We start from the raw sequence: 144,179 nt of genomic DNA, 5'->3' as shown, positions 1-144,179 counted from the left end.
ACTGACCTAGACACATCCTACGCGTAGGATGTCTATATGCTCATAATTTAACAAATTTGGTCCAGAGACTCCCCTTAAGTCCAGCAACACAATGGTATGCTCAGAATTTCATTTGGACCTAAAAATGGCCTTGAGACATGCTACGCATAGGATGTCTTTTTGCTCAGAATGACTTGAAATTTTCACCCTAGCTTCTCCCTGATGTGTTGATCACAGTGGTGTGCTCATAGGTTGATTTGGAGTCCTAAATCAAGCTGGAGACATCCTACACGTAGGATGTCTAACTGCTCATATTTTGTCTAAACTTGATCCCAAGATTCTCCTGGTGCTCAGCAACCCAATGGTATGCTTAGAATTGATTTTGGATGCCAATAGGTCAAGATTTTGGCTGCAAGAGCTTCTAGTGCACTCCAAGAGTAGGATGTCTGACAATTCTTGTCTTTGCTTGGAAAATAGGTCAAACAAGGTCCAAATTCACTTTTGAAAAAAGTTCTGGAATCCTTGAGACACTTAGAACCTCCCTATATGGCCACAATAGAATTTTGACCACTTTATGACCCTGGAGACATCCTACGTGTAGGATGTCTTTTTGCTCTGTTTCAGCTCAAACTTGCACTGTAGCTTCCCCTTGATGTGCTAAACTCACAGCTATTTTTACTTTTTGATTCTGACACCTATAGGTTGGTCAAATGATCAAGAATCTGTTCCAAAAGCCTGATGTCTGTTCTGATGAATTCCTAAGTCAAATCAACTCCAAATTGGACCAAATTTGCCTAGGAGGCTTGCCTAAGGCTATATGACAGCATGGTATGGTCACAGGAGAATTTTGGTCTCAGAGTCATGCAGTAGACATCCTACGCGTAGGATGTCTTCTTGCTCAGAATGAACCCAAATTTGAACCACGGACTCTCCTTAAGGTGCTGATCACTGTGGTATGCTCAGAATTTTGTTTAGAGTCCAAAATCACACAGAAGACATCCTACGCGTAGGATGTTTTTTTTTGCATGTTTGACCCCAGACTTGTCCCACAGCTTCCCCTTGATGTCAGCAACCCAATGCTATGCTTAGATTTTAATTTGGATGTCAAAAGACCCCAAAACTAGCTGTTCTTGCCTTTTTCAGTTAGAAATACTAAATTCTGCTTAAAACCCAATTTTCTCACCCAAATGAGGTGAAACCCCTTTCAATCACTCAATATATCATTCAAGACATGTTCATGCAGCCATATCATGGTTTTGGTCTCAAAATAATGCTTTGACACAAATTGGGTAGGATGTCTGGCAATTTCAGTCTATCTGGCCTTATCCTGTCAAGATATGGTCAAATTTCCACTTTCCAGGTGAAAATAGGGTAAAACCAACCTTCTGAACACACTGGTCAACTCAAAATTTCAAAATTTCCACCAGATCACCCTGTAGACATCCTACGCGTAGGACGTCTACTGCTGATTTTTTGAGACTGAAGTGTCCCTGATGCTTCCTTATGCTCTCAACAAGTGCAAGTATGCTTCACAATTGCAAAAACATGCAAAAATCACTCAATTATGCCTTTTCTGAAATTTTACGTTTTCAGACTCCGCCTTTTGGCTTTTGCAAAGTCAACAAAAATAGGAAAAACACCCAAGTCAATATGTTACTAGGGTAAAACCTACCCTCTGAACCCACTGGTGCAATCAGAATTTTCAAATTTGGTCAGAACCCCCTTGAGACATCCTACGCGTAGGATGTCTATGTTTACAGAATTGCAGGTTTTCTTCACAGAACCCTTGCAAATGCTCTTTTATATGCACAGCATGAGTCAGTCATACAAAAATATCCACAAAAGCTTGTTTAATGCATTTTTACCCTCAAAAGCACACTTTTTCGTGATTTCAAATACAAACAAGCACTTTAGCAAATAATTCAGTGCTGAATAGCTCTAGATCAGAATTGGATCACTTACCTAAAGCTACTCCTACAAATCATATGGGGTTTTGCATCTATGAGTAGAAAAACGCTTCACTGCCACACACGGACTAGTAAACGCTTTTAACACCTCACAAATCACTCGACCACCAACAACTACTCTAATCCACAAATCCTAACTAAATCTATCTAGTCGCAGACCCTCGGCAAGACACACGCTTCCTGGCTATCCACTTGATCGCGGAATATCCTCTTCCGGATCCACTTAAGAAAAACGCTTTCTTTAGCCAAAACTAAATCAAGCAACCATCACACGAGTGTTAGTAGGAAACCTACTTAGGTCCTTGTGTCCCCGGCAACGGCACCAATGTTGGACGGAAGCGACTCACACATCCATGAAGTGCATGCAAACACTACCTAGATCAACATAATGTCAATCGAGGACACAGATGACACGATAGGCACACGGAGGAAATCTCTCTAGCTTGTCAAGCTGAGACCATCCTACACATACAACACTCTGAAAGGCCAACTAAACCACAATCAAGAACCTCACTACTCTCAACTACACCACCTAACCACATACACACACACGGAAGGTAACTCACCTAATCATGCCAGATTCATACGAAACTTAAGGAACACCATCCCCTCACTAGGATACACCTGTCCCTAAGCTTCTACACTCTAAACCCATCTGCAGAAAATGCGTAGGATGACAGAGCCCAATTTTGAAAGTGCTCAAAACTGAAATTTATGAGTACCTATGCGTAGCTTATGTCGCCACGATTCTATAGACTACTAGCACGCAGAAAACAGACATCGTTTGATACACTTACGGCCACAAATAGCTCGTAGATGCGTCGACGTGTGCGCTTCGTCTCGCGTGGAATGCTTGGCGTTGTCGTATAGCTCTCCTCGAGCCTACAACAATGGTGCAGTTGGATCTCCAATGTGTTGAGCGAGCCGGCGTAGCGAGAGGATGAAGCTCACGCTCACTCTCTTTCTCTCTCACACACAGTAGACGGCAGCGCTAAAGTTTTGATTATGATACAAGTCTTTTTACAAAATGACCTAGGTACCTTATATACTAAGGCTACCTTAGGTTTAACCAAAAATGGGGTTGAAAGGGTCAAATGGCTTTGTATTTACAATCTGGAAGTGCCATTGCACCCCGGCTTCTGAAACTAGAATAATTACTCATTACAAATGACGTTTATAGCCATAATCCGCAGCATTTCATAACTCGTAAAAGATAAGACTTTGGTACAAAACTTGAGTTATGTTGTGTTGTTGAGTTATGATGTCTTATCTCTCTCTGTCTCTCTCTCTCTATCTCTCTCTATCTCTCTCTCAAAATTTGAAGGGCATAATGGGAAGTTATGAAAAAATATTGAGGGTTTGGTGCTGCGATTTGCAGAGGCGGTCGAGGGCAACTGTCGGCCAAGGCGCGTGGAGCCTGGAGAGGAGAGAGAGCGAGACAACGGGAGAAATGCAAGCACGAGCATGGAGATCGAAGGATTTTTTTTTTGTGTTGTTGATTGCAAACTGGCGGTATTGTGGCCCACCGGTTGTATAAAAGGGCAGGCTCTCTCTCTCCGTCTCTCTCTCTTATCCATCACCAGGCGAGGTGTGGTGCAGGAGATAATGGGTAAGCATAGAGGCAAGCGAGGGCGAAGGGGGATGGATCAACTCTTCTTCTTCTTATTCTTCTTCTCTCCCGCTTCCGAGCAAGCAAAATTCATGCCAGCACATGCAAAACAGGACGAGGGCGATGGCAATTATTAAATGCATGTTCAGGTTAGCAGGGCGCTTCTGTCGAATGTCTGCAACAACTACGAACTATGGAGATGGGGAGAAAGACGTAGGGTGCACGCCCGCTTAGGGGGTTGCTGACATGGCATGGGACTTTCCATTGAGTTCTTGATTCCATAAGGAATCTTCCATTCGAAATAGGTTAAAGCTCAAAATAGGTTTTCCACTTTAAACAATTACAAAATATTGGTTGGAAGATGTATCATAACTTTCAGGCTTCAAGGGATGGCATTAAGGAGTCTAGGTTAACTTGATTGATGCTTTAATTGTTAAGTAAGAGCTGAGTTATCCCTTGTAATTTTTTGTGTTAAAAATGCACATTTGTAAGGCCTCCGTTATGAGGAGAAGCTATCGTGTGTGAAGAAAAATCACTCGTTAGAATATTCCTTTTCGTCGAAATATTATGGTCGTCAACGACTGGAAAGTGGTTGAAAAGTGGTCGGTCATTTGGTTGGTTGGTTGGTGGCCGGTGGCCGATTTCAAAGGCAGACTTGTCTTCTCAAGGACGGCCATACATGCCGGATTGGAGGGTCCGATTTGGACTTGTCTACACAAGGGCGGCTACACACGGCTGACTCTCATGAGAGAGGGCAACCCTTTTGGCTTATAAAAAGAGGCCATTTCTACACACATTTCATAGTGTGAATTTGATGCAACAAGGTGGGTGTGAGGTGGTGAGAGTGAAGCAAGAAGGGAGCTCTATTAAGGGGATAATTTATTTGTAACCTACTTTTTGTTTGAAGTACTAAAACCATTAAGTGGCTACTTTCCCGTGGATGTAGTCCACACTGGGTGAGCCACGTAATATCATGCTCTCTCTCTCTCTCTCTCTCTCTCTCTCTCTCTCTCTCTCTCTCTCTCTCTCTCTCTACTCTATAATCTCTCGTGTGTGAAAATTTCTCTCTCTCCATTAAGTAAGCTACTCAAATATCTACTTAGCTACGTCGTATTTGCTAACATTAATCTGTCAAGTTTCTACCTTGTCTAAACCCAACCTCTAACATTTGTTGCTGCTTTTTGTTGAATGTCAATTGTTTGCCAACACTTTCTCTAATTCTATTTTTGAAAGTAGTATTAGCTTTTTTTTTTGTAGAATTGATTGTGTCCATTGTGACGACATAGCAAACCATACCAAGAAGAAGACATGTCTCAAGTGGATAGAAAGGAAGCAAGGCAAGTAGCCCGTGTCTACAGTATCATATGTAGCTCCCTCCTCCCCTACTCCACCTCCACCCCAACCTCCTCCCTCTAGTAATGTCGTCCAACCCTTACCTTCCCTAAGTGCCCTACCTCCAATACTATTTGAAGGTAAGCAGGAGGGCATCGAAGACACCAAGAAGAAGGCTTTGATCCAAGATTTTGGCCAAGCTCAAAGTCAGAAGTTTGAGGTTTTCTTTGACAATAGTAGCTTTGAGGGTGTCATGTCCCCAAAGTTGGCTAACCATCTTCAAAGTTGCCTCGAACCTTGTTACCTAGCCATTGATGGTTTTACATTCAGGCATCATACCCAAGTTACCCACAAAGGCTATTGATTTCTCTTTCTAGATCCAAAAGACTAGGTTTCAAAGAAATTTCATAATATCTCCTTTACTGGGATGCAACATGCACTTCTGTTTGGTGGAAAATCCTTGAAGAACCTATCTAAAACAAACAGCTAACTCATGGGCCTTGTTGAGAGGCATAATTGGGCTCAAGGGAGAATGAAGGAAGCCCTAAACTGGGCAGAATCCTTGTTGGTCGACCAAAAGGAGGCCAAGTCTACCATCTAGATTGGGGTGGAGGGGCTCAAGATATGTCCGTAAGAGGGGCAACCAGTTGGCACCTAATTAGATGCATCCATGGAGGGGACATGGCACCATTTTGGGTAGCTAAGGGAGTCGACCAGCCAACAGGGCTAGTTGGCCAAGCAATAAGGCGATCCAGCCTGCTACTACAGCAAGGCTGTATTGGGTGTAGGAGGTTGCATATTTTGTAGCCACATCAATGGCATGGAAGGGGCCCAAAGGGACCCCCCAATATAAGGGGATAAGGTTGGAAGGCCAACCAACCAGTAAACTAGCTGGTCGGACCTATTTTAACTAAATGGCCCGACCAGTTAGAGTGCATTGGTCGGCCAGTCTACACTCTCCCTCCTTGGCCTATAGAAGACTTCCTCCTCGGCCTCATTTGAGTGAGAAGGATCCAAGCCAAAAGTCCCAAATCTAGCAAGCTATTTGTAGTAGCAGTTCCAGCAGGGAATCCAATGTGGTGACCTTGGCAAAGCAGCCCCCAAAGCGATGCAACCAGAGCACAAGGATGATTCCTTTGGCCTATCAATAGGAGGGTAAGGAAGCTTGCATGATTGCAGACAGTCAACCACGGAGTTGTACTGGATTCCTAGGAAGGAAGATTCTACTTAATCTCAACAAGGAGCACGCGGGCTCGAGACACCATCTTTTGAAGGGCTTTGCCCCATGGTTTGTCGTCCTATTTTGGACTTTACATATTTTGTTGGTTCTCTACATCTCTGTTATACATATTTTGTTGGTTCTCTACATCTTTGTTATGTTTTCCAAAGTGAATGATATGGGTATATTCACAATCAAGTAATTGAAGTGGTTGATTTCTCTTTTCATTGTTGTAAGACTGTCTACAAGCTACTCTATTTTATTATGCTATGCACCTTCATTGTCACGTCAAAGTGAGATGAGGTTTTTTAATAGATAGATCTAAACAATGGCTATCATCACGTTTGCATCTTTGATGCAAACATCCCTAAAGCCACCTTCCACACCAAAAGAGGCCATTATGAATTTGTAGTTATGCCGTTTGGTCTCAAGATCCATGATGCCCTAGAGAGATTGGAGCGACTATTTTATTGGCCTAAAATGCAAAGAGATGTTTACACACCTGAAAAAATGTCTCATTTGTAAGAAGGTAAAAGTTCCTCAGAAGAAGCAAGTAGTGATGTGCTAAAGCCTTACTGCCATGACATGCACACATACACATGAAGTGGGAGCTCTATCTTCCACTAGTACAAGCAATCCTCAATGACATTGTCACATCCACCATGCATTATGGTCATATGTGTCATGATTGACTTAGCTTAAGGCTCTATAAGATAGTATTTGTACCCTAGAAGATAGTATTAGTACCCTAGAATAGGTGACATCGTGGTAAGCCTTTGCCCTTATGAGCCCTATCCGGGATGGTTCAACAATGAGATACCCTAGGTCAGTCACTAGGAAGCATTAGAGTCAAGCAACTAAGTCCAAATCGCACTGAAATACTTAGATTAGGTCAAGCCTAGGTTAGGGTTTGATAGTCAAGGCATTATTCATGTGCCAAAACCAGTTAGACAAAGGCATTGTTCATGTGCTAGGCCAAAGCATAGGCAAAGGGGCACTATTCAAGTGTTCCAATCAAGTGAAGTCAATGGATCATAGTCAAGTCAAAGTCAGAGGCTAAGTTCTAGCCAAAGTCACAAGGGAAAGAAATCAATAGACATGGGCAAAGTCCACAAGGCAGATGTGCAAGACAAGGTACAAGGGATTACCTTAGCAATGAGGGCAGCAAGGTACATCAAGTACAACAATGAAATTATAGCAATAGATAATGATATCCAGCAGTCCAAAATGGGTGACAGATGCACAACAACATAGGCAGCAACCAACATTAACAAGTTGTGAGTTTTAGCTTAGCAAAAAACAGAATAGTCCCCAAAATTTGGCGAGCTAGTAGGGTATATAGCCAACCAGGAGTAGCAACTAAGGCAGCATTCAATGCATGCCAATCCATAAATTGGAGGGTGTCTTTATCTTACATTGCGAAATATATTGATTCTTCCCCTAGTGTGGTTGTATGTGCCATGATAGCCTCTTGTGCTTTGCTCAATTCTGCTTTAAATTGGTCAATCTCTTTTTGACATCTTTCCTCCCACTGCATAAACCCGATGGAGAATTCTCTTCTCTACTAGCTTTACCTCCATCTCAAGGTCTTTAACCTTTTGTTCCACCGCTTTATATGCCTCATCTGTTCCCTATAGTGTGGCTATTGTAGGGTTGTACTCATGTTCAGACTTTCATTTGAGTGCCGCAATTGCTGTTACAAATTGTGGAGCTATTGGTGACGATCATAGATCTCATTTTGTCCACTATATCATGTGCACACTTGGCATATTCATCTATGTCCTCTAGACTTTCTAGTCTTCTTGAATTTCTTGATTCATGTTGATCCATTGATATTTCATGAGCCTCGGTTGTGATTGGCTCATCTGGCTGGTTTGCTTGTGTGCTTGGAGTCTGTGTTGGGATGGCTAGGTCATCCACTTGCTTGTTGGAAATTTCTCTGGGCGGTTCGGATTCTGTTTCTATATTGCTAGGAATGGAAATTTTCTCCTTTGGTTGCGATTTCCCTCTTGGAGGAGTGAAGTGTAGAACCCCTTCATCATTGTTGCATTGTTCTCTTGGTGAGTCCTCTCTAGGCGGTGTATTCTCTTTTTCTTGTGCCTTGGCCTTCTCTCATTGACGTTTTTCTTATTGATAGAGATGCTATAAGCCCCCATAGGATCGTCCTTCATGTCGTACATGGGGTGTTTGGTTGGAACTTTGATCCTCCTAGGAGATGGTTTCCATTTCTCCTTAAAATCCCCTTTAAGTCCTCTCTCAAGCTCAAGAGCTGTCATCTCTCTTTCCACTCTTGCTGTTTTTTGGGTTGGTTCCCCTGATGCTATTGCACGTCTTGGCCGCTTTCCCTTTTTCTCTCTGCTTCCTTTCAAGAGGAGTGTCCTCCTCCCCCATTTCTTCTTCTTCTTTGTTGCTTTATGCAGCCTTTGCTACAATAGCGGTTTCTTGGTTGGGGACATTGACTAATCTTGTCCTCAGTCATGTTGCCACTGGTGGAGCTCTTGACTACACTTCTTCTTCATCATCGGTTTTACGAAGTAGCCATAAATTCTGCTCCGGGGTAGGTGGTAGATGCTCTTTCTGGCCAATAGCAAGGTAAGCAATCCATGTTAGCACTTCTAGAGCTCCCAAGAAAGTGATGCTCTCTGACTTTTTCACATGAGTGAGGGTTGTGTAAATATGTTGGGCATGGTTCACTTCTGTCTTTCCCTCTTTCTTTGAGGCCTGTGTGAAATTGGAAGTGATGGCATGATTTGGAACCGTGTACCTGGGAGTTCTTTTAGCAGTGAAATGAAAGTGTTGATGATAGAGACTAAGTGCTTGCTCTATTTCGTTTTGCTTTAGATTGGAGAAAGAGGTTGACCTACTGGTGAAGATGTCAGCCGCGGGTAGTTGTTGGTCCCTCATGGGTTTTCCACCTTTTTGCAGCTTTAGGGATTTTGCAGCTGATCTTCTGTGATGTTTACCTCGATCGAAGAGTCGTTCAAGTCTAAAATGGTTGCCCTTACTTCTTTTGTGATGTTGTGTAAGAGCTCATAAGTCTTTCTTGTAGTCCACTCCACAGTGCTCTAGCTCTATGTAGTTTTTAAGGGCATTTTTCTCCCAATGTGGCATGACTACCTCTTCTTTGACAAGGTCTTGAGCTTCCTTTGGAAACATCTGAACTTCTACTTTGGATCCATGTGCGCTTTTGAATGATCCATGGTAAAGAGTAACATGTAGACTTTCTAGCTATTCTTTTGCAAGCCATGTGACATTTGCTTCTATCAGGGAGTCTTCCTCAAACAATATGGTGGAAGCTCGGCCAATTTTCCCTTCATAATCTTCTCCTTTGGAACTTATGAAGTAGATGAGAGTGAAACTTGTAGAGCAATATCCAATTTATTGGTCATACCAATTCTAGCAAGACCCAACCAAGTAGAAAAGCTAATAAGGCAAAAAAGATCTCCAAAAAGCACAATCTTGGCAAACTTTATCTTAGGCACGCTTAAGATACAGGTGGGTGTAAGTGCATGCAAATTGGTGTCAAATTGAATGCATAAGAATTGTATGAGTTGTTGGTGATATGAAAAAAGTTTGATAGCTTTTGGACTCTTGTGGTGAGAGTTGTGAACAAATTTGTGTCCGTTTTACCGCTTTCTAAGATTTTGGTGATTGATAGAGTTATGTTATATCAAACTTGATGAAACTTGTCAAGGTGCTTTATTTGATCTTTGTAAACATTTATGTGTCCCCAATTAGCAAGTAAGGTCCCCCGTTTATCACTTCTATCTTAGGCACACCTAAGATAAAAAGGATTGATTTGGGTCCAATTTGTGCTCCTGGTACCTTGGTTCACAGTGGAGTGTTGATTGGGTTGTATTTGACAGGCTAAAATTCATTCTTGGTCACTTGTGTCTCTTTGGTGTGGTAAAATGCGTTTGAAAGGAGTTATGCATGAAATAAATGTACCAATATAATGTAGGATTTGTGATGGGTAAGGGAACCATACCAATGTGAAAATGTGTGCAAAAAAAAGCTTCCATTATAGCATATCATCTTTGGCGTGCTTAAGATAAAATTTACAATTTATTGTAACTAGCCCTAATCTTGTCCCATCTAGATTCTACTAGGTTAATTATGAAGATTGAAGCCCTTGGTTGTGTTTCTTTCACTTGGTGTTGTTCTTGATGAGGTTGATATTCCTCTTGTGAGTAGAGCTTGATTTGGAGTCATTAACCATTGGTTGTGCCCAATGAAGGTTGGTGAAGATCCAATGTGATGTATAGAGTGCCCCCTTTGAGTTTGAGGTTAAATGGATCAATATTTTGCACTGTGGTGCAAAATATCATTTTGCGATAAGGATATGGTCATTTTTCCCTATACTGATGATTGGGCCCGCAATGCACCCCTAATTCTCCACAGTTTCCATCATAGGTCCCAACACATATGTGAAATCTGGTCCAGATCTCGTCCCTTCATCTTCGGTGCACCAAAGATACCAAGTCAACTTTTTTTGACATATTTTGCATCTTTGAGCTTAGAAATGTGTTGCCCTACTAGTGATGAGCCCACGGTTCATTTTTGGTGCAATTTGGATGTCTGGTGTGGCGGGTGTTAGTGTTTTGGATCCCAAAAGTTCCAAGACTTTCTTGTGTTGCCATGCCCTCTACAGGTCTTGTGGTAGGCAATGTGATAATCAAAATGCTTCTAGGCACAGTTAGGAACTTACCCCTCATGGATGGAGTGAGTAAGAGCTGACAGACAATGCATAGGAGAGCGTGGAAGGTCACTAAAATCCACAACTAGGAGCTCTCTCTCTAAAGGCTAGAATGCAAATGAGAGGGAAAATGACCCAAGGGACTATACATACCTAGGCTTTTATGACCCCCTTGTCCTATACCTACCCGATGAGCTCATTAGGCCTCACAGTGTACTCCTAGATCAAATTTTTTTGAAAACTGACATCCATGGACCTTTTTTCGCAAATTTTTCTAGATGATTAGTGATTCGCAGTGGCCGTTGAGCTTTGAGATTTTGCATTTGAAGTCAAAAATTTGATTGTGACGTTCTTGCTTATTATTATTTATTTATTTGGATTTTATTAGCTTTTATTAGCAAAAAATAAATCAAAATTAACCAAATTTCTCAATAAATTCCATTATATACTCAAAAATACTAAAACGCTTCTAATGTTATTATTTGGCCATTTTTTTGTGGATTGCTTCATTGTCATCATGATTTTGGCCGAAATACATACTATACAAGTAAAATTTGTACTATTTTATGGCTTTTGGTAAATAGGTACAATGCATACACACCTATGGGTTATCCTATTGCATTCCCCATTCATCTCGTTATTAGGGCATCACTTAATTTGTTCTAGAAAGAACATATGTTAACACACAATTACTTCAGAACATTGCCCTTCTCTCTTTGAGATTCATATGCTTCTGTCCATATTTAAATTGTCTCCCCCCCCCCCCTCCTTGCTTCAGTCCTCCGGGACAATTGAGTACCCTGGTTGTGCCGTGTGTAGGTTATAAATTTGTGTCTATGGCTTGGCCCTATAATGCTATTGATGTCAATGCAATTAAAAACACTATGTTGTGCAAGAGGTGGATCTTGATCATTGCACTCAAGGGCTTCCAATGGCAAGGTATGTTGTGATTGAACTCTCTTGAAGAGTAAGTCTTGTAGTAATTGAGCTTGTTCTTTCATGGTGTGATATTTACTGTCCGCTGCATGATAATTGAAAATAGTGGTTTCAATCGTGGTGGGTGGTTTGACTTTAGGTATCCACTTATAATTGATTGAGGCTGGCTTCGGTTGTTGCGATGGGGTCTTTGGTACCCAAAGTTTAACTTGTCCACTTTGGGCATTTGGTCTTCTGCTCTTAGCTGTATATTTCTTCTTTATTTTCCATATCCATTTCATCATGAGTAGCGGTGGTTTCTGTTGAGAAGGTGGATGTGATGGCTCTACCTTAGGGTTGTTGGTGGTGTATAGAAACCTTTTGGGCACCCATATTTGCGCGGTCGGCTGATGAGCTGACTTTTGGGTATCCAAACTTTCCTAGTTCCCTACATAAGTTTAGAAGAAGTCCTTAGTGGAGTAGTAGTTATGATTGTGGCTGATGACTCCTGCTTCTTTGATTGGAAATCACTAACAGCTTCTTTCCATTCCTCCTTGATGTATGCAATTGGTATTTTTAGTTGTCCTCCTTTAAGTGTAAGCTCCAAAATTTTGGCATCCCAATCTTGGATATCTTTATAGGTTCTCATCCAAGGAACACCTAATATTAGGTCCTCATTCATATGTTCATCCGCTATACATATGAATTATGTGGGCAAGAGAATCCATGAACCATAATATTCAAGTTGATTTTACCTAGAGTTGGAGTGACTCTCTTGTTGTTGCAGCCCTTGACAGTGGCTTGACAATACTCAAGTGGTTGCGTAGTTGCTTTGCGATAAGCAGAATAGCTGACCACATTGACTTATGCTCCTATATCTGCTAAAGCTTTGACTTTGTAATCCTCATTTAGATTCACATTGATTCACATATCAAGACCATCCATCCAATCATCATTGGTATCGACTTCATCCTTTGCTAAGTGTTGAATTTGAAGAGTGCTGAGTGATACAACTTGGGGTACAGGTTATCTTGTAGCTTTCCTTTTTAAAACCGGAATGTGCGCCTCCTTTTGAGACTCCTCAATAACCTATTGTCGTTTAAGCTTCCTTTCCTTGGATGCATGCATTCTCTATACAAGTTCATTAGTCAAGGGAAGGTTGTAATTGTGGAGTAGACATCCACTAACACAATTTTTTATGATTTCTCCATCTAAAGTGGCTAACTTGATGGCCCACTTGGTGAAACATCTTTAATGACAAAGGGATCATGTACTCCTTTTTTCTTGAAGTTGGGTATATATTGTTTCAAAGAGTGTACTATGACTAAATCCCCTGATTTAAAAACTTTAGTCAACAAATGTGAGTCAAATAATTTTTTTTTGTTTTTGTTTTTGTGCGTATATGTAGGTGATGGCCGCTCAACATTGTTCATCTAGGCGTTCTAAGTCCTCAAGTCATTATTTGACTACTCGTGCCCTTTCCATTCCAACTCAGTTACAACTCTGAGAGTGGATAGTAAGAATTCCATTGGAATATTTCATACAGACCATACACCAAATTAAAAGGAGTTGTGTTCAAAGATGTTTTGAAGAAAGCTCAATAAGCCCACAAGGTAGAACGAAGATGCATGCCCAGCCCATTCTTCCTGAACTAACAATTTTGGTTAGTACAAAGCTCATGATTTTGCTTGTATGTTTTGCTTGACCATTTTCTTGAGGATGATAGGGTGTAGATTTGTTATGGATTACCATGAGCTCATCCATTAGATATTTTATCACCTCATTGGAGGAAATGCTATCCGTGATCATTCACAAGATCAATAGGAAGTTCGTATCTAGTAAATATGTATTTTTACAGGAATACAACAGTGGTTCTAGCATCGTGGGTCGTGTCTCAGCCCATTTGATTATTTGTGGCTACAATAATATATTGTGCTTGAGTTTTGTAATTTGGTGTTTGTATTGGACCCACAAAGTCTATACCCCATTTAACAAATACCCATGCTCCCATCGTAGGTCGCAGTGGCATATTATCCATTCTCATTGGCATTTTCGCTCATTGACATGCATCGCATCGTCGAGCAAATTTTTTGCATTAGGAAACAGACTTGACCACCAAATGATTGCCATCAATATAGCTTTGGATGTGGTTTCATGAGAGAAGTGACCCCCTGCTAGACCTGCGTGTGCTTGTTCCAAAATAGGAAGATACTCCTCTTCATTGGCGCACAGTCTGAGATGTTGTTCTTTTCCTCATCGATAGAGATGGTTATCGATCATTGTATAGTTGGCTATCTTAGCTTCTATTGCTCTTGTTTGTGTTTTCCTCGTGTCTTTTGGGAATATTTTGTTAGTCAGATACTCTACCAGGTATCTACTCCACTGGCGGCATGGGATATTGTTAAGTATGGAGCCTGATTTACCCTTGTAATTTTTTGTGGTAAAAGCGCACATTTGTAAGGCCCCCACTATGAGGAGAAGCCATTGTGCGTGAAGGAAAATCACTCACCGGAAACCAAAATTTTCACGGACAAGGATCAAGGGCAACTTTAAAGGCCTCGGGGGCGGAGGCCCCCGAGACTTTTTTTTTTCGCCGGAATATTATGGCCGGACGGCGGCCGAAAAGTGGTCGGAAAACAACCGATCGGATGGCCGGTGGTCGGAAGTCAATGGTCGGTGGCCGGTGGTCGGAAGTCAATGGCCGGTGGCCGGTGGCCGAATTCAATGGCCGGTGGCCGAATTCAAAAGCGGACTTGTCTTCTCAAAGGCGGCCACACATGGCCGGATTGGAGGGTCCGATTTGGACTTATTCGCACAAGGGCGGCTACACATGGCTGTCTCTCATAAGAGAGGGCAGCCCTTTTGGCCTATCAAAGGAGGCCATTTCTACACACATTTTATAGTGTGAAGTTGATGCAACAAGGTGAGTGTGAGGTGGTGAGAGTGAAGCAAGGCGGGAGCTCCATTAAGGGTATAATCCCTTTGTAAATTACTTCTTGTTTTGAAGTACTAAAGCCATTGAGTGGCTGCTTTCCCGTGGACGTAGCCCACATTGGGTGAACCACGTATATCGTGTGTACTCTCTCTCTCTCTCTCTCTCTCTCTACTTTATAATCTCGTGTATGTAAATCTGTCTCTCTCCATTAAGTAATCTACTCAATTATCTATTTAGCTACGTCTTATTTCCTAACAACTGGTATCGGAGCAAGGTTTGCTCGTAGCTAAATTATCTCAAGGAAAGGATTCCTTGAATTGAGTGGGAGTTATGGCGGAGGAAGGGAAGCTCAAGATTGAGAAGTTCAACGGCAAAAACTACCAACATTGGAAGATGCAGATTGAAGACTATCTCTACCAGAAGGACCTCTATTTTCCACTAGGCGGTCTTGCAAAGAAGCCCGCAACGATGGCAGATGAAGCATGGATTGTCCTTGATCGAAAGGCACTAGGAACAATCCGATTAAGCTTGGCATCAACGGTGGCCTTCAATGTTTCGGAGATGAAGACCACGGAGGACTTGATGAAGTCACTTGATGACTTCTACGAGAAACCATCGGCAGAACACCTAAATGACTTTAACACAAACATAAGTCAACTTCGATCAGTGAAAATCAATTTCGATGACGAAGTACGAGCTCTCCTTATACTATCATCTCTACCGGATAGTTGGGACAGCCTTGTGATGGCTGTAAGTAATTCTATCTCTGGCACAAATACTCTTAAGTTTGATGATGTTGTGGGTGTTCTCCTAAGCGAGGAAATGCGAAGGAGAAGCACAGGAGAATCATCAAGTGCTGCACTATCAGTGGAAACAAGAGGAAGGCCTAAGGAGAGGTTCAAAAACCAAAAGGGTCGTGATCGCTCAAGGCGGAGCAAGTCACGCACAAAGTCAGTTCTTGAATGTTGGAACTGCGGCAAGAAAGGCCACGTCAAGAAGGATTGCTGGTCCAAGAAGAAGAAGGAGATAGAGTCTCAAGACAACAAGCCAACATCGGAGGCCAATGTGGCAGGTAAAGTAGAGCAAGATGCTCTAATTCTCTCATTAGACAATGTGTCTAATTCCTGGATAGTAGATTCCGGGGCTTCATTCCATGCGACACCACACAAGCAACATTTCCAAGACTACACTAAAGGTAATTTTGGGTATGTATACTTGGGAGATAATGAAGCTTGTGAGATTGTCGGCAAAGGTACAGTTTCTGTCAAAACTACTAACGGAAATGAATGGAAGCTTAAAGATGTCAGGCATGTTCCTTCTCTTTGCAAAAATTTAATCTCTACAGGACAATTGGACGATGAAGGTCACAAAATTGCATTCGGAAACAAACGGTGGAAGATCTCAAAGGGATCTTTGGTGGTTGCCAAGGGTGAAAAAGTCGGTACACTTTACTTGTGTGCTGTTAGCACGCAACCTTCAGCTTGTGCAACAACTATAGAAGTTGACAGTGCGGTGTGGCACTACCGACTTGGGCATATGAGTGCCAAAGGAATGCAAATCCTTCAAACAAAGAAGCTTCTACCAGGTTTGAAAGAAGTGGACTTAGAGTTCTGTGAAGATTGTGTTTATGGTAAACAAAAGAGGGTAAAATTTCAAAAATCAGGAAATGAAAGAAAAAATAAAAAACTTGAGTTGGTTCATTCTGATGTTTGGGGTCCTGCAAGTACACCATCACTTGGTGGCTCATTGTACTATGTAACATTCATAGACGATGCGACTAGAAAAACATGGGTTTATGTCATGAAGAATAAATCCGATGTATTTTCCATATTTCAAAGGTGGAAAGCCTTTGTGGAGAATAAAACAGGTACCAAGGTTAAATGCCTCAGATCCGACAATGGAGGCGAATATTGCAGCCAAGCTTTTGAAAGCTTTTGTGCTAGCAATGGCATTCGGAGGCAAAGGACAACCCCAAGGACACCTCAACAAAATGGGATTTCGGAAAGGATGAACAGGACAATCATGGAACGAGCACGAAGCATGCGGCTACATGCAGGCCTACCGCTTGAGCTTTGGGCAGAAGCTGTAAGTACGTCTGTGTACTTAATCAATCGGTCACCCTCAACGGCATTGGATGGGGGAGTTCCAGAAGAGGCATGGACAGGTAAACCGGTGAATTATGCATTTCTCAAAGTGTTTGGGTGTGAGGCTTTCATGCACATAGATAGAAGCCTAAGATCAAAGTTAGATGCAAAGTCCAAAAAGTGTTTCTTCATTGGATATGGAGAAGGAGACTTTGGGTATCGCCTATGGAATCCTGAAGATGGTAAAATCTTAAGGAGTAGGGATGTAATTTTTAACGAACAAAATATGTACAAAGATTACTTGGAAAGAAAACAAACAAAAGAAACAGGTGATGAGTACATGGAGCTTGAGGACGGTGAAGACTCAAGGACTGCAAACGGTGACAATGTGCAACAACGTCAACCAAATGAGGAGCCTCAACCTATTCCCCGAAGATCTACAAGAGCAAGTAGACCTCCAGAAAGGTTTGTTCCTTCCTTCAACCATCTCTTGATCTCAGATTCTGGAGAGCCGGAATCATATGAAGAAGCTATGCAACATGAATCCAAAGAAGAATGGACGAAGAGCATGCAAGTGGAGATGGACTCACTATATCACAACCAAACATGGGAGTTGGTTGAGTTGCCTAAAGGTAAGCGGGCACTTCAAAACAAATGGGTGTACAAGATAAAGGAAGAAGAAGGTGGGAAGAAAAGGTACAAGTCTAGGCTTGTGGTAAAAGGTTTTTCTCAAAAGAAAGGTATTGACTTCAATGAAATATTTTCTCATGTTGTAAAAATGAACTCAATTAGGCTTGTCTTAAGCCTTGTGGCTGCTCATGATCTAAATCTCGAGCAAATGGATGTAAATACGGCATTCCCTCACGGTGACTTAGAGGAGGAAATCTACATGCTTCAACCAAAGGGGTATGAAGTAAAAGGTAAGGAGAAAATGGTTTGCAGATTAAAGAAGAGCTCGTATGGTTTAAAGCAAGCATCAAGACAATGGTACTTGAAGTTTGATCGATGGATGTTGGATCATGGATTCACAAGATGCAACTCGGATCACTGCGTCTACACGAAGAATTTGGGAGATGGGAAATTCATCATCCTAATGTTGTATGTTGATGACATGTTGATTGCAAGTGCTAACATGCAGGACATCAAAGACCTAAAAGAGGAGCTGTCCAAATCTTTTTCAATGAAAGATTTAGGTGCTGCAAAGAGGATACTTGGTATGAAAATATCAAGGGACAGGACGAAGAAAACAATAAAGCTATCTCAAGAAGATTACATCAAGAAGGTACTAGAAAGGTTTGCAATGCAAAATGCAAAACCAATTTCTACACCTTTGGCTGGTCATTTTAAACTAACAAAGGATATGTGTCCAAAGACACAAGAGGAGATAGCCTATATGTCTAAAGTTCCATATGCTGCAGCGGTAGGTTCTCTAATGTATGCTATGGTCTGGACAAGGCCAGACATTGCACATGCAGTGGGAGTTGTGAGTAGGTTCATGGACAACCCAGGTAAAGAGCACTGGCAAGCTGTGAAGTGGATACTTAGGTATCTAAAAGGGACAACAACAAATGCTTTGTATTTTGGAGGAACTGATATTTTTCTAGAAGGGTATGCTGATGCAGATATGGCAGGTGACAAAGATACTCGAAGGAGCACTACTGGCTATGTGTTCACGGTTGGAGGCACAGCAGTAAGCTGGGCTTCAAAGCTGCAGAAAGTGGTTTCACTTTCTACCACGGAAGCAGAGTATGTAGCAATGACGGAGGCAAGCAAAGAAATTATGTGGCTTCACAGATTCTTAGAAGAGCTTGGATTCAAACAAGACAATTGTGTCTTGTACAGTGATAGCCAAAGCGCTATCCATCTTGCAAAGAACTCAGCCTTTCATTCAAGGACAAAGCACATTGAGGTGAGATATCACTTCATACGCACTCTTTTGGAAGAGGGACAACTAAAGCTAGGAAAGGTGCATACAAGTGAAAATCCTGCAGACATGTTTACAAAGGTGGTCAACAAGGAGAAGTTGAGCTTTTGTTCATCTTCAATCGGCATTCAAGGATAAGAAGCCAGAATGGAAAGCAGTCACAGGTTTGGTTTGGAGATCAGTCTCCAAGTGGGAGATTGTTAAGTATGGAGCCTGATTTACCCTTGTAATTTTTTGTGGTAAAAGCGCACATTTGTAAGGCCCCCACTATGAGGAGAAGCCATTGTGCGTGAAGGAAAATCACTCACCGGAAACCAAAATTTTCACGGACAAGGATCAGGGGCAACTTTAAAGGCCTCGGGGACGGAGGCCCCCGAGACTTTTTTTTTTCGCCGGAATATTATGGCCGGACGGCGGCCGGAAAGTGGTCGGAAAACAACCGATCGGATGGCCGGTGGTCGGAAGTCAATGGTCGGTGGCCGGTGGTCGGAAGTCAATGGCCGGTGGCCGGTGGCCGAATTCAATGGCCGGTGGCCGAATTCAAAAGCGGACTTGTCTTCTCAAAGGCGGCCACACATGGGCGGATTGGAGGGTCCGATTTGGACTTATTCGCACAAGGGCGGCTACACATGGCTGTCTCTCATAAGAGAGGGCAGCCCTTTTGGCCTATAAAAGGAGGCCATTTCTACACACATTTTATAGTGTGAAGTTGATGCAACAAGGTGAGTGTGAGGTGGTGAGAGTGAAGCAAGGCGGGAGCTCCATTAAGGGTATAATCCCTTTGTAAATTACTTCTTGTTTTGAAGTACTAAAGCCATTGAGTGGCTGCTTTCCCGTGGACGTAGCCCACATTGGGTGAACCACGTATATCGTGTGTACTCTCTCTCTCTCTCTCTCTCTCTCTCTCTCTCTCTCTACTCTATAATCTCGTGTATGTAAATCTGTCTCTCTCCATTAAGTAATCTACTCAATTATCTATTTAGCTACGTCTTATTTCCTAACAGATATGGCGGCTTTTTCTTTACATTGAGAGATTCACGTAATGATGAGCGTCTCTCTTCATTGTAGGCCAGTAAACACCCAACCAGGTTAGTCTTTATAAGGTTCAATCTTGTGTAAAATGTAGACCTGCAATTGTGGTATGAGCTTGACTCAAATAGGATTTTTCTTCCTCAGGATTAATGCACATATTCCATCCTTGTTTTTGCGATACAATCTTCCAGCCAACAATTGATATAGGGAAGATTTCTCAATCAATCATAATGTAATAGGAATTGGTGTTTGAGAATCCACTTGTGCTATAGTCATTAAGGACACAAAATCTTTTGACCATCTTGGAATCATTTCCACAAAGAACATATATGTATTGGGTAATCCATCTTCTACCCCTTTAGGTGCTTCCCCAGTGGTGAGTCTTGGCAGATGATCTACCCTTTGGTGAGTAATGCCTTTTTTAACCACAATTGTAAAGTCAAATTCAAGTAGGATGAGAAACCATCTTACTACTCTACTTGTATTGCTTGGTTTATTTACCAAATAGAGTAAGGCTTGATGGTCTACAAAAAAAATTGTAAGCTAACAAGTAGTGTCGGAATTTCTTGACTGAATACACCATACCAAGACCTTCCCTTTCTGTGGTTGTATTGTTGTTTTATGCCAGGTTTAATTGTTGACTAGCATAGGAGATAGTAAAATCCATGGTTCCCTAGCCAATGGCATAACTTGAAGCATCAACATGTACATGGAACACTTTGTTCTAGTTTGAAGCTTTTAGTTCTGGTGCTGAGCTCAAGGCTTGATTGAGCTTTTGGAAGGATTCCTTGGGGATGTCACCTAAGAAAAATATAAACTATCACGTGAGTTCAACATAAGGGTATTTGAAGTTCTTGAAACTTACATAAATATGTTTACAGAAGGATCCTTTCTTTCAAATTTAAAAAAAAACTTACAAATTTTGAAACAAAAGGGTACATTATATTCTTAAAAAATTCACAGATAAGGGGTTTTACAAACATATCTTGAACGCACCTCATATGGTAGTTTTAGACATAGTGACCCCTCCAAGAAGGATTCTTCACATTCATCAATCCATTCAAAGTGAGTGATGAGGCTATATATGGGCTTACAGATTATTGCATACATGTACATAAATCTACGATAGTAGCCACAATGTCCCATAAATGCTTGCACCTCTTTGACTAATGTTGCCCTAGCCATTTCAACAATCACTGCCACCTTGTCCATGTGTGTGGCTATACCATTTTTTGCCACAATATGTCCAAGAATTTTGCCTTGTCTAACCATAAAAATGTATTTTTCAGGATTTAAGCAAATCCTATGTTATAGACGACATTTCTCAAAGACGCATCGTAAATGTTCGAAGTGACTTTCCCATTTTGTGGAGTGCACAGAAATATCTTCCACGTATACTTCCAAGAAATCTGCAAATATTATTTTAAGGCATGGCTCATTAGCCTTTGGAATGTTACCGATGCAATGATCAAAATAAAAGGCGTTACTCAATAAGCAAAAATTCCCCATTCTCTAGTGAAGCCCATTATATGCTGGTCCTTGGGATCTATAGTCAATCGGTTGTACCCAGAGAAGCCATCCAAAAATCTATAAGCTTCCTTGCTTGCTATTGTTCTAGCACATGATCTATGATGGGAAGAGGATAGTTATCATGTATAGGGGTGGAGTTTACCTTTTGTAGATTTACACACACTCTAAGTTTTACATTCTATTTAAGCACCACGATAATTGGCGATACCCAATCAGTGTGTTCTATTTTATAGATAAATTCAGCCTCCTTGAGTTTCTCTATCTCTTCCTTGATTTTTTTGCTTGGCTTAGCATCATCTCTCATAGGGATAAGGTGCTAGCATATAGAAAGATCCACGCCTTTGAGATCTTTGTATGACCATGCAAAAACATCCCTATATTCTTTTAACATTCTTATGAAAATCTCTTTTTCTTCTTGCGATAGATCAATAACTATGTATGCAAGTTTTAGATCTTCTTTAGGCTCTACAAGGTCAATTATCTTGGCATTCTCTGACCCTTCATAGGATTTCCTTGGTTATGTTGATTGTCATAAGGGTTTCTCTACAATGATCTTGCGATCTGGCAAAGTGTATTTTTTATAATAAGTTGGAACACTGATTTTCCCCGGTTTGTCACTATCCAATTCCATTTTTGTGATCCACACTTGTTTCAAAGTCTGTTTTAGTTCTTTGTATTTTGCTTTACGCTCCATTTTTTTCATCAAAGGTTCTTTTCCTTTCGTCTTATCAGGCTCGATCGACTTTGGTTTTGTTTGGTTTGTCTCTTTGAATGCTCTACGTTTGGATACCTTCCAATTATCTTGTCTTTTATGCAGTCTTTTGCCTTCACTTTCATTAAGAACCGAGTTTTGGTGTCCAATGTCCGTTTTGTAGTTTTCTTTCTTCAATTATTTTCTCATCTCCTTTGGAATCTTTGTTGGCATCTTCGGTGTTGGTTTGAACTCTATAAATATTTCTTCCCCTCCTTTGGGTAGAGGTTTGGCTCTTACTGCTCTTTTCCAGAGTCCAATTCCTCTGTTATAATTGGTTCTTGTTTCCACTCATCCATATCATCATAATAGTGATCAAAGAAGACCTATTTTTCCTCGATCATCTCAATAAATACCATTTTAAATTGGACTATATCATAGCCCTCTTCATCACAAAAGTGTGTAGGTGTAGATTCATTAACACATACATCCATTGTGGACATGATCTGAGTCAATTCAAAGGGTTCAAACAAATGTTCACGGAATGGTTCTATCATAAAAACTAATATCGAATTCTCCCAAATTATTTTCTCATGTTAAACTGATCATTTAATATGGGGAACTACCGGGGGAGTAAAAGCTAGAATATTGGTAAGGCTGCTAGACCAGTCTCTGTAGGGATCCAAAAGAGGGAAAATAGGGATCCAAAGGGGGACAGTCTGCAAAAGAGCAATGTGATTCAATGGGGCTTAAGAAGACCTAAGGTTCAGCTCCATTAAGACTTAAGACCATATTAGGTAAAGTGGGAAAATCCCAATTCCCAGGTTGGACAACTTTCAATATATCATGTATAAAATATAGAGATTTTGTCAAAAATTTGAGTTTTCTTAAGGTCTCATTCCACTTTATGCACATACAATACACAATGAAAACAACTAAAATATCATGGTTTCAATCAATTGGATTATTAGGAGAGGAGTATATTGCATCCATTATCGTTGTCTATGTTCTACTGTCCTACCTACAACTTATCTCAACATGGAGAGCTTGGTTTCTAGGTCCACAACTTGTCCAAGTTAATGTAAAAGTGACTCAAGGTTCACAACTTGTGAAAGCAAGGATCCATTGAGGAATACAATCCACTTGGCTATTTTTCCTTAATTTATTGCATGTGACATTTAAGCAAGGTCCACTTCTAATCTATAACTTCTTAATTTGAGGCATGGGGCATACATAAAATATGTAGCATATGCTCTATTGCCTCATAGGAAGGTTGGTTTCAAGGTGCACTTATCCATGCTAGCCTATCTTGGAGAAATGATGGAGCTTGCTTCTCTCCTTGTTTCAATGGAGACTAGCTTGGACAAGTGGTGGACCTTTGCTTCTCTCTATGTTTCAATAGAGTTAGCTTGGACAAGTGGTGATCTTGGAACAAAACCCCCATGTAAAACATATCATGGGTATTCCAAGTGATTAGAAAGATTACCATTTAAGATATAACCTTATAGGTTGGACAACTAGATCTTGGCTTGGAGAAATGGTGGACCTTTGATTCTCTCCATGTTTCAATGGAGTCTATCTTGGAGAAATGGTGGAGCTTGCTTCTGTCCATGTTTCAATGGAGCCTAGCTTGAACAGTTGGTGGACCTTTGCTTCTCTCTATGTTTCAATAGAGTTAGCTTAGACACGTGGTGGATCTTCAAAATAAACCAACTACTATCAATGTTGCTTAGCTTGGACAAGTGGTGGAGTGTTTCTCTACTCCATGTTTCAATGGATCTTAGCTTGGACAAGTGTTGGACCTTAAAACAAAAACCCCATGTACAACATAGAATGGATTTTCTAGATTTCAATGGAGTCTAGATTTAACAAATGGTGGAGCTTGTCTTCATCCATGTTTCAATGAAACTAGCTTAGACAAGTGGTGGACCTTGTAACAAACCCTCCCATGTACAACATATCATTGGTTTTCTAAGTGATGGGAAGGAATACCATTCAAGATATAAACTTATAGCTTGGATAAGTAGTTGACTTTAAAACCAAGTTCATCATAATACAATGAAATACAGGTCAGCCAATTCCTAAATCTTGAGACCAAACCTCCCATGCTATTAGAGATAATATATTGGATAAGTGGTGGACCTTCTATTATTTTCCCATGCCTAGTTTAGACAACCGGTACACTTCGCAGCTATAAAGGTTGGACGAGTTGTGGAGCCTTGTTTCTATCCATGTTTTAATGGATCCTAGAAAGCTTCCATGTACAACATATATGAGGTTTTCCATGTTTTAATGGAACCTATCTTGGACAAATGGTGAATCTTTCTTCTCTCCATGTTGATTTTGGAACTACCTTAGACAAGTGGTGGAGATTTTCTTTTCTACTCTTCATAATACAATGAAGTATATATTGGTTACATGGTGAATCTTAAGGCCAAACCTCCCATTTTACTAGAGATGATAGGTTGGACAAGTGGATCAACCTTCTATCATTTCTCCATGACTATATTGGACAATTAGTAGACATAACATCTCTCTATGTTGTCTAGAGATGAGCTTGGACAAGTGATGGACCCTGCTTCTCTCTTCCCTTGGTTTACTAGTTTGAAGACTCGGTATATATACTTTCTTAGATCTAGCTTGAACAAGTGGTGGACCTTGCATCCACAATCTTAATTCAGTACAAAAAAGTATATGAAAAAATAACATAGGAATCTTGGTTTGAAGGTCAAGCAATTAGGTTCCAAATGCACATAATAATATATTTTCCACCCATATTAAAAGAAAGTTAAATATGTTATTACCAAATTGACAAAGGTAACGTCCAAGAATTATATCTTTCCATCTTGTCAGATCTAAATCTTCATCAAGGCGACATGCATGTATACATCAACTTTCAAGCCATTCAAGAATACATGCACTTAGATTCCATAGTTTTGTTTTCAAAGTCTTTTAGGTTCTAAAACTCTTTCACATAAAGTATGTAATGACAAAATTCTTGAAGCAAACATTTGTGCCCAAGAAAAAGATCCCTCTCACATATTTAAAGTCCATGAATTCTCTGATCCACACTTACAAGTTTTATTTTGACATCAAACATCAATTCTTTCATAGTTCCAAATAAATGCAACCTCGATATGAATTGACAAAAAATGAATTTCTTTTACTATATGACCCAACATAGGCCCCAATCAAATAAAAAATGAGTCCCCAAAAATTTGGGTGCACTCTAGCAATACATCAGAGTCCCCTTACAATAGGATGCACTCCAATAGTACATTGAAGTCCCCTTAGAGTAGGGTGCACTCCATTCAAGTGTTCATAAAATTGACACACCTTTTTTAAAAAAAAAAAAGACTATATCAAATTATACAAATGTTGAAAGATACACACTAGAATAAAAAAAGCATCTTATAGCCATATTTATTCAATGCTTTCGTGTTGACAAGTACACACCAAGGACATAATTTGTCTCAGAATCACTATACTGATTTACAATTGTGTTGTATGTATAGACTCTCTTATCTCTTGCATACAACCATCCTACCAACCATGGAATTATGGTTCTCTGCAAGAAGTTTTGAAGTTGCTCGGAAGTTTGCCTCCACATCTTTGGAAATATAAGATATGTCCCTGGCATGTTCCACATCACCCTATATGGAGTGTCATCAAAAATTAAGGTATTGTTTGCATCCAAATCCTCAAATATCTTCCAAATATCACTCAGATTTTTGTGATAAACCCTTGTAAATCCTAACATGATATTTGGATTTTGGCAATTTTTGTTACTCATAAACACCTTGAACTTGGTATACTGCTCAGGAAAACACTTTTGTGTGATGCGTTGCACCCTTGTTAAGTTATAGCAACTCCATATCCATAGCTCAAAGTATTCAGCACAAAAATCCAAAAAACTTTGTGCGTCTGGTCGCACCACATGATAAACTTCATCTTTGTCCTCCACAAGTCGCATGTGTTGAGCCCAAGATGGCATAGAATCTCCATGTTTCATTTCAACTGTCTTGAGAAGTAACCCCTCTAGATCCAAGATAAGTACTCTTTTGATGTCCTTGAAAGCAAGTGGTAGGTGATAAGGAGGTGATTCATTCCTTGGACAAGGTCTTGGAGGAGGTTGGATGGGTAATTCAATAGTTTTCTTCAATTTATGCCAGCATATAGCCAATCCATTTTTCTGTAATGGTTCTGAAATTAAAGAACAAGAACACTTAATGCAAACACAACAATAGACATGAGTTTTACATTGTCTACCCTAAGGTTTTATTAGATACCAAAATCCATCTATGATCTACTCATTAATAGAAAGAAAGTCAAATTAAAATCCTGACTCTTTTTTATGCTACACTCTCTCTTAGTCTCAATACCATGGAGTTCAACTAGACTTAAGTCAACTAATAACTACTACTTGTTGTTAAAGGTATGCTTGAAGTGTATAAGGCTTAACCAATGCTCTAGTGTAGAATGGGTATTTAGGTCTCAAGGTCTACCACTTATCCAAGCAAAGATCCATTTAGATATGGAAACCCAATTTTTCTTAATATAATGATATAGAGTGGACAAGTGGTGAATCCTGAGACCAAGCCACTCATGCTACTAGGGATAATAGGTTGGACAAGTGGTGGACCTTGAATGTAAACCCCCCATGTACAAAGTATCAGGGGTTTTGGGTATTTCAATGGACTCTAGCATCTTGGAAACATGGTGGAGCTTACTTCTCTCCATGTTTCAATGGAGTCTATCTTGGATAAATGGTGGAGCATCATTCTCTCCATGTTTCAATGGAGCCTACCTTGGACAAGTGGTGCACGTTTGTTTCTCTCTATGTTTGAACAGATTTAGCTTGGACAAGTGGTGGACCTTGGAACAAAATCCCCATGTAAAACATATCATGGACATTACAAGTGGTGAGAAAAAATACCATTCAATATATAACCTTATAGGTTGGAAAAGTGGTGGACCTTAACACCCAATTATTATTAATATAATGACATAGAGTGGACAAGTGGTGAATCTTGCGACCAAACCTACTAGGAAAAGTACGTTGGACAAGTGGTGGACCTTGAATGCAAACCCCCCATGTACAAAATATTACTCATGCTACTAGGAATAATTTGGTATTAAGGTCCATGTTTCAATGGAGCCTAGCTTGGAAAAGTGGTGGACCTTGTTTCTCTCTATGTTTCAATAGAATTTGCTTGGACAAGTGGTGAACCTTGGAACAAAACCCCCATGTAAAGCATGTCATGGGCATTACAAGTGGTGAGAAAAAATACCATTCAAGGTATAACCTTATAGGCTGGACAAGTGGTGGACCTTAGCACCCAATTCCTCTTATTATAATGACATATAGTGGAAAAGTGGTGAATTGTGAGACCAAACCTACTAGGGATAATAGGTTGGAGAAATGGTTGACCTTGAATGTAAATCACCCATGTACAAAATATCATGGGTTTTGCGTATTTCAATGGAGCCTAGCATCTTGGAGACATGGTGGAACTTACTTCTCTCCATGTTTTAATGGAGCCTATCTAGGAGAAATGGTGGAGGTTCCTTCTCTCCATGTTTCAATGGAGCCTAGCTTGGACAAGTCGTGGACCTTTGTTTCTCTCTATGTTTGAATATGGTTAGCTTGGACAAGTGGTGGATCTTGGAATGAAACTCCCATGTAAAACATATCATGGGCATTTCAAGTGGCGAGAAAGGATACCATTTAAGATATAACCTTATAGGTTGGACAAGTGGTGGACCTTAACACAATATAATGACATAGAGTGTACAAGTGGTGAATCTTGAAACCAAACCACTCATGCTACTAGGGATAATAGGTTAAACAAGTGGTGGGCCTTGAAATAAAACCCCCTAGAGTGTTTCAATGGAGCCTAGCTTGGAAACATGGTAAAGCTTGCTTCTCTCCATGTTTCAATGCAGCCTATCTTGGATAAATGGTGCAGCATCATTCTCTCCATGTTTCAATGGAGCTAGCTTGGACAAGTGGTGGACCTTTGTTTCTCTCTATGTTTGAATAGAGTTATCTTGGAAAAGTGGTGGACCTTGGAACAAAAAACCCATGTAAAACATATCATGGGCATTACAAGTGGTGAGAAAAAATACCATTCAATATATAACCTTATAGGTTGGACAAGTGGTGGACCTTAACACCCAATTATTCTTAATATAATGACATAGAGTGGATAAGTGGTGAAATTGGGACCAAACCTACTAGGGAAATAGGTTGGACAAGTGGTGGACCTTGAATGTAAACGCCCCATGTACAAAATATCACTCATGCTACTAGAAATAATTTGGTATTAAGGTCCATGTTTCAATGCAGCCTAGCTTGGAAAAGTGGTGGACCTTTGTTTCTCTCTATGTTTCAATAGATTTATCTTGGACAAGTGGTGTACCTTGGAACAAAACCCCCATGTAAATCATGTCATGGGCATTACAAGTGGTGAGAAAAAATACCATTCAAGCTATAACATTATAGGTTGGACAAGTGGTGGACCTTAACACCTAATTCCTCTTAATATAATGACATAGAGTGGACAAGTGGTGAATCATGAGACCAAACCTACTAGGGATAATAGGTTGGACAAGTGGTGAACCTTGAATGTAAACCCCCCATGTACAAAAAATTATGGGTATTGGGTATTTCAATGGAGCCTAGCAACTTGGAGGCATGGTGGAGCTTATTTCTCTCCATGTTTCAATGGAGCCTATCTAGGAGAAACAGTGGAGGTTCCTTCTCTCCATGTTTCAATGAGCCTAGCTTGGACAAGTGGTGGACCTTTCTTTCTCTATATGTTTTAATAGAGTTAGCTTGGACAAGTGGTGGACCTTGGAATGAAACCCCCATGTAAAACATATCATGGGCATTTCAAGTGGTGAGAAAGGATACTATTTAAAATATAACCTTATAGGCTGGACAAGTGGTGGACTTTAACACATATTTCTTCTTAATATAATGACATAGAGTGTACAAGTGGTGAATCTTGAGACCAAACCACTCTTGCTACTAGGGATAATAGGTTGGACAAGTGGTGGACCTTGAATGTAAACCCCTCATGTACAAAATTATGGGTTTAGGGTATTTCAATGGAGCCTAGCTTGGAGACATGGTGGAGATTGCTTCTCTCAATGTTTCAATGGAACCTATCTTGGAGAAATGGTGGATCATCCTTCTCTCCATGTTTCAATGGAGCCTATCTTGGACAAGTGGTGGACCTTTGCTTCTCTCTATGTTTTAATGGAGTTAGCTTGGACAAGTGGTGGGTCTTGGAACAAAACCCTTTGTAAAACATAGCATGGACATTACAAGTGATGAGGAAAAATATCATTCAAGATATAACCTTATAGGTTGGAAAAGTGGTGATGGACCTTGACAAGTGGTGAAGGATACCATTTAAGATATACCCTTATAGGTTGGACAAGTGGTGGACCTTAACACCCAGTTATTCTTAATATATGACATAGAGTGGATAAGTGGTGAATCTTAAGACCAAATCACTCATGCTACTAGGTATAATACGTTAGAGAAGTGGTAGACCTTGAATGTAAACACCCCATGTACAAAATATCATGGTTTTAGGGTGTTTCAATGGAGCCTAGAATCTCGGAGACATGGTAGATCTTGATTCTTTCCATGTTTGAATGGCACCTATCTTGGAAAAATGATGGAGGTTACTTCTCTCCATACTTCAACGGAGCCTAGCTTTGACAAGTGGTGAACCTTTGCTTCTCTCTATGTTTGAATAGAGTTAGCTTGGACAAGTGGTGGACCTTTGCTTCTCTCTATGTTTGAATAGAGTTAGCTTGGACAAGTGGTGGACCTTGGAATGAAACCCCCGTGTAAAACATATCATGGGCATTTCAAGTGGTGAGAAAGGATACCATTTAAGATATAACCTTATAGGTTGGACAAGTGGTGGACCTTAATACATAGTTCTTCTTAATATAATGACATAGAGTGTACAAGTGGTGTATCTTGAGACCAAACCACTCGTGCTACTAGGGATCCTAGCTTGGACAAGTGGTGGACCTTGGAAAAAAGTCCCCCTATACAACATAGATGAGTTTTTTCATGTTTTAATGGAAGAGAGATTCGACAAATGGTGGAGCTTGCTTATCTCCATGTGGATTTTAGAACTAGCTTGGACAAGTGGTGGAGCTTTGCTTTTTACTCTTCATAATACAATGATGTATAGGTTGGTTACATGGTGAATCTTAAGGCCAAACCTCCCATCTTACTAGAGATGATAGGTTGGACAAGTGGTCAACCTTCTATCATTTCTCCATGCCTATAATTAGACAATTAGTAGAACTAGCATCTTTCTATGTTGTCTAGAGCTGAGCTTGGACAAGTAGTGGACCTTGCTACTCTCTTCCCTTGGATTATTAGTTTGAAGACTCATTATATATACTTGCTTAGATCTATATAATTACTCATTAGTTAGGTTACAAGTGGGTATGTAATTTGTTAGCCTCAAAGGGACTTTGAATATTGAATAGTAAGAAAGTCAAGTGCTGGTTTGAAGATCTTTTGCTTATCTAAATTAGACTCTAACTCAATAATAAGTTTCATAAGTTCCACGAATTGTCCTATCTAAGCTCCAAAAGAGTCTTAATTGGTTTGTGCTAGATTCTAACTTCCTTGATGGGGTAGAATCCTAGAAAAATGAGGCACTATAAGTTTTACCTTAGCTCAAATGGATTTTTCACTTAAACTCGACTGCAATTTGGCTATCTAGTCTTTGTCTCGATGGAGTTTAACACTAGATACATAGTAGTGATAGTTAAGCTTCATGTCTCTTCACTTGATCGAGATATGAGACCATACTTTCAAGGTCACCACTTGTCTTACCTAAAGACCAATGTGAGACATGGGAGCAAGAAAGCCATCCGATATTGTTTTAAGGACTATTACATAGGCAATCAATAACTTAAGTAAAGCAAAAAGACTTGGATCTTTGACAGTTTTTTTCAAACTAAAAAAGCACAATCTCATGCTAACAAAACTATAAATCACAATTGAAAGGTTTGAACAAGAAAAAGATCAACAAACTTAATAAGAAGGATACTTTTCATTTCATTTGATGATTACAAACTAAAATAAAGTCTCTCAAGAAATTGATAAACAAAAAATGTAGGTGACTGCTTCATTATTTTGAGCAAAAATATCAAAATCTCTATTGATTGAGCTCCATCTAGTAGTATCCTTTGTAAGATCCTGCAAGAAGGAATAAAAAGAAAGATTTGTTAGATACCATGCACATGAGTGTTCAAGCATGTGTATCAAGAATATATGACATGTCACTAGTACCTTAGGGTTGCTTTCTATCCAGCCTTAGAAGATTGTTCTCAACTTTCACCTTATTTATATAAGCCTTTGCTGTGGTTGCCTTCAAAACTCCTTTTGTGTTACAACCCAATTGCCTAGCTAAAGTGGTCAATTGTGACGCCTTCATGCTTTCAATGGGTGTACGCTCCTTTGCCAAGATCTCTTGTATTTGGGCTCTTCTCATTTCATTGCGGTGGCTTGTGTCACTTGCATCTTCAATGATAGTTTCATCTCTGTCACCTTTTGCAGGTGGTATTCTTCTTGTAAAGAACACCTTAGCTGACCAAACATCATTTTTTTGCTTCCAATACTCCATGATTTGTTTGTATTCACTATCATTTGTCACTATAGGTTGTCCATAACGATTAGAAGCAATTAAATCACGCACATCCCTTCTCTCATCAAGCTGAATCAAGTATGGCAGTAGCTCCTCCAAGAGCATATTGTCAACCATCTTCTCAGCATCAAATTGTGGTGGAAAAATGCAATTGTTTGCTGGTGAAATACATCCCTTGTAAGGAGAGTCATCAATAAGCACTGTTCTTTGTGGATCACATTCAAACCCCATGGCAATTTTGGCTAGAGGCTTGAACATTGCCTCAACGTTTGGATTGTCGGGTCTAAACAATTTTTGAGTTTGAGCGGTGTAGCAAACATCTTGCGACCAAATTGCAAAGAAAGGCAATGTATCCTCAGCTAAGTTGTTTAGTGCTGCAAGGATTTGATACACATTATTCCTAGTAGCTGTCGACCAAATTGCAACATTAAACCTTTGTAAAATAGTCTTCAAGAATTGGATGCAACCTGGCCTGAGTATAATATATCTTTTTGAATCCATTTGCACTGAGTTGTGGTGTGAGGATGGTTGAGGGGAACGTTTCAACAATAGACCATTTAAATCCAATATAATTGTAAGCATGGATTTCTCAACATCTACGCTACATGACGTAGTACCAATTGGCAATAGCTCGTGAGTGGACTTTTCAGTCTCTTTTGATGTATGTTGCATTTTTGAAGCATCGATTTCTTGGTTCTCATTATTGGAAGCTTGCTCAAGTTGCACAACACTAGACTCTAGTATAGAAATATCATCCATCTTGGGCACTTTAGAAACCATAGAATCTATGGATTCTATAGTTGTTGACTGAACCATAGGAGCATTATCCATCCCAGTTTGTGAATCTAAGAAAACACACACACAAATGGTATCTCAAAACCACTAGAATTTTATTCACCATATTTATATGTAGAACTCCTAGTAAGAAATTTATTTAAGGTAAAGTCGTTGTTAGAATCCTTGCAACCATTTTCAGCATTCGTACACCAAACACCACTTGTCTAAAATACAATCTACTAACTCAACATTTTCCATCCTACACTTTATTAAAGATGAGTACTTAAAGTGAAAACTAAAAGCCACCCTTGTTGAGGAAACATGGATACAAGGTCCACCAAATGTCCAACCTAGACTACAAGAAAATAATTAGAGATTTGGCTTAGATTTGGATTCAAAGGCCACCACTTATTCAAGTAAGATAACTCCACTTGTTTAAGACAGTAATGTTTGAAGCCCCACCACTTGTCCAACCTAGACATTGATTAAATTTTGGTAAGATTTATCACAAATCTAGAGTAGAATCAAGATTCTATGGCCAAGGTAGTCAAATATGTTAGACAACACACAAAGCATAAGAGCACTCTAGATTCTCGTTGAGCATAAACTAAACAATAATCAAATGTTATTTACTTGAGATTTCATCCATGAAAAATGAAAATGATGCATGTACTTGAGATTTCCATCCATGTACAATACTTTACAATGTCAAGTAAAGTTATAGTCAGCAAACAACTCTTCTCCTGCTTCAACTTGACAAATAGTCTCAATGCATACATGGCCATATTCTTCTGACTTGATGTGTGAAGAGGTGCATTTATGCCAAGGTGGCAAATTTGGATCAAATGTATAGCGTACGTTGGGACAGACATTTGTACTGTGAGAACTATTTATATAGCCCGACACGTTTCCTTCTTCTACACAACCAATAATGTATGATTGATCTTCCTCTTCTTCTATGTTTGGATCCTCTAGAAGAGAATATTTATAAGCTCTTGGAAATATTTTGCATATCTTTTTCCAGTCTTGAAATCTATACTTATGCCCTCCATAGTTTAGAATAGTCAAACCACTTTCCAGGGTAGTATGCACAAATAGCCCATAACCAGCTCCTTCAATACATGAAAGTCGCACTTCAAAATCCACACCGTTAATATGGAAAATTACATCTTTGGGAATAGGAAAAGTTGGTGTCCCAAAAGGATCTTCATGCCAATCATAGTGTGAAATACATCTAGTTTTTATATCACTTAACTCCTTTGTGTCTGCAAAAAGAAGAAAATATTATGCATAAAATAATGACAATATCAAAGAAAGATATCATTATTTTATAGTCCAATAGGTCCATTGTATGGAAGACTTAGAGTGCCTCTTACATGGTGCCTCCAAGGTTTCCAAAAAATAAAATCATTGAAAAAAAAAGGCCACTGTGTCTCCAATCTATTGCCCATTTGAAGCATAGAGAGAACCAAGGTCCACCACTTGTCCAAGCTAGACATGGAGCATTGACACAAGATCCAACACTTATCCAAGAACCCTATAGTATATGTGGTAACATGGGATGCATTGATGCAACAAAAGTAGTCTAGCCTCCTCATCCATCTCTTTTTTCTTGTAGCCTAGAGGGATTAGTTTCAAGGTCTATCACTAGTCAAAAACTACACATAGAACATTGATACAAGGTTCCACCACATGTGAAACCTATCATCTCTAGTAGCATGGATGGTTTGATATCAAGGTTCATCGCGTGTCCTACCTATACTCTATTGTAGCATATAGATTCTGGTTTGGTGGTACTACACTTGTCCAAACTTGGCTTGTTGTTGATATCTGGAGGTAATCAAGGGTCCTCCACTTGTCCAAGTTAGGCATATAAAACAATTGCAAGGTCCACCATGTGTACAACATATGATTGATTATAGCATGCATGGTCTTATTTCATGGGCAACCATCTTCTCTCCAACATGTGTCCAACCTCGGCTCCATTGAAGCATGGAGAGAAGCAAGGTCCACCACTTATCAAAGCTATTATTTCCCAGTGCTTTCAAAACCCATAATACGTTGTACATGGGGGGGGGGGGGGATTCTTGTTTCAAGGTCCACCACTTGGCTAAGATTGGATCCATTGAAACATAAAGAGAAGCAAGCTCTACCATTTGTCCAAGCTAGGAGCCATTGAAACATGAAAACCCCATAATATGTTGTATACGGGGGGTGTTTTTCAAGGTCTACCACTTGTCTAAGCTATGGTCCATTGGAACATGGAGAGAAGCAAAGCTCCACCACTTTTCTAAGCTAGGATCCATTGAAACATGGAGAGAAGCAAGCTCCATTGTTTGTCTAAGCTAGGCTCCATTGGAACATGGAGAAAACAAGCTCCACCACTTGCCTATTATTGCATAGAGATTCTGGTTTGAAGGTCCACCACTTGTCCAACCTTGCCTTCATGTATGGAGATAATCAAGAGTGCAATGCTTCTCTAAGCTAGGGACATAAAAGAGTTTCAAGGTCCACTACATATACGATCTATGATGGGTTGTAGCATGGGAGGTTTCATTTTAAGGTTGACCACTTCTCCAGCTCCGCTTGTCCAACCTCAGATCCATTGAAGAATGGAGAATAAAGGTGTACCAACTCTCCAAAATAGGCAAGACAATCTCTATAAAACCCATGAATTGTTAATATATGCTATGCTGTGGAGTTTTGTTTGAAGTTCCACTCCTTATCCAAGCTACAATCCATTGAAGCATGGAACTAAGTAAGATATATCTCTAGTCCAAGATAGGATCCATTGAAACATAGAGAGAATCAAGGTCCACCACTTGTCCAAGCTATGCATGGGTAATTGATATAAGGACCACTACGTTTTCACCTATACTATGCTCTATCATGGATGGTTTCATATCCCACCAATTTTCCAACCTATTTAGTAGGTTGTATTATGGGGGTTTGTTTCAAGGTACTTCACTTGTCTAAGGTGGGTTCCATTGAACCATGGAGAGAAACTATGTCTACCACTTGTCCGAAATATGCTCCTTTAAAACATAAAAACAAGGTCCACCACTTGTCCAAGCTAAAGTTTCTCTCCATTGAAGCATGGAGAGAAACAAGGTCTACCACCTGTCCAAAATATGCTCCATTGAAACATAAAAGCAAGGTCCACCACTTGTCCAAGCTAATATAACAAATGGGTGTTGGTTACAAGGTGTACCACACTTGTCTAAACTAGTCTTCATGCAAGGTCTACCACATGTCCAAGCTATATGAGCTTGTTTTGAAGGTCTACCACACCTCTTGAAATTAGGATCCATGTAAGGTCCACCTTTTGTCAAGCTATGCATTTAATGAGTACTAAAACTAAGTAAATTGCAGTACTTAAATACCTTTCCAAGCTCATTAAGATTTTGGTCTCTAAGGCCGGCCACCACCACATGTCTAATCTATGCTCTAATTGATTACTTATGCTAGTTCTCAAAGTCCAAACATAAGCTCCCTTCTAGCAAGGTTAGTTTAAATTTAGGCTCCAGCACCTGTCTAAGCTAGGTTCAATTTATGAAGCATCACCATTTAACCATGCTACGATCTAATGTATCATATCAAGGGGGTATTGATAAAAGGTCCAAAACTTATTGAGTTCAAGCTCTTAAGTAATTAAGTCTTTGTGAGTATTAAATGTTATAGTTTTAGTCTACAGATCCACCATTCAAAAACTCAAGTAATTTACTATTTACATTCAAACCTTGAATGCTTGAGATAAAAAATACAAACTCAATCAATACTATATAAAGCAAAATCTAACATTAAGAGTATCAAATCAGTAACAAGAAACACTAACATGCACAAGAAACTCAAAACATACGTGTCTCCATTTCCAAAAAGTCCTCCATTGACAGAGGATGGTGTTGTTGTTGTTCTTCTTCTCTTTGTGGAGAGCACTCCTCTGTAACAGGCACAATGTCGCCTGATTGCGAAGTGGATTGTTGAAGTCCAGCCCATTTTTCTATATCTTCATGAGACTTAACAAAGTCTAGCAGCATGGTCTCCACGCTTTTTGCCTCCTCCACACTATCAATTAAGCAGATAACTTCTTTTTTCTGTTGTATTCCTTCTTGTGCAACCAAGGAGCCATCACCAAAAACATCAACAAGCTTGCGGTCTTCAAAACAATATGTACGAATGTAGTGCTTGACCAAAGCTCTTTTTTTGGCCTCCAAATATTGCAAATCTGACATATCGTTATCTGCTACTTGAAGAAGAGAACAATCAATTGGCATGGGATGTTCCTCTGATCTTCTTCTCAGGTCTTCAAATGCATTGCCTTGTCCCAAGAAGGCAATAACTGTTAGGAATTGAATTGCTCCTTTGCAAGGAGCTGATGGAAAGTGATGCAATGCACCACAACAATGGTAGCTCAGATTATCTCCCATGGCGTGAAAGGCACATTGCAATTTTGTGAAGTTAGTGAAATCCACAAATGCAAGAAAGACAAATCCAAGATCTGTTGACCCTCCAGCAATAGCCAAGATCCCATCCAAAGCATTGTTAAATGTCTCCTCACTCCACTTCAAATTGCCTCCAACGTTTTTTGTCATATCTAAAACACATAAGCCAATAGGCACTTTATTATTGAAGTGGCGCATCAAGTAGAGATTGCCTTCCATTTGTAGGCTCACCACATAGATTGACCATGGCAAATCTCTAGGCTCAGTTTTCTCCTTTTGAAGGTGAATTGCCCATTGCATGTATTTTATTGCTCCATCTGGAAAAGCCATTTTCTTTGTTCCACGCGTCAAACTAGATCTGATCCATTCCTCGCATAGCATTAAAATTGTTTTATAAACAACATCATTGATGTTATACATTTTGACCACCTCCTCCCAGTCTTTACATGGTGAAGACTCATTCAAATTGTTGAAGCCTTCAAGAAGTGCATCTTGAATCAATTTGTCTTGCTTCAACTGCTTGATTCGATCATACATGTCAGTTGCATCACCATCCTTTGCACTCTTTGACAGTAAAATCTTCTCATCTCTAATCTCTTCTTGAATAGTCTTTACCTCTGATTCCTCAAGGCCACAAAGGTATCTAAATACAGTTGTTGGGGGTTTCTTATTCTCCTCTTCTAGATTTTCAATGATTTCTATCCAGCAATCATAAACTAAATCAGAGTACGTGACCATGTGTGCCTGTTTAGCAATCCAACTTGCTGCTGCACTCATTCTTGCCAATCGAAGAAAAGCCTAAAAAAAAATAGAGAAATAATTAAACTATTGAGCAAGATTTGTTAATTAAACACTATCAAAAAGACAAAGAAAATAACTTACATCCCATCCGGCACGAGATGCATGTCCCTCTGCAATTCCACTTGCTGCCTTTGGTGGTCGTCCTGAGAAGATCCATTGACTCCGTAAATGTCTCAATATTTGGTTGTAAGGTTGCTTGACATACATACAATGCCTGAGCCTCCTCATTTGCAATGGCAGATATAGCAGTTGCAACAAATGGAGGAGCATTCACAACAATGCGAGCCTTTCTAAATTTATACACGCTAATCAGTCTTTCAAAGATCTCTTTGTTGTTTTGTTCATTGTGAAGCAAAACTTTTGCAGCATAGATTGAATGCTGCCCATCAAGAATCCAATAATGATAATCTTTAATTTTTTGCTCCTCTACCTCTTCTACTGCCAAAGGAGTCCCCTTCTTTGATTTTGCATTTCGAACAGGCATCAAATATGCACATGCTGCAGGCTTGGTCGTACTCCGTGAAAATCCAAATAACACACTTTCAGCGTGTTTTTTATCCATAATACGTGCATTATAGTGATCAGGAGCAAGCCAACAATTTTGAATAGGGATATCAAATTCCCTATATTGGAAAGGAAAATAATTTATGTACTTATTCATTCCACCTGTATCTTTTTCTTGTCCTTTCATGGCCTCAGCTTCTAAAACATCTGGATCCACAATTCTCATCTTTGACATTGAACCCTCTGTTGATGAGGATGCCAAAGATGCCTTGTCTACATCCAAAATGGAACTAGTTCGCTTAGCTTCTACTTTCTGCACTTTTGCTTGCTTCTTTGTGGATGGTGGTCGTGAAGCTTTCACCTTTTTTCGTTGTAGTGTGGCAATGATGGAGCTTTGAAGTTGATCTGCTGTGATATTTGGATTTGATTCTGCAAACTTCCATCCTCGAGAAAACATTGTCTCTTCTTTGTTTCTAGACATGCGCTCCAATGCATATGCTCCTGGAGATAGTTGAAATTCTAGATTCATTGGAACTAGAATGTCAATGCATTCCACCTCTGGATGACTATCAACTACAGAGACAGATGCTTCCACAACTTGTCCAACATCTTCAAACAAGCTGTCATTCTCCTTTTTGGCAATAAATAGATGCACCTTATGAAATTGTGCACCCTCTATACCATGTATGTCCAAATACCATTTCCTAAGATCATTGCAAGTATAGTCAACTGAGACAGCAACCCTTGCAACCTGTTTTTTTGGAGCCATCTTTCCTGAAACAAAAAAACCAAATGTTATTTTAACATATACTTTTTTGTAATGGATTAAGTTTGTGTGAATACAAGTTCCACCACTTGTTCAAGCTAGATCTAAGCAAGTATAATAGTGATCATTTAAGCTAGTAAACTAAGGGAAGGGAGAAGTAAGGTCCACCACTTGTCCAAGCTCAGCTCTAGACAACATGGAGAGATTCGAGGTCTACTAATTGTCTAATATAGGCTAACTATATTGAAACATAGAGAGAAGCAAAGGTCCACCACTTGTCCAATCTAGGGTCCATTGAAACATGGAGAGAAGGATGCTCCACCATTTGTCCAAAATAGGCTCCATTGAAACATGAAGAGAAGCAAGATGCACCATGTCTTTGAGATGCTAGGCTCCATTGAAATACCTTAAACCCATGATATTTTGTATATGTGGTTTAAATTCAAGGTCCACCACTTGTCCAACCTATTATCCCTAGTAGCATGAGTGGTTTGGTCTCAAGATTCACCACTTTTCCACTCTATGTCATTATATTAAGAAGATCTGGGTGTTAAGGTCCACCACTTGTCCAACCTATAAGGCAATATCTTAAATGGTATTATTTACCACCACTTGGAATGCACATGATGGGTTTTACATAGGGGTATGGTTCCAAGGTCCACCACTTGTCCAAGCTAACTCTATTGAAACATAGAGAGAATCAAAGGTCCACCACTTGTCCAAGCTAGGCTCCATTGAAACATGGAGAGAAGGATGCTCCACCATTTGTCCAAGCCAGGTTTGATTGAAACATGAAGAGAAGCAAGCTGCACCATGTCTCCAAAATGCTAGGCTCCATTGAAATATCTTGAACCCATGATATTTCGTACATGGGGGGTTTACATTCAAGGTCCACCACTTGTCCAACCTATTATCACTAGTAGCATGAGTGGTTTGATGTCAAGATTCACCACTTTTCCACTCTATGTCATTATATTAAGAAGATCTGGGTGTTAAGGTCCACCACTTGTCCAACCTATAAGGCTATATCTTAAAGGGTATTCTTTCTCACCACTTGGAATGACCATGATAGGTTTTAATGGGGGTTTGGTTCCAAGGTCCACCACTTGTCCAAGCTAACTCTATTGAAACATAGAGAGAAGCAAAGGTCCACCACTTGTCCAAGCTAGGGTCCATTGAAACATGGAGAGAAGGATGCTCCACCATTTGTCCAAGATAGGCTCCATTGAAACATGAAGAGAAGCAAGATGCACGATGTCTCCAAGATGCTAAGATCCATCGAAATACCTTAAACCCACGATATTTTGTACATGGGGGTTTACTTTCAAGGTCCACCACTTGTCCAACCTATTATCGCTAGTAGCATGGTTTTTGGTCTCAAGATTCACCAGTTTTCCACTCTATGTCATTATATGAAGAAGATCTGGGTGTTAAGGTCCACCACTTGTCCAACCTATAAGCTATATTCTTAAAGGATTTTTTTTTCACCACTTGGAATGTGCATGATATGTTTTACATGGGGTTTTGTTCCAAGGTCCACCACTTGTCCAAGCTAGATCTATTACATAATATTAACATACAATATTCAACTAGATTCCCTACCTATCATGTCCAGTAGCATGGATGCTCTAGCTTGAAGGTCCACCACTTGTCCACCTATAACTCTCTTATGTAAGGAGATTTCGCTATAAATTCAAAACCTTCCCGCCTAAATTTAAAATATCCCTCCAAATCTAAAATATCCCGCCTAAATTTTAAAAATACCGCCCAAATTTTAAAATTCAAACTTTTTTATAAAAATTTAAATTTTACTACTAAATTTAAAATATTCCACGCGAAATTGATTTTAATCAAGGTTTACCACAAAAAGATATCATTATAATACCACCTAAATTCAAATATGCAAACCTCAAATCATTATAATGTACATAAATTCAACAAATTCAAATTAACAAGCCTAAAACTGATATTAGTTGTGCATAGATATGAATTTATCACACCTAAATATAGTCACCATGTTAGAGAGATGGTTAGAGAATTTGAACAAGGTCCACCACTTGTCCAACCTAGATACCAGAGGATTGAGTGTACAAGGTATTGTTGGATTCCTTATAGTCCACTGGTCTCAAGGTCCACCACTTGTGGTAAGGGTCACCAAAAAATGTATATATTCATCCAAAGAAATACACGTATTTTTTGTCTACATGTCCTAGTTTAAACCATTTATGTCCATTAGGTGTATCACTAAACAACACACTACTATTTTTGAGAAACAGAATTTACAATCATATCTACAAATGGATTAGAGGAAAATCAGCTCAGCATACATCCGAACTCGCTACAAAATCGACATTAACAGATCACGCAAGTAAGTCTTCCATTCAATTTTACTAGTATTACAATGTGTTAGTTATTTGTGATATTTATGTATGTATATATACTATGTGTGCATATCGTAATTAAGTGTAATTGTGTATCTGCATTATGTATGAGTATTACAATGAAATAACACAAATATACATACATACACATAGATAACACAGACGCACACATACATGAGCATGTATTTTTCAAGAGAGAGATAGCAAGTACAGAGATAGATAGATAAAGAGAGAGAGAGAGATAATACCTGTTTTTTAGAGAGAGGAGAGAGAAAGATAAAAGATTCACTGTGTTTATGTATGTGGAAGAGAGGAAGACGATGTAATGGGAATATGTGCACGTATTTTCAAGAGAGAGACAACAAGATAACAGATTTCATTGGTGGTTATGTATGTGGAAGTGAGGAAGACGATGTGTGGGAATATGTGCATGTATTTTCAAGAGAGAGACAGCAAGATAAACAGATTTCACTGTGGTTATGTATTGGAAGAGAGGAAGACGATGTTGTGGGAATATGTGTATGTGTGCGGGGATACTTTTAAACTATGTATCTCTGTCTTTTGACGAGAGAGTGTGTGGCAAGAAGAGTTACAGAGAACCATCTTCTCTATATGGAGAAAGACAGAGAGTGAGAGAGAGAGAAATACCTGTTTTTTCTCTATTCGTGAGGTGTGCAATGTCTCCTGAGAAGACTGCCCGATCCTGCCCTTCTGGAAAGCGTTGTGTACGCTGCTGTTTCTTTATCTTGTGCGCGAACTTCAATCCTGTGCACTCCCCTGTGTGTTGTGTACGATGCCGAGCTTGCTCCTCTACGCGCGTATACTCCACCTGTGTGCGATCCGTGTGCGCTTTCTGTGTGTTGCTGCTCGCCTGCTTTCTCTGTGTGCGTTTCTCGTGCGCTCTCTGTGTGCCTAATCTTGATAGGGTTTATTAGAATGCCACGTATGCTACAAGTCCTGTTTTATCATAGGATTAAAAAAAACAAAAGCAATATAAAAAATTAACCAATTCACACGGCCCAAATTAAAGAAATCATGGTTGAAAATATGAAAACATGCGTAACTCTATACTAGGAATCACTTATAAAAAAAAATCTTTGGGCGCTGCCCCTCGACCCCGCCCGGGCGCTGCCCCGGACCCCGCCCAGAACAATATCCAAAATCAACCTCCCAAGCCCCGCCATCGAGAGCGCTATACTCCACATCCCCATCAAGAGCGCTACCCCCAAACCTCACGTGGAAGCGCTGCCTTGTCACCCCATTGTGGCATTGCCCTAAGACCCCGCATCTGGAGTGCTAAATGGGAACATTCTTCATTAGTGAATTTTGAACATAAATTATATCAGCATATACTTAAATATAATACAAATATTAACATATTAGCTATACTACTAATTTACTATAGCAGTTCTAGATTATGTCCCATACTATATTTTAAGGTGCCAAGGTTTGGCCTTATGGTCCTAGATTTAGCCAAGTGGTCAACACATATAGGACCAAGTGCACACTGTGCCACAAAACTTGGCCACCACTTCACTTGCCAAAGTTTAGGCCACATGGTCAATCCTAACTTTCCAATGTTTCTTATTATGTCACCTTTTGCCTTGTGGAAAACCTAGGCTTGTTTCACATTACTCAGGCACTTCAAGCACAATAAATTGTCATTACTCTTCGGCAACACCTTTTGTTCAAGTCTTTGAAAAAACATTGTTTAAGGCCACCCTAAACCATTTTCATTAGGGGTGTCTAAAACTAGCTTTTTGGCAATTCGAGAAGAAATGGTCAAAGTTTTATACTTAGTTTTTAACCACTTGACCAATTCAAATATTGGAAAGCAAGGTCTTGTAATACTTTTCTTTGGACATTCACACATTAAAACTAGGTCCCTCACTTGTCCCAAGCTATGCTCTAATACATAAAATGGGCTTTTGGTTTCAAGATGCACCACTTCCCAACCTTGATTCCATTAAAGAAGCTAGCTCTACTTAGACATTTAATAGCAAGGTCTTGCAGCAGTTCAGATTGAACATTTTCCATGGCAGTTAGGTCCACCACTTATCTAAGCTATGCTTTAATAGAGTAAGGGGGTTTTGGTTTCAAGATCCACCACTTGTCCAAACTTGATTTGGGAAGCAAGGTCCTATAATAGTTTGCTTTGGACATTCACCATTACAGCTAAGTCCACCACTTCTCCAAGCTATGTTCTAATACACTAAGGAGGTTTTGGTTTCAAGGAGAACCACTTGTACGACTCTGTTTTTGGAAGTAAGGTCTTTAAATAGTTCACCTTGGACCTTGGACATTGGATACTACAACTAAGCCCACCACTTGTCCAAGATATCCTCTATATATAGCCAAAGGGTTTGGGTTTCAAGATTCACCACTTTTCCAACCTTTCTTCCATTAAAGAAAGGAGGGGCTTTATAACTAGGTCCACCACTTGTCCAAGCTATGCTCTGATATAGAAAGGGGATTTTGGTTTCAAGGTCCACCACGTGTTCAACCTTGCAAGACTCAAGGGATACTTGGACATTGGAAAGCATAGTCCTATAGTAGTTGATAGGTGGCAGTGGGTATTACAACTAGGTCCAACCTATGCTCTCATATAGCAAAGAGGCTTTGCTTTCAAGGTCCACCACTTGTCCAACCTTGCTTCCATTAAAGAAATGAGGGGCTACGTAAACATTGGCAAGCAAGGTAGTAAGGTCCTAAGGTGTTTCACCTTGGATATTGGGCATTATAACTAGGTCCACCACTTGTCCAAGCTATGCTCTGATAAAGAAAGGGGATTTTCGTTTCAAGGTCCACCATGTGTTCAACCTTTCTAATATAGAAAGGGGATTTTCGTTTCAAGGTCCACCACGTGTTCAACCTTGAAAGACTCAAGGGATACTTGGACATTGGAAAGCATAGTCCTATAGTAGTTGATAGGTGGCAGTGGGTATTAAAACTAGGTCCAACCTATGCTCTTATATAGCAAAGAGGCTTTGGTTTCAAGGTCCACCACTTGTCCAACCTTACTTCCATTAAAGAAATGAGGGGCTACGTAAACATTGGCAAGCAAGGTAGCAAAGTCCTAAGGTATTTCACCTTGGATATTGGGCATTATAACTAGGTCCACCACTTGTCCAAGCTATGCTCTGATATAGAAAGGGGATTTTTGTTTCAAGGTCCACCACGTGTTCAACTTTGAAAGACTCAAGGGATACTTGGACATTGGAAAGCATAGTCCTATAGTAGTTGATAGGTGGCAGTGGGTATTACAACTAGGTCCACCACTTGTCCAACCTATGCTCTCATATAGCAAAGAGGCTTTGGTTTCAAGGTCCACCACTTGTCCAACCTTGCTTCCATTAATATAGCAAGGAGGATTTGGTCTCAAGGTTCACCACTTGTCCAACCTATGCAAACCTTTTTCATGTTGTAGCATGATTTTTTGTTTGAAGAGTATTTTTCTATAACTATGGATTTAACAATGTAATCTTTTTACTTACAGGATGGACTTCGAATCTGGGGAGAAAGTACATATGATACTTGACAATGAAATCGTTGGTATTGGTTGTGTGTGTAGAATAGATCCAGATTCCACTTGTGGTGGTACAAAGATAGGGCTGGGAAATGTCTCCATACTAGTGGAGGAATGCTTGAAGGATGTGGTCCTACCTTTTCCTACAATGGATACTTCATCTCTCCAAGGCTCATTATGGAGTGCTGTTCGATGGTCAAAGCTTCTTTTGCAATCTTTTGTATTAAATGGGAACTTAATTGATCCACACGAAAGCTACAATGGTGATGAAGAACAGGATCATTCTGATCCTCTAGTTACAGATGCAATACCTATGACAAGCCCAGAATTTGAAGCAATGATTCGAGAGTCTTGGAGAAATCAGAGGGTCCTTTTAAAAGATGACACAATGATGCAAACCATGAATGAAGGGACCATCTTATATGTATTTCCACATGATTATGTCAACTTTCAGGAACTTGGTCCTGATTGTGTGGGTGTGGGTATTGAAAGAGAAAATGCAAGCATTGATGATGTGGTTGAAGTGGGTAGCATCACTTTGCTAAAGTGGCCCATCAAGCAGACAACAATGTTGAATGGGAGCCCATTACAACGCTTTGTTCCTGTTGATGGCATGCATGCTACATATGAGGATGTATCCAACGATGGCAATGTTGGAAAAAAACTTGATGGGAGTAATGTTGTCCAGTTGTCAAGGAAGAGACGATACACTTTCATGAACAGGACTCAAAAATCAAAAGCAGCACCAGCTTCGACTTTTTACCTTTCAAACAAATCAATTCAAAGGGTATCATGCATTGATTGTTGTGCACAAAAATGCTGCCAATTTGCAGATCGTGATATGGTGACAAGGTTACGACAACAATTTTGGGGAGAGTCTCAAAAATTACGCACTAATTATGTTTGTGATGTTCTTTCTATATGTTATCAGAAAGATGAGAAGTCACGATACCAATTCAGGCTAAATGGCTCTATTGTTTGTTGTAGAGCATGGTATGAGCTACATGGAATACCAAAGACATCATTTTATCGATACAAGGAGAACTTTGAAAATGGTGTGCGCCAATATGTACATGGGAACACATGTACATTGAGAAGGGGACTTCAACATACTAGTTTAGCAAGAGCACTACTAAATGAGTTTGTGGAAAACAACTCTGAGAAGATGCCACATAGAAGTAGAACACTGCTAGATGGCTCAAGAGAGACTCAATTGGTGATTCCATCAACATACAAACAAGTGGATATTTTATGTGAAATCAACACGACACTTGACCAAATGGGCTATGAGAAGAAGCTATCCCAATCTTCTTTTGGTAGAATTTGGAACAAAGAGTACCCACATGTCACTTTAACAAAGACGAGTGAGTTCTCTAAGTGCAATATTTGTAGCTCAATCAAGGCAAGGTTAGAAGCTAAACCTTCTCTTGAAGAGAGAGCTCTTCTCTTGAGGGAGAGAGAAGTTCACATGGCACAACAAAAGAGTTGCAGAAGCCTATATTATGCATGGCGCACGTATTCAGAAACTCAACCACAAAAATATGTATGCATAATCCATGATAAGATGGATCAAAAGAAGACTTCCATTCCTAGATTACGCATTGTTCCCAAGGGTGTGGATTCAGGATATAATCTGCAGGTGGCATTGATTGACATGATCACTCATGGACATGGAGAAGGTCATTACGGACACTTTGTCTTGAATGGTTTGTGGCCAGCTGATCCAAATCTTACAATTGGCTCAATTGCTAATTGTTTACATAACCTCGAGAGGATAGATAAGCATCCTCTTGGTGATCTAGTAACAAATGGACTTCCAAGGAGCAATATTTCACTACTACATGCTTTGAACTCAAGGGATGCTTTGGACTACCATAACTTGAGTGATGGAAAAGAGCCCATTGTGCAGTCGTCAGAAATTGCAGAAGAGGAATTGGGGTCAACATTTTGCAGATTGCCAGAGAACTTGTTGCTACAATTGGATAATTGTGCAGGGGAAAACAAAAATCGATACTTATTTGCCTATTTGTCAATGCTTGTTGCAAGGGGTGTTTTCAAAACCATCCAGCTGGGATTTTTAATGGTTGGGCATACACATGAGGACATAGACGCCATGTTTAGTAGGTTTTCAGAGAAGTTGAGAGTTACACAAACCTATACTTTGCCACATTTGATGGATACATTACAAAACAGCTCATCTTCATCTCCAGCTCCATTTTTTCTCACAAAGATCCCCGATTTCAAGCAATATTGTGATGGCTATCTTTGTGATGGACAAGACATACTTGTTGGACATTCCAAACCGCTTCAGTTCAGGTTCTTTATGCAGGATGAGACACCAATGATGCAATATAAGGCACATGTAGGTGTATCAAGTTGGAGTGGAAGTATTCGCCTTTGGAAAACAGACACAGAAGGCAAGCCAATGTTACCACATGGAGATCCACCTCTAGTACAAATGGCGGAGTATGTCAAGGCCCACGAAGAAGTCATTTTGGGACTAAAGAACTATATAAAATTTTGAAAAAATTTAGGGAATGGTTCAAGTATTCCGCGATATTATAGACCCGTGATAGATTATTGGAGTAAGGTAATTGAAGAGATTGGAAAAGCAATCATATCAGAGGGAGTCTTGTATGAAATGTTTTGGCCAAAAACTCAAGAATATTCTCACCTACAAAGCACTACAATGAATTTGCAACAAGGAGCAGAAAGATTCCTAGGCCTTGAAGAGTTGAACGATCATTTTTGTGGGCCTCAACGAGATAGGCCAAGGGAAGAGTTTGACCCTATGTCTGATGTGCACCAAGGTGACTTTCTTATGCTTGTTCCGAGTGACACAGAAATCTATCCAGTGTGGCTTGCAATGGCTTTATCTGACATTGATAATGAGCCTACATCACCAAACTACAGAAAACTCTTGATTCAATATTGGGCACCTTGCGCGAGAAAAAGTGGGATGACAGATACTCAAGCTTACAGTAATTGTTGGAAGGGTTATTGGGCTGTCAACTATAAGGACCCACAAGTGTGGGAAACTATAGATGCAATTGTTTGGTCCTGGAGACCCAACAAAGAAGGACCATTTTCTAGAATAAAGATTCCAGAAAGACATGCTCTAAAAGCCAAAGAAGGCCTCACTCGTGCACATCAGCCACACTTGGATCAAAGTTCAGATATGGTATCAAATGTGGAGTAGAATTATGTGGAGCTTCTATTGTGACTATACTAGTCAATTTGTAAACAAAATCTTTTTTGTATCTTCCTTTGTTTTATGTAATTTATAGTTATTATTCAAATCCATGTGTTGTACATCCTCTTGACTTTTGGTGTTTATCAACACCACAATCCTATGAGATTTTCACTTTATTTACTAGCCACACACCTCAATTTTTCCCACTTTAAGTGGAAAATTCCCAAATTACATGAATTCGGTCGATTTGGAGATTCCCATAATGTGAGATTTTTACCAAAATACCTAATATGGTCTTACTTCCATAGGCTAAAGTTCCTAAATTTAATTGTATTGTGCAAAGGCCAAAGTAGGGGAAAAATTGGATGGTCATGGGAAGACTAAAAAGTCTTCCCACATCCCTAGGAAGGAGGGAGTGAGCCCTAATAATAGGTGATTAGAGAGAAATACACACACACTCTCTCCAAAGCTCTCCCCAAAAGGAAAAATGGACACATGGCAGACTCCTAGGCCACTTGTCCCCAATTTTCCTCAAATCCTATCGGATGGCCATAGAGGTGGACCAATGAGAATTAGGCTAGAGTACAATTATTCTAATCAATTTAAAAATTCTTGATAAAATAACCAGTAGAAATTAAGTTCTGTCATAATAATCAATATCTAATTCTCCTAAATGATTTTCTCATATTAAACTGATCATTTAATGTGGGGAAGTGCCAAGGGAGAAAAAGCTAGAATATTGGTTAAGCTAGCAGACCGGCCACAGTAGGGATCCAAAGGAGGGAAAATAGGGATCCAAAGGGGGGGCCATCTACAAAAGAGCCATGTGCAACAATGGGCTAAAAAGACCCTAAGGTTCAACCCATTAAGACTTCCAAAATGCTAAGGTTCCAAAATTCAAAGGTTGTGTCCAAAGGGTTAAAGCTTAGGGGGGATTGGATGCTTTGTGTGCTCTCCAAAGTCAACACACATCCCTACACATGAGGGGGCGAGCCCTAAAGGTAGGGGATGAGAGAGAAAGTCACACACACACACACACACACACAGGCTCCCTTTACACAAAGGGAATTAGGGACACATGTCAGCTCCCTAGCCCAGATGCCCACAAGGTGTGCCCAATTCCTACTGGATGGCCTTGGAGGTGGACCAATGAGAATTAAGCTAGATTAAATCTAGTTTAATTAATTTAAAAACATTTAATAAAAGAAACCAATGAGAATTAAGTCTCCTAGAAGACTATTGGGCAGTCTCACAAGGGGTCCAATGAGCATTCAGGAGCCAAATGGCTTGCCTGATTCCTATTGACCAGGAGGCAAAGGGGTCCAATGAGAGTTTAGTTTAATTATTAAATAACCTAAAGCTCTCACAAAAGGGGAAAGGGGGACACATGTCAGAAGGCTATCACTTATGCTGCTTAATAATCATTGGCTTGACTTGGGGAGGGCCAATGAGGGCTCAGCAAGAGCAAATAGCAAGAGGGCTCGCCCAAGAGAGAGAGGGGGCTGATTTTTGCAAGGAATTATCACACACACACACTCACACAATCTCATGTGTGAAGAAAGAGAAGACTATCTCTTCCCAAGCTTTAATGGAGAGCTCATCACCTACTCCAAGCTTGTGAGATAGAAGCCTACAACAACACACTCTTGGCTTCTGGATGCAAATCCAACCAAGAGCCAAGCTTCAATGCATGCTCATCTCCTCTACCAAGCTAATTACTAAGCTAAAGCTATGCTAATATGAGTGATTATGTGAGGAGATGTACATCTTTCTCGTAAGATACTCCTTCTTCCTCTCAATCTACTCTCATACCCTGCTAGCTCTCACCATCTTCGAAGGTGTGTGAGGTCTTGGGTCTGAGAATGGGGATAATTAAAGTTGTGTTTGTTAAGTGTTTTGTTTAGTGCATGAAGCCTTCATCTTCATTGCACTAGCTAGTCTTGAAGGAACACAAAGAATTGTATTGTACAATGTCTCTCTTGATGGGAGAAACCATAATACAAAGCCTTTTGGAGGGGGGACCGGCTCCATGCAAATCAGGTCCTCAACTATTGTCAATAGCTTAATTTCTCTCTCTTTTGAAAGTATCGTTGATGCTATCTAACTAGGTGTTATGATTTTTGTTGCTCTCTCCACCCAAGCACTCTTGTAATTCTCATTACGAATCTATTCTAATGAAATGCCCACTATGTTCATGCTAATTTCCGCTACACATAGTTTTTAGACCATTAAATGTTACAAGTTCCCTAGAAGACTATTGGACAGTCTACCAAGGGGTCCAATGAGCATTGAGCAGCCCAATGGCTTGCATAATTCCTATTGACTAGAAGACTAAGAGGTCCAATGAGAGTTTAATTGAATTATTTAATTACCTAAAGCTCTCACAAAAAGGGAAAGGGGGACACATGTCACAAGGCTATCAATTATCCTGCTAATTTGTGATGGGCTAAGCTTTATAGAAGCCAATGGGAGGCAAGCATGAGAAATTAGCAAGAGGGGTCAACCAAGAAGAGAGAGAGGGCTGCATTTTAGTCTAACGTATTGCTACACACATACACACACAATTCATTTGTGCAAGAAGAACTCCATCTCCTTTTCCAAGCATTGAGAAGGCCTACACCAACAATTCTTGGCTATGGAATACAAATCCAACCAAGAGCCAATCTTCAATGGCATGCTCATCTCCTCTACCATGCTAATTACTAAGCTAAGCTATGCTATTAGAGTGATTATGTGAGGAGAATACTTCTTTCTTGTACGATACATCTTCTTCCTCTCAATCTATCCTCAATTCCTGCTAGCTCTCACCATTTTTGAAGGTGGTCTTGGGACTGAGGATAGGGACACTAGGTGTGTTTTTCAAGCATAATTTGGTGCATGAAGCTTCCATCTTGATTGCACCAATTATTTTTGTCAAGGAACACAAAGATTGTATTGTACAAAAGTCTCCTTTGATGGGAGAAGCTATATTACATAGCCTTAATGGAGGGGGGACCACTGGCTCCATCTAAATCCGGTCCTCAATTGTTGTCAATTGTTCTATTTCTCTCTCTTTTCAAGTATTGTAAATGCCAAATTAGCTAGGTGTAAATTGCTATGTTGCTTTATCAAATTAAGTACTCTCTCTATGCTCATTAGGAACTTGTTCTTAATGAAATGTTGACTATGTTATCAATTTTTGCTACACACAAGTTACTAGTGCTTTAAATGTTACATTGGTATCATAGCTATTGGTTTCTCTTTTCTTGCTCAAGAAGAGAGGTCCTCAAGTTTGCTACAAATGGTTGGTGTTATTAATTGCAAAAGAGTAAGTAAACTAGGTATTTTTCAACCTTGAAGCATGCCTGCTTTATGAAGTTAATGGGGATACCGTCGAGAGCTATGGTCTTAATAATGTAGTCCTACGGGGCTTGCCTATGGCTTAACCATTATTGAGCTATTAGAAGCTTGACAAGAACCGGTGTTGTCTTGGCTCTGTTTAACCCTCTCTTCTATTTCTTGCAATTAAAAATATTCAAGCCACGGGTATAGATGCTTGAGTGCTTATCTTTGAAGGTAAAGAGGAGTAGCAACTAGAGATTGAAGTGGCAAATTACAAGAAAAAGTTTACACCTAAAATTTGATAGTATGGCTGACAAGGGAAAAGAGATTGAAACGAATGTTGACAGCTTTGGTTTCACTAATGAAAGAGAAACTAATGATGCCCCTATGCTTGTAAAATATCTTGTTTCTAGACTTCAATAAGCCTTGGGCAACCCATCTCTCCAAGGTGCATGCTACAGCAATTGCTCACGCATGGTATTCTCCAAACTCCCCACCAAGAAGAGTGAGTACCTAGGAAAGCTCCTGGTGAGACTTCCAAAAGAGGACTCTCTCCGATAAGGGAAGAAGAGGAGGATCCGTACGAAGGTCTCAAAAACTTATTACTTGATGAGGCCTCTCCCTCCCAAAGGAGAACTCAAGTTTCAACGGTAGATCCCCCACCAAAATAACGACAAAGAAGTGAGTGTCATGCCTCGGTGGAGATGGCTCCATGAGGACGGCGGGAAAAACTCTCTCCAACACCCCCTAAAAGGAGAAGACCATGGCATACTTCTCTACACCATAATTCAAAGAGGGAAGAGAGAAAAAGGCGAGAAAGAGGTCACCCTTCTCTCCATCTTCTTCATCCTGTTCCTCTTCTAAAGAAAGTGATGGTGCTGACAAGGAGGAACAAGGGAAGAAAAAGTGAGAAAGAGGTCACCCTCTTCTCCATCATTCTTATACTCTTCCTCTTTTGAAGAAAGTGATGGTGCAAATCTTGAATCACCTAAAAGAAGAGGCCATAGGAAATCCTATGCCGCATGGAAAAGGTCGTCCAAGCTCAAAAAGTTAAAAGAGGTAGGAAAGAACATCTCTTTCCTTACCTACGATGGCACCTTTGGTGCTACGGACAAAATCTTGGCTTTTATCCAACAATTTGATGCGGCGTTTGGAGATGAGGGCTTCACGGAGTCCTCTAAGATATGTCATGTAGCTATACACTTTCAAAATCCTCCATGCAATGGTGGTCTAGCCTATGAGCAATGGTGAAGCTGCACAAACATGGAAAGCTTTAAGAGCTTCCATCATGAAGTAGTTTTTGGCTACCGATGCCAAAGACAAAGTACCCACTGAATGGCGAAGCTTGAAGCTCTCTCCCTACAAATCTATTCACAAATATGTAAACAAGTTTTGGGATTTACACCTTAAAGCCACTGTCTTCAAAAAGATGGATGTTGGAGAGCACAAAAATTAATTTTGTGCAAGTTTAATCGAGTATATGGTAGAGTATGTTAACTCCCAAAGGTCACACACCATATCTACGGTCATACACCTTACCATGGTGGCTTCAAGAATCAACTTCCAACTAGGGACTAAGAGAACTCTCAAGCCCACGGAAAACAAGGACCTTAATGAGCCTAAGGGGACAGACAACATCCAAAAGTTTCCCAAAGGCAACACCAACAACAACAAATCTAATGAGAGGGGAGTTTATAAAGGCAAAAATAAACTCTCTCCTGAAGAGCTAGAGCGTTATCGAAAAGATGACCGTTGTTTCAAGGGCAGGGAGCAAGGGCATGCCTATCGTGATTGTCCCGACCAGAATACACGTAATGAGCCTCCTAGAGCTACCTTGGTTGAAATTCAAGAAGAGGATGCTCATCATAAAGGATCTCTTCTATGCCATGCTTGGGGAAAGGTAAGAGAACGTGATGCTTTCATTCTCTTTGACCTTGGTTCTACTCACAATTTCATATCCACAAAGTTGGCCACCAAGCTAGGCATCCAAGCCTATGAGATGGGAGATGTCCTACCTGTCGATGGTGCTTTCAAGGGGCAAGAAGCCTCAGTCACTCCCTTAATTAGGAAATTGAGGCTCCATATCCAAAGCTATCTCGACAAGGAGGATTTCTTTATCTCTCCTCTCAAGCATGAGGATGTAATCCTAGGGGCACCATGGTTTGATCTCATGGCTGCCAATGTTAAATTCCCTGAAAGGAAAATCTACTTTAGGTTCAGGGAAAAAGATATGTACATAGATGCTAAGGAGTTGGGTAGTACCATACCCATTGTACATAAACAAGCTTTCAATAAGTGAATAAAGAGCTCTATTTCCATGTACATGATTTTTGTTAAAGATTCTCAAAAGGAACCTAATGCTTTAGCAAAAGAAGATATAAACAATAAAAAGTAATTAGAGCTATCCAATTTCATCAAGGGGTTCCAAGGTGTTTTTATTGACGACATCCCTTGCGAACTACCTCCCAAATGGGGGGATGACGACAATGCAATTGAACTTCTTCCAAGAAGCTCACCACCTAATAAACCTCCTTATCGAGTTCCCAACCTCCTTATCGAGTTCCCAAGCTCACCACCTAATAAACCTCCTTATCGAGTTCCCAAGCTCAACAAGAGGAGATTATGTGGGAAGTGCATGAGTTAGTTGAGAAAGGCATGGTTAGGCCTAGCTCATCTCCATTTTGTTCACCAGTGTTATTAGTGCAAAAGAAAGATGGCACATAACGTATGTGTGTCGACTATAGAGCACTAAATAGGATCACTATCAAGAATAGGTTTCCTATTCCACGGGTAGAAGACCTATTTGATAAGCTACAGGGGTCGACCTACTTCAATAGGATTGACTTAAAAAGTAGCTATCATACATCAAATAAGGATAGTTGACCAATGCAACAACCACATTTAACCACTTGACGGAGAAGCTATTTAGGCCTCACTGAACCTTTACTGGACTATTCTTTGATGATATAATCATCTATTCTAATTTAATAGACGAACACAAGCAACACCTTCAGGTAATATTTTAAGTTTTATGAGAGAATAAACTTTTTATTAATCGGAATAAAAGTGATTTTTTCTTACAAGAGATTCAGTATTTAGATCACATTATCTCTCAAGATGGCATCCAAATGGCTCCATCAAAACTAGAGGTAATAAAAGGATGGCCTAATCAAAGGAACCCGCATGAACTAAGAAGCTTTATAGGTATGTGTGCATACAATAGACGCTTCTAGAAAAGTTCTCACAAATCGCAAGTCCATTACATGACCTAACAAAGAAAAACATTAGGTATATATGGTCCACCAAGGAGAACACTCCTTTCAAAAATATTAAAGAGAAGCTTATCTCTCAGCTTGTGCTTATGTTGCTGGATCTCTCAAAGCCATTTGAGGTCCAATGTGACGCTTGTGGTGATTGCCTTGGAGCTGTTTTGCTCCAAGAAGGGCAGGCCATAGACTATGAAAGTCAAAGGTTTGCCCCTATTGAGCAAGCTCTAGGGATATATGAGAAGGAACTCTTAGCAGTTCTACATGCTCTAGACTCGTGGAAGCACTATTTATTGGGAACTCCTTTTATTCTGCGAACAGATAACCAAAGCCTTAATTACTTCATGACGCAGACCAAGCTCTCAAACAAACAAGTGATGTGGGAAAATTTCCTTTTGGAATTTCATTTTCATGTTTCTCACATTGCTGGAAGGCATAATCAAGTGGCCGATGCACTCTCAAGATGATCGAGAGTGAATGCGGTATCCATAGCAACTCATAATGATCTATCCTCTACGATAGATGAGTATGATATCCATCCCAATTTTAGAGATGTGATTTCAGCCCTTGCACTAGGGAAGAAGAAAGAACCATTTACCCTACCAGATGGTTACCTTCTCTATGGAAATAGACTATGCGTTACTAACTCACTACGTGAGAAAGTAATGTATGAATCTCATGCTCCTCCTTATGCAGGGCATAGAGGGATTCAGTCTACCTTAAAAGGGATAGAGACATATTTCTATTGGCCTACCATGAAATCAAACGTACAAAAGTATGTTTCAAAATGTGTGGTATGCCAAAAGACAAAGTTTGATAGAGGAAAGCAACCTGGATTGCTTCAACATTTGTCAATCCATAATTCACCATGGGAGAGCATATTTATGGATTTAATCTTTTGATTGCCCAAGTCTATCCATGAGAGTATGGGAATATAGATGATAGTAGACAGGTTTGGCAAACAAGCACATTTCATACCTGTCAAAAAGGCCCATCAAATGGCAACCCTCTTTATATCACAAATCCTCAAATACCATGGCTTGCCAATGTCTATAGTGTCAGATAGAGATCCTAGAATGACCAATAATTTTTGGAAATGTCTCTTTGAGAATTTAGGTACAAGGCTAAACTTCTCTTCGGCCTATCATCCCCACACGGATGGCAAAAGTGAAATAGCTAACCTAATAATTCTTGATCTACTAAAAGCTTATGTCACAGAAGTAGATCAAAAGTCTCAATGGGAGAAGTACTTACCTTTAGTGGAGTATACTTAAAACAACACTGTACATACTTCCACGGGAAAAGCACCCTTTGAGCTGATAGAGGGAAGATCAAAAAGTCTCCTGCTACTTAAGGTACATGGGAAGATCTTCGCTACATATGAATATAGCCGAGACCTGCAAGAGTCTTTTCAAAAGACTAAGGATGCTATATCCATCTCTCAGCAAAGGAAAAATGTTGTTGCTGATAAGCACAAAAGAGCCCTAGCCTTTATAAAAACTGATTGGGTCTTGCTTAAGTTTCCCAAGGCTCAATTAAGGCACACAACGGGCAAGAATCCTACGGGACACCAAAAGTACTATGCTAAGTTAGCAAAAAGGTACTATGGTCCCTTTCAGATTTTTAGGCCAATCAATGAGATGGATATCAACTCAAGTTGCCCATCCATTGGCTCATACACAATGCTTTCCACGTGAGCCTACTAAAGCCTTACAAAGGAGAGCCACCTCAAGAATAAATTATTGAAGACCCACCGGAGATCGAGGACCAAGAAGAGGTGCTGCAGAGCGGGGTTGCATCCCGAGTCCATTCTCCGATACGAGACAAGGTATTACGAGACGGTAAGACTATTTGACGATATCTTATCAAGTTTAAAAGTTATCCTTTTGATGCTAGATGGATGCAAGGCATACAATTAAAGGATAACCTAAACCTTGTCAATGCTTACAATGATTCCCTAGAGTAAGCAGATGTAAATATAAATAAACACTTTTTTTGTCTTATAAGACTCTCTTCTTCTTTATTTTGCACAAATGCTAATAAGTATGCATGCTTAGGATCATGTTTGTGGGGACGACATCTCCCAAACACTAAGTAGAGCTTGTCACTCTACTATGGAAGATTGATACAGACTAATGTGCAGACATGCTTGTGGCAGCTAAGGCTCTCAAGCATCAAATGGACTAGTCATCCATTCTGGAATGGTGTCATAGGGTAAAATAGGGATCCTCTACCCGCTAGCAAATGGACTAATGACTAAGCTTTATCTTCTCTACCTCATAGTCGAGAACAAATATGATTTCAAGAGAGAGTTAATGTCATAAAAACTAATATCTAATTCTCCCTTGAATGATTTTTTCATGTTAAAACGATCATTTAATATGGGGAAGTACCAGGGGAGTAGAAGCTAGAATATTGGTAAGGCTACCAGAGCGGTCTCTACGTACACGGATCCAAAAGAGGGAAAACAGGGATCCAAAGGGGGACAGTCTGCAAAAGAGCAATGTGCTTCAATGGGGCTTAAAAAGACCTAAGGTTCAGCTCCATTAAGACTTCCATAGGCTAAAGTTCCTAAATTTAATTGTATTGTCCAAAGGCCAAAGTAGGGGAAAATTGGATGGTCATGGGAAAAATAAAAAGTCTTCCCACATCCCTAGGAAGGAGGGGGCGAGTCCTAATAGTAGGGGATGAGAGAAACACACACACACACACACACACACACACACACTCCCAAGCTCTCCCCAAAGGGAAGAATGGACACATGGCAGACTCATAGGCCAATTGCCCCCAATTTCCTCTCAAATCCTATTGGATGGCCATAGAGGTGGACCAATGGGAAATTAGGCTAGAGTACAATTATTCTAATCAATTTAAAAATGCTTGATAAAAGAACCAATAGAAATTAATTTCCCTAGAAGACTAGTCAACAGTCTACCAAGGGGTCCAATGAGCATCTAGCAGCCCAATGGCTTGCTTGATTCCTATCGACCAGAAGACTAAGACTTCCAATGAGAGTTTAATTGAAGTATTTAATTACCTAAAGCTCTCAAAAAAGGGAAAAGGGGGACACATCTCACAAGGCTATCAATTATGTTGCTAATTTGTGATTGGCTAAGCTTTACAGGAGCCAATGGGAGGCAAACATGAGAAATTAGCAAGAGGGATCAACCAAGAAGAGAGGGAGGACTGCATTTTAGTCTAACACATTACTACACACACACACACACACACACACACACACAACTCATGTGTGCAAGAAGAACTCCATCTCCTTCTCGAAGCATTGAGAAGTAGAGGCCTACACCAACAACTCTTGGCTATGGAATGCAAATCCAACCAAGAGCCAAGCTTCAATGGCATGCTGAATACTTTTTTCTCATAAGATACATCTTTTTCCTCTCAATCTATCCTCATTCCTAGCTAGCTCTCACCATTTTTGAAGGTGTGTGAGGTCTTGGGATTGAGGCTAGGGACACTAGGTGTTTTTTTCAAGTATAATTTGGTGCATGAAGCTTCCATCTTCATTGCACCAACTCGTTTTGTCAAGGAACACAAAGATTTTATTATGTACAAAAGTCTCCTTTGATGGGAGAAGCTATAATACAAAACCTTTATGGAGGGAGGACCTTTGGCTCCATGTAAATCCGGACCTCAACTGTTGTCAATTGTTCTATTTCTCACTCTTTTCAAGTATTGTCAATGCCAAATTAGTTAGGTGTAAATTGCTATGTTTCTTTCTCAAATTAAGTACTCTCTCTATGCTCATTAGGAACTTGTCCTTAGGGAAATGCTCACTATGTTATCAATTCGCTACACACAGTTACTAGTGCATTAAATGCTCGAGGGATTCCCCTTGGAAAACTTATCTCACCATGTAAGTGCAAGGGATGGGGTTTTTTTTTCAAGTTACATAAGCGTATAAGTTAGGGGTAGACCCCCAATAATTTATCTCCTAAGCTTAAAAATAAGGGAGGGGGTATCATATTTATTGGTTGGGGGGGGGGTGAGAAAAGGAAAAAATGAGATGAAGTTTTTGTGTTTTGAAATCATTGCTTCCCAAAAGAATCTACCCTTGAACTTTTGAGTCAATAGCTACAAAGATCCATGCAAGAACTAACACTGCGTTGTATCAATTTCTTTTTTGTGATTATGATTCATTTGTTAAGGGATGAAAGCTATAAAGAGTTTGTATAGATGCAAATTTACACGAAGAACCTAGCACAACTATATGACCATGTTTTTTGAGTAATTTAGATGGGGCAAAATTGGATGAGTAGCTAGAGTGCAAGCTCAATGGGTACATAGTTTGAAAGTCAAACTAAGACACATTGAGACTACATCTAGTTATCAACATAAGTGGTTCCTTAGTACATTGCCAGTCACTATGCTACAGGCTCTTTGTCTAGTTTTACTTAGTTAGATCATCTGAGACCTAAATTTTATATGTAAGATAGGGGTATGATTATTTTCTGCATTGATTGTCGTATAAGCATAGAAAGGGGGGTCATATTCCCTAGTATGAGTCATATATAGGGGTTTTATCAAAAGTTGTCTGCTCGCACGTGGCATCCCATTTTATATATAGAGTGAATCCTTCCGGGATTAAATGTTACAGGTTCTGGTATGTAATCTACATCATTTGATTCTTTGTCTAGAACATGATCTTCTCTTCATGCACTACCCAATTGAGAAGCCCCACATATCCAAATTGGAGTGTTTTTATGTATCCATGATGGTAGTTTCATCTCTGCACAGGTCTTTGAGTCCATTTCCTGTTGGTGTCCTTAGGATATCCTTGTAAGAATGGTCCTTCAAGTTCATTTGAGTAATTGCCCCTACTTGTTTCAAGTAGAGATAATCATTGCTCCAATCTTGGAATAACTGTATTTGTCTCATGAACGGTCTTCCCAAGACTTCATAATTGAGTTTCTTCCCAAAGTCTACAATGGCAAAAGTGTGCTGGTAGTCAATCCCGCAGGAGTTGACTATCACATTCTCTAGTATGCCCATTGGTTTCTCTATGTGTCAATTTGCCAATTGTAGTTTCATTCTTGTTTGTTTAATTGGTGGCTTTCCCCAAGCCTCCTAGATAGATTTGGTTGCTATGGCAATGCCTTCTCCACTGTCTGAAATAGCCATGGTCATTACATCATTGTATTGTATCGGAAGGGTTGTGTTTCCCTCATTCCCTTCACAGTAGTCCCCGACCTTGTTCATAGATACAAACTGGACAAGTCTAGTTTGTATCTCCTAGTTTTGCCATTTTTTCAGGTTCATTTGAGATTCTCCTTTTATTTCCATCTTTTCCATGGTGGTTTTTATATCTCCCATAGATGTGATCTCAACTTCAGTAGCTCACCCAAAGTGATTGTGCAGTGAATTGGTGTTGATGTAATAGATTGTAGAATAGCCACATCCATTATTATTTTTTTGGCCTTTCTAGTTTGGTTGTTTTGCGGACCATTGATTTCTTTTCATTCTCTCCTAGGTAAGATGGTAGTGTTCGCAAGGTTCCAGTTTTTCTAGAGCCTGACCGCTTTAATCCCCAATCTCCATATAATGGTTGTTCATCTAGTTTCATGGGTGGTGCGTCAACCGAACTTCTTCAATTGGTGCTAATTTTAGAGTCAAGCTCCCATCTTTCACTTCCCTGACTCGTTTCCACAGATAGTGTGGCCAATCGGATTCAGCTATTGGTACCTTGTCCCATCCTTCTTCACTATCAGGAGCTTCCAGTTTAGGTGGTTGTGTATCATCATTTCCCCAATTTTTCTTGAGCTTTTTCTCTCATGGTTTTCAAGTTTTGCTGGTTTTTGCTGTGACATCTTGCTGAGGATTCTATTTTTCCATCAGGGTTTGCATGACTTGCACCAAGTTTTTGTAAGCTTCTAATTAGCTGCTTTCATTTCAATTGTTGGATTGTTTTCCCATTGTTTTTCCAAAGTTTGAGTAGCTTTTAACCCAGCTTGGAAATCTTGCAAAGCTGGTTGATTGGTTCGTAGATTTTATCAACCAAAACTGATCCATTATATTTTGGTTCGGGTTCCTTGAAATCTGTAGAAATAGTCTATATTTTTTCTTTATTTCCTTCCATATCTTCCCTTTGATCTCCTTTCCTATTTTTGTCTCTTGAGTTCGTATCTTTTGCATCTTTCTTTCCTGGAGTTTTTGGGGGAATTGTTGGGTTTATCATATCCATTTGCATTTTTCTATTTCTTTGGCTTGGCTTGTGCTCTAGTCATCACTTGAACATGAATTAGTGGATCCCCTTTTGATGAACTACTTGGCACTACTTGAACTATATTTATGACAATTTTCCCTTTATTTGATGGATTCCTAGGGAAACCTTAAGGAAAGTGACCATCCTTGCATCCACATGCTCCACAATATGCCTCTATAGGTCTCGCGTTCTTATCTCGTTCAGGAGAGACATTTTTCCAATGGTCATCCACTCCACAATTATGACAATTTCCATTTTTTTTGGTTTGGGCATTGGCTTGACCATATGTGGGGTCTTGCTCCCTGGTTTGCAATAAAGTATACATGTGTTGTATCAGTGGGTGCTTGACACATTGGGTTCCATAAGGACAGGAGTAGGTTTATATACCACTCTTCTTCTATCCCCATTGTTACTAAACTCATTTAAGGGTATGGAGTAACGAGAACTAGCACCTATTCTTTCTCTTGTTCCTCAGACAACTAATACTTGATTAGTATAGATCTATTTCCTAGAAGTGGTGGTTACTGAACTAATATTGGTTGTGGTCTCTCCATATTCATGGGAAATCTTTGCATGGGTGCCACATTTGGCAAGTATCTATACATGGGTTGCCCTTGTGGCCTCATTGGAACATACTAAATATTTCCATCATATCTAGGCTTGTAATAGCACACTTCGCCTCATGATTCATTTTCTTTAAATGGTGCACCATTTTTATTGTCTTTTTTGTCCCATAGGTTGTCCCTAACTTGGTCCCTATGATGGGCCTCTCATCAACATCATTTCCATGTTGATGATCATATCATTCATGCGTTTAAGCATGTGTTCTATAGTACTGGCAGGAGCTACAACAATTGATCCTACTTTTGTTGACATAGTGGGTGTGGTTCGCTCGCTCTATGTATCTTTAGCTTTGCTTTCCTCATTGAAAATCTCGCAATTATCACTCATTTGATCGCAGCTAGACTACACACTTATCAGGTCATGTGTTTTTTGCTATACAAAATAGCATGAAAATCTTTGTTTAGTAGCCCCTCACTAGAAACAATGAGATGAGTCTTACCTTGTTTGGAATCTCTAACTTTGGGCATCTGTCAATGTACTACCTTATTCGACTCACTCTATCTTTGATAGTTTCTCCTTGTTTTTTCTTGAAACTATAGATTTGTGCCACCATACTATGCTTTATTCCCATTTTAGAACAAGCAGCAACAAGTCTCATGCCCAAAGTCAGTAAGTTGGTTCTCAATGTAGGAGGTATGGTATGGAACCAAGTCAAAGCTTTGCCCTCCAAGGTCATCCCAAAATTCAAATCCCTGAAAATGTGTATGGAAATTGGTTATGCACTCAGCTCTCAAAACTTGTTTGAAGCTGGCTAGATGGTCATAGAGATCCCCTGACCTGCTGTATTTTTTGACCGACTTTTGGAAATGTGCTCGTTTGACTCTATGATTGTGTTCAGCACCCGCTCTCTCCCTTCTAGCCGATGTTTCTCCTAATAATCCCTCCAACTAGTTGTTTGGTAAGTGTGACTCATGTGGACCTCTTCTCGTCCTCATGTCACTCATTTCTTCCCTGTTAAAGGTGGTTTCTAACTTTCTTTCCTTGTTGGCATCATTGAGGTGGCTACTCCTGGCTACACTTCCTCTTTGATTGGCCCTGCTATCATAAGTTCTAGCATTTTGATCGGTTTTTTTGCACGTATCCCATAATCACTTCAGGATTGAGTGTCCCTGGTACTTAGTTTGTTTAATCTCTTTTGGAGTCATTATAAAAAATTTATTGTTGTAACAATCCATAAAGAGATGAGTGAGAAGTTTTGCTAGTCCCTTTTCCTTGATTTTGTAAATGTACACAATTTTCAAGGGTGTCAGTTGTCCTAATCTGGCATGGTTAGTCCATATCAAATTTGTAATATTGTTTTCTTCCCAGCAATAAAATCCAAGTCTTGGGTTATCAGTGGGGATGTGTTTCAATGTTTTAGCATCTATTAACTCATACCCTTCTAATTCTAGCACCGGAGGTCCCTCCTTTATAGCTTTATCTGGTATTAGAGTATCAGCCTCTAATCCCCCTTATCCAAAGAATCATGGTCTTGTATCTTGCAATACTGTACTCCATTTTGGTCCACATCATAAGGTTGTCTTGTTTATTTTCCCTAACCTCCTCTTCAAAATCGATGGTATGGTCGTCTATCCTCACTGCAAACTCCTCATTTGGGTCCAAGCAAATATGGGCTTCGTAATGGTTGGTCTTGAAGAAAGTCAAGATATGCTTGAACTTGAGAGAGGTCTCTGTTCTTGATTGAGTTGAATAAAAAGACATATCTAAGCTTGTGTCGGAATAAGTGTCTGACACTTCTTCTGCATATGTATGGTCTCCCTTGATTTATACTCTCTTATGTGGACATTTTGCTCTTATTCTTGCCTAAGTCAATCGAGTTTCCCAAAACTCTACTAGATCTTATGCTCATATATGGACTTACACGACTTAATTGAACTAATACTTCAAACCCAAAAAGTTGCCTTTGATTTCAAATGCAATGCTCTTTTTACTCTCAATCTTGTCCTTCACAAAGTCGCAATTTCTTGCACAACAACACTTCAAGCCATATGTGATTCCACTATTTGTTAATCCTAAGTCATAAAATATACAAAAATTCTTTTTTTCAGTACTACCCAATAGACCCTATATGCAAAAAAATGTGAAATTTTGCTCAGTTCTATCTTAGACATGCCAAAGATATCTGCACCTATCTGTGGAGTCCAATTCAAGTTTCATCACACAAGTGGAATCCACAGCTTGACAAAGTTAATACTGGTGTCAAAATGACAAAATTGTCTTCGGCACGCTTAAGCTAAATCTTCCCAGTTTTAGCTTTCTTTTGCCAATTGTGACTTGGGTTGGTCTCTACATGTGATTTTTAACTTGCGACAGTAGTCGCATGCAATACTCAGGGATCCCTGACGAGGAGCGTTGCGAAGCAGTGGGGATGCAAGAAGGGCTACGAGCATGCCACGGGGGAGAAGCCCAGAGATTGAATGAGACCCCCTCAACAGAGCAATAATTGCCTCAACCCAACCCAAGCAGAAGGCAAAAAGAAGCACACATCTTCATAGAAGGATCAGACTACTTTGTTCAGACAAGCTTAAACGAGCTCCTACTCAGACCTTCGACCACATGACCACCTTGCTCCCCTTTTGCACGTAGACCATCCCAGACCAATGAATCTTGGGTACTAAGTAATACTTTTAAGCTAATTTTGAGTGTATTGTGTAATTATAAAGGGGCTATATGGTGAGTAAAACCAAAATAACATATCATACCAACCAGAAATTCTTATCACCGACCAACTAGAAAAATTGACAATCTTTCACGTGTGCCAAGTTTGTGGTCTCAATCTCAAATCAAGATCAATCTTAGGCTATCATGACCAAGGATATGATTGACAAGGTAAAATTTTGCTTTGAAGGGGGTCAATGGAAAGGGATTGAAGTGCACGACAAACTTCTAGCCCTGGAGTGGGCTGAGCGGGATCACGGGAGAGCTAGTGCAAAAGTGTAATAGAGCAACATGGGCACTGGAATGGGAGGAATTAACCAGATACTTCCAGAACTCCATCTCGCATTGGTCCCCCTGGCTATCTAAAGTTGTGGGGTTATCTTGATTGGAGAGAAATTGCAAGAAGGTTAAACAATAAAGCACTTCAACGGTTGAGCCACTTCTAAGAAAGAAATTGCAAGTGTTGGAAATCCTTTGACCAGGTGGTTGCCAAGCTTCAACCCAATGGCACTGAGAAGCTACTTTTGTCAACGGGGTTGTAGAAGACTTGGACAATGTTTTGATGCACATCTGTGAATCTACTCTTGAGTGGAAAGCTTGGAAATGGCCCATGAGTAGCCGATTCTCTAAACCCCATACCAAGGGCATCTACTAAGCATTGATTCATGAGGCTGATTGGTTTGCCCCTTTAAACAAGCAGTGGAAGAAGCAATGGTCGGAGGCTCGATGGGTAGAGGTGTCACCAGCGTGTGACTACCATCTATCCTTTTTGTTGATTTCTTTCTTATTATCTATTTACTTTCACTTTTTGGAAACACCCCTCAGGAAATCTAACTGCCCTGCATTGCATAGCTAGTGTGGAACTGTCCAGAGGGAGTCCAGGCCTGAAGGCAAGAGAGCACTAAGGTTGGACAAGGACTGTGGCTAGCCAAAGTGGGGTCATTGACTAGCCAAAGTGGAATCCTTTGCTACAAAGGCTACATTTCAGTTCTGGGTGTGGCTGCAGTGTGCAAAGGGGGTCAGATGACCTAGAAAGATACAATGGCAGTATCTCCTAAAATTTAGGGAACTGCTATTTTTGGACCTGAAAATGTGTTTGCATCATTACCTCCGGAATGACAAGGGGAACATTTTCTTACTCTGCGTGAAGTCAACTGGACAACCGGTTGGGAGATTTTTAGGCGGCAACCTCGAAACGGGAAATAGGTTGTAAATGTGCCAAGTGGCACATTTCTGTGCACTTTCCTCATGCATGAAGAAGTGGCGCTGAATTTGAAGGGAGGAGGAGCTCATTTGCAGATTTTGTCACAGGTTAAGAGCTATGGAGTGCTTCCTTTCCCTCCTATGTACAGTGCGGTGCCAGGAGTGATGCCCTGCACGCTACGCACTGCCCTCTCTCTCCCCTATGAAAGTATGTTATGCCCCTCTAGTGGGCTTTTCAATTGACCAATGTACAGTTGTGTGGGTTCATGCGCAATTGCCGAGGCAAGAGCCTCTTGCACAGGTACTGGATTAGCTAGCGGCTAATCGCCCACAAGTACATGTGAATTCGGAAAGGTTTCACGCCAAAAATCTCGTTCGATTCAAAGGGCAAGTAGCCCTATTGGTGCGGGAGCTCGAGGACTTGCTACGGATGCGACCAGCATGCGAAACGGAGCCCGAAACAGTAGATTGCAGCCTGTTGTGTATTTTTGCAGGTTTAGGGTTTTTCCCCTAAACAGTCCCTAATACCCCCAGGAGGTTCGGGGACGCGAGGGGACTACTGTACAAGTGATCTGGCGCATTTTCAAGGCTGAAAACAGAGAATTCAGCGTGCTACAGATTCTCGTTAGGTTTTGCAAAGTGCCCGTATGCGTCGGGAAAGTCATTCAATGCGTGGGAATACTAACTGTGAAGGGTCCTAGTACAGTTATGCTGCCAAAATTGGGCCGGAATAGTTGAAATTCAGCCAAGCTTGTGCAGGGCAGCTTGTAGGGAACCACAGCGTTTATTCCCTCTTTTAAACAATAAAGAAATACTGAAAGGGGTGCCTAAGTTAGGGGCCAATCTGGTGTCGGTCTACTCATACAGGTGCAATCTAGCAGCCTGTATCCCTCTCCCCTTTGTTGTGTCTTGAAAGTACAGGTAAAGTGGGTGACAAATTAAGTGGGTGAAAGCAAATAAGGTTTAAGTCTAAAGTCTACCGCCCTTTTTGGATTGAACAGGCCGGTTTCATGGTTCCATCGCCGGGATTAAATCATTTTTTCCTATAGAAGTGAGCCTTGGTTGGTCAGTATGGGCTTGAAGACACAGGGGATCATAGACCCGACACAGGGAATTGCAATTATGGCTGACAGACCAGATGATGTGACTGAAGAGGTTTCCTCTTCACAGGGTCAACAGACACATGAAGTGGGTGAGTCTTCAAGACCACCACAGACAGATGATGATATATTCAAGACCCAGTTGGCTACTGCTGTGGCTATGTTCACACAAGTAATGCAGAATCCTAGGTTTTTAGCCTTTCTGCAACCTTCTCTTCCGTCTCAGCAAGTTGGGTCACTGGATCACATTCAAAAGCCTGTTAAGGCTCGAGCACAGGTGATTCATACTGCAGAGTCGATGGAAACACCTGTACACTTGACAGAGAACATGCAGTCTCCACAACCAGTGCCTAAGGTGCAAGAACAGGTGGCTGAGATGCCAGTCTTTCAAGCTGTACGAGTTCAGCCATCCACTTTTCAGCAGCCTATAGCTGGTTCTAATGGGCAGGGAAGCAACCTACAGGCTATGCAACAAGTCTTCCCACCACCTTCAGTACACCCTAGCTATTTTGGAGGTGGATCGGTATTCCAGAGCATGGCTAGTCATGCACCTCGAAATCAGTTTTACACGCTAGGAACAGTGTTCGGGGGTGCTCAAACGATGATTCCTAACCCCATGTATGGTGTCACGGGCATGCTACCAGGGTTTCAAAGCACTCAGGGCCAATTTGGGATGCCACAGGCAAATTTTGGTATGGCTGGAATTACAAATCAGGAGCCACATATGGCATTTGCATGTCAACTCAATTGCGGTCAGGGAACACAAATGAACCCTAACAATGTTCCCATGTTTCCGTCATTTCCATATGACAATTTAACGCCGCTGGAGAGGCCAACTCCGTACAAAGAAGGTGGCAAAGGTGTGACATTCACAACCTTTATGGGGTTTGATGACAGGAAGAAGGCTCTCTCATTCCTCCAGCAGTTTGACAAGGCCTATGCCGGGGGAAACTTTACAGAGGCTTCAAAGGTCCGCAAGGCAGCCACATTCTTCACAAGGAATGCGGGACAATGGTGGAATACTTTATTGCTGCAAGGGCAAGCTCCGTCCACATGGATTTACTTCAAGCAGATTTTTGCAGCAGCATGGTTATCTAATGACTTTGAAGCAGATGTCATGACAGAATGGCATCAGCTTAATGTTGCTACTTGCAAGAATCTGGATGACTACAATCGGAAGTTTTGGAAAGCTCTACTTCCAGTAACTTCCTATAGGTTTGTGCCATTGACAGAACAGATTGAAAAATATTGTTGTGGCCTACCCAAAGGATTGAGAAAGTACTGCACGAAGACCAAAGTCACTACTTTGACGCAGCTCATCGAGGTAGCAAACACTGGCAATGGTTTGCTCAAGGGAGAAGATTGTGAATTCAATACTTGCGTCAAGGAAGGATCAACCAAGAAAAATTCAACGAAGAAGTATGTTCCCAAGGAGGTTCCTAAAGTGACTGAGGAGCCAGCCAACGCAGGGAACGACAAAGCTACGGCTCAATCAGAAAAGGGACCAGCGAAGAAATGGAAAAGCCGTTTTCCTCGCAAGTCGGAAGAGAAAAAGAAGGTCCTGAGGTCAGAGAACAAATGTTTTATCTGTGAGCAACCTGGCCACATCTACTTTGGGTCTTACAAGTTGGGGAATAATATATCATTAAAACGAAAAGTTGATCGAGATCTTCCTCCAAAAAGAGCCAAGCTCATCAACACCCCTAGCAAACATAGCTCATTCCAACTTGCATAACTTCAACCTACCTCACACTAAAAAAAGGCAACCTATACTGAACCAAAACTATGTTGAATATTGATGTCAATGTCACCCTTGTTCCAATGTGATGCCAAGCACTAGAGAATTCTCACTCTTTGCAAACTCCACAAACTATCGAGCTTCAAATCACTAAAATCAGTACATTCTACATCGATTTGAAATAGGATTCTTTACTTTATAAAAGGGACCTTTGCTTACACCCATAGCTACTACTCTCAATTCTTGCTCCTTAATCATCCAACCAAAACAACAAAGTATCCCATCAACATGTCAAATGAAAATCTATTTTGCTTGCACAACAAAGAACTACTAGTATGTGACCCGCGCATTGCTGCGGCTAATTAGAAGCAAGGGTAAGTTTTTGACAATTTCCTTCCTCATCTTTTCCCAAGGTGGCAACATGTGCAAACATTCTCTATGCATCGATGAGGTAGTGCCAAATATATTCTTCGATGTTTCATTATTAACTAAGATCATCCTCCAAAGCTACGATAAGGAAACTATTATAACTAACTATCAATAGAGACATCTCATATAAAACAAATGGAGGGGATGACATCTAAACCCTCTAAGAAGACAATCCAAATGAAAATCCACCCACACCAATGTTTTTATCTTTATAACCTTTTTTAAACATAAAGTAGTTGTTGGCTGCTTTAAAGTTGCTATATTGTTCCATTGACCTAGTTATTCTTTGATGTTCATTGGTTGGCAAATGATTTAGAGGTGATACATTTTTTTGCTCGTAGCATGGCCTAATTTTTGTAAGATCTATAAATTGATTGTATAACCTTGGTGTACATGATGTATAACATACGAGGATTTGCAGACTTGCATATCATATAATATTTCAATCATAATTTCTAAAAATTTTGTTCAATTAGCCAAGAAAGTTGGTGCATGAGTTAACATGCTTTTACATGATTTGTTAGCGTGTCACATCAACATGCTTTTACCAGCTATCTTGGTTAAATGAACAACAAAATTTTAATGTGACATGCTAACTCTTCTCATGGACACGTGTGTGTGCGAGTGTGTGTGTATGTGTATGTGTGTGTGAGAGAGAGAGTTTACAGAGTGTACTCTAGATAAAAGTACCTATCTTTATGGGGCTACTATCATCCTCTCTCCATTTAGCTTACCATCGGAAAATTTTAATCCTTTAAGAGATTTCATTTGGTTTTTGGTTTTTTCAATTTTTCCATGTGACTAACTACACAATTCCATGTTGTTTCTTCAGTGTGCTCAAAATCATCACCATTTGTATTAATTTTTAGAGTTGTTAAGTAGTACAAATTAACCTCTTCTCGTTTTGAGAGAGAGAGATTTATTGAAGGTAAAACATATCTTCTTTTTCTCTCCCTCCCTTTATGTATTTATATACATGTGCGTGTAGACCCATTGTTTCATCCCACAAAAAATCCCGTTTATCATCTTTTACCAAAAATTGAGGATATTTTAATTTGAGCAATTCTGCAAGTCAACCTCTCTCTAATCTCTTTGTGAATCTCCCTATCTTCCTTTCATCAATTAGAACCTTTCTGATCTCTCTCTCTCTCTCTCTCTCTCTCTCTCTCTCTCCACACACACATGGAACCTCTCTACTCTCATTAACCAATGCCCTTTTAATATCTCTCTCTCTCTCTCTCTCTCTCTCTCTCTCTCTCTCTCTCTCTCCACACTCACATATACACAAATACACACGTATGCACATGTTGAAATTGACCTATCTACCATTTCAAAAGCTAATTCACACAAGATGTACTCTTGCTAAATCTAACAATGGATTGTCCACAAAATTCCTCTTTATCAACTCTCTCTCTCTCTCTCTCTCTGTCTCTCTCTCCAATAACATACTTGAGTTGCATCAAGATGTAAATCTACCCCATGAATAACCTAGCTTTGCCATAAACATAAGCCCTCCTCTATAAAATATACTCAATGTTTGAATTTTTGTTAATGTCTCTATCATGTGGATGTACATACATACACTCACTATAGTAACCAATAAATTGAGAGATAAGGGACACCAACAAGTGCCCAATAGCAACAATTTTTCAAGCACTTTAAAAAAAGGTGTAAAAATCAATAAATTAAAAAAGGACACCAACAAGTGCCCAATGCCAACAATTTTTCAAGCACTTTAAGAAAAGGTATAAAAGTGTTTTTATAATCATTTTAAAAAAATTTGAAAATACACTTGTTTGTTTCCAAAATACACAACAGTCAAACATGTCCTTGAACTAATGTAGATCTAACTACTCAAGCAAAACCTAGCATTCCTAGTCCTAAATGTCTCCACTCATCAATATTTCAAGCCAAATTATCATTTTGGTTAGTTCTACTTCCCCACAATTAAATCCTCCTTCACCTGACCCCAATAACAAGAAAACAGCTTTTTCCTACCAACACAAAATGTTCATGGTTACCAAAACTTCTATGATTTGAAACACACGCTGGTTGCCATCACCTTCTATGAAGGTATCATAGAGCACCAAAGGGGTAAGTTTTTCAAACAAATACTACAAGTACAATGTAAAGAAAGAAATTCTATATTCCACCATAAAGGTGAGCTCTTGCAATTCTAAAGTCCCCAAAAATTCAAAGCTGAGAAGATAATTAAAACCACGACACCTAATTGCTAGCAACAATAGAATGAAAAGCAACTAACATAAAGAAATACAACCTACAAAAGAAAGCCAAATTAGTGAAGAATCCTACCTGCAAAAATTACATCCAAGGTTACCACACAATAGCAACAGATACTATTGCAAAAATTGACATAGAATCATCTCCACACACTTTACTCTTCTAGGAATGTATATCTTCCTTTAGATCTGCTACTCAAATCTAAACAAGGATAAAGTATCATGTGCGCTTGCCATCTTTAACAAGCGGATAAGTTTAACTCCCATTCCACCTTCCACATGCTCAACATTTAATTTCTCTCCTATTAGAATTCTGTCAAAATGTGACAAGGGAGGGTTAGGTTACCACCTCGACCAAACATAGGTTATCTATTTGCAGAAAAATTGACATTAACCTACAACAATCTCTTGATAAAAGTAAAGGAATGACTCCCAGGTTGTGCCAATTACCAAGACCTTTCAAATAGAAATGCATATCATGAGACAATGCAAGAATAGGATATGCCAACATACCAACTCTGTTATTATGGAGACAACAAGCTTGACCATGTTCAGACAAGAACTTCATGTAGCATTTTAACATACCAGCAAGATTACACCATCAACATGCATCAGTTTTTTGTACTGAAGCCAAAAAGGCAATTTCATCATGAGGGAATACAGAACCTTTCTTGCCCAAGATTATCCCAAACCTATCAACAGTAGGTACATCTAAAGAAAAAGGACCATTGCAAACCCAGCCAGGCACAGACCAAGAATTAACTAAATCTTTAAAGAGAGGTGGTGTTGAAAAACACCCGTTACAAGAAAAGATAGTGTGATTTACTCAGCCTCCGAAGCCATAAAGGGTCCTACCTTGACGCTTGAGGGCATAGACAACGTCCATAGCAGTGACAGTCTTCCGTCGAGCATGCTCTGTGTAGGTGACAGCGTCCCGAATGACATTCTCAAGGAAGATCTTGAGGACACCACGGGTTTCTTCATAGATAAGACCACTGATACGCTTGACTCCACCCCTGCGAGCAAGACGACGAATAGCAGGCTTGGTGATGCCCTGGATGTTGTCACGGAGCACCTTGCGATGGCGCTTGGCTCCTCCCTTGCCAAGGCCCTTGCCGCCCTTTCCCCGTCCAGACATAGCTTAGACCTTGTTCGCTCGAAACAGAGAGTTTAGAGCGACAAAAACGCGGAGAATTGAAGTGTAATGTACTGCTAATACTCTCTTCATGCTCACAGTTGCAAACATATATCAATCAATATGTAATTTCAGCCGTCCGATGGTGGGTCTCATCGAGCGGTTCCTATCCCTGCCCGCGGATCCGTCTCCGGGATTGCATTTCCCCGCTAAAGAGCAACTCAAATTTCAAAACTCCAGCTCCATTTCAAGCTTGAGAAAGCCGGGTAGATTTTTACATGTTTTAGGGTGGATTCACAAACGTCCGCGAACGTTTGGAGCCCCAACGTACTTGTCTGCTCTCTTTTGCAACACCTTGAGTAGACATCCACGGCACCTTTCACAAACAAGTTGCGGACAAAAGATTTGTGGTTTCACTTGGTTGGTCTAGTGAGCGCTTGCAAATGCAGCAACTAACGTGCCTCCTGTCAGCTTTTTAGAGATGTCTGCAAGCTCCATGGGATGGGCGAGGGGGGCAGGGTCACTCGAGGATTGCTGTTGATTTTCCACAAAGTTAGCTGCCAGCTAATGGATGTATGGGTAGTGTGTGAAGCCCATTTGTAAATGTTTGATGAGCGGCGCCTTTGGATTGGAGGTTTGCAGTCGTCCGAGGATGTCCGCGGACGTTTCTGAAGTCGCCCTTAGTGTCAAAAGTGATAAACCCTTCAAACTTTCACTCAAAACCATGAGATTCAATTGTATCCTCTATTGGAAAAGATAAGTTTTGTAATACAAGCCAATTTAGAGACGTATTGCATTCCGCCTTCCCCAATGTCTGTCGCACGGAGCGGTGGACATGTTTCTTTCTGTGAGTTGGAAGCCATGTCATGGGTGTGCTACCAAGCTTTGTGTTCAAGGGGTCTATGCTACCCTGCCTCGCCCATCAAACACGACAACTAATCAGAGTGCCAATGCGCACAAACTGGTTAGGTTTCGTTGAAAACGTGACTGCCTCATGTGACTGATACGGCGGACATGGTGTTTTCTCTTCCAAAAAGCTAGCCATGTAGGCCACAGTTGTGCCATCATGTGACATGGACCTTACTTATGTGTCATGTTGTGATTTGCTGAAAAGTCTTACCATTACTCGGCCTTGGGTGTCTCTACAGCGAATTTTCCCAAATGGAGCATTAAAAAAATCTTTAAAAATATCAATCTTGGTATCGTCCGATTCTCCTTTTCATGATGAGTCTGGTGCAATGTTTAAATATAAAAAATGATGAGATTTGCCGACTCCCCCCCCCCCCCCCCAAAAAAAAAAAAAACGATTAGCTTTACACAAAAACATATCTAAACTGGATCCTTTATCATATCCTATTCGCTCGTAAAATGCCCTTTGAAATATAATTGGCATGTCCCCTCGTTACTTCGGTGCAAAACACCATCAGATTACCCCACCATAACATCAATGCCCTGTAGTCAAGTGCTTGTATCATTGAGGTGGCTAGCCTTGCGTCAACGTTTGCTTCTCCTACTTTTGCTTTGGGTGGATCTTTCCAAACTTTTGTTGTTAATCAACAAATTTAGTACAAAGATGTGGGCTTTGGGTGCCACGCAATGAATGGATAGGAACTCCCCTTGGTCTAATTCATTGAGATAGATGCTAGATCATTTTCACTAAAGGATTCTAGCACTACCCTATCCTCAATCTAGGTGCAACCACCTATCCTCTCCTTTCAATTGCTACGATTTCTTGAAGTCCATCAGATATATCATAGGGAGAGTTTTAGGATGGTATATGTATGGCATCCTCAAGTATTGGTTGAGGTAGACCACAATAAGCCATTGCCCTATTGCATCAATGTTGAATTAGACAGTGGCTTAAAGTTTATACACTCAATCAATAATAATTCAAATACATATTTCCCTTTGAGATAAAGTCTTACAAAAACGCCCATGAAGGAAGTCCGGGACTAAACTTGAATGAACAATAGCTCCCATAGAAGCTAAGAAACGGCATCTAACTATAAAGCTCATGCAAGAAGTAAACACCCAACAATCACATCACTGGCTCAAATAGCAATTAGTATGTGACCGCGTGCTACTGCGGTCAAGAAAAGCATGGAAATTGGATCTCTCCTCTCTCTCTCTCTCTCTCTCTCTCTCTCTCTCTCTCTCTCTCTCTCTCTCTCTCTCTTTGGCAGTCATATATATGTAGAGGTGTGTGTGTGTGTGTGCGCGCTCTCATGCACGCGCATGCGCCCACATGTGAGAAGAACAAAATTGTATTCCTTAAAATCACTCTAGGAAGATAACAATGTGTAGGTCTCTCTCTCTCTCTCTCTCTCTCTCTCTCTCTCTCTCTCTCTCTCTCTCTCTCTCATATTAGACCTTGAGGTCAAGACTCACCTAGTAGATCTTTGCTACCTCTTTTTCCACCTTCTTTTCTCTCTTTCTTGATTCTTTTGAGTTGAAGACTTGCTCTCTCTCTCTCTCTCTCTCTCTCTCTCTCTCTCTCTCTCTCAATGAGCACGTGGAGTCCTTTCCGCTAACAGATTGCGATTGACTCATCCGTCACACAACCTCTAATAAATTCGAACTACACATATCTCCCTGCTCTTCAACCAATGGCAATGTAGCAGATTTCTACCAGCTTGTTATTGTTGCGCCATGCTATCAAAACTATGACTTGCCAATAGATGGGCTTTTCACAACCCTCAGTCGGTTGGAGCAAGAAATGTTACTTGGGAGTTGTGTGGTAAGAATACCATTGGTACTAAGTGGGTTTACAAGGTTAAACAAAAGTTTGATGGTTGTATTGACCGCTACAAAGCAAGACCTTTTGCAAAAGGGTATTCATAGCATACGGTATTAGATTTTGTTACCATATACATGTGGTAGTGATGTGTGTGAACACACTAGGACCACCTGGGCACTTTTCCCTCTTTAGGAGGGTTTTTTCCCCCGAGCATTATATATACGCCCATCACTCTAGGGCTATCTATCTTTCCATTGCACACTAAGTAACATACTCTCTATTGTGTGCCTTGAGCTTCCTTCGTCTTCCCCAAGCTGTGTGCGTTTCTCTACAACCCTAATTCCAACAATTGGTATCAGAGTAGTTTACGTCCTCCCGGGCTTAGTCGCCAGCTGCTCCAGCACACGCCTTCTCACTTTCTCCGATTACAATGAGGTTTGGCGAGCGTTTGTAGGTCGACAAATATTTCGAGCAAGCTCGTAGAGCTTAGTCTGCTCAGATTTTTGATTCGGGCTCATTTTGGCCTCCGTTTCCACTACAGGCATGTCTGTACATACAATTTCGTCATTTTGTGCAGAATTTATGTCAGTGCCATTTTCTGCATAACAGGTGCCTTATAGTCTTCTACGGTTTGTGCTATATAGCGCGTGTTGTTCCCACTCCATTTCTCCTATTTTCGGGCAGTTTTCACATCAGGTGCAGCATTTACCATGGCTGACAACAACACATATGTCTTCAAGATGTTTGCTGTTGAGGACAGGTTGGATGGGGACAATTACCCTATGTGGGCTTATATGATGCAGCACATTCTTGTGTCAAAGGGCGTCTGCAATATTGTGCAGGGCATTGATGTACGTCCTAGTTCTGAGGATGCAGGCGATGTTGAGGATGTTGCAGGTCTTGCTGCAAGGATTGCTGCTATTAGAGTTGTTTTGCATATGGTAGAACAATCTCGTTGGGATGTAAAGGATGCAAAGGCTCATGCATTGATTGTGTTGTCTCTGAAGCGCACCATTGTTCCTCACATTCATTTAGTAAAATCTACAAAACAGGCTTGGGATATTTGGCTGGTCTTTATGCAAGTCGCAATGAGGCTAAAATTGCTTTGCTGCGTAAAGAGTTGGAGTCGAAGATTATGCATGAGGAAGATGATATGGACACTTTCCTTGCTGGTGTCAAGGATATCAATGAGCAACTTATTTCTGCAGGTGAAGTCATTTCAGACAGTTACCTTGTGCAGACTATTCTTGATGCCTTACCAGATTCCTACTAGACTTTTGCTAGTACTTGGAGACTGATGACCCAAGGAAATCCTGAAGCTGTCAAGGTTGATGCATTATGCACATTGTTGTTGCAAGAGTCACTTTCCAGAAAAAATAGGACTAGGCAGCGTGCAGTTGAACAGGCTTTTATTGCTTCTCAGAGAAAGGGTGGTAACAACAATATAACCAATTCTTATGGTTCTGCTGCAAGTGGAAAAAATTATGTTCCTAATGCTTCTGCTGGCAGCAATTCGTCTAGAAATTCTGGTGATAAGAGCAAAAAGAAAATGCGTTGTCATTACTGTAAAGCTAATGATCACTTGATCAAGTCGTGTCCTAAGTTGAAGGCCAAAGAGGCTAAGAAAAAAGAGGGTGGTTCCACTACAAATGCAGACATTGTTGAGTCTTTTGTGAAAGGAGATTGTGTTGCTGATGTTGATGCAAAATGGGCTTTTAGCGCAGAGTGCACTTACAATCCTGTTGTCCATGATGCATGCTTGTTAGTTGCTGCAGATTCACATGTGTGGTATTTCGACAGTGGTGCTACAAAGCACATAACCTCACATTGTGAATTGTTCACCTCTCTCGAGTCTGTCCCTCATGGGAATTCAGTCACTTGTGCCAACAATGCCTCTTATCCGATTCATGGAGTTGGAAAGATTGTGCTTACTGCTGCAAATGGCAGTTCCTTCACACTTGTTGATGCACTTTTTGTACCTGGGATCGAGAAGAATCTCTTGTCTGTATCCGCACTTGCTAGACTTGGACTTGTAGTCGAATTTGTGGATGACAGATATACAGCTCATGCTCTCAGTTTTCGTGATGAAATTTTTGCATCTGGCCTTTTGTGCCGTCGCCTGTGTAAGCTCACTTTGTATGACAAGTGTGGACAAAATTTTGCAAATGCAATTGCAAATTCAAGGGCTATTTCAGATGCAAAACTTTGGCATGCACGTTTTGGTCATTTGAATTTTGCCAGTTTGCTGCGTTTGCAGAAATCTGATATGGTTGCTTCTTTGCCGCCTCTTGAAGCACTTGTCAAACATGTTTGTGAAGGTTATATTTTGGGTAAGATGCAGCGTTCTAAGTTTCCAAAGGATGGTTTAGTTCGGGCCACATGTAGGTTGCAGCTTGTGCATAGTGATGTTTGTGGGCCCATGCAAACTCCATCCTTGGGCAATTACCTTTACTTCATGACTTTCATTGATGATTACTCCAGGCATGCATGGGTATTTCCGCTTAAAGCGAAGTCCGAAGTTTTTATGTGCTTCAAACAATTTCTGGCTATGGCTGAAAATGTCTCAAAATGTACTATGGGCACCCTCCGTTCCGATCGAGGGGGGGAGTATATGTCTCATGAATTCAATGCATTTCTGGCTAGTCGTGGGATAAAACACCAATGTACAGTGCCTTATACACCTTAGCAAAATGGTGTTGTTGAGAGGAAAAACATGTCACTTACGGAAATGGCATGATGTATGGAGGCAGGTTGGGACGTGGACACAAGGGACTTTACGATACGATGAAGAATTCCCTTCACTTTCAATTGGGACTCGCTTTAGCTGTTTTGAAGGTCATCACTTCCCTCGTCGCGCAATATATGTATTTCCTACCCGCTTATGCTTTCATAGCACAGGATTTTACAACCCAAGCCGCGCGCGCTAGGTCAAGCCACTTATGTACTAAACAGGTATCCTACAAAAGCTTTGCAGTCTATTACTCCATATGAAGCATGGCACGATAGAAATCATTCTATTGAGCACATGCGTGTTTTTGGCTATTTGGCATTTGCTTTGGTGCCACAAACACAATGCAAAAAATTGGATGATAAGGCTATCAAATGTATTTTTGTTGGTTATAGTGCTGAAAGCAAAGGTTACAGGTTGTATCATCCACAAACAAAATGTATTTTGGTTTCACGGGATGTAGTGTTTGTGGAAGATTCTGTTCAGCCCTTGCTGTCATGTACTAGAGACGGTAATGTAAGCTCACAGGACATTTATGACACTTTGTTGCCTCTTTTCAGTGGTGGAAATATGAATGTAAGTTCCAATGAGGCAAATGTACAGCCTATGGGGGTTTCTGAAAATGTTACAGATCAGCCTATTACTGATGCAGATGTACATGATGTACTTGATGAGGAAAGGGCTGAAAATGAGGTATGCCAAAATGGCTGGTGCACCCTTTGCGTGACAGTAAATTGGATGCATCTTTGTCTAGTCGTACTCGTTCAGGCTCTTGCCATGCATCTTATGCATTAGATTGTTACGCTTTGGTTGTTTCTAGCTTACATGATGTTGAGGAACCTCTGTCTTTTGATGAAGCAAAGAATTCAGAAAATTGGATGGCTACCATGCAATCATAATACGATGCACTTATAGAAAATGACACATGTGATTTGCCTCCTGGCAAAAAGGCCATTGGTTCGAAGTGGGTTTACAAGTTGAAACGCAAGCAGGATGATGAGATCGATCAACATAAGGCTCGACTTGTTGCAAAGGGTTATGCACAGCAAAAAGGCATAGATTATGAAGAGACCTTTGCTCCCAGTTGTCGTATGACTACTATGTGTTTTCTATGTGCATTGGCAACTCATTTTGGTTGGGATGTACATCAATCAGACATTGTTACTGTTTTTTTGAATGGTAACATATTTGAGGAAGTTCATGTAACGCAGCCTCGCGGTTTTGTCAAGAAAGGACAAGAGGGACAAAGTGTGCAAATGTAAGAAGGCTTTGTATGGGTTGAAGCAATCTCCTTGTGCTTTGTATGAGAAAGCTGACACTCATTTGGTCAAACAAGGCTTTCGTAACAGTCCAACAGAAAGCACATTGTATGTAAAGCGTGAGGGTGATGTACTTCTCGTTGTGGTTCTTTATGTCGATGATTTGTTGATCACTGGACCAAATGAGAGACATATTGCTGAATTTAAGGCTGATTTGAATGCTACTTTCAAGATGAAAGATTTGGGGTTGTTGCATCATTACTTGGGTATACTGTTTAAGCAGTGTGATGGTGGTATTGCCTTGTGTAAGAAAAGTTACATAGAGACATTGCTATGTAAGTTTGGACTTGAGGATTGCAAACCTATTGCCATTCCCATGGAAACAGGTTTGAATTTGAGTCTACATGATGCTGGCGATCCTGCTGATGTCACTCTTTTATCAAACTGTTGTTGGCTGCCTCATTTATGTATGCAACACGAGGCCGAATATTCAGTTTGCAGTCTCACAGGTCAACAGATTTATGCATAGCCCAGGGTCTAAGCATTGGTAGGCTGTCAAGAGGATTTTCCGCTACCTTAGTGGTACTTTACATCTTGGCTTGTTTTATCCCAAGGTCGGATCATTGCTGCCAGACTTACATGCTTTTTCGGACTCAGATTGGGCTGGTTGTTTTGACATGCGAATGTCCACAAGTGGTTTTTGTTTCATGGTTGGTAGTTCATGTATATCATGGTTGAGCAAGAAGCAACCTACTGTGGCCACTTCAAGTTGTGAGGTTGAGTACAGGGCAGACTTCACAGCTACGTTTGAGTGTGTATGGCTCAGACGCCTTATGGAAGCTAATTTGGGTGTTGGACAAGACACTGCCAACACTTCTACACTGACACTCAGAGCGCATTGGCAATTGCGAGGAACCTAGTTTTTCATGCTCGCACAAAGCACATTGAGGTGCATTACCACTATGTCAAGGAGAGGCTCTCAGCAGGAGAGATCAACTTGGCTTATCTGCCAACACAGGACAACCTTGCAGATCTTTTCACAAAGGCATTGTCTCGTGAGAAGCTTGAAGCTTGCCGCAAAGCTTTGGGCTTACTCCCCTTTGTGGAATGATCATGTCCTCATGGCATGGCACTTCCCTTTACTCATGTGCCAGCTCTCGTTCACCGCATCACTCCAGGGGGGACTTGTTACCATATACATGTGGTAGTGATGTGTATGAACACACTAGGACCTCCGGGGCATTTTTTCCCTCTTTAGGAGGTTTTTCCCCTCGATCATTGTATATACGCCCATCACTCTAGGGCTATCTATCGTTCCATTGCACACTAAGTAACATACTCTCTATTGTGTGCCTTGAGCTTCCTTCGTCTTCTCCAAGCTATGTGCCTTTCTCTGCAACCCTAATTCCAATAGATTTTTTTGTAGCATCTCCATGCATGACTATTTTTCATAGTATGATTGCATTGGCTACCATCATGATTGGAAAGTACATCAATTGGATGAGAAAACTCTCTTTTTGAATCCTACCTTATATGAAGAAATTTATGTCAAATAATATCTTAGTTTTTCCATTAAAGGTAAGGAATACAGGGTATGTTTCTTACAAAAGCCTTTGGATAGACTTAAGCAAGCACCTTGTGCATGGTATGAGAAGATTCATAAGCCCTTCATTGCTCTTTGTTTTCAATATAGTTCAATTAAGAGCACACTTTATGTGACAAAGATGGAAATGATTGTGCTTGTTCTTTATGTTGATGATATGATCTTGACTTGTTCATGCGAGCTTAATTTGAGGCACTAAAGGCTGATTTGCAACAAGCTTTTGATGTCATAAATCTTGGCCATTTGATGTATTGCCTTGGCATATAGCTTGTATCTCTTGAGGGGGCTATTGTCATGCATCAAGCAAAGTACATTGAGAATTACTTTCTTGTTTTGGCTTTGGAGATTGGAAGCGTATTTCAACATTAGTGAGGATGGCATTTAGATTCTCAATTGAGGATGTAAGTGATGCATTTGAAACTTGTCTTTATCAACATGTTGTGAGATGCTTGCTTTATGTGTGCAACACTCGGTCACACATATTATGTTGTTCCCTAGCTAAGTAGCACTAAACATTGGCATGCAGTGAGGAGATCTCCCATTGGTCCCCTTGGCTGTCTAAAGCTGTTGGGGCTGTCTTGAACTCTTATTGGAGGGAAATTGCAAGAATGGTGAACAATAATGGGCTTCAACGTTTGAGCCACTTCTGGGATAGGAATAGCAAGTGTTGGAAATCCTCTTACCAGGTGGCTGACTAGTTTCAACTTAATGGCACTGAGAAGCTACTTGTCAATAGGTTTGTAGAAGGCCTGGACCGTGTTCTCATGCTGATCTATGAATCTACCTTTGAGTGGAAGGCTTGGACATGACCCATGAATAGCCGGTTTTCCAAACCCCATACCAAGGGCATCTACCAAATGCTAGTTCATGAGGATGATTGGTTCGCCCCATTAAACAAGCAATAAAAGAAGCAATGGTCGGAGGCTTGATGGATAGATGTCACAAAGAACATTTGGAATCCACAATGGCCGCAACATATGAATATTTTTTTGTGGAAGGTACTTTGGGGGGCCTTGGGCGACAGGTTTTAAGATTCAAGCGCATGGTATCGCACCCAATAGATGCTCTGGATGCAAATTGGCCAGCGAGGACCTCGACCATCTTTTCATAGAATGCCCAGCTATTAGAGGCCTTGCAGGAAAGGTGTGCAAATGGATACAAAGGACGTGGAAGCTAGGTTTTTTCAAGAGGGATTTGTGCCTTGGTGACGAGAAGTTCTAGAGTTTTGCACTACTAATCTGTACGCAGGTTGTCATATATTGTTTCTTTAGTAATATTTGGAAGGCCAAAAACTCTCGTGTCTTTCATAACGTCCTTTTTGTGGATAGCTTCTCAAAGATTGTGCAAGAAATAAAGGAGTTAATTTATGTGGTAAGTAAAAGGTATAGCTCGGATGATTGGCTTTGGACATCCCTCGCCATCCGGTCAAGCTCTAGATTCAAGCGCGTGGTATCGCACCCGATAGATGCTCAGGGTGCAGATTGGCAAGCGAAGACCTCGACCATCTTTTCATGGATTGTCTAGCTATTAGAGGCCTTGCAGGAAAGGTGTGCAGATGGATACAAAGGACGTGGAAGCTACGGTTTTTCAAGAGGGATTTGTGCCTTGGTGGTGAGCAGTTCTAGAGTTCTGCACTGCTAATTTGTACGCAAGTTGTCAGATATTGTTTCTTTAGTAATATTTGGAAGGCCAAAAACTCTCGTGTCTTTGATAACTTCCTTTTTGTGGATAGATTCTCAAAGATTGTGCAACAAATCAAGGAGTTAATTTATGTGGTAAGTAAAAGATGTAGCTTAGATGATTTGCTTTGGACATCCCTCGCCATCCGATCGAGCCCTGCACAATAATAAGTCTCTTGGTTCTTGTAACTTTACTAGGGTAGAACCCTTGGTCCCTCAAGGCTCGGCATGAGCTTGAGGCTGTCTTGTATTTCTATTGGTGACTTTATAATACATTCACTCACAATTATCAATTTTGAAAGAAAAAAAAGCTTGATAAAATTCCTAACATGTTACTATATTCTTTCTTATAAGTACTCCTTTCTTCTCAATCTCTACAGGTCTCATTTGTTGTGAAATATTTGAGTCTTTGAGATTGAGGTCTCCAGATTTTATGTGTGTTTTGGAGAGCACACACTATGCTAATAGTTATAGAAGACTCTACATCCATATCTAGATAGTTCATGATGTGCTAATCCAAGTTTTGTAATAATCCCAAGTCTCTCTTTTGAAGATAAACCATTAAAATAAGTTTCTTCCAGAGCAAGGTCGGGTCTAATAAATCTCGTCTTTGTATGGTGTCGAATTGTATATTCTTCTCTCTCCTCTCTCTCTCTCTCTAGTAATCCATGCATGTGTGAATGTGTTCTAGATCTACTTGTGATTATATGTCTCCTTGCAAGCTATTACACATATAGTTATTCTTCTAATTCTCTTAGCTAGATATTGTGTTTGCTAATAATTATGTTATGCACAGAAGGATAATCATTGACATCTACCATCAGACTTACATTCTAGCTAGCACATTGGAAGCCTATCACAAAATGTTGCTTTTGTTGAGAAGTCTATTCATTTGTAGATAGTGGCTTTGGGCTGTAAATTCCAATACTTATCTACATACTTTTGGATAGACTCTTTTGGCACTAGTTTAAGGCTTCTCCATCATGCAATGAGAATATCATCTTCAGCCTTGCTTGAAGGAAATTGATTCACAATCTTTGTTGCCTCTCCTCTAGATCAAAGGCTAGCTCACTATTGTCGAGCCACCTTTTGGCGGTACATGGAGACATGACCTATCTTGCAATCCTCCGTAAAGTCTTTGTCTCCAAAAGCAATATCAACCTGCTAAATGAAATTGTGAACTGTGTCCATGTTGCCAAAAGTTCCATGTTAGGAAAGAGAGGTAATACTCTTACCTCTTTCTTTGAACTTCTTCAAGTGGCTAGCTCTTTTCCAAGCAACATAACAGTAGCAGCGATGCCCTCTTGACTTGATTCTTTTAAAATATTGTTTGTTCATATTTGAATTCCTATCAAAATTTGATGAACTTTAGCCTAAAGAGGGAGAAGAAGGGGATCTTCTTTTCTACCTTTTTCTTCACGGTTTCTTCATATCTTCCTTAGAGTGAGGAGAAGCATTAGGACTAGGAGATCTTTTCTTCTTAAAAGGAGAAGGAGATCTCTTCATGTGCTTTTGTCTTGCGTGAACTTCATCATTTATACTTTCCCTCATGTGATGAGGCTCCACCCTCTTTTCTAGTAGTCTTATTCACACATGGTTGGCCACCCAAGCTTGCCTTGAGCCTCAAGCCATATCTTTTGACCAGCTTCCCCGTTTTGGTAGTCCATACTACCCATTTATAGAGGCACCATGGACACGTTCTAAAGTTGTTTTGGTCTCGTTAAACCATGTTGGTGTCCCAAAACACTTTCCTAGGTACTTCTGAAGTTAGCAAAATCATTTTGGCACTCCAAGGCTTTATGATGCATCTTTTGGCCCATCTCGTGTTCACTATGTGAGGCATCTTGAACCCATTTTAAGTGATGTCTTGTTTCCATAAAATTTTGTAAATTAAATATGGATGAGTTTACTACGTTGCATTAAATTTCCTAAAATCCACATTGGATTATTTAACTCTTCTTAAAGATAGTGTCATTCTTTGGCACATTTTGGTCTTGAGAAAGACCTTAAATTCATCTTATGAACCTTAAGCCTTCCACTATTTTCACTTCCTCTCTTTCGAATGGCCAATTCAAGAGAGAATTTTATTTGAAGTGTACCAAGTTTAAATTTTATGACACCTAAACACTTGTCAAAGTTGTCACATGTGGCCACATACCATCCATGACCATAGTTGAAATTCACTTGTATCTTGAGTTAAACCCCTTCACCCCAAAACAAACTTGAACAAAACAATAAGCATGACATAATAGACAACAGATCCAAGCACAATGCAAATTTAGCCTTTGTCTCAAAGTTTGGTGTGCTCCAAATGTGCGCTTTTCAGGATTTGATAATGCAACTTGTAGGTACACATGCAAGAGACCATGCTCAAGAGATTTAGTAGTTGTTGGATCTTTTAGGCCTGACGTTTGGCCAAAAATTGTCAGTTCTCTAACTTTAAACGTATTGGAAGCCCTTTTGGCATTATGATTTAGTTTTTTTACATGATTACTAGAGAGTTTGAGTTACTAGGGCTAGGTTGACAGGTGCATGTGGGTTGTGCAAATGTTGCACAATGTGATGTGAGCCAAAACACATTCTAAAGCTTGAGATCTTGTTATTAGCCTTGGTTGTTAGTATTGATGTCCTATTGTTGCTTCGAATCAAACTTTATGGATAATTTTAACTCATTGTACTCACACACTCTTACAAGTGTTGTGATTATTATTATCTCGCCTTTGGAAGGCCCCAAAACCCAAAAAATGATTATTCATGTGCCTTACTTATGCATTTATGACACGGACACATTGACAGGGCTATACTCTTACAAGTGATGTGATTATTATTACCTAACCTTTGGAAGGCCCCAAAACCCAAAAAAGATTATTCATGTGCCTTACTTATGCATTTATGACATAGACACATTGACATGGCTATACTACACTTCACTTCTTCATGAGCTTGACTATTGGGCTCTATGGCTCTATAACATAATGTGATCAATGTAGGGGTTTTCATGTAACACCAATTGAAGTTTCCCAATGGTCTTTTGAGCTCGTTTATGCTATATGGTTTGGTTGGTGCTCCTCTAGTCCTTTTTATACAAACTTTAGAGCTATGATCTTTGTGGACATAGGCAAGGTATTTGCCCATCTTTGACTTGATTTGTGGTGGTGTGGGTGGTGCCTTGATGAATGGGGATGTTCTTCCACCTCATACGAGCCTTGACGCACATGCTAGCCAACTCTAGTAGCTTTTACCTTGGTTGGTTTGTTTTCCAAAAACAAGTTCATTATGATACTTATGCATTTATACTCTAAATTATGGTAGTTATCATTGTATACTATCATCCATGTCTTGGTGTTTGCTTCAACTATGATATCAAGGTTCCTAATGTTATCTGGTCTCTTTTACCTTGCAAAAATGTTTATGGAGATCTCCATGATTACTAAGAATCTTTGATCGTTGTGATAATACCAAATGCTGTGTAATCTGTTGTTGCGGTAGCTCGCATTGCAATGTGATCCGTGTCATCATTTCGTCTTCAGCATGTATATGAAAAGTTTTTAGCCCTCCTAGGTCACTAGAGCCATATGTGTTACCATGTTGTGTCACTAGGTCACTAAGTCAATCCGTGTACCATATGTGCTACTTTGTTGTGGTAGTGATATTTCTTTTCTCCAGCTTATTAATACATCTTTATCCCTAGGGCATCTCTTATCTTTGCAAGTTGGCATTAATAACATATTGGGTGTCATGTGCTCTCATACTACTTCTCAAAGTTGTGTGTGCACATTCTTGACTTTTTTATGTGAGATAACGGACTTAACCTCTTGGGTGACATCACTACAACCCCTACTTCACCATCTTTGATTGCTTTTTTTTTTTGCATGATTGTTTACACGTCGGTTAATACTTTGGGCAATCTCAATAAAGCTTGATGTCATCAAAATCTTCATTTGGGCTCGTTTCATCCTCTAGTTCCACTACTACTAGTAGTGTGCAATAAATTTTTACCTTTTGTGCAAAGTCGTCAATAACTCTTTGTTAAATAATATAGATGCTTATCAATCTCTCACATTGTAATTTGTAGCACAGACATTATGTGCAATTTTCAGAGAAAGGTCGCTAGGATAATATATCCTATGTGCATAGTATAGGTAACCATCAATGTGAGTAATCCATCATCATCTTCTGCTTCTCTGGAGTAGTCCTTCTCTTTGAATCATCCTAGTATTCTTTAGGCTTTGATAATCAAAGTTTTTTTGAGATGTCAAGCTGACTCTACTTAGGTACAGTTGTTTGGCATATGAATTGGGCAGAAGAATGTTTTACAATTAAGTGCGTCTACTACTATGCCCTCCTTCCTAGGAAGAAACTTGATGTCAAAATCATATCCTTCTTGCATTATTTATATTCATCTCTATTGATGAATGCTAAGAATAGGTTGAGTAAATGCTCTTGTGTTCTCTAACAAGTTGAAAATTACATCCTAATAAGTAGTGTCTTCACATCTTCAAGCAATGAATCACAACCAAGAGTTATAAATCATGAGTAGCATAGTTTCCTTCATCTAATTTAAATTTTTGTGATGTATAAGCAAGGCATTTTGCCTCTTGGGTTAGAACTCTTCCAAGAGCAAGTCCACTAGGATCTATAATGACTTCAAACTCTTTAGTGAAATCTAGAAGCTTTAATATTGATATTGATGTAAGGGTAAGCTTCAATTGATTGAATCTATGCTCATGGATAGGTAGCCACAGTATCTTTGACTCTTTCTTGAGGAGATATGCCGAGAAATTTTCTATCTTTGTGTAATCTTGGATAAAAATCATGTATCAACTAGTGATTCCTCGAAAGCCACCAATCTATTTGACTGATCTAGGTGTTCGCCACTGTAGAATATCCAAGATCTATAAAATACCATCTTCAAAATCTAAAAACTACATTTACTCTTTTCTTCATAAAGTTCATGTTCTGTTAGAATCTACAGAGGACAAGGCGAACATGCTTCTCATGCTCTTCTTGTGTCCTAGAATAGATGAGATTATTCTCAAAGAAAAATAATATAAACTAATCCAAGTATGGACAAAATATCTCTTGCATTAGACGATTGAATGTTGTTGGGAATTGGTTAACACAAATGGCATCACTGTGAACTCGTAATTACCATATCTAGTGTTAAAGTTAGTCTTACTTACATCTTCTTCCTTAATCCTTATTTGGTAGTATCCAGGACTTAAGTCAATCTTTGTGAAGTCTTTTGATCCATGGAGTCTGTTAAGTAGCTCGTCAATACTTGAGATTGGATATTTGTTCTTGACATGACAAAAATGATTTGTTTTAACCCCTTGTTGTCAATACAAAGGTGAAGTGTACCATCCTTCTTTGAAAAAGAACTGGTGCAACCCATGGTGAACTACTAGGATGAATTAATCCTTGCTCTAAAAACTGACACAGCAGCTCCTTAAGCTCAATTGATTTACGTAAAGACATCTTGCATGGTCTTTTTGAAACCATCTCCACTCATGATATGAGATCAATAGCATGATCCACTTCCATAGGAGGTGGGATGTTTTCTAACTCCTCATGGAAAACATATGAAAACTCTTGAATCCATGAAGGCACTGAGTCAACATTGACTCTCTTCTATCTTCTCAATTAATAAGGAAAATCTTATTTTCTCTTTCAAACTCCCTAAAGAAGATGATTAGCCTTGCATAGATGAGGGTTGTATTTACATATTTGCCCATGAAGTAGCACTAGTTTTCCTCCTCATTAGCAAAGGAAAGGTAGATACCTTGGGAGAGTTGACTACTAGCATGGTTTACAATTAAGCAATCCATTCCCAAGATACCATCATAAATTCCTAGAGGTAGTAATCTAAAAGTTCCATGAGTGGGTGCTCCTCCTAAATCAAATTTCATCTTTCCCATAGAATAAGAATATACTTATTTTTTACTACTTGCTAATTCCACTATTTGTTGGTCTTTGAACTAGTTGTAATTTTTGCAAGATTTATGGGAAAGAGGGGAATGTGTTCTACCACAATCAAACAAAAGCTGAAAAGAGTTTCCGTGATGATGGCTAGAGCTTGAATGATAGAAAGTTGTTGGTTAGATCCTTGATGTTCTATAGTAGCATTGATAGTGGATCTTTTGTCTCTTCGGTCTTTAAAGAAGGTTCACGAATGATGGAATTCACACAAGAAATTGCACCTCTTTCTTTTCCATGTCTGGTGGTATTACCTTGAGATCTTTGACTAGAAGTCTTACCACAACCCAAATTTGATGGACCAACTTGGGGTTTAGTATAGAACATTCATATTCGTAATGGCCAAGCTAATTGCAAGTGAAACACCTTGGCTCTATATAAGGCTCAAAATGTGTAGCAGAATAAGTTCTAGTAGTAGCACTAAGAAGTCGTTGAGTAGCAATATGCTTATAATTTGGTTGAAAGGTATTCTAAAAACATCCTCTAACTATGAAATCATGAAATCATTAGAAGTCCTCATATCAAGATTTCTACAAAAATTTGAACTATGTGTTATGATTCCCAATGAGATAAGGTTGGGAAGTGTAAGTCTATGTAGCTCTGTGTTGATTTCTACACAACTAGTTTGTATAGTGAAGAATGAAGCAAATAGAGCCTCGAGTGCAACACATTTAGTCTCTATCAGTAATTTTTGAAATCATCAATTTTGGAACGTTTTACGCAATGGGTTGCTAGAAACGCCACCTGGACATTTTTGTCTCTCATGCGCATCTACAAATTCGGCACGGTTTGAGAGATATTTTGAAATTATAGATCTACAATACTTTAGTAGATCTGGGCATAGAAAGTTGTTGGATTGCAGTAGGAGTGCATACCAGAGCTCAAAAAGAGCATTGCAGACAAGCACACACATTATTCAGTTTTGCAGATTTGTGTAGTAGAGAGGGTTTGACTGAACCCACACTCAATTTCACTACCCGATGGAAGCCCACAACTAGTGGATAGAGGTAGATTGAGAGGTTTGAGTAGCCACAAAGATGCAAAGGGAACAAATCTGATCAGCCCACGATATTCCCATATCTTTTTAGATTTGACCCAAAGAGAGCCCAAATGAGTGGAGGTGTGTGCAAACAGTTAGATACGCATACGAGAGTGCTTTACTTGATGTATTATACTTGTGGTTTTGCTTATGCATAGCTGTTGACAGTTTTGAGACTCAGGTGCAGAGAGACAGCTACAATCACAAGAGTAGCAGATTCTTACACAGTAATTTGTGAGTCGTGACAGGTTGTAGGTTATGAATCAATAAGATTTCTATTCTAGTGGGAGTGTTTGCATATGCGTTTATGTGTATTTTGAACCTGAGAGTGTTGATGCTCTGTTGAGAGCGGTTTTACTTCCTACAGGGAGCTCACTTGGTTACATTTTGCTTTGTGCTTGCATATCTATTGGAACTTGTTTGAGTGCATGTCCTACATCCTATAGTGACTATACGACCTATATACGTTGTGTTGTGGATACTACCTATGTACGTCGTTGTAGAGCCTCATTTGGCAGTTACACAGTCATTGAGTCTCTTGGCAGTTACACAGTCATTGAGTTTTTTGAACCTTTAGAGGGCTCTACGTGAGGTTTTCTTTGAGTTGGGGTATTCTTGAATGTATGAGATACATGTAGCTGGAGTTCCCCTACTATGAGTCCTTGCCATAGGTTATGTATAGAGACGGATATGTGCTATTTGATGTCATGTTGGCAGTCTTGTGATCAGTTTGATCTGTGTATGCACATTTACCTCCTATATACTTTTGTTTATGCTCTGAGAGCATTGTTTGAACTTGTATTTGGTTAAGATTTTGGTCCTCGACAAATGAGACTCTACCAAATTTTTCTCGCGAGTCTGATGCTTATGTGTTGGCATCAGTCTTGCTGCAGTTTTATTTGAGATCTGTCCTATTTTCTAGGGAGATTTTTCCTTTTTTTTTTCCAGATTTGCCAATGTTAGTGCAATTTGCAAAATCTCTATTAACTTGGAGTCGTGGCTTCTAAGATGACAAGGATGTCTATACAATGAAGAGATTTGATGGCGTAAACTTTGCTATTTGGAAAGAGCAAATTTAGGATGTCCTTATCCAAAAGGGTAAGCTAGATCCCATTATGGAGTGTCCAGAGGGTGATTATACGGATAATTGGGATAGTCTTGATGCAAAAGACAAATCCACTATTTGCTTGCATTTAGCGGAATCTATGTACTTCACTATTGTCGGAGAAAAGACTACAAATGATGTATGGAACAAGTTATGTTCTAGCTATGAGCACAAGAGTGCTACAAATGAAGTCTTCTTGGGAAACTATTTGATCTTTGGATGAAAAAAGGTAGCATGATTTCAGCCCATATTAATGAGTTCAACATCATATTTATGCAGTTGACTACTTGGGGCTGGCATTGGATGAAGAAGTGAGATGCATTTTTTTACTATGTAGTTTACCCTTGTCTTGGGATACGTTCTATACTGTGATTATAAACTTTGCGCCAAGTACTGGTCTAGTGTATAAAGATGTCCTTGGAAGTTTATTTACCAATGAGATATGAAGAAAATCCCTTTGTGGTGACAAGGACGGTGATGCGTATGTTGCTAGTGGAAGACAGAGGGGACACACTCAAAGTTGTGCCAAAAGCAAGGAACGTGGGGGCTCTTGTAGTAATTTCAAGGGTTCTATGTGCAATGTTGAGTGCTATCAATGTCATAAGAAGGACATGTGAAGATAGAAGAGACCAATGTGATCGAGACTCCAAAAGCTCATACTATTGAGACTCTTGTAAAGGTTGAAATGCCAATTGTCTCTAATGTATTGGTGTTTACAACAGATCTACATGCAAAAGCTCTTATTGCAGAAGATGCCAAGTATGCATAGAATTGGCTCATAGATTCTGGTGCATGTTTCCATGTGACACCACATAAAGAATGGTTCTCTATATACTCACAGACTCATGGTACTATGAAGCTTGGCAATGCATATGAACTAGACATACATGTTGGAAAGATTAAATTGCATCTAATAAATGACAGGCAATTTGTGTTAGACAATATCAAACGTGTACCCAAATTGACAAAGAGTCTGATATCTACTAGTGAGCATGATGATTTGGGTTACCCTACAACCTTTGAGAATGGTTCATGGATGATACGCAAGGGAAATCTTGTTACTTAGAGGTCAAATGCATGGGACGTTATACTCCATGCATGTGTCAAATGTCAATGATGACAACATATCTATAGTCGAGCATTTGTCTAGTGAGTTGCAGCTTTGCCGGCTAGGTCACATAAGCTAGAAAGAAATGAAAGTATTGACCCATTTTGGCTATTTGCATGTCTTGTCTTACATTGACTTTACAATTTGTGAACATTGCATCTATGGCAAAAAACTAGGTCCATGCACTTGCCACTAGGTAGAAAACAAGCCAATCCTCTAGATTGAGTACATGGTGATGTATGAGGTCCTATGCCAACCAAGTCTCTAGGGGGAGCTAGTTACTCTGTGACTTTCATAGATGATTCCACTAGAAAGGTGTGGGAATATCCTTTAAAACACAAGGATGAGGTAATCTCAGTGTTTCAAAAGTTCTTAGCACTTGTAGAGAATCAGTCTGGCAAGAAACTCAAGCAATTGCGGACTGACAATGGTGGAGAGTATGTCTTCAAGGAATCTGTAAACTTATGCGCAAAGGGAGGGATAAAGAAGCAGCTCAGTGTGCCTTACACGCTTACTCAAAATGGATTTGTTGAGCACATGAAATGAAGGATTCAAGAGAGAGTCATTGCTATGCTTTCTATGACAAAATTACCCTCAAGGCTTTTGGGTAGAAGCCTCTTTGACAACAGTGCACAAAATCAATAGATCACCTACTACACCATTCAATAATGAGATTCCTGAAGCGATATGGTCAAAGAAAAAGGCCCACTATGACCATTTACATGTTTTTGGTTGTGAAGTATATGCCCACGTGGCCAAGTAACTCAGAAGAAGTGACATTCGAATTCATAGAAGTGTATCTTGTAGGATATGGTGCAGATGGAGAGATGATATCATATCTAGCACCCAAAATCTTGTAAGATCATCGGTAGTTCACATATAATTTTCAACGAGTCAAAGTTTCATAAAAAACCTGTTAAAGATGTTGAAGTTTGGAGAGTCACGTTTGAGGATGTTGCCTCAAAGATAGTGAACTCAACTCAGGGTGCTAGTAACATTCCTTCCACTAGCGATGCTCTAGAGAGAGCAAAAAGCAGCAGTCAAGGATTGCCCCATGGTCTATGAGAGTCTCACATCCGTTGAGTGTTTTCAACAAGGTCTTGACTATGTCTGACTGATTGTGGTGAGCCAAGCTACTACCAAGAAGCTATGATGATGGATGGAAAGATTTAGTAGGAGCAAACTATGCAATCAAAGTATAACTGGATTGTGGCTAATGATGGGACTTAGTAGAACTATGACAAGCTTAAGTGGGAGTAAGCTATGCAATCTAAGTATATCCTGATTGTGGCTAATGATACTTGGGCTTAGTAGAACTTTGACAAGCTTAAGTGGGAGCAAATATGCAATCTAAGTATAACTTGATTATGGCTAATGATACTTGGGACGTAGTAGAGCTACCAAAATGCAAGCATACTTTACCTTGCAAATGGGTTTACAAGAAGAATTTTATGTCGGGTGATCCCAATCCAAAATTCAAGGATAGACTAGTAACCAAGGGATTCAAGCAACAAAAGGGAGTCAATTTTGATGAAATCTTCTCGCCTATAGTTAAGTTGACTACACTTTGAACAATGCTTGGTCTGGTTGGTTGTTGAGAACATGGAACTTGTCCAAATGGATGTGAAGACTGCCTCTCTTCACGGGGATCTAGGTGAGGATGTATACATGCAACAACCAAAAGGCTTTGTTCAATATAGTTTTCCAAGCAAACAGGAGCTTGTAAGGCACTTTATGGGTTGAAGCAAGGCCCCAACGTAGTGGTATCACAAGTTTGATGCTTGTATGAGGTCTCAAGGGTATAAATGAAGCCAAGAATGACATCCTAATAGCTAGAAAATCCACTAAAGAGATTTGCACTTTGAAAAGATACTTAGCAAGAACTTTTCCATGAAATATTTGGGAGATGCTAGCCACTTTCTTGGTATGCGCATCAAAAGAGATCAAAAGAATGGTATTCTTGAGCTATCTCAAGACACATATATACAGAAGATCTTACAATGCTTCAATATATAGGGGGAGAAGGCATTGAGTACCCCAATGTAGATACCTAAAACTTAGCAAAGATGATGCTCCCAAATCTGATGTTGAGAAAATGAAGATGGCTAAGGTGCCATATTCTTCAGCAGTGGGCAGTCTTATGTATGCTATGGTAGCTACAAGGCCAGACATTGCTTTTGCAATGGGAGTGGTAAGCCGATATATGGCTAATCCTGGCACGATGCATTGGAAAGTACTGAAGCATATCCTTAGGTACCTCAAGGGTACTGCTAGCAAGTGTTTATGCTTCAAAGATAGTGATGCACCCATCATGGGGTATGCGGATGCAGATTATGCAGGTTGTGTTGACAATTGAAGATCCACGTCAGGCTATGTATTCATATTTGTTAGAGCAACCGTGTCACAAAGGTCATGTCTCTGGGATTGTACTTCGTCTTCCACCACAGAGGCAAAGTATGTTGTGTTGTTAGATGCAATTAAAGAGGTTATATGGTTATCTCGCCTAGTGAGAGATTTTAGGATTGATCAGACTCTAGTGTTGCATTGTAATAGTTAGTGTCATTGCATTGGAAAAAAAAACCATGTCTCACTCCAAGTCAAAACACAGATATCATCTCATACGAGATTTCTTGGCTAACAAGCGGTTGAGTTGGTCAAGGTGCATACAGATGACGACTCGACATATGTTTTGACAAAAGGCTTAGCTTTGGTGTGCTTTACACATTACAGGGAGTTGATGGTTATAGGGTGAAGCCACCAAGATGCTTCACAATTGTACAGTATGTACATACATACATCACTTGGGTTGCATTGTCCTTCAAGTGGGATGTCTCACTTAGTGCTCCACCACATCTATTTGTCTATCTCCTTCCTCACCACATGTGCACTCTTGCACGCCTTGCACATGTATAGGATGGGATTATATATATACAAGGGCTCAAGCATGGAGCTCAGTAGCAGCAAACAGTCTCAAAGTTAGGTGGTTCTTTAGTGGTTTCTAAAATGCGATAAGTCTTTGGAAGAAAAGGTAGATCATTCCTATGATTTTGAAGAATAGCAACTCGATTAGGAGGTGTGACACACACGAATTCATTGTAGACCCAAGTGTTCTAGAGCGTGCAAATTCCATTTATGGTCATGTAGTTGTCATGATATGTGGAAATGAACCAAAAAGATGAACAACTTTTAGTCTCTTTTCATATCAAATTTGACTTAAGTCAATTGGGATGTTTCCAACTCTTCTTGCTTGAATATTTAAGTGGTATGAGTGCCAGATCTCATCTAAGTTCCATCCCCTTTCAAAGCGTGTAAAGTGTGGCATGGTCAACTTCTCTAGTATCATCCACAATGCCTCTCCAAAGAAAAAGTCATTTGAGTGACAAGCGATCACAAACTTGTAGTCAAGAAGGAGAAGACATGAGAGGAAGATGAGACACGGAGAGAGAGACAAGACACCACACACTACAATCCCAATCAGGACCTTGTCTCTTTAACAACAGAAACCTACTTCTGTGACAACAAAGCCCAACAACAATGACACTATGCAATGCTCAACCATGTAGACAAACCCTGAAAAACCTCTTAGTGAATCAGCTCAATAACTCTTAGTTGACGCACACAAACTCATCCCCAAAAAAATCCGCCACACCCTCTATCTCAATTTCCAACGAAATTTGGATACTAAAGAGATTCACAATCTCGCCAACTACAAAGCAAAATTAACATCCAAAGCAGCAATCTAAATCCACACAATTTTCATTAAGCAAGTAAACTCCCAAAGAAATTGCTACGAAGCTTTTATTCAACAAATTTAGATCCCTAAAGGTACGCCCAGGATCAATGGTACTTATATTTGGGTACCTAGGTGTCAATTGTCATCTACATGGTCTACAAAGAAGTAGGCATCACCACCAAAAAGTTCAACCAAGCCCAACCACCACCCACCCCAACAAAACAACATTCGGCAAACCATTGCTAAATCCAAATTTGTTATGTCAAAAGTTTGGGTTTTTGAAAAGACATAGCAGCCATAACACGTTTCTTATTGGTGGTGACCAAAGAAATGATGCCAGGTCACAATGTAAAGCCAACCAAACCCTTTGTTCAAGTTTGACAATGACAATACAACAATGAGCTACATCTTTACAATGCCTTTTACATGGTAATAGCTCATTAACACCACAACAAGTAAAGCTCTTTAGCAACAACTCTTAAGCTCATTGCTGAAGAACCCTCTCTCACACAACATACTTTTTAAATGCATTGACTATGTATGCATATGATAGGGCTACATTACAAAGCCTTGCATGAGACACAACTTTTTCTACACCCATGCACAACAATATTCCGATGACACAGTGTCATCTGGAAGGACTACGCTTAGGAAGGGGGAGGCATTCTAAATGCAGACATGAAAGATGAAAGGCAATGTTTTACTTGCATTTTGCTTTAAACATTTATGTTTATTGCATAATTTTAAGTTTTCAAGTTGCTTTTTAGTCCTAAAAGATGAGTTTAACTTTGATACGGGGAAAAACATCAAAGATAAGCCCCTAGGTGTGCATATGATAGTGAATTTAGTGATTCTTATTTATTTCTATAAAAAAATAGAGTAATTCGACCAAAAAATTACTTCTTTTTTAAGAATTTATTTTCCAGAGGTTTGTGTTAATTATTTGCAAAAAACCTCTAAACACACAGAGAGTAGCAAATAGCAAAGCTTTGTTGTGGCCAAACTAGCAGGCCAATTCCCATAAAATCTTATAAGCAATGTAGCTTCAATTACTAGACCATAGCCCGATGCTCAAAAGTCAGTTTAGACCTGGTCCACATCACTTTAGACACTATATTCGTGGTTTTGCATAGTAGCTAGAATGAGACCAAAATTCACAAATGACTTGCTCATAGCATTCGAGTACAATGTGGATTAATAGGGGATCAAAAAAGTCAGTGGAGACATACCATACCAATTGAGACGCCTTTCAAAGAGAAACAACACCAAAAGTGTCATACACATGGCAAATCAAGGTTAATTGTGTCCAAAATGAATACATAGCTTCATACAAGTGTATAGGACATGATTGTATTGCCAAAGATTCAATTTCAATACTAAGAGGGACCTGGACAACTATTGACCACTCAAAGACTTCAAAACAGCTTTAGAAAGGAGTCTATAGAGGAACAGATGAAAAAGATGGGTCCTATGTCTCTCACAAGTATGCATAATATGCATGTGTGAATGATTGCATGTCAAAAGTTAATTCAAAAAATAAAAGGTACCACTATAATCATGATTATAGTCATGACCATATGAACCAGAGCCAAAAGTCGAATTTTGGCCTCATAACCCTTATTTACTAGTCCTATATAGCCTTTGTCCACATCACACAATCAAAGCCTACAGTTCAAAGATGTTGAGAATATGGATTTCCTAAAGATGAAAGTGTCTAAATTCCATACTTGTGATTCCCACAAATTTCCAATTAGTGACACAAATAGCTACATATGATGTATTAGACAAGGGCATATTAATGAAAAGTATTGGAACAAGTCTTTGTGATACTATAATCGCGATTATAGTACTATAGTCATCATTTTGCAGGGTATCTTATTTGAATCCAGGAATGAATATTTGACCCAATATGTTCATCCATCACACTCTAATCTCATTTCATTTTTGTAACTTTTGTGATTCTAGATATCGTCATCACTCTTTAGATTATGATCCAAACCATGTGGAAATTTATTTGAGCTTGTATTTTATCATGAGAAATCTTACGCCAAAGCCAAATCCAAAAATCATTCAAAAATCCTATACTTATCACTATAATTGTGATTATAGTTGTTGGACTTTTAAAAATTTTAATTTGATTTTGGTATACGCATCATTTGCATCTTGCATAGGACCAAGATGGCATACTATGACATGTAGAAAATCATTGCGGGTACTGCACGGTGTCACAAGAGAAGTTTCAAGAAAGATCAAAGACTAACCATGTAAAGTGGTCTTTGTTTCACAAGAAATATGTCAAATATCAAGACTCCTCCTCAAAAGCAAAACATTAAGAAAAGGTTGAGACATTGTTGCCATACCAGTTACAAAAGGAATCACTAAATAAAACCACTACATGGATAGGCAAGCTACGATTGGAATTAGAAAGTGCAACTATCTACCAAGGGTTATATAGAGACATCAAAGGGAACGTTATGGAGGTGCCCATGATTCCAAGAGAAGTATATGCACTTAGTGGAAGGTCATTGGTTGTGGATGTGTTGACTTACACAACTGTTTTGAGCTCCCACCTTGTGGCATTGATATTGAGAGGGCACATGAGCTATTAGAGAGCATCCAAAAGGATGGCACATCAACATTTACTGACTTGACGGTCTCATAATTTCAAGTCAACATAGCAATTGATATGATAGTTGGAGCTCTACATCTAAGTAAGACGAGAATGCAGATGAGGGCCAAAAAAGAAGGAGATATAGAGACATTCACAAAGAAAAGTGCGGCTGCAACATTTGTTGAAATGACACGTAAGGAAGCTGAGTTGGCTGTTAAGATTTATCACTAGTTGTTCCATATCACAGAGAAATAACTAGCAATATTCACTTTGCCAAATCATGTTGTGGCGTCAACCTTCTTGTGGGCATTCAAGCAAGATGATCCAGTGGATATCAACCAAATGCTCAATAGATCCATTATTCTCTTGCAAAGGCAACTCATGAAAAGATTAAGTATCTGGGAGCTCCAAAAGTTTTGATGTCTAGGCAACTTTGGATACTTTAGCCATGTTGGGTGATTTTCTAGAATTGTTGCAAACTATTTATGATTGCATCGTCAAAGCATTGGGAAAAATGTAGGTTCTTCTCTAAGTTTATTTGAAGCCAAAATGAGATAACACTCATTGCTTGGGTATTTCTCTACCCACCTTTGTCACCATATTGGCCGAGGATTCTTGATTTTCTCTCTGAGCTCACCTATTAGGTCCTCTTCATAGTATAACTTATCATCATCGCATAGGGATTGTGCCCTTGAGATTCAAGGCTTTATTTATGAAAAGATGTCATAAAAACTAATATCCAATTCTCCAAAATGATTTCTCAAGTTAAACTGATCATTTAATATGGGGAAGTACCAGGGGAGTAAAAGCTAGAATATTGGTAAGGTTGCCAGACCAGTCTTTGCAGGGATCCAAAGGAGGGAAAATAGAGATCCAAAGGGGGACAATCTGCAAAAGAGCAATGTGCTTCAATGGGGCTTAAAAGACCTTAGGTTCAGCTCCATTAAGACTTCCATAGGCTAAAGTTCCAAAAACTAATTAAAAAGTCCAATGGCCAAAGGTTGGGAAAAATTGGATGGTTATGGGAAGACTTAAAAGTCTTCCCACATTCCTAGGAAGGAGGGGGAGAGCCCTAATGATAGGGGATGAGAGAGAAACACACACACACACACACACACACTCACACACACTCCCAATCTCTCCCCAAACGAAAGAATGGACACGTGGCAGGCTCCTAGCCCACTTGTCCCCCAATCTCCCCTCAAATCCTATTGGATGGCCATAGAGGTGTACCAATGAGAATTAAGTTAGAGTAAAATTAGTCTAATCAATTTAAAAATGCTTGATAAAAGAACCAATAGAAATTAAGCTCCCTAGAAGAATATTGGACAGTCTACCAAGGGGTCCAATGAGCATCCAACAGCCCAATGGCTTGCCTGATTGCAATTGGCCAAAAGACTAAAAGGTCCAATGAGAGTTTAAATAAGTTATTTGAGTACCTAAATCTCTCACAAAAGGGAAAAGGGGGACACATGTCTCAAGGCTATCAATTATGCGTCTGTCTAACTTACTTTGCTAGACACACACACACACACACACACACACACACACACACACACACACACACACACAACTTATGTGTTGAGCAAGAACTCCATCTCCTTCTCCAAGCATTGAGAAGTAGAGGCCTACACAAACAACTCTTGGCTATGTAATGAAAATTCAACCAAGAGCCAAGCTTCAATGACATGCTCATCTCCTCTACCATGCTAATCACTAAAAACTAAGCTATGCTATTAGAGTGATTATGTGAGGAGAATACTTCTTTCTTGTAAGATACATCTTCTTCCTCTCAATCTTTCCTCATTCCCTGCTAGCTCTCACCATTTTTGAAGGTGTGTGAGGTCTTGGGACTGAGGCTAGGGACATTAGGTGTGTTTTTCAAGCATAATTTGTTGCATGAAGCTTCCATCTTCATTGCACCAACGAGTTTTGTCAAGGAACACAAAGATTGTATTGTACAAAAGTTTCCTTTGATGGGAGAAGCTATAATACAAATCCTTTTTGGAGGGGGGCCCGACTCCATGTAAATCCGATCCTCAACTATTGTCAACTGTTCTATTTCTCTTTGTTTTCAAGTATTGTATATGCTAAACTAGCTAGGTGTAAATTGCTATGTGTCTTTCTCAAACTAAGTACTCTCTCTATGCTCATTAGGAACTTGTTTTTAATGAAATGCTCACTATGTTATCAATTTCTGCTACACACAAGTTACTAGTGCATTAAATGTTACATTGGTATCATAGCTATTGGTTTCTCTTTTCTTGCTCAGGAAGAGAGGTCCTCAAGCTTGCTACAAATGGTTGGTGTTATTGATTGCAAAAGAGTAAGTAGAATAGGGTTTTTTCATCCTTGAAGCATGCCTGCTTTATGCAATTAACGGGGATACCGTTGAGAGCTATGGTTTTAATAATGGAGTCCTACAGGGCTTGCCTATGGCTTAACCATTATTGAGCTATTATAGAAGCTTTACAGGAACCGGTGTTGTCTTGGCTGTGTTAAACCCTCTCTTCTATTCCTTGCAATTAATAATATTTGAGCCACTGGTATAGATGCTTGAGTGCTTATCTTTGAAGGTAAAGAGGAGTAGCAATCAGGGCTTGAATTGCCAATGTACAACTAAAAATTTACACCTAAAATTTACTAGTATGGCTAACATGGGAAAAGAGATTGAAATGAATGTTGATAGCTTTGATTTTGCTAATGAAAGAGCAACTAATGACCCCCCTATGCTTGTAAACTATCTTGTTTCTAGGCTTCAACAAGCCCTAGGCAATCCATCCCTCCAAGTGAAGTGCTACATCAATTGCTCACCCATGGTATTCTCCAAACTCCCCACCAAGAAGAGAGAGTCACTACAACACTAAATGAAGACATCGACGCGTATGTATCGACGGCCATGCTTTTCCACGCGTATATCGACGACATTAGCGGGCGTTGCTATACACGTCGCAGTGTGCGTCGATATACGCGTGGAAAGGCTTTTATTTGCCACACGTATTGCGACGCGTATATCGATGCGTATAGTGACGCAAAAAAATTTGGGAAAAAAAAGAGAAACCCGTGCGCAGGGGCCATTTTGGCCTGCTCAGGTCTTGGCCGAAACCTGCTGCGCAAGTATTATGTCCATCTCCACCCTCCCCAACCCCTCTCTCTCTCTCTCTCTCTCTCTCTCTCTACCTCTACATCGTGTGTGTGTGTGTAGGAAAGAGAGAGAGAGAGAGAGAGAGAGAGAGAGAGAGAGAGAGAGAGAGAGAGAGAGAGAGAGAGAGAGAGAAATGTGTGTGTGTGTGTGTAGGTAATCACAGAGAGAGAGAGAGAGAGAGAGAGAGAGAGAGAGAGAGAATTAATGTATGCTTAGGAAATTAAAATTAAAGAAAAAAAAATTAAAGAGAGAAATGAAATGAAATGTTATATTAACGTCTTCGAAAGGCCAAAGTGACCTATGAGACATGAGACAAGAAAGTTACAATGTGATGGATCTGATACAAAGTCACAGTAAGAAGATGACAAAATAAAATATTATGGAATCCTAAACTGCTGGGTGTGGACTAAACGGCTAAACGAGCTAGTTGGGATAGGTAGATCTCCTCCATGGTCAGTACTCTGACCGGGCGTTGTGCATGTTGAGCCAAAGTGACCTAGCTAGATCCTCTGATGCAGCCTCTGTCGATGTTGTGTAGTCCTCCGCAGTCGTGGGCGTCTAGATCTCCCTAGATTAGTCGCTTGTTCGATCATTAGAGAGATAGGGAAGTAGAGAGCGAGAGAGAGAGAGAGAGGTAAGTAGAGAGAGAGAGAGAAAGAGAGAGAGAGAGAGAGAGAGAGAGAGAGAGAGAGAGAGAGAGAGAGAGAGAGAGAGAGAGAGAGAGAGAGAGATAGGAAATAGAGAGATAGAGAAAGAGAGTTTTATATATATATATATATATATATATATATATATATATATATATATATATATATATATATATATATATATAGAGAGAGAGAGAGAGAGAGAGAGAGAGAGAGAGAGAGAGAGAGAGAGAGATAGGGAAGTGGAGCTCCAGGAGTTATGGCAAAGAAATAGGAAAATAGAGAAATAGAGAGAGATAGGAAAATAGGGAAATAGAGAGAGAAAGAGAGATAGCGAGAGCGAGATCGAGAGAGAGAGAGAAAGAGAGATAGAGAGAGCGAGATCAAGAGAGAAAGAACGAGAGATAGGGTACGTAGACAGAGAAGAAACTATGGAACTAAAAGAGGCAAAGGGGTTTTGCCTGCTACATGCATTGCCATGTACACCTGGGAGTGCACGTATGTGTCTACCCATATAGGATTTGACCAATAAAGACGAGTTTTTGACCCGGTGGTCCTGATCTCCGTACACCTCTGGACCGAGGTGTACGGAGATTGGGCAAGACTAGAGAATGCGAGGTAGTTTACATTGTGAGGAGTATATATATATATATATATATATATATATATATATATATATATATATATATATATATATTAAAAAAACATTCATAATCATTGTAGATGGCAACGTCATCAACTAACATGGAGGAAAAGATTGCATGCTCGTGCATGCTCTACAAGTATCAAATCCTGCGCAAGCGTAGGATATGTAATGAGCATGTGCACAAGTACGGAGAGTTTGCTAGAGAAACCGTACAGAATCTGCGATACGACTCCTACGGAACGGGCATTGATTTCCGCGACACAACACCTACATCTGAGAGAGAGAGAAAAAAGATTATGCGTGAAGGTCCGACCAATATAGAGCCACGGATGGAAGCAGAAAAGGGCTTACAGACAGAAGACGACGGCATGGAGGAGATGCTGGATGCCTTCTTCCAGACAAGCGAGGAGAACGCGAAAGAAGCAGCACCAGAAGCCGTGCGCCTATCTCCTGAAGACATGTTGAGGAAGTTGGCACGTCAACCAATCTATGAAGGCGCCAAAATATCTGTGCTTCGTACTTGTTTCGCGTTTTTGAATCTTCAGTCAGTGTACGGGTGGTCAGATGCAAGCGTCACTGCTTTGTTTAGGTACGTAATTTACAAAAGAGATTTTTTGATTGCAACGGTGATGTGCTCGGAGAGATTTTTAATTTAATGTGGCTTAAACAGGTTATTGCGGGAGCAACTTCTCCCGGTTGGCAATGAAATGCCCCCCTCCAGGCCAGACGCAAAGCAACTTCTGACCTCAGTTGGCTTGGACTACAACAAGATTCATGCATGTCCAAATGATTGCATTCTTTTTCGCAATGAATTCGCAGATTGTCTGTCGTGTCTTGAGTGCGGAGCAATGCGCTACAAACAAGATGCAGTTGGCGAGACAGTGCCAGCTAAAGTGTTGCGGCATTTCCCTATTATTCCTAGGATAAAAAACATGTTTCATTGTGGTTCCATTGCAAAGTTGATGCGGTGGCATTCTACGAATAGATCCACTGACGCAACATTTAGGGTGCCCGCTGATTCGAAGGCTTGGAGGCACATTGAAGATACCTGGCCACATTTTAAGAGTGAACCACGCAATTTGCGTTTGGGCATGGCAATGGATGGAGTCAATCCATTTGGCTTGAGGAGCACTTGGCCTGTGTGCCTTATCAATTACAACCTCCCGCCGTGGCTTGCTATCAAGAAGGGTCATTTGATTTTAAGCTTGATTGTACCTGGTAAGTTCAAGGCAAAAAACATGGATGTTTATCTAGCTCCACTAGTTGACGAGCTCCAGGAGTTATGGCATGGGATCGACATAGCAGATGCGGTTGAACCAGTAGGACAACAGCATGCAAGGATCCATGGACTTCTTATGTGGACTATGCATGATTGGCCAGGATACGGAGAAGCTTCTCGTAATGGTTATTGATTTACAAAATTCTTGCTATTCGCAAGCCCTTTGCCTTGGCCTGATTCATGCTTTGATATATGCAGGACTAACAACTTCGGGATACAATGCATGTCCAATTTGCGGGCAGTCTTTGGATGTGCGCTATTCTACCTCTCTTCGAAAGACAATTTATCAAGGCCACCACCGTTATCTTCCAGATGGCCATCACTTGCGCGAAGGCTAGCTTGGTCGCGTCGAATGTCGTCCTATGCATGTACAAGAGTGGCGTCGCCAATGGGAGCAACATGAGGGGCAACCTGTTCCAGGAATGAAACGTTTGTCCATTCTCCATACGTTGCCGTACTGGGGTGATCTACTAATTAACCATTTGCTGGAGAGCTCCTCTGGAAGACAATCATGGGAATGAAAGACAATCGAGCTTCACGAGATGATTTGCAGTCGGTTGGAAAGATGCCAAAGCTGTGGCCTTTCACCAATGTAGCTGGTCAGACAAAACTTCCAAGAGCGCCATGGGTATTGCTAAAAAACGAAGAACGACAAGTGAAAAGGGTGATTTCAGAGTTCAGGACGCCAACAGGATATATGCTATGTCTCAAGACAGCATTCACCCATGACGATCAACTATCAGGGTTGAAATCGCACGACTGGCATAAGTTCTTGCAATTCATTCTTCCAATTGCGATCAAGGGGTGTTTAACGGAGGAAGTGCGGACCTGCATATACAAGATTTCATAGCTAGTGCGGTGGATCTCTTCCAAGGAGATACGAGAGGAATCTATTGCAGTCGCAAGGGCTAACTCCATTGAGGCAATTTGCATGATTGAGAAGTATCTACCCATGAGCTGCCTAACTATCCAAATGCACTTGCTCGTCCATGTAGTAGATGAGGTTGCAGTGGCAGGTACAGTCCACAGCCGTTAGATGTTCTTTCTAGAGCGGTTCATGAAAACACGTAAGGGTTTTTGTTCGCCAAAAAGCGCGTCCAGAGGGGAGCATGGCAGAAGGATGGCTGGTGCAAGAGTCTCTTGTATTGACGACCGAATTTCTATCCGTTTCTGACCAAAAATGCCTCGACTGTGGAGCGATGAGGAGGATGCAAGACTGGTGGGAGAGGAGCCGCAAGGGCAAGGGGTGCCGAAGAAAATGAACCTGGCCATGCGAGAAAAGATCATGAAGTTCTGTATACTAAATTCAGCGCCAATGCAAAAATGGCTTGAAAGGTACGAAGAAGAGAAAGAGAGACGCAATCTAGAGCGACAGGATTTCATGGGAAGTCGAACGACTAGAGGCTTACCCTTGCCAGACTATCTCGCTCCTCTACCTGAATTCCCTACAATGGCATGGTTGGACAAGATAGTGAGAGCAGCTCGACAGATCGGAGAACCCATATCTCTAGAAGAGGAAGAGCTGGCTATTGGATGTGACTGGAAGTATCATACATACATGGCACTGTGGTCGCATGGAAAGCATTTCAAAACACAACAAATTGACAGAAGAAGAAACACGTTTGACAGTGGGGTAATGGTTAGTGTCATGCAAAAGAGTAGGGCCAGTGCTAGAGACACGAATGAGAGCACTAGCAACCTGAATTACTGTGGTCTGGTGTCAAATATCCTGAAAGTAAGCTTCAGGCGGTTTGAGATGTTTTTGTTGGATGTGAAGTGGTTCAAGGTGATTAATTCTGGTCGCAATGCAACGGTATGTAGAGAATGAAACAAACTTGTGCAAATAGATTCTACAAAGATTTGGACAGATGCGAGCGACACATTTGCTCTCCCCGAACATTGCGAGCAAGTGGTCTTTGTACCGGACCCTCGAGAGCGACAATGGTGGTTTGTGGTTCAGGTTGCTCCAAGAAATAAACAAGTATTTGAAGGGCAAGATCTCCTGGAGGAAATTCATTCAGACGACGTCCATACTACTGTGACATTAGATAAGATGGACGAAGGTATGGCAGAGGAAGCTGACAGATATACGAGGGATGACGCAGACGAGCCAGAATTGACACTTGTAGATGAAGATGCAATGGATGAAGACAATCTTCCAGAACGAGTTGGGGCAGAGTTATATTTGCAATTAGAGATAGACGATGATACGGTGCAAGATCTTATCGATGATGCCTCACTCGTCGAGGCCTAGGCCTGTAAGTGCTTGTGTGAAGACTTTGATTTAAAGTTAAGCTTAAAGTTAATTTAAACAACTGTGTTCTGACACTTTATTTTACTTTCTTTGTGCAGGACTTTAGTATGGCAGACGAGATTCCAGATCCCGCTTCCATGAGTGCAGATGCATTCATGGGCTTCGTTACACGGATGACGCCTGCTCAGATGGCAGAGGCTTCTCAGTACTGGGTAGCTAGAGGCACGGGTACTACGCCTCCGGGCTTCACACCCGAGGGTCTGATGCCTACGAGGTTCATGACGCCTATGGGTACGATGCCTTCTTCTCCCATCACGGCCGCTTCGACACCTAGGGGTGGGGCAGAGGCGGGTACGTCCTCATCTCCGCAGCACAGGCGCACTCGCCGATCTCGGCGATCGTCAGGTGGAGGTGGTTGTTGTTGTGGAGGAGGGTCCACAAATGCTTCGACCCCTCCTCGCTCACGACCCCTGTCCTACCCAGGCACACCTCTCGACACACCTCTTGGCACACCTCGGACACCTTGGGGGGCACACGATCCTAGTGCCTCCAAGCTCTATACTATACGGGGAGATGGTTCTGTTGACATGGATAGAGTCGGGACTGAGATGCGACAGCAGATTCGCCAGCTCGTGGAGCTGCAGTTTTCGACCAGCATTCTGACGTCTTGGGATCAGCAAGAAAAGAAAAAAGTCACTTACATAGTGGAAACCATCCTGAGAGAGTACCAGCCTGCTCCGGGTTCTTCCGTTGTTCCGGTGCGGTGGATCAAGGGTGTTGCACGGGACACCTTGAAACATCGACGAGATGCAGCTCGGAAGGCTTTCAGGATCGGCTCGCCGAAGCCTTCGGGCATCCCACATGAGACGTGGCGTAGATCAGGGAGGATGAGCGGACAGCGGCCACGCGGTTTAAACAGCAGCGTGAGGCCGCGCAGGTACGACAAATGACTAGGGGGACATCTCATCTTGGCAGCGGAGGCTTCGACACCTTTCGCTATGAGTTTGTGAGTTTCTAATCCAATCTTAACTATGGCGTTTTTTAAAACGCGATGAATCATGTATTCTTATTACTTTGATTTTTGTATAAACGCAGAATCTTGCGATGCATCGAGCTCCGACACGCGAGGAGGAGTCAGATGGATATCGCAGAGGTATCTATGAAGTACTAAATGATCTTGAAGCTTCAGGAGAGCCTGTAGACTGGGAGGCCTTACAGTCTCGCTAATCGCTTGAGGTGAGACGTTAATATGTGTAAGTTGATTTAATTAAGTCAGTATATGTGAAGTAATATCAATACTAATTTTGTTAGTTGTCCTATGTGCAGGTTGCGACGCCTAGTCATTAGTGGACCAGATTTCATATATATGCTTTGTGAGACACAAACACGCTTCTGTGTCTCTTTTTTGTACAAACGGTTATGTTCAGACAGTTATTGTTTCCCTTATGGTTATGATTATTGTCATTGTCATTGTATAGACAGTTATTGTTTCTCTTTCTGGTTATGCTTATGGTTAGTGTTAATTTTGTTTATGGTTATGGTTATCTGCATTATGGTTTTGATCAAAGTGGTTATAGTCGGTTATGGTTTTAAGTTATGGTTCATTATGGTTATGCTTTTAAGTTATGGTTATGGTTCGTTATGGTTATGCTTTTAAGTTATGGCTATGCTTTTCAATTGGTATGGTTGTCTTTCATTGGCCTTAAATCTCATGTGAGATCCTACATGGATAGCATGTAGGAGGCGTATACCTGATATGGTTTTTTTTGAAAAGTTTATGTAAAAACAAAGGGAACTCTGTCGAAATTTCTGCGCGCAGGAGCATGGTTGATATTTTGGTGCTGCTCGCTTTCTTGGGTAGAGGGCAGGAAGTCTGGCTGTGGCTGTGTCCATCTTTTAACTGGGCACAGGCCAGGCTACCACCTGCCCTCTACCCAAGAATTTTTTTTTCTGTTATGGTCGTCGCTATGTGCGTGGCAATCTCCGTCGCTATATGCGTGGCAATCTGCATCTCTATACGCGCCTATACCTGCGTCGCAAATAGCGACTGGTTTCATAGCGACGCGCCGCATCGATATCTGCGTCGATGACACATTATTTTGTTGTAGTGAGTACATAGGAAGGCTCCTAATGAGACTTCCAAAAAGAGGACTCTCTCCGCGATAAGGGAAGAAGAGGAGGATCCGTACGAAGGGCTCAAAAACTTACTACTCGATGAAGCATCTCCCTCCCAAAGGCGAACCCAAGTTTCAATGGTAGAGCCCCCACCACCGAAAGAACGAGAAAGAAGCGAGTCTCTTGCCACCTCGATGGAGATGGCTCCACGAAGACGGCGGGCAAAACGCTCTCCAACACCCCCTAAACGGAGAAGACCATCGCATACTCCTCTTCACCATAATTCAAAGTGGGAAGAGAGAAAACAAGAGAAGAAAAAGGCGAGAAAGAGGTCACCCTCTTCTCCATCTTCCTCATCCTCTTCCTCTTCTGAAGAAAGTGATGGTGTAGAAAAGGAGGGACAAGGAAAGAAAAAGGCAAGAAAGAGGTCACCCCCTTCTCCATCCTCCTCATCCATGGTGTTTGGTTTGTCTATGTTTCTTTGTTCTAGAAGCTCTGACTTAGTAAGTGGTGATAGTTGCCTCATGCATTCATTTGGTAGCACTTGAGTATGGTTGCTCATAATATATGTAAGTAGAAGTACATACACACACACACACATATATACATGTTACATATGTATGTGTATATATATATATATATATAGAGAGAGAGAGAGAGAGAGAGAGAGAATACCTATCTTGCCACCTGACATAGGATTAAAGTCCTACTACTTAATGCACTATGAAAGTTTTTACATTGTTAAATGATTCTTGGCCATAAAATGTAATATTTCCTATGTGCTGCTATTGAGAGGGTCATAAGATGTCTCTATATTGTCCATGTATATGCATATTCTTTAGTGAATATGATGTAAGTGATATCGTACTGCAATCTGTTTATGCAATGGAGACCTTTCTCGGCCTTTTAGTTTAATATTTTGTGTATAGTGTTGCAGTTACTTAGAGAGAGAGAGAGAGAGAGAGAGAGAGAGAGGGTATCAACTATTGCGCCAAACTTCCTTTTCAATGTGTGTGTGTGTGTGTGTGTGTGTGAGTGAGAGACAGAGAGAGAGGGAGAGAGGGGAACATGAGATAGTGTTGCCAAACTTACTTGACTTCAATGTGTGTATGTGTGTGTGTGTGTGTGTGTGTGTGTGTGTGTGTGTGTGTGTGTGTGTGTGTGAGAGAGAGAGAGAGAGAGAGAGAGAGAGAGAGATCCAAACTTCCTACAACAATATGTATATGGGTGCGCGCGCGTGCGTGTGTGTGTGTGTGTGTGTGTGAGTGAGTGAGTGAGAGAGAGAGAGAGAGAGAGAGAGAGAGAGAGAGAGAGAGAGAGAGAGAGAGAGAGAGAGAGAGAGAGAGAGAGATGGGTACTGCGGTGGGAAGTCGTGACTAGTCTGGCAATTGTGAAGACTAGAATATCTAAAACATTGGCCCTGCGGGAATCAACAACATTGATCTCCTCAAGCTTAGCCTTGCCCTTTGTATCACTGTCAAACTTTTTACTATCTTGAAACTTCTTGTCTCTATGAGTAGCTTGACAATCCTTTTTTACGTGCCCATTCTTGTGGCAATAATAGTACTCAACATTGCTTTGAAAGGTCTTGTGATCCTTAGAATGATCAGATTGCATCCTCTCTCTCTCTCTCTCTCTCTCTCTCTCTCTCTCTCTCTCCAAGATTGTGCAACATAAGCATCACCTCTTTACAAGCTGAAGAGATTTCCTACGGATCTCTTTTGTGAGAAATTTTTTGGCTACATCTATTAGACAAGGTTGGCATTAGGTGCAAAAATTGCTTGTGGCTGTGTAGACTGAAAACTCTATTTAACTCATGCAAGTGTCTAGAAATTATGCTACCTTCTTTCATACAAACCTCATGAAGCTTCTTCATCGTTGCTAGCGGTCTCCTTCTTCTCCGTATTGCATAACTTCTACTATAACTCTCGAGTGGTAGCTTCACCAATAATAGTGAAAACACGGATTTTGCATGATGTAAGCATATAATAGACCTAGCTTTTTCATCAAGCATCTTCCACTTGGCATTTGTATACAATTTCCCTTATAACGCTCACACAATGGCTCTAGCTGATTCTTTTGGATTAACACATCTTGGATTTGCTCTTTCCAAATGCTAAAGTTTGTGCCATCAAACTTTTGAATGTGATAAATATCCTTCTTAGAAGAATAATCCATAATTGCAAGTAGTGAAGTCTATGGCAAGAAGACCAAAACTATGGCATGAATCTTGGGAAATTTTTGATAGTCTTCCCTTTAACTGTCTAACCAAGGTAATGATAACAAAACTAACCCAAAAGGTTGCCAACACGACATCAATGGCAGCTAGTCGTTTCTATACATGTCCTATGGCGAGGTCACAACATAGGTTGCTCTAGCAAACCTATATCATCAAAGGTATCTCATACATTTAAAAATATCCCATCTCAATAAAACCTCACCACGCCCTCCAAAGGCTTATCAAAGTAGACTATGGTCAAACTCAGGAATGACCATCTTTCAATCGAGTCTTAGAAATGATCGGGATGGCTATGAATGCCAATATGGCTCCACAAATGACGTACAATGGCAATGTCTGCAACTCAACATACATAAACTAAGTAATCTCTACTATAAGAAGCACGATCTGCACACAAACAGGTGCCAAAGATATACAAGCAATAAGTAGATCCATGGAGGAATAAAACTCTCTCAAAAGAGCTAATATGCACTCAAAAGGAACATGCATCAAATATGCATAAAATCATAGAGCAAAACTATGCTTGTATGCATCCCACAGTGAATGTGCTGCAAATCTCTCAAATTGCCAAAGTAATGAACCTATCATTGTAGAACCTGTAAGACATGTAATCAGTGACGAGCCACTCTAAGGCTATGCATAAGATCCTAGAGACTTAGTCTCTAATCAACATAAGCATACATCAAGCCAAAACACATATGGCTACAAGATGATCTCTGGCGAACAGAGAAGAAGAGCATCTATTGTGCGCACATAAGCCACATTATTTTCCCGGACATGGTAGGATTTGTATCAATGAATCCATGGCGTAGCAATGCCTTGTGGCATCATGTAAATTTTTTTAGGCCATTGCAAGACTTAGATTGTTATGGGCAAGATTAATATACATCTTGAAGACAAGGTTAATTCCTTGTAACTATTAACGATTCCAATGGTTCTAGGAAATTTGGATTGTTGTCTATTATTGAATGCAATTCCTAGCTAATAATAATCATTTTTGCACCTATTATCAAGTAAAGCATAAGCTTGCACTCCTTCCTTGCCGACTTGAATATTAATGTAAGGGGACAATGCATTGACAAGGAGAAGACAATGCATTGTCTTCTCCTTTCAAAACTAGTCAATTGGCACAATCGTGCCTTGTTGACCATTGCTTGTTGAGCATATATCCCTTTCTTCTCTTGAGTGCTCAAATTTTGGCTTCCTCTTGTGCTTTCCAAACCATTTCTTTATATTTTTCTTGCCTCACTTTTGTTGCATGAACTTGATCCAACATGGCAACGATTAACAAAAATTGAAACCTCTTGAATCTACAACCACTAATCCAATGCAATATGGGTTCACCTGCCCGTGTGGCTAGTTTAATGACCCAACTTGGTGAGAGATCTTCAATGACAGATAGTCACAGCCTTATCTTTTTCAACTTGGAAGTATGTTGTTTAAGTGTAAATGTGAATACGCAATTGCCTTGTTTACACTCTTTCAAATTGACATGCAAATCATGAAAGACCTTTTGTCTTCTTTTATTAACACACACACTTGCAACTATTCTCAATCTTATTTCATCAGACTTCTCAAGAACTTCTAAAGCTGTTGAAAGTTCATGAAAGTTTTACTAATTTGGTTAGATAATCAGCTGCCATGATAATATATTGAGCATGAGACGTATATGCTAGTGGATCGATTGGACCAACAACGTCAATACCTCATTTTGTAAAGACTCTGGCTCCGACCGTAGGTCTTAAGGACATATAATCTTTCCTAATAGGTATCTTTGTGTGTTGGCAATCGTTGCATCATCTGACAAATGCATCAGCATCTTGGAAAAAAGTATGCCACCAAATCCCACCTTGGCAATCGTATCTGGTGAGAAATGTCCACTTCCTTGTCTTGCATGTGCTTGCTCAAGAATTGGCATGCACTAACTTTTTATTGCACGCAACCTAAGTTATTGATCTTTACCCCTTTTAAAGAGCTGATTTTCAACTACCACATTCTCGTCTATTTTGACGATGATAGACCTACGCCCTGAATCATGCCTTCAAGAAAGGTCTTAGTGGTGAGATAATCCACTAGATATCGGCTCCAACAAGATGCTATCGTTACTTGATGTAGAGTTGCATATGCAATAGGTGCGATTTGTTGGCACTTAGAGCACTACTTGGTAAACATTTACAACAGAGTGCATGTTATGCCAATAACACCCATTCTCATATATCTTTAGGTAGTTTTTTTCAAAGAATAGTGAATATTTCCTACCGCAATATGTGCAAGCTTTATGTAAGAAGCATAATCTTCTACATCAACACATAGATGTAGAACTTTAGCACTACCTCTCTTATACAACCAACCTGCAATTAGTTGAAAAGAATTTGATTCTCAACCATGCTTTGCTTTTTCACTCAAGGGTGACGTAATGCATAGCCTATTGCCATAGAGAATGTGAATTTATTTTCCAAGAGGAAATGCCCAAATATTTTGTTTGCATATATAATGGCTAGGCCTTCCCTTTCAACCATTTAATGCATGAATCTCTCTCTCTCTCTCTCTCTCTCTCTCTCCACACACACACACACACACACACACCCCATTCATGTAGCATCTAAGGCCGCCAAAATCTTCTTGTTTTCCAGCCAGTCTTCCGAGTTAGAAGCTCCAATGAGATCACCACAAATGAGCTTATGTTCCCCTTGAAAGTGCTCCGAAAGCTTTGATAGTTCTCTAGAGACACGTCATAGCCGGGTGTCCATACCAATGTGCTCACACCAATTAGCCAGTGCAGTTATTAGCATTGTCATGCCGAATTTGGACGCTTTGGAATCAAGGATTTTTTCAAGTAGAAAATTACTCGACTTCACGTCCCACAGTATCATGTGGTAGCGCCCAATCTTGGAAATAAAAGCGTGGGGTACAAGGGGAAGCATGGATGGAAAAGCATAGAAAGGGAGAGCTTCAGGGATGAGGGGTGATATTGTTGCAGTAAGAGATGCAGACGGGGATGTCTCAGAAATGGATAGCAGGCCTTTGCGACAATGGAACGAAAGGAAGGTGGGATGGAGCATTGGACAACAAGGGGAAGAGCTGAAAATCTATGACGTAACAAAAGTTGCAAAAGCTGAAGATATTTTGCTGACTGTTGAAGTGCATTAGGGTAGAGCCAGGGAGAAGGGTAGAGCTAGATAGGACGGTGAGACAATGGAGGAGGGGGAGACGAGCATGTGCAAGGGTAGAGCTGGGTTGGGCGGTGATGATGGCGGAGAAGACGTGCACAAGGTTGTTATGAGGAAGTAAGGTGGAGGGGAGGAGGATGGGGAGGCGGACCAAAGGAAAGCAGTGCACAGGGAGGTGGAGGGAGGGAAGGAGGCAATTATGGATTCAAGAAGCTCTAGAATTCTCCTTAGTATATATACTATGTGTTACATCTGGTAATTGATAGCCATAGTCAAGATGGTGTGTCTTCACCTTTCATCTAATAACTATTGAAAATTTACTCAATCTTTGTCTAGTTTCACCCGTATAGAAGTGACCACCAAGGCTATCTAAAATTCTCAAAGTTAAAAACTATCCCTAAGGAAACCATGAATAAACCTAACTCACACAATGGCTTTGTTAACATTGCCTACTACATCGAGACGCATCTTCAGAATAGCCAAAGGAGGAGTGTCTAGTTATGGAGCGACGGAATCGTTGTAGGGTAAGTTGAGAGAGGGCGTTACGTGAGGGTAAGCTGAGCGAGGGCGACACGTTCCACAGGTCACATACACTCAGTGGTGATCGAGTGTAGTTTTGCAAGAAACTGGGCAAACCTGCGAGGTTGCTAGTTTGTCTCTACGTGATTTTGAGCTTGCCTTGGTGTGGCTCGACATTGGTCCTCATGCCAGGCTGTGTTTGCCTTACTCTATGCTTGTCAGTGGGTTGTGCTTGCCTGCGCCTATCTTCAGTGCCCATAGGTGTTGCATGCTATCTTCAACGTCTCATCTTTTCTCATCTTCAGCGGTGCCAGTTTAGCTTATATTTGGCGACTTAGTTAGTTCACATCTTCGGTTTTGGTGCCTTCCCTAGGGGTAGACACGATGTATGGTCAAAAGTCAAGCTTTGCCACAATTGTTTTGGCTTGAGACTATTATGCATGCCACTTATGTACTTAACAGGTGTCCTACAAAAGCTTTGTAGTCTATGACTCCTTATGAAGCATGACATTATAGAAAGTTGCTTGCGACGGGAAAACTATCGGTGCAGGATGTCATAGTACCGATGGACGAAGGGGCCGGGCTTATACCGACTGTAGTAAACACTCACAGTATGAGGGAGGTAACAATGTTGAAGGGCCCGTCCCTGGGGAGTGTTGATGAGTGCTCAGGTGAATTGACTCTCCCAAAAGAAGTTGATGTGGTCGATCGTAACTCTAAAGGGGGCAATTTCAGGTCAAGACGCTCAAGACTGGGGAGCCCTAAGGAACCATTGTACAAACCCCACCAAGTTGGCTTCCGGCTCTGGTTCACTCAGACTAGGCATCTCTTTGCGAGTATATTGAAAGTCCTTCCCCTTCGAGTGGCAACAAAGCGGCTCTGATTGAGAGATCTAGAGATGAAGGCCAGGAGAAATTGAAGAAGGATAAGGCCTGGCTCGAACAAGAACTTAAAGAAGTCAACAGACAGATGGAGACTGGCTCTAGCGATAACAAGAGACCTTGCTCACAGACGGAAAGTGGGGGGCTACTCGAAGATGGGCTGGCGGATCGAGCTTATAGTGCTCTGAAGAAGTCTCTCTCGTAGCAGGTGGAGGTGGCAGAGGCCATTACGGTGGCGATCCCACCAGTGCTTATTAAAAAGCAGCTTGCCATGCAAACTAAGCATACTCTGGTGTTTGGCTTCAATGGGAGAGTACCGAACAGATTCGAGATGATTCAATGGATTTAGGGACCTCAAATCTTGGGGCATGGAGGAGCTGTTGAGAGTACAACATACCTTGCTAAAAGATTTTTCTCAGTCAGATTCAAGGACGACGTAGACGTTGTGAAGATCCTGGATAAGGGCCCCATGAGAGCCTGTCTTTGATTCGGCAAAATCCTTCCAATGGTTACATCTAGTTTGCGTCGAGTTTGCGGGGGCTACCAAGTTGGCTGTGGGATAATAGCGTACCTCGCTAAAGAATTTTTCTCAGTCAGATTGAAGGACAACGCAGACGTTGTGAAGATCTTGGATAAGGGTCCCATCCTATTTAACAGGACAACAGTCTGTGTAGTACCATGGGAGCCCGTCTTCGATTCAACAGAATCCTTCCAAGGGTTACAACCAATTTGGGTTGAGTTTGCGTGGCTACCAAGTTGGCTGTGGGATAATATTAGGATGCTAGCAAGTCAATTAGGTACCCCATTGTTTGTTCCTAACAAAAAAAGTTGGTTGTGGAATAATATTAGGATGCTGGCAAGTCAATTAGGCACCCCATTGTTTGCTCCCAACAAAAGAGGACTTGGCAGGGCCTCCAATCTGGTGTGCATAGGTTGGAACGTCTCTAAGACACCACCTAAGAGCATGGTCCCACTCAACTTTGGGACTTACTTTGGGGAATTCTTTGAGGCAACAAATTTGGGCACTATGCCATGGGCTGCCCCATGAAAGTTAAAGGAAATACCGACCCTGTTATGCAAGACTCCAGGATGGAAGCAACAATAGAAGTGTGTGAGAAACAAGTAAAGGATAACAAAGAGTTAGAACAAGGTGAAGGAAAAGAGGCTAGGATCTGTGACAAAGAAGTAACCAAACAACAGGAGAGGGTGGTGGAGAAGCAGTGCGTCGGTATGCACATCCCTATTGGTCCAAGCAGTGAGATTATATCGCCACCTAAGATTACGACAGTGGCAACTATGTCAGCGGTGCAAGTCCCAGGCCTAAAGAGGGCCAAATGGATGAAGGCAGTGTGGCAAGGGATTCCAGGGCATTTGAGAATACAAATACTTGGAAAGAAAGAAGCTCCACCCCACCTCATGCCCAACCAAAAGAGACGACATCTATTATCCCTCTTCACAATCCCTTTGCAATATTGCAAGAGAAGAAAGGCCTGATTTGGATCCCTTGGGAACCATGTTTATCGAGGGGGAATGGAAAAGGAACAATGGAGGAGGACACCAGGAAAGAGAGTTCCATAGGAGAGTCTCATGATGTGGAGGAGTTTGTTCCCCTCTCTCAATAATGGAGGAGTTGATTTGTCAGAAATGGAATGTTAAAGGGGATCAAGACCAAGATGAAGAGCTCCCTCTTCTAGGAGGAAATTAAAAAAGGAAAGGTAGTTAACTTTTGGGCTATACAAGAACATCACCTTGATGCAAGTAAAAGAAAACAAGCACCGGGTAAGAAGCTTATTTTTTATGGAGAGGGTTGGGATGGGTACAATGGTGTAATGACGGTTGTGGACAGGCACCTAGAACCTAAGGTGGTGCTAAATCATCCTTTTGGGAGAGCTTTGGGAATTAAGATCAAGTGGGGAGACAAACATCTCACCATTGTCAACATCTATGGTCCCTGCAAAGCGAAGGAAAGAGCAAGGCTCTGGGCTGACTTGAATGATGTTCACGTGGAAGGGGAATGGCTTATGATGGGAGACTCCAATATGGTGGAGAAGAGAAAGGGTAAAATAGGCTCCTCGAGCATACTTGTAGGTTTAGACAGATCCAAATGGCGAAGATTGTGTGAGAAGTGGGCGTTATTGGACTTGTGGGAGCTTGGTTAGTGGAATAGCACGCCGGAATTCATGTATACTAACCAACAGTATGTTGGCATGGCATCTCGTCTGGATAGATGCTATTGTTCCCATCAAGCTGACTGGTTGCCGCCATTGCTCGATCTGAAGGTGGTAACATCACAATGCCCATCAAATCACCCACCGTTAAGCATGAAATTCCAACAAACCACGATAGAAGGTCACTGCCCTCAAGGCTCAAAGAAGCTATTAACAACAAGTGCTCATTTCTTCAAAGACCCTCTATTCAGAAGCCTAGTAATGAAAGCTATTAGGAAACTCTATAAAGATGTGGATCTGTTATGCCCTAAGGAGTAGGATGTTTTCACCAAGAATATGCAAAAAGCAATCAAGACGGCAGGCCCTAGAAGAAAGAAACACCGCAAGGATCTTGTTAAGCAAATTGAAGACAAAGTAGAGATGCTAACCACCAAAAAACAACAGGGTCGGCTTTTGAAGTCGAGCACAAAAGGTGGCTTGAAGCAAATGGCGACCTGATGGATCCTCAACTCGAGGAGGTAAAAATCCATCTCACTTCTTCAGGGCCCTAAAAGTCAAAAGAAATCAAGGCATAGTTCACTCTTTATCCGTCGGGGAAGGGAAGGAGATTAAGGACCCAAATGAAATGTCTCATATGATGCTTAACCACTTGCAATAGATTAGCTCGGTCAACAGTGCTCTAGACTTGAGCGTCCAAAGAGGTATGATCAAACCAATTCCTAAACAAGTCTTCTGCTCACAGGTAAAGCACTGGTGCCAATAACTATGATGTCAGTGGCCTACAAGAAAATCACCAAAACTGTTGCTCTCGGGCTCGCTCCTCTTCTTAACAAAGTTATCACCCCCCAACAACATGGATTTATCAAAGAGAGGTCTATTTATGACAACATTCTGCTAGCAATGATTGGCATAGAGTTTGCATCTTGCACTAAGAAAAAGTGTATATTGCTTCAATTGGATTTAGATAAAGCATATGATAGGATCACATGGTATTTTATCAAAGAGGTCATGAAATCACTCAGCTTTGGATAGAGGATGTGTCGGTTGGTTAGCACTTTGGGTGATGGTAGTCAATCTGATTGTGGGGGCTTTTGAGGTAAAAAGATCTATCAAGCAAGGCTGCCCACTAGCTCCCCTGCTGTTTTCCATTGGATCTCATCCCTTGGGCCGATGCTTGAAGACAATGCTGCAAGAGGGGAGATTCAAGGGCTATCCCTTCCCAATAATGACCAACTTCTAGCGAAGCTGTTTGTGGATTATTCACTACTCTTCCTTAAAGCTCAGATAATCGGGAAGGCTCTAGAGATTGTGCAAACATATGCTACTACATTAGGGTTGAAGTGCAATATTGAAAAATCAAGATTGATCTCCCTCTCAGAAGATAACTGGCTTGATCCGACACTGCGGTTCGGGGAGATTGTGTCCAAACGGACGGTGTTTAGACACCTGGGAGCCCCTTCTGAGGGTGGATATATCCCACAAGCAAAGATTCTCATGGGTGCTGGATAAGATAAGGGGCAAGTTGCGAAGGTGGGAGTATGTACTCCTCCCTTTTGAGAGTAGATTGAAAGTGATCAACTCGTTTATGCTCCCATGCTTAGCATTCAATGGCCCACGCTCAAGATAGCAAAAATGCAAATGGAAGGAGTTCCTTAAACCAGTGAATAGATTCCTCTCGAAAAACAACAGTAAAGACTCACTACCTTGGCAATGGGTAAGCTGGGAGGCCATAGCGAGGCCGGTGGGACAAGGTGGTCTCGGAATTCTAAACCCTAGTACTCACGCGGAGGCCCAATGTGCCAAGTTTGCGATGGCAATCATGAAGCAAGAGCAAGCCTGGGATGTGATGACTAAGGCCATGATGGACAATGCCAAACTATACTCACAAGGTGGCCAATGGAAAGGGCTAGATCTACACAACAAGTTACTTGCCCCTCAATGGTCTAATCTGAAGCTTGGGGGCTTAACTGGCGAGCTGGCCAAAGTGGTGGAGACCTTGGAATGGGGAGAGGTAACTAGATACTTCCACAACTCGATGTCTCACTAGTCTCCTTGGATGTCTAAGGTGGGAAACATATTGTTGAACCTTGCCTGGAGGGAGGTAGCCAAAAAGATGAACAACAAAGGACTACATCAATTGGGCCAATTTTGAGATGTTAGTAGCAGCGATTGGAAAGGATCAGACCAACTAGCCTCTAAGTTCAGGCTCAATGTGATGGAGAGATTGCTGGTAAATAGAGTTTTAGAACGGTTGAAATGCTGTTGCATGCCGTCATGTGAATCTAGGTTTGATTGGAAAGCTTGGTGGTGGCCTATTGATAGACAATTCCATAAACCACATACCATAGAGGTGTACAAAACCCTCATGGCTTCGTGGGATTGGTTCTCCCCCCTGAACAAACAATGGGAAAAGCAATGGCCAGAGGCAAGATGGGTGACAATTGTTGAGAACATTTGGTGTCCAAGATGGCCGCTTAGGATGAAGGTCTTTATTTGGAAAGTGTTATGGGGGGCCTTGCCTTGCCAACTGGGGTAAAGGTTCTAGCTAGAGGTATTGGGCCAGATAGATGCCCACAATGCAAATATGCAAGTGAGAACCTCCCCCACCTATTCAAAGACTGTTGTCCAGGGATATGTGGCCTGGTAGGGAAGACTTGCAAGTGGATTCTAAAGACATGGAAGATTAGGTTCTACAAGAACGATCTTTATCTAGGGGGGAAGACAATTACAAGCCAACCACTACTCATTAGTGGGTCATTAGTACACAAATTGTCAGGTTCTATTACTTTAAACACGTCTAGAAGGCTAGGAATAGTTGACTTTTCAAGAACCACATTGAAATAGCAAGGTTTATAAAGATTATTCAAGAAAGCAAGGTAGCGATTATTGCCATTGGGAAAAGGAGAAGCTGTGAAGTGTGGGGCAAGGTGGTGCAAATTTTTTGGACATGGATATGTAAGGATATGCTGCAGGGCCAGACATGTCCAACACCATTGCCATGGGGTGGCCCCCCATTAGCTGATGCACGAGTGTTTATTGGAAGAAGTCATGGCTCATCATGAGAATGACTTGTATTTGTAATTCTTTGGGTTGCTAATATATTATCCTCACATTCGTGAGTTTTGCCAAAAAAAGAAAAAACATTGTCTACTACATAAATTGAAAATGGATTCCTTTTTTTGCAAAACTCACAGAATGTGAGTGAATTGAATTAATGCCAAAATTTTTACAAAGAGAGCCATGCTCAAAACGAGCCATGGCATCATAGAGTACCAAACATCCATCCACATACACCGGCTGAGAAGGGGAGCCACCCTGCATAGGAAGACACGGTTGACATGGGAGCCATCCAAGAAAAAAAAAAGACTAGTGACCTAGGGTTTCCACCAAGGAAGGAGGATATGCCACTTCCTCACCCTCGTCCACCAAGCCATTGAGCAGCAAATGAGCTAGATCAGCACATAAGGATCATATAGTACTTAGAAATCGAGAAGAAGAGATAACATCGTCGATAGGGCGGAGTCCAAAGCCTCCATCACCTCGTAGGAGTCTTCACCTCGTAGGAGCCTGAACCAAGAACCGGACATCTCAAAAGCCAGATCATGGAGCCACAAACCAGGAACCACCGCAACACCATCTCTTTAGGCTATTACAGGATCCAAGCTACAGCCAAGCCAAATTTGGGTTGTGTGATGCCACCAAGCCACTCAAAGCTGCCACCCAAGGGGAGCCTGTCGCAACAACACCAGATCCGCCCACCAACAAGCAGCACCGAGCACCCTTTTTCCCCCCAAGCAAGGGGCAAGGACGCTCTCCCGGGCATGCCAAAAATAAGGGGGGGTAAAGGCCATGGTGAAGGACCTTGGCGATGCTGTAGGGGCCTCCTTCTTGAGGTGATCCCAGCCCCTCGGGCTTCTCCCCTTTCCCCAACACTCCCCTAAACCCAACACGTGCATTACCAAGCCCACCCTACCGCAAGCCGCCCTCTGCGATGCACTTTGTAGGTTGCAAGTTGACCGCCATGAAACTCCCTTGCTGGTAGCAGCTTTATCTCTACTAAATTGAAAATGGATTCCTAGGCATACACAAGCTATAGCCAAACATTGTGTCTAAGAGAATTCGTGAAACCATGATGGGAAAACCGATGCTTATCAATAGCTTTATTAGTGTAGCATGTAACATAGGCAAGTTATGGGTTCCCAAAATACAAAATATGGTTTTTATAGCACCCATAACATCAATCTATAACCCAAATCTAAAAAAAAGAAAAGAAAAGAGCAAGAACTCCCAATTGTGAGTGATATTATATTAATAAAATCTATAACCCAAATTTTATGAATGAATACACTTTAGTTGTTAAGTGTAGAGCTTGATTTACCCCTTGTAATTTTTTGTATTAACGCACATTTGTAAGGCTCCCGTTATGAGGAGAAGCCATCGTGCATGAAAACAAATCACTCATCGAAAATCAAATTTTCACGGCCAATTTCGAGCAAAGCTCAAGACTGGCTTCGCTGGAATATTATGGCTGAATGACAGTCAGAAAGCGGCTGGTCGATTGGCCGATGGTCGTAATTCAGTGGCCGATAGCCAAATTCAAATCGGACTTGTCTTCTCAAGGACAACCACACATGGGTGCACGGGAGAACTCAACTTGGACTTGTCTACACAAGGGAGGCTACACACGACTACCTCTCGTGAGAGAAGACTATCTCTACCAGAAGGACCTTTATTTGTCATTAGGCGGTCTTGCAAAGAACTTGCAACAATGGCAAATGAAGCAGAAGCATGGATTTTCCTTGACCGAAAGGCATTATGAACAATTTGGCTAAGCTTGACGTCGACGGTGGCCTTTAACATTTTGGAGATGAAGACCACGGAGGACTTGATAAAGTCACTTCACGGCCTTTACAAGAAATCATCGGCATCCAAGGTATTCTCATGAAGCACTTGTTCGCATTTAAAGATGGTAGAGAATGGTTTAGTTGCATAACAAATAAATGACTCTAACACCAACATAAGCCAACTTCGATCGGTGAAGATCAATTTTGATGATGAAGTGCGAGCTCTCCTTATACTATCGTCTCTACTGGATAATTAAGGTAGCCTTATAATGGCTATAAGTAACTCTATCTCTGACACAAATAATATTAAGTTTGATGATGTTGTGGGTGTTATCCTAAGTGAGAAAATGTGAAGGAGAAGCACAGGTGAATCGTCAAGTGCTACATAGTTAGTGGAATAAGAGGAAGGCCTAAGGAGAGGTTCAAAAACCAAAAGGGTCATGATCCCTCAAGGCGGAGCAAATCATGTATAAAGTCAGTTCTTGAATGTTGGAACTGTGGCAAGAAGGGCCACGTCAAGAAGGATTGTTGGTCCAAGAAGAAGAAGGAGTTGGAGTCTCTCGACAACAAGCCAACATTGGAGGCCAATGTGGCAGGTAAAGTAGAGCAATATGCTCAATATCTCTCATTAGATAATGTGTCTAATTCATGGATAGTAGATTTTGGGGCTTCATTCCATACGACACTCCACAAGCATCATTTCCAAGATTACACCAAAGGTATTTTGGGTATGTATACTTGAGAGATGATGAAGCTTGTGAAATTGTCGACAAAGGTACAATTTGTGTCAAAACTACTAATGGAAATGAATGGAAGCTTAAAGATATTATGCATGTTTCTTCTCTTCGCAAAAAAATTGATCTCTACAGAACAATTGGACAATGAAGGCCACAACATTGCATTCGGAAACAAACGGTGGAAGATTTCAAAGGGATCTTTGGTGGTTGCCAAAGGAGAAAAGGTTGGTACACTTTACTTGTGTAATGTCAGCACACAATCTTCAAGTCGTGCAATAGCTACATAACATGTTATGAGGCTAAAAATGTGATGAAGCTAGACATCACAAAGAATAGACTTCCTCCAAATATTGCAAGCGTATGAGCATATTCATTGACATCTCCATAGAACGTCAATAACTCCATCCACATGAGTAGGAAAGGTTTGGTTGACAGATCGTAGACACCTTGCTCTAATTGACCAAATGAAAAATACCAATGGAGATTATCCTTGGGTATTAGTGCCTACAAAAGAACCATAATTTGATGCATTTGTATCTTAAGAAGAGTAAGGTACCTCACCAACATAGGAAAAAATGAAAGCACTTTTATCTAATGTAACATAATGGAAATTTCAAATTTGACTTCAACAAGCACATCACTTGTAGAAGCATCTTGATGCCTATAGAATCCATAACCTTCTCAAAGGACTTTTCTATGTATAAGGCGATTAGGTCTTCCCAAACTCAAAAAAATAAAAAGTCTTTCAAAACATATTTAGTGCGTAAGTGAAGGGCGAGTTTAGGAAATGAAAAGACAGATGAAGGTGGAAAGTCAAAAGACCTTTTGTGTCCATATAAAGAGGTGATCTACTTTTCTCTTCTCCTTTATTTTTCCTTAAGCGTTTTCTTCTCTTTAAAGTGTCCTCTCTCTCTCTCTCTCATGCAAAGTTGTATTAGTCCTTCTCATGTTCAGCTAATACTGTTGCAGATCTACGTGCCTTGTCATTATCAGTTCATGCGTGCTATTGACTAGTGCATCGTTTTTGTTGTTATTAAGAGAATCTTTGAGTTAGAAATACCTTTTATTTTTTTTTGAAGCCATTAGAAATAGCGATTCCCAAAAGGAGTTCCCAAAATACAAAAAAACACTTATGACCATATGCATGCATCATAATTCTATTATGTCACACATTGAGGGCATAAACATTATCGTCATATGGTGAGTGCAGATATATATGGATATTCACAAATTCCACAAATAAAAGACAATAGGGGGACATAATCTTACTACTACCATAAAAAAGAATTAGATAAAACTTAAACTAGTACTTATCAGACAAAAGTGCTAACAATAAGATCAGCTACTTATGTAGTTTAACCCTACCACCTTGTAGTTAGGAATAGAATCAAAGAGGCCTATTGATCTAAAACACTTTATGCAAGATGAAAAACCAAAAGGAATTCTAGCATGCTCATCTCCTCCTAGCCATACTCTATATAGGCCTTGCCCTCTAGAGACCCCTAGATTGCATGCTTGCCATGTGACAAAGCCATGACCTTGGCCTTGTACCCACGCGATCACCGTATTGGACCTTTTTTGAGGCTTTTTGTAGGACGTGTAGCTCAACACTACTCCCCCTTGAGGAAGAGTAGTTGTGCTCAAAAATAAAAGTGGAAAATCTCTTCTTGTGAACACTAATGTTTTTCCAAGTGGCACCTTCTTTAGATATGTCTTTCCACTTGACTAAAGCTCGACGGCAAAGATGATTCCACTGGGTGACCAACCCTCAAGGATGACACCATGCTTTGATGCTTTTCCTTTTTGGAAGGAAGCCGCGTACTCACACACTTGGTCCACTACCTCCTGAATTTAGCGTTCAAAGCCACCAACTGACCAAAATATATATTTGCCTTTTGATTTTGTATGTCATCAACAATATCATAGTCTTCAACACCTTGGCCAAAGGGGGTAGTCCTTTGGACCTATTTTCCTTCTTCGTTGTCTCTGACTATTCTCTGGTTTGTCTTCTACTTTAGCCTTCCCTTTCCTTGCTCTTGTTTCCCTCTCTTCTTCTGTCTCTTTCTCCCTATCATGCCTAGCTCTCTTATTGGCCAAAACATCCACATATTAATGCTCAAGGGTAATAATGTTGATAGCTCTACCTTCTCCATATCTAGGCAACGATTGTGGTTGTTGTTGTGGCCGTGGTGCCTCTAGCGCCCGCTCTTGATGATTTTCTTCGATTCTCCCTTGACCACGCCCATATAAGGGGTATATTACTTCTCTCTTTCTCTTGGTGGTTCAGGACAATCAGGGGCATAGTGACCCTCTTCATCACACTTGTAGCACCTTCCTTGTAGCCTCCATCCCCTACCTCTCCCAGCCGGTCGCTCTTCTCTTTGGTTTCTATCCATTATGTTAATTCTTAATTCTTGCAACTGACCAGTAAGATCATGCAAAACCCGGGCCGTAACAGGATTCAGACCTTGAACCACTTGCTCCACTCTATCATCCGCTGCCACGGGGACCATTGGTTGCACCATAATTGGCTCAGCATGTGTCATGCCTTGCTCCCACCTTCTCTTGATCTTCTTGCTCTTGGCCTCTATAATTTCCACAGCTCTTTCAAATGTAGCAGGCTCCTCTTGATCGACCTTCTCCCTTACACTTGTTGTCTGGAGACAATCCATAAACTGACGCACTTTAAAGAAATCCCCTGGAGGTACTTGGGATGTCGCCTTTAATTGGACCCAAAGTCCTTTGAAGTGTTGCAAAAAACTCTCTAAAGTTAGCATGAACATCTTGTTGCAAACCTCTCAATTTTGTTGTTGCTTCTGTTGCGGTTAGCTTCTTTCCAAACGTGTCAAAAATTGCCCTTCACCTGCTCCCATGTTTGCTTTTTGTCTTCCTCTAAACGTTCAAACCACTCGCAAGCTTCTCCTTCGAGTGCAAGAGGAAATACATGAAGCTTTGCTTCATCATTCACAATATGCATACCAAGCGTATGCCACTCGAAGTCAGCAATCCAATCCTTTACATCCTCCTTCCCTGTCAACACTGGCTGACTATATGCCATCCCTTCTAAGTCGCTTCTCCCTTGTGCGAGTAACTCCACAAAAGTTGAAGTCTTTCACCTCAACCAAACCACCATTTTTCTTCAATGAAGCTCAAACTTCACAACAAAACCGCTTCACTTGGGTGCTCAACCGAAAAATTTTCTCTCCCCAGCAGGATCGCCAAAGGATGATGGAGAAAAAGACGCCGTGCGTACACTCACACACCCAGACAACTCAACACCACACAAGGAATTTACTAAATTCCAACCCACACACACCACCTCTCAAGAGCTCAATAAAAATACTACCCACAAGCTCAATTCAAACTCCAAACACCTCAACCTACAAGCCCTTGCCTGCCTGTAGACACTACAAGGTGAGTCGAGTTGATCAACATTTGAAATCACACCTGATGGTGACCAAAACATATGAAAAAACCATTAAAAACTTAAAAGATCCAGCCACAAAAGGCCTCTCTCAAATTATTGCAAAGACTCCACCTAACTCCAGTTTGTTGGACTCTTTGGAGTAGCGCCCACCCTAATGGCACCGATACTGGGTCATATAGTCTTGCAGAAAGCCGCACCTTCTTTCCTCAATTCCTCATAGAAACACATCCATGGAAACCTCAAAACTTCCATAGACTCTCCCAAGTTCAAAATTGAAGAGGGAAAGCTCTCATTCACTCCTCCACACACTCAAAAACAGGATGCGAATGCGACGGGAATGCACAAACCACCTGTAGGAACCCTTCTTCCTCGCACACACAGAGAGGTGAAACTACCAAGAATTGGATTCAAAAATTCTCCCTCAGCCTGGAACATCAAGGTACCATGAGTGATGTGGCACTTTGAAGCCTTTTCACACCTTTTTTGACAAATTTTTGACCTTTTTTGGCCCAATTTTGGCTAGTTATGACCTCGACGGGCATTATTCGTGGGAAAAACCCCAAACGAACTCCAAAATTCACCAAATTTTTGTCGCTTGATCCTTGATACCCAAAGCACTTTGCCACATCCCCACATTCCATATTTGACCACTTCTAGGGCGGTGCACGCATCATCGCATATCAAGCACCGTAAATAGACAATTACTGCCTGTGACAAACTTCTCGGGTGGGATGAGAGTGCCCGCACTTCCCACTTGTATTATTAACATTCTAGAAAGCTCAAACACATTTCCTAGAGCCAAAAGAAGCCACCAAGAACCATATCCAAGGCCCCGATACCATATCCAAGCATGTACGTATGCTCGACTACTGGCACGCGAACTTGACTATTCACAATGTGTACACATTTCATCTTTTTTAAAACTTGAAACCACTTTTCAAAGCTCCCAAATGCATGTATTTACATATTTTTGTACATATTACCATGCATATATACACTACTTTGTACACGCCGAAAGCGGTCTATCAACGACTTACATGAAAAACTGGATGAACTTGTGAATGTTCGAGTAACTCCAATTTTATAAGCCACATCATCGACTCGATTGAAAATCTTAAATGGGTCACAATATTTGGGAGATAAATTAGGAATAGGGCTAGTTTGCAAATTGTTAGAATGCTCAAGAACTCGTAAAAAGACATTTTCACCTTTCATGAAAATCACTTAGTCATTTTTATTAGCGTACTTCTTATAGCGATCTTAAGCTTGTCAAACATTTTAATGATCTTTTTTCAACATATCCATATCATTATGTATAAAGGACTTGACTTGTTGAATTTTTTTGCTGCACCCACTGTAATGGGTGAATGTGATGATAGAATACATAAGCATAAAGTACTAAACTTAGCTCTAGCATGTTTGACACTATTATAAGAAAATTCCAAATTGGAAGGTAGTTTTCCTAATTGGATTGCTTCTATATGCTTGTACCATATCCTTGTCATCAAATTTAATATTTGATGAAATGCTTAGCTTTACCATGGATTAATATTATTAGAACTTATCACTCTAGTCATATTCGTCACCACGAAAGCTAAAGGACGGAAGCTTCAATGAGGCTAGAATCATAGTTTCAGAGTGCTCCAAGGCCAAGATGAAATCTGAGAGTTCACAAGAGTCTAGGGGATCATTCCAAAATCAAGGAAAAATTTACATAATCTCAATCGGGGTTCAGATATGTCCGAAATGGTCAAATAATTGCCATAATGCAGTAACATCTAGGTCTAGCGAGGGTGTGTTGGGGGTACCATCGTAGCATAGCTCCAATTAGCAACAATAATTTTCAATTAAGTGGGGATGAGCTACCCGGCTAGGGCATGGAAACACTCACACGATCAGTGAGCTAATCATGCAACACGAACGATAACTCTATGAAGTGTGCTTCTGGGCCTATGGAGGAGCTAAGCCACGATGTCTGACAATCTCCACATCCACTTCTCTTCACCTCAAATCAACCCAATCACACACTTTAATGATTGCAAGACGCACACATCACTAATTCTATCTTGCAACACTAGTCACAATCACATGCACACAGATCTATCAAGCATCTGCAGTCCAATCAAATCCACATGCACACACAAATATTAGAGGGCAATCACACAAGATTAGAGCCAAATTAACCACTAATTAGTTACGATATAGCTAATCAAAGTATCATTAACAATCATAACAAGTATGAGAGAGGCATATTGAAAGATAATTAAACTTTGATTAGTGTTAATCAAGTTAGGCAAGGAGAAGCTCAAGGACTCCATAGCCACACACCTCATGAGCTCTCAACAAAGAGTGGTCTCAACAATGAGTTTGAGAATGTGCGCGTATGTCGCACGTGTCAATGCAAGGAACTTGCCGATACACCGTGTGCGAGCCACAAATGGCTCCAAGCACACAACAAACCTAACCTAGCAAGCTCAAAGATGGCGTTGGTGTGTCACTCATCGCTCTACGCTTCTTGTCGTGGAGGATTCCTCGCCACGAAGAAGAGGGAGACACCGCTACGCCACGCTCAACCACCTCACCGTCGTCGTGCCGCCGCAATGCTCGATCGCACTCTCTCTCTCTCTCACGCATATACACATACACAAGGAGATGAAGAAGAAGAAGATGGAGATGGAGCAAGAGCACTCTTCAATTGCACAAATGAGAGAATGAGTGAATTATAGGTTTAGTTGAATTTTATATGAGCTCACCCCATTCACACTTGGGCGCCCATGCTTAGCCAACTAATCCCTTGAATGTTCCAGCTAGAGTGCGCCTCTCATCGACGATCACTCTTACCCTTTCCCTATTGGACCGACAAGCCCGGTACCTGACTCTACCAAGTAAATAATATAACGTCCGTCGTAGGTGATATGGTGTCCGTCATCCGTGAGGGTTAACATGCCCCGCTTCCTGATGTAGATTCCATCCTCGGAAGCTATTGAGTTGAAGCTCGTTCATCGAGGTGGAAGAGCATTTGAGATGAATGTCCTTAGCCTTCTTCAGTCACACTGCAAAATCAAACAACATTGGCACAATAATTGCATTATCATATAGAATTAAAAAGCATATGCAGTTGTAGGCAAACAATGTGATTGGTAACAAAATTTTAAACCATTTGTCAGCAATAAAGATTAAATTGCAATATAATCAAATGCATAAACAGATGTAAAGGTAAAAAATTAAACAAGTATGGGGTCGCTAATTTAACGATCGAAAGGCACTAGAGATCGACTATTAATACCATGGGTAAGCTTCTTAATTTTCTCTGGTCAATTAAGTTGTTTAATCGCGAGAGCCAAGTATTTCATGTTCGAGGGTTGACTAGAGGCTATACCTAGAAGACCTTGTAGTTAAGCTACAATAAAAGGAATTTCTCATGAAATCATCGCCTGACTGATTACCTTTTCTTTGACCCCCCAAAGTCTTTTCACAGTGATTCAATTTTGATGTGTGTGCTTATTTTGTATGCCTTGGGTTTTTTGCTTTTCAAGGAAAAGCGCCCACACTGGGAACCTCTAGGGTTCTAGTACCATAGGCGATACATGTGAGTGAAGTACCAAATCAAGCTGAGGTTTCTCTTCCAGCTTAAGATTTTACATTGCGGCACTTTGATTTTTTTAATTTTTTTTTTCGTTTTCAACATTTTAATTTTGTCACTTTGGGGGGTCATATAACACCGTTACCCTCCCCAGGCTCATCACACTAGTAAACTCCCTTTATAATACTTAAGCTAAAGGTCAATAGGGACTAAGCCCACTAGAAAGCCCTAGTACATTTCACACAATGCTGCCGAAATCAGATTAAGAACCTAAGTAATCATTGATAATTAGAAAGGCATTCCCCATGGTATTAAGAGAAGATCTCTAACACCTAGCTTGGTCAAACTAGCTTAATCGGACTGCTTGATTTTTAAACCCAGACAAGTGATTATGACAAAAAATTACATTGAATTTAATGTTTGGTGCTAAACAAAGGCACTAAATATTATGCTACCAATCACAATCAAAGCAGACAAACATAGATGCAAAAAAGATAAGGAGCAATGCTAATGGACAAGAAACACCTGTTTGTGTTGATGGTTGCGCTTGATTTGAAGAGCGAGTTGAGATAAAGATTCCATGAAGGTCCAAATCCTAACAACAACAACACACTTCTGTACACACTAGGAAACACAAGGAATACCTCTAGGAGTCAGTGGAAAAAGGTACCAACACTTATTGAACACACAAAAAAAAACATAAGGAACCCTAACCTAATTATTTGCACTCCCCCTAGAGAGTCAAGGGAATAGGATATTGTAGAGATTGGGGGGAAACCCTAAGGCTAAACCCCTATCCTCGACGTCGAGATAAACAAAGTCATCATCCATGAGACCATATGTGCCATCCGTGTAGTCATGTAAATCTTCTTCTTCATCATAGGTACCCATGTTTACTAAGAAGGTCACTAGACGCCTATAGTCATCTTGGCCAAAAGGGTAGGCTTGTGCAATAGGAGAAACGCTCACTACTAAGTATGGGTCAGTCATGGTCAAGAGACATATCAGCCATTCTAACTCCTTGAAATTCCTCTCACATGCTAGCGTACCTACCAAATCCCATTCACATGCAAGCACCGGAAAGACCATGTGGAACATTTGTGAAAAGTAACGAGGGTACCTCTCACCCAAGGCAGGAGTGGATGACTCTAGCGTACTAGCCATATCTATACACGCAAATAGATGATGGTTAGAGTGCAAATATTACAAGGGTCGTGTTCTTGTGCATAATGTGTTTTTATGATTTTGTGTTATGGCTCTTGCTCTTTTACTTGTTTCTCTTGTTTTTGTGAGTATAAGGCTTTATATATACATTCCCTAAGATTGGAGATTAAGAGGTCAGGGAGGAAGGTTGAGGAGGAAGCAAGTGAATGATAGATGTCAGCAAACACTCCCCCCTTCCTTGGGTAGATCATACCTTTTGGAATGATGTCATCACCTTTTGAAACCAATTGTTCCAAGTTGTTATGGGTGAAGGCTTTAACCAATAGTTTTTGACCGCCCTATGCATTTCATCTAGTTGCAAGGGTGGTAAGGTACTCTCCCATGATTTTATTTGCAACATTGTTGTAGGTGGTGAACTTACAACGGGAGGTGCAAACTCTTTCTTGCTTGTATGAATATGTACAATGGTAGGTGGAGATTGTGTCGAAGCTTCTATTTCCGTATAGGAACTGCATGAAGAGCAAGAAGCTTCATTTGATTTCCCTATTCTCGAGCTAGGTGGAACAAATTGTTCTTTCTTTGGTACCCAAACTAGCTCTGGAGCAGGTGTGTAGCCTTCCGTGATTTTTTTCTTTCCGCGATCTTCAATTTGTTTTGGAGCCACAAGATTAAGCTCACATGGGCCCGGTGACAAGTAAGAGCACAATTTATGTTTTGGCACCCAGATTTGATCATTTCCTTCATAGTAGCCTTGGGCTTCCAATAGTTTTTTAGGAATCCAACGCAACATTTCTTTACATTTCTTGGGGCGAATGGGACGTCTCTTACCAGGCTCCTGTCTTTTAGCACTGGCTATGGTCGCTAAAGAAGCTTTAGGGACCCACTTGTATGTTTTCTTTGTTATATTGGGATGGGTCTTGTGTATCTCAAGCTTTATTTCAGCTACATCAGTTGAAGCTCTAGAGACTTGGGCTATGGGGACATATGGTTCAACCTCTTGGACATGCAATGTTTTGGGTTTTATTTCCTTAAGAGACAATATCTCAGGGAGTATGGCTTGAGTGGCAGGGCTAAGAGTTGGTTTCTGTGTTGTGACACCCCCTGTCCCCCAATCAATAGTGCATTTGGTGTCTATCATCCACGTGCGTCCTAGATTTATATTACCCTCCATAGTTCCGACAGGCATGACCAAAAAGTCTTGAGCTACAACCCCATTGTCATAACTGACAGAAGTGTGCTAGATTCCAAAAACTGAAGTTTTTTTCTTGTTGACACCCTTGACTTGGATAATACTCTCAGATAGAGGTGGCTGCCCTAAATGACACCACACCCCATATGATAGCAAATTATATTTAGCACCCGTGTCCAATAAGACGTTATATAGCACTTTTCCATAAGTACTGTTTAGCTTAATAGGGTATCATAGAGGTGTGTCAGAGTCCAACCAATCGTCGTTGGTTTCAACGTGGAATGCACGTGTGACTCCAAGGTTAGCCTCTCGTTTTCGTCTTATGCGTTGTTGTCGCTCCTCAGCCTCAGCTTGAGCTTGTATCTTCTTCAATTCTATTTGTGCCTTGGCTGCCTTTTCTGTATGGATGGCACGTAGCTCCTCTTGGCTTAAAGGATTATATTATCTTTTAAATTTGCTCCCATTGAGGAATCCAATGGTTTCAACTCCATCAAGAGTCTCCACACGAATGGTTCCTTGTGGGGTGATCTCACATACTCTATATGGTCCTTTTCCCGCATATTTCAACTTTTTCTTTTCATTACGCACTCCATACATAAGGACTTTATCACCAACATTGATATCTTTGTTCTTTAGATGACGTTCAAAACATTTCTTCCTCCTATCTTTCTCCACAAGTGCATTTTGCACAGCTAATTGCCTCTCTTCATCTAGCCTTCCAAGGATATATAATCGCTCAACTAAGGGGTTACCATCCCAACCTTCTTGAGAAGCTACTCGAAGACTAGGAACGACAAACTCCCATGGCATAACCACTTATTGGCCATACACCATCTTAAAAGGTGTACAGTTAATGGCAACTTTATACACAGTACGATAAGCCCATAGAGCCGATGTAAGCTTTAAATCCCAATCTGTGCGATGAGCTTCCACCGTTTTGGTCAAGATAGAGATTAAGGTCTTATTGGTGCTCTCAGCTTGGTCATTTGCTTGTGGATAATAAGGTGTGAACTTATGGTGAGCTATCATAAAGTTGGTAGTGAGTTCTTTTATTACTCCATTTATAAAATGAGTACCATTGTCACTAACAATCTCAAAGGGACAACCAAATCTTGTAATAATGTTCTCAAAGAGAAACTTGGCAGTTGATTTCGCATCGGTCTTACGTGTCACCTTGGCTTCCGCCCACTTTGTCACATAGTCAGTGGCAACGATAATATATCGAGATTGAGTGCTACGAGCTGCCGGACTAATTGGGCCTACAAAGTCCAAACCCCATTTTTCAAATGGTTGAGTCACTTTAACAGGATGTAAGGGCATCCTATCCTTTCGTTGTGTGATCTTGTAACGTTGGCATTCATCACATCCTTTTGTAAAAAGTGATGCATCCTTGAATAAGGTAGGCCACCAATAGCTTGAATGCAACACCTTTCTAGCTGTTAGTTCCCCTGAGAAATGTCCGCCGGCTATACCCATGTGGGCTTCTTGCAGTATGTATAAATACTCATCCTCACGGGCACAACGTCTAAGAATATCATCCTTCCCTAGCCTGTAGAGAGTTCCTGCAATGAGAGAGTAAGGTTCACATTCTTTTAACAGTTTTCGAGCTATGTCTTTACGAAGCTCTTTGGGGGGAAAACCATTAACTAGAAAGTTCACAATCTTCTCACTCCATTCAGGTATGGTTTTGACTAAGAATAGAGAAGTATCGGGCAACTCATTATCGACTCTAGTAGGGGCTTCACCATTGGGTATACGAGACAAATGATCCGCCATGACATGTCTTTTACCAAGTCTCACCCCACAATGGTAAAATCAAACTCAAGGAGAATTAACAACCATCGTGTAATTCTTCCCGTGGAACAAGGTTTATTTACTAGTTACAACAAGGCTTGATGATCAACATAGAACACAAACTTGTTGGCCAGAAGGTAGTAGCGAAATTTCTTCACTGCATAAATCATACCTAATCCTTCTCGCTCTGTAGTGGTGTAGTTTCTCTCAGCATCATTCAACTGACGACTTGCAAAGCTAATGGGGTAGTCCAGTTTATGTTCTCCTGGTTGAGCTAGAACACACCCAATAGCAAAGTTCGATGCATCAATATGCACATGAAAAATTACATTACAATCGGGCACTCGTAGAATAGGAGCACTAGTCAAGGTCTTTTTCAATGACTCATAAGCATGGTCACACTCCGCAGTCCATTGGAACTCAATAAGAAGCTTGTACAAAGGATGAGCTATCTCGGCAAAGTTTAAAATAAACCGTCCATAATAACCAACATGGCCCATGAACCTTTGAACTCTTTTATAGTTTGTATGTGGTGGCAATTCATCAATGGCTTTAATTTTGCCCTCATCTGTGAAATCCCATTTTTTGACACTATATGCCCTAAAATGACTCCATGTTTAACCCAGAATTGGCATTTGAAAGGGTTTAAGGAGATGCGATACAATCTAGAATTCTCAAACACCTTTCGTAAGCATGATAGATGTTCTTTCCAAGAGGAATAAACACAAAGGTCATCTAAGAAAGCTTCACAAAACTCCCTCAAATATTCTCTAAAAGCAGTGTTTATTAATCTTTGAAAGGTAGCCGGGGCATTGGTTAAGCTAAAAGCCATAACACGAAATGCGAACACTCCAAATTTGGTTATAAAGGCTGTTTTAGCTTGGTCCTCCAGCGGAATTGTGAGTTGATTGTAGCCAGAGTACCCATCTAAAAAGCTATAAGCTTCCTTCCCTGCAACTCTTTCAAGCACATGTTCTGAATATGGCAAGGGGTAATGGTCCCTCCTAGTGGCGACATTGACCTTCTTGAGATCCACGCACACTCTGAGTTTCCCATTCTTCTTTGGCACAATCACTATTGGAGACACCCATTCTGAGTGCTCAATAAGGTATATGAATCCGCATTCCACAAGCTTTTCAATCTCTTCTTGAACGATTTTTGCATATTTAGGATACATTGGGTAGGGTCGTTGCTGAACTGGTTTAGCCATGCTATTCATGGGGATTGTGTGTTGCACCACGGAAGGTGGAACACCTTTCATATCATGATATGTCCAGGAAAATATATCCATGAATTCCTTGAGAAGTTCTTTAAGTACACACTCCTCAGTCTCGGTTAGATCTTGGGCAATGAAAACAGGTTTAAACTCTTCTCCTGGGTCTGCTAACTCTATTTCCTTAACTATCGTTGGACCGTCATAGACTCCATTGCTCCCATCGATAGGTTTTCTTTGAGCCTTTGTATACACAACCTTACGATAGTTTTTCTTTGAGCCTTTGTATACACAACCTTACGTTCCTGTATGGTATAGCATTTGAAATGTTCAGGTGCAGGGTGTAAGTCTGTGGAGTCCTGTTGTTCTGTGGACTGTGATTTCACGTCCGATTCCTTTTGTTGTTGAGCTAACTCTTGATTTTGTCGTCTCCTTATAGTACGAATCAACTTTGGCTTCTCTGTAGCCTCTAGTTGTGCGATGTCAATGGGTTGTGGACTACACCACATAACGCTTTGAAAGTATTCACCCCAGTTATCTACCAACTTTCGATGAGCATCACAGGCCCCTATATAATTAAGCCATTCTGCGGTAGATTTCTTTTCATTTATTCTAGCACGCACATTTTCTCGATATCGTCGCCTCTTATATCTCTTACTCTTCTTGTTTAATTCTCGGTTACGGCCGATCTCTAGTGAAGAGTCACTAGATGAATCACTACTTGTGTCTTCTGCTCCCTTGGATAGATTGTCATCTAGGTTACCACTGGGCCCTGAATGGTTTGTCCCCACATTTGCACTAAGATTTAACTCAGATTCTTCGTCCTCAGAGTCAATTTCAACTGATGATTCTGACCCCAAATCGTGTGGGCTATAGTCTTGTGAGGCGCTACTGGTTCCAATGCCAGTCAAACTTTCATCTTGTAGATCATCAGAAGCTATATGCATTGCTTCTAGCATATTTAAGGGTACAAGTGGTGGTATTTCATCCCCTCAGGTGTTACCCAGGTCGTCCCCCTATTTCCCCAAGTATCTATGGTTGTTGCTAGGTGGACCCAATCCACATTGTCCGACTCAGTCATCCCAGGTAGTACATCCATATAAGGAGAATCTTCCCCAACATCAGTGTCCGCTTTACACGTGTAACAATACTGCAATGGGGCCTAGTGAACTATGGTGTCAGATCTATGATCAATTATAAACCTGTTTCCTAGAGGATGTGCTCGACCCGTCACAAGATCCACTCGAATGACAGAATCTTGGAACTGTAGGTAGACATGGTTCTTAGACCAGTCATGCACCATTTTTGCTTCCCTCATGAAAGGACGTCCTAAGATCATCTCCGATGCCATAGTGTGTTTGGAGAAATCCATAACAATGAAGGTAATCCTTATTTTATGTCCAAAGACCTTGATCTTGAGATCTTCTAGCATCCCAAAAGGTTTAACAATAGACCCATTGGCCATCTTCACTACTATGGTTGTGGTTGCAAGGTGAGGTCTTCCCATAGTTTCCCAGCAATTTTTAGTCACAATGCTAACCCCAACGCCACCATCAAGGATTCCCTTCACAATTAATCCCTTAGTAGTGATTGGTATGGTCGCATTGGATTCATCACCCTCAAAGTATTGTCCCAACTTGTTAACAGGTATTTCTATAACAAGGTTCTCATCTAAGTTGGGTTGTGGATCTGAGTGTTCCTCCTCTATTGGCATCTCCCCAGCTCCATCCATCTGTGCAAATTGTGGTAGCCCAACTTTAGTTCTCCATTGAGGAAGGCTCAAAGAGCTGAGACTAGCTCAGGGTCTTTATATAGTTTGGACATGATGGTGGTTCTAACTTCTGAAGCCTGACATGAAATCCATCAATTTGGCAATGGTTAACGACACCTTTTGGCCTTGAGTCCCTTGACTTGGGGAAGATGGGATCTCCATTTCTTCGATAGGATCAAGTAGTCCCTCCGTAAACATTCTTTCCATCAAGAAGTGAGTATGCCCACTTTCCCATGACTTTAAGTCACTTTCTTCTTGGATGATACGAGGTATGGCTAAGGGTCTATGGTCTTGGTGAGGTTGTTGTTGTGTAGGGAACACGCTGTCTGTAATCTGGATCTTCCTAGGTGCTGGTTCTAGATCCCTTTGGGTATCTTCTACCAAACTCCTTAATTGCTTGACTCGCTCAATCTCCTCTATAGGGTTTGGGTAAGTTCCTATCTTCCTTTTGGATCCTGGCCATTGTGGCTCATGAAGATCTTCCTTGTTGGTTTCTATCTTAGTGGTCGTTTTGGTCTCCATGGTTTCACTTGAATCCGAATCCTCTTCAGCGTCGTTCATATATACAGGGTCGTTACCAGTCCCTATGTTGGTCTTTGAACTGGGGTCTGGACTTCGCTGTTTTTTGTGATCTCTTCCTTCGTGTTTTCTTCTTTTTTTGAGATTGGGCAATTGATGCTGTGTCTCTTTCCTCAAGAATATAGTTTTGTTTTTGGAGCATCGATCGTGTGAGTACGTTTACTGGTACCACATGTGTACTTTGTGATGGCTCCTCGGTAACTTCAATCAAGTTTTTTGGCGTGATCTTCGATGCATTTGGATTATTTGGACATTGGGCAATCAAATGATCTATGCCACATCGATTACACATGAGTATCGGCATTGTAGACGTGCTCGCTTGATTGGTTTGCATTAGTGTGGCCTTCTTTTGTAGCCTAATAGGACACTCGGCTACACGATGTGGACCTCCACACTCATAGCATTGAAGAGGTGGTCTCTTAGTGGTGTAATTGATATTTTGGCCTCTTGCTGCAAGAGCAGCTACTTGATATACAAGTTTGACTTGTCCCCAATAGTCCTCCATGTAGTATTGTGGACTTTTTTCAAGCACATCCAGCCCATAGGCAATATTAGGATCTATATCTTCCTCACAACCTTCCAAACAAGCAATAGATGACTCACAACGCACTTGATTCACAGAAGTGATTCTCGGATGTGGTGGTTGCGGTCCTAGCACTGGAGGTGGTAAGGGTGTTGTTTGAACAACATTTTGGGCCCTAGGCACCATGTGTTGTGATGTTCGTTCAAGAGGTGGGGCCGTCATCAATGTAGGCACTCGAGGTGTGTCTATCCATGCTAAGGTTGGTCTATTGGCCATCGCGCACTTAAATACTATGCAATCCTTAGCTTGATGACCATACCTTCCACAGGCATTGCAATTCCCATTGAATTTTACTCTAAAAGTAGGGCATTCACTGGTACTATGCGGTCCATAGCATACTGAGCACCATTGTTGCTCCCTTCTTGGATACATATGATTGTTCTGCGGAGTACGATTGTCTCTAAGACTCTCTTGAATAGCCTTGGTGAGATCCGCTAAAGTCATCTCATATATCTTTGGCTCCTTAGCAATAAGCTTTAGGGTCATTGATTGATGCCCCGATGCTTGTGAGCTAATAGATTTAAACTCAACAGACACTCTTTCTCCTTGAATCATTAAATTATTGTGTCCAATTGGATCGCATTGGTGGTGACTGCTTCCCAAGTGGTGATACCTCTAATGACTAAGCCATTGTAGATATCCTCATGTCATAATCCCCTAATGAATCTATCAAGAAATTGGTTATTGTTGAAGTGCTCATTTGGATTACATCGAGAATTCAAATGCTTCAAGCGACTAATAAAGTCTCTCACCGACTCTCCTTCCTCTCGTTGGGCTTTCTGGAGTTGAGAGGCTACACCCCAAAGTACTCCCTCTCGTATGTATTCTTTTAAGAATAGTCTCCTAAGAGTAGGGTAAATCGTTTTTTCTTCCACCCTTAGGGTTCTATACCAATCCCCAGCCTTTCCACTTAAGGTTAGGCTTATAGCATTGCTCGTATGTAGGTCATTGTGTTCTCCTAGAGAATCGCATATTTGTTCAAACACTTCGATATGATTTCTCACATCCACGTCTCCACTAAATTTTTGTGTGAGCTTGGCTATTTGTACTGCCCTACTTCTAGGATCTCTATCAGGCGCGTTACGCATATTCTCAGCAATAGATCGATCGATAGCTTGAGCAAATGTTGCCAAGTCACCTAAGTGAGCAGGCACCGTGGGTGGAGGTGCTCCAGAGACTACATGTGGAGTAGGTATTGGCATTGGGCTTGGCGCATAGGAAGCCCTTGGGTCCCACGTTGGGTACGATGTTGTGCCATGTGGTGGTCCAAAGTTCATATGTGTGGCCCTAGGCATAGCAGACGTCGGATGTGACATGCTAATGCTAGCTAGTATAGTCCCATGGAAATAAGAACTTGGGTGTTGTGGTTGTGGAGCATAGGTAGTTGAAACAATGGGAGGGGTAGGGACTACATGAGTACAAGGACCCATGGGTGTATACGATTGGTACAGACTTGTAGGTACTGTTGCAGGCATTGAGCTACCATGTAGCGATGCTTTACTAACAAATGAGGTCCATGGCGTGTTTCTTGGCATGCCCATCATTGGGGTAGGCATGGTAGCCGTGGTGCCGTGGTGTCATCAAGGGAAAGATGAGCTAGACTTGGAAAGGTGAAGCTATCACTTGTGGGCTGAGATTGCACCGAGACCCCTGGTGAAACAACATATAGAGGATCCATCGGACTTACCGAGGGAGTCTCCATTTGCGATAAGGTCGGTTGTTTAGCCTTTCCTGTATCCAAGAATCTCATGAGACCCATTGAAGGCATGTTGATCCCCTTGTTTTGTCTCTCTAACTCAATGACCCTATGGATGACCTCACAAACTCTTTGTTGTTGATCCTCCACACTAGTAGCACCCATTGTGGATTGTAGGACATCTAACCAACCCACGTGATAGGTGTGACCTGTGTATAGATCGGTCAGAGTTTCTGTTTGTAGTTCGTACTCCCAGTTCTCATTTAAGAACACTCCATCTAGGATTGAGGTGCTAGGGGTGTCCTTTGAGCTAGATGCAATGTTGCTTTCTAGGGGTTGACCCTTAGCGGTTGCTAAGTCAGGAGCACTCCATTGCTCTCTTAGCAAGGATATTGACATAGGGGCTTTCGCTTTTAACTCTCTTCGTTGCTCCGCCTTGCGTAAGCTCTCGACTTCCTTTTCCCTAGCCGCAATGATATATCGCTCAACCTCTTGCACTTCAGCAAGGCTTCTACCATCGGGTAATATGACCTCAGAGGGAAATAAATCTGAAGAGTCATGAGGTGCAGTGAATGAAGTATTCACATGCACATTTTCTAAGGACATAGGGTCTACGTTGGTCACAAATGGAGAATTTACTTCCCCACCTCCCTCATTTACATCATTAGCTCCATGTTCGGAGCGAGTGGCTCTACTAAAGGTTTCCTTCAAGCGGCTAAGCACGCTCGGCCCGGACCGCGAGCCCATGGCATGCATGTCTTGGCTTGAGCTATTGGGATTAGGCATTGGAAAACCCTCCATGACGTCGTAGTCAGAGGAAGAGTCACTAGCCGCTATGTTCGGGTCTTGGTTTGTACTACCTTGGGTCCCCGCCGAGGGCCCGGAACCTAAAGTAGGTGGATATTGAGAACTCGCGTAAGTCAAAATTCTCTCTAGTTGCTCCGTCTCTAGCACACGACCAGAGCGCAAATGCATGTGCCTTTGGCACCCTACAAGCGTCGGCAAATAACTTCGAAGGTTAACCGCTTACTTTTTTAAGCGTCTATTTTCACTCGTGTTTTTTACGTTTTTAATGTTCTTTAATGTTTGATTTTAAAAAATAAAAATAAAGTGTGTGTTAGCTCAAAACGAGCGTATCACTCAGAGGGTCACGGTGTGCTTTAATAGCACAACGTTTGGTCACCTGAAGCTCCGTTGGTCCTCAAAAAAGTTGATTTTTAGCTACGTGTGAATCTAAAATTCGTAATTTTAAAGGGCGATAGATGTCACGCTTAGGCTTGGGTCTGGGCTTGGGTCTGGGAGATATTCCCGATCCCGATCCTACGTTTAATTTTTTTTTAATTTTTTTTGAAAATTTTTAAATTTTTTTATATAAAGGATAAGGTCTCCGCGGCTTGCGCGAGAGCACACACACACTCTACCTACCTACTTCTGACTAATACACCTACTGTTACACACTAACACACTCTATTAGCTCTCACAGATCTACTTCCTACTTACTGTACATTACATTACACAGAACTAACAACCTTAATACTAACACCTTACACAGAGTAAAAAACACAGTACCTTTGAAAACTCCATTAACAAAAAAAAATACACAGTATAACACAAAATCTTTCTTCTCAACACACACCCTCCTTCCTTACCTTTCCTATAATTGAAATTGCACCACAAAAGAAGCACAGAGTGCCATTCAAGCTTAGTGTATGGCATTCCCCAGCAACGGCGCCAAAAATGTGCGCGTATGTCGCACGTGTCAATGCAAGGAACTTGTCAACACACCGTGTGCGAGCCACAAATGGCTCCAAGTACACAACAAGCCTAACCTAGCAAGCTCAAAGATGGCGTTGGTGTGTCACTCACCGTTCTACGCTTCCTGTCGTGGAGGATTCCTCGCCGCGAAGAAGAGGGAGACGCCGCTACGCCGTGCTCAACCACCTCGCCGCCGTCGTGCCGCCGCAATGCTCGATCACACACACTCTCTCTCTCTCTCACCCATACACACATACACAAGGAGATGAAGAAGAAGAAGCTGGAGATGGAGCAAGAGCACTCTTCAATTGCACAAATGAGAGAATGAGTGAATTTTAGGTTTAGTTGACTTTTATATGAGCTCACCCCATTCACACTTGGGCGCCCATGCTTAGCCAACTAATCCCTTGAATGTTCCAATTAGAGTGCGCCTCTCATCGACGATCACTCTTACCCTTTCCCTATTGGACTAACAAGCCCGGTACCTGACTCTACCAAGTAAATAATACAACGTCCTTCGTAGGTGATATGGTGTTCGTGAGCTGTGAGGGTTAACAGAGAACCCTAATTTCATTTACACACTGCCTTATATACTTAGGGTAAAAATATGCAATGTTTGGGGGCCCAAGGCCTTTAGGGCTCCACAACTTACTGAATTTACAACCTAGGCACACTAACCGACCTATTCTTTACAGCTTGGAGCTCCCATTGAGCCCTTAACACATTAAAAATATTACAATGTCTTGACATAAATTGAGAAATTACAATACATGGCCATTTTGGAAAATGTAAAAAATGTGTGACCTGATCTTCATTGCTTCTTTGTATTCATCTTCGATATGCATCCGTAAGGCTCGGACCTTTAGCAGCTTTTGTTAACTGACGCCGGCTAAGTTAACATTCCCACCTTTCCATTTTAGTGCCCGTCCTCGGGTATCGTTGAAAAGTGTCCGTGGAGGCTGTGGAAGGTTTTGACTGGTTGTTGATGGGCTGTCGTCATTTGTTGTTGAATTTGTTGATGATGTTCATTTTGCTGTAGCATCTTCATGGGTTTGTTTCTGCTGTGAAAGACGATGTTGCATTTGTTCGTTGTAGCAGCATATGGCGAGGCTTTGTTTACTTGTTAAATGTATGTATAAGAGAACTAGAATGATGAGGTTCTAAATTAGGGTCTAATACCTGGATGACCAAAGGGAAAAAACCCAGTGGGAAAAAAGTACCTTTGGGATACGCGCATTATTAGAGTACTTATTAGCATGGAAAATACTAATAAAGTACTGAAGGGATTATTTGCAAAGGGATATAGAATTAAAGGGGTAGCAAATATGTGGGTGGCATGATGAAACATGTGTTTGCCTGCTGTAGTTCACTCAAGGTGCATAGGTGGAAGGAAAAAAGAGTGTCTAATGCATATGTCCAATGATGGGACATCTTATATGCATACACAAAAATGCATGGGAGACAATATGTTGTGCAAGGAAGATTTTGAAGGGTTCTTCAGAAAGAAGCTGTAGCTATAAAAGCATATGATGTGGCTTTACAAGCTGGCACTCCTTTAAGAAGGGTGTTGATGTTCAGGATACGTGCTCTTATCTTATTGTGACTCTTATCTTATTGCGCACTGTCCGTGAGTGTTGGACTCTACATCACTCCACCATGATGAAGTTAATAGACTTTGACTCTTATGCTCATCTCATCAAGCATGAGTGACACGACTTAGATATGCTCAACTCGTCCAGCTTGAGCATAAGCCTAATAACTACGACGATCACAAAGTTTAATCTGTTTTGAAGCTTTGGGATTAATGATTTGCTCATTTTTTGGCTCAACAGCTATATTGTGACTATGCCAAAGAGTGTTTTTTGCACCCTAGCAACTTGAATTTTACGTTTTTGAGCTTATTACAAACATTTCTTTAGGTAAAAGTAAGCTTGAATCCTCAAAAAGAGGATTATTGAAGGACCAAGTTGGCATTGAAAGTTTCTTTTGCCATACCTGTTTTACCTTTGAATCTGCAACTTTGTTGATTCAATTGTCCTTCTTTGACAATGAAGACTCCATTGTCTGTTTGATTCTCCAATTAGGAATGTTGAAAGGAGTCTTTGATGTTGTTGTAGGCATTTGTAGACTGTCGACATTTGGTTTTTGACTAGGAGAATTGGAAGACATAGGAATCCAAATCTCTCCATTACCTTCATAGCGTCTTTGTTGACCTTGCCTGGCACTATGTCTTATTGAGCTCTTGAGATCTTCATACAGTTCTGTTGTAGTTTCAGTTGGTCATTTGTTGACTGGTTGCCAAATCTTTGTATAGCCTTTATAGAATCCTTGTTCAAGAGGAAGATTCTTTGAAGTTCGTCTTTGTTATGTATCCTCTTGAGAGTAGTGGTAGAATTTAGCAATATTTGATATTGTCCTTTTGTAAATTTGCTTCTTAGGTATCTTGGAATTATTTCCAGCTTGATACCTAGTGGGCCTTCTTTCATGGGAGGGTCTTGACGTTACTTCATATGCCCTTACCTGCTACGATTTTGGTACCCATATTTGTCTCTTACGTGTATACTACTCTTGTTCCTTTAAGCTCCATTGTGATGCTATCCATCCCATGTGTTTGTTTTTCTATGTTGATTTCCTATCTTTAATCCAAACCGGATCATTGTCTTTGACTAAATTGCTTTAAACAAACACTTGCTTGACTATCTTTTGCTTTAAACAAACACTTGCTTGACTATCTTTTGCTTTCTTGAGTACTTTGGCTGATATACCTTTGATTTTTTGGGTGTCTCCTTAGAGGTTTCAGTTGGGTCAACAATTGACTTAAAGTTTTGAAAGCCTGACTTGCTAGAAGAAGCTGATCCATGAGGGTTCTTTGATGTAGAGGTGTGTTGCTATATCTTATGTGCTAGTCGGTGGAAGGTCCACTGTAGCTTTACGCTTGTCTACAAGATTTATGGTTGATTCTTGTGACTTTTGCAACTCTGAATTTAGCATTAATGGTACTTGTAACTGTTGTTTGCTACCACTTGGGAAAGAGGGTATCAACATTGTATCTTCTATGTATGCCTTGTGTTGGTCTAGCCAGTGATGTGCAAGGATGACATCTACATGAATTTCCTTCAAAGGATTCACTTGAAACTTTACCTACTCTTCATGCTTTTGGATGCTAAGAATAGAAACCATTTCTTCTTGACTAGCAACCATACCTAGCATTGCTTTACGGTTTAGTTTACCTGGAGTGATCTCGAGTATTCTTTGGATACTATCTCCAACCATA

The 144,179-nt window shown here is 40.8% G+C and overlaps 1 protein-coding gene across 1 annotated transcript; it reads right to left on the bottom strand.

Moving 5' to 3' along the window:
- Positions 1-71,348: 71,348 nt before the first annotated feature.
- LOC147423651 (histone H4) lies at positions 71,349-72,018 on the bottom strand. The gene has a single exon (XM_086501121.1). It carries the CDS (start codon positions 71,930-71,932, stop codon positions 71,621-71,623), a length of 312 nt encoding a protein of 103 aa, XP_086357247.1. The 5' UTR covers positions 71,933-72,018; the 3' UTR covers positions 71,349-71,620.
- Positions 72,019-144,179: the final 72,161 nt, after the last annotated feature.

Source organism: Adiantum capillus-veneris, chromosome 26 (assembly GCF_014529385.1).
Source record: "Adiantum capillus-veneris isolate H3 chromosome 26, ASM1452938v2, whole genome shotgun sequence".
Taxonomy (NCBI): domain Eukaryota; kingdom Viridiplantae; phylum Streptophyta; class Polypodiopsida; order Polypodiales; family Pteridaceae; genus Adiantum; species Adiantum capillus-veneris.
This window is presented reverse-complemented; position numbering and strand designations above follow the sequence as displayed.

Excerpts from the sequence above, each read along its gene's own strand:
- LOC147423651 (XM_086501121.1), bottom strand. The coding sequence starts at position 71,932 with ATGTCTGGACGGGGAAAGGGCGGCAAGGGCCTTGGCAAGGGAGGAGCC.